The sequence below is a fragment of the Leptopilina heterotoma genome, unplaced genomic scaffold (genome assembly GCF_015476425.1).
Source record: "Leptopilina heterotoma isolate Lh14 unplaced genomic scaffold, ASM1547642v1 Lhet_78, whole genome shotgun sequence".
Taxonomy (NCBI): Eukaryota; Metazoa; Arthropoda; class Insecta; order Hymenoptera; family Figitidae; genus Leptopilina; species Leptopilina heterotoma.
In genome coordinates this window covers 127,483-232,842 of record NW_025111179.1, presented here as the reverse complement: position 1 = coordinate 232,842, position 105,360 = coordinate 127,483, and the positions used below count along the sequence as shown (strand labels likewise).

The 105,360-nt window shown below is 26.1% G+C and overlaps 8 protein-coding genes and 1 pseudogene across 10 annotated transcripts; 4 read left to right on the top strand and 5 right to left on the bottom strand.

Moving 5' to 3' along the window:
* The first annotated feature begins 278 nt into the window (after positions 1–278).
* LOC122510933 (neprilysin-2-like) lies at positions 279–6,803 on the top strand. 3 transcript variants are annotated; one of them, XM_043625898.1, is made up of 11 exons: positions 1,231–1,246; positions 1,466–1,581; positions 2,060–2,160; positions 2,290–2,409; positions 2,520–2,768; positions 3,056–3,273; positions 4,644–4,784; positions 4,964–5,416; positions 5,583–5,874; positions 5,964–6,214; positions 6,299–6,803. In XM_043625898.1, exons 2-11 carry the CDS (start codon positions 1,550–1,552, stop codon positions 6,632–6,634), a joined length of 2,193 nt encoding a protein of 730 aa, XP_043481833.1. In that variant the 5' UTR covers positions 1,231–1,246; positions 1,466–1,549; the 3' UTR covers positions 6,635–6,803. The 3 variants fall into 3 exon arrangements, with proteins under 3 accessions (XP_043481834.1, XP_043481832.1, XP_043481833.1); XM_043625899.1 differs by lacking the exons at positions 1,231–1,246; positions 1,466–1,581 and adding an exon at positions 279–414; XM_043625897.1 differs by having other exon boundaries at positions 1,221–1,581.
* A 3,221-nt stretch (positions 6,804–10,024) lies between these two features.
* Positions 10,025–71,799, top strand: LOC122510969 (dystrobrevin beta). The gene is made up of 17 exons (XM_043625935.1): positions 10,025–10,175; positions 30,877–31,041; positions 34,942–35,155; positions 38,866–38,948; positions 39,040–39,191; positions 39,298–39,406; positions 39,519–39,685; positions 39,765–39,892; positions 42,777–42,875; positions 42,958–43,039; positions 43,173–43,211; positions 43,375–43,496; positions 52,459–52,624; positions 52,702–52,979; positions 62,757–62,902; positions 67,087–67,146; positions 71,261–71,799. Exons 2-17 carry the CDS (start codon positions 30,879–30,881, stop codon positions 71,518–71,520), a joined length of 2,268 nt encoding a protein of 755 aa, XP_043481870.1. The 5' UTR covers positions 10,025–10,175; positions 30,877–30,878; the 3' UTR covers positions 71,521–71,799.
* A 7,169-nt stretch (positions 71,800–78,968) lies between these two features.
* On the bottom strand, positions 78,969–83,533 carry LOC122510967 (F-box only protein 6-like). Its single transcript, XM_043625933.1, has 4 exons — positions 83,189–83,533; positions 82,382–82,962; positions 82,116–82,259; positions 78,969–79,666 (listed from the first exon to the last, which is right to left on the bottom strand). The coding sequence occupies exons 2-4, from the start codon at positions 82,937–82,939 to the stop codon at positions 79,502–79,504; spliced, it is 867 nt and encodes a 288-aa protein (XP_043481868.1). The 5' UTR covers positions 82,940–82,962; positions 83,189–83,533; the 3' UTR covers positions 78,969–79,501.
* A 656-nt stretch (positions 83,534–84,189) lies between these two features.
* Positions 84,190–84,612, bottom strand: LOC122510968 (histone H4). Its single transcript, XM_043625934.1, has one exon. The coding sequence runs from the start codon at positions 84,560–84,562 to the stop codon at positions 84,251–84,253; it is 312 nt and encodes a 103-aa protein (XP_043481869.1). The 5' UTR covers positions 84,563–84,612; the 3' UTR covers positions 84,190–84,250.
* A 4,038-nt stretch (positions 84,613–88,650) lies between these two features.
* Positions 88,651–89,353, top strand: LOC122510950 (histone H1B-like). Its single transcript, XM_043625917.1, has one exon. The coding sequence runs from the start codon at positions 88,717–88,719 to the stop codon at positions 89,335–89,337; it is 621 nt and encodes a 206-aa protein (XP_043481852.1). The 5' UTR covers positions 88,651–88,716; the 3' UTR covers positions 89,338–89,353.
* An 8,230-nt stretch (positions 89,354–97,583) lies between these two features.
* Positions 97,584–98,164, bottom strand: LOC122510954 (histone H2A-like). Its single transcript, XM_043625920.1, has one exon. It carries the CDS (start codon positions 98,124–98,126, stop codon positions 97,752–97,754), a length of 375 nt encoding a protein of 124 aa, XP_043481855.1. The 5' UTR covers positions 98,127–98,164; the 3' UTR covers positions 97,584–97,751.
* Positions 98,165–98,351: 187 nt separating this feature from the next.
* LOC122510955 (histone H2B) lies at positions 98,352–98,815 on the top strand. Its single transcript, XM_043625921.1, has one exon. It carries the CDS (start codon positions 98,401–98,403, stop codon positions 98,770–98,772), a length of 372 nt encoding a protein of 123 aa, XP_043481856.1. The 5' UTR covers positions 98,352–98,400; the 3' UTR covers positions 98,773–98,815.
* Positions 98,816–100,086: 1,271 nt separating this feature from the next.
* LOC122510973 lies at positions 100,087–100,203 on the bottom strand (annotated as a pseudogene).
* A 2,110-nt stretch (positions 100,204–102,313) lies between these two features.
* On the bottom strand, positions 102,314–102,710 carry LOC122510957 (histone H4). Its single transcript, XM_043625923.1, has one exon. The coding sequence runs from the start codon at positions 102,665–102,667 to the stop codon at positions 102,356–102,358; it is 312 nt and encodes a 103-aa protein (XP_043481858.1). The 5' UTR covers positions 102,668–102,710; the 3' UTR covers positions 102,314–102,355.
* Positions 102,711–105,360: the final 2,650 nt, after the last annotated feature.

Sequence of the window (105,360 nt, the reverse complement as noted above, 5' to 3'; positions counted from 1 at the left end):
CCATTCAAGTATTACGTAAGCATATTTTTCAGGTTTTTAGACCCCCCTCCCCCATGTAAGATTTTTTATATGCATTAGCGCCATTTTTTCTCAATCAAACCACATTACTTTTTAATGTGTTTTTCGTTTTTACTTATCTTTGTTTAATTTTAAAGTAAATTACTTAATAAATTAATAGCTCAGAATAAAAATTAAAGATAATATTTAATTACTCTTGCATAGATTTCGTGTTTATAAAAGGTATTGAAATAAATAGTTTGAATAGTTTTCGTTGTTAGATTTTGTCAAGTAACAACGAAAATATAAATATATTGCACTAAAATAATTGTAACTATCTATACTTAATTTTATATATTTCAAACAATTGTTTTAAGTTATTGAAATGCTCCACGGTGAACAGAAAAATTTTAACGGGTAAGATATTTATTTGAATTGAGGAAAATAAAAATTCTCAATTAAATTATTATTTACTAGTAAATTCCCCCTCGGTCTCAAGTTTGCTGCAAACCTACAGTACAAACTTGTGCTAAGTGGGTATATCCTTGAATTGTTTACAATATGCATTTTTTTTATTTTAACACTTGAAAATTTCAAAATGAATAAATTATACGGGCATAAATACGGATTTGATGTATTTACAGTTTCGTTAAACAAATAATTGTTGTTAATGATTAATAACTCTTGACATAAACTACATAGAAACTTGCAGTTTTTTTAATTTTGCAAGTAACTAATACGAACTGCATAAAATAAAGATAATTTATGGTTTTAACAATTCAGAAATTGTTGAAACAAATATTTGTTGTTAATTACTGACTCAAATATTAATTGAAAAGAATTTATGTTCTTCTTTCATAATAAAAAACCTTACATTGCGTTTAACTTAAAAAAACATCTCATAAAGTATAGAATACACAATATGCAGTTACGTTAGACAATAAAAAAAATATAAATAAAACCATGACAATAGATACCTTCTGAAATCTACTACAGCAAACATTTATGACTGTTGTTTTGAATAATATTTGACAAATGTCAAATTTTTCCACTTTACTTTTTTAATGTGTTTTTCATTTTTAATTATCACTGCTTCATTACAAAATAAGTTACTTAATAAATTAATGACTCAGAATAAACATTGTAGATAATATTTAATTAACCTGAATATTACACATGAATAGATTTTTTATATATAAGGTATTGAAAGAAATAGTTCGAGTACCATTTCGTGTTTATAGTTTCACAAGTAAGAACTACACGGAGAAAAATAGTTAGCTATTTAAGCTAATTTTTAGCTACCTTAGCTAACCTTAATTGCTATTATATGGATAGCAATTATTGTTAGCTAATGCAGCTAATAATTAGCTAAAATAGCTAACTTTTTTTGCTAAAACAGCTAATTATTAGCTGTAATAGCTAAAAATTCGCTATCCATATAATAGCAAACTCATTTTTCTCCGTGTAGAATATCAATATATTGCACTAAAAAATTGTAACTATCTACACTTAAAGAACATATTTCACATTTTTTGTTGTTGAAATTATTAAAATGCTGAACAGTGAACTGAAAAATCTGGATAGGTAAGTTATTTATTAAAATTGAGTAAAATATTTATTTCATCGTTATAGTAATAAAGTTACAAGAATTAAAAAATAGAAAAAAATTTATTTGATTAAAATAACCGATTACTTGACTTATTATCAAATAAATATTTACACTTGAAACAAATTCTTTTGTACATGAAGTAAATAAATTGTACTTGAACCAATAAATCCATATATTGAAATAAACAATTATTTGACTCTGAGTAAATATTTATTTGATAAGACAAGTATAATCGGTTATTTGAATCAATTGCATTTTTTTCATGTACCTAGTAATAAATGACAAAGTGACTAAAAAATAAAAGTAAAAAATCTTTTTCAATTAAAGGCATTTGAACCATTATGACGTCATGGTTCTAGAAAACATGCTTTGCTCAAGTTGTGAAGTCATGACGGTTCAAATACCCTTAACAGTCATAATCATTCAAAAAATAAAAACTCATATTTTAAAAAGATGGAGGAAACAAGTAGCGCTAAAGCTGGGACTAACAATGATGATGTGCCTGGCAAGCACCGTAAATTTATCAGCAGCACAAAATTCTACTTCCCAAATAAGTAAGTGTTTTTTCTCAAAGACGAAATTTAATTTTATGCTTTGAACATATTTTTTAAGTTGTAGAAGATATATTTTTAGAAGATTATATTGTATACTTAATACTAAATGTCACCATATTATTGTTTCAGATTCTAATAATTTGTTTCCACATCCATTAGTAAATTCTGTTAATGAAATGAAAGTTGGAGTTTCGAAAACATTAAAAGATGAAACCGATTATTGTTCTGAACCAGAATGTGTTCATACAGGTTTGTATATGTGGCACATGATCACTAAATAACATTATGTTTTAATGATCCCTAAGAACTACTAGGATTTTATTTTTAAAAAAATTATAGATAACATCATTTCTTTATAGCATCAAGAGTGTTGAAGTACTTGGATACAAGCACAGATCCCTGTGACAATTTTTATAAATTCGCCTGTGGTCAATACATCCAAAGTCAAATAAATTTTGGTCCCAGATTTCACATGAAATCTGATATACTTGCTACTTCTTCTAAAATTCAGGAACAAATTAAACTTATTCTAAAGCAAGAAGTAAAACCTACGGAACCTAAACATGAAAAAGTAATGAAGACTCTTTATCAAAATTGTATTAATACAGGTTAGTAACATATGCTTCATTTTCTATTTATATTAACTATTGAAACGTCATATAATTTTCCGGGCACAAAATCCAGAGACAAAATATAGTTTATAAAAGGAAAGCATCTAACAAATGGATTTCTTTCACCGTTTCACGGAATATAGTTTGATTAGGAAGAAATTATAATAACTTATTACTTATTTACTATCATACACTCGTCTTATTGTTTTATTATAAAATTACAATTTTCTTTAAATATTAAAAATAATTTTATCATTATCGATTTCTAATATGTTTATTTCTAGAAATTAAAAACGATAAGGAAATTTTAAAACTCGTTGTGGATTCTATAACAAAAGTTGATGGATGGCGCTACTTAGAGAATAATTCTTTGGAAGACACGAGTTTTCAATGGGAAGACTTTGATTCCAAATTAGAAAAAGAGCTTGATATATATGAAACACCTTTCTTTAAAGTGCATGTTGGAGAGGATAACATAAAAAATTCAAATTACTTTTTTCATGTACGTGGAGAAAATAAGTTGTGAAATGTAAACAAACCAAAACAAACCAAACACAAAAATCCCACTTTTGTAACAGCTATTTCTTTTACAAAAAATAACATTTTTACACTTTCTCTACAAAAATGGAAAATTAGAGTTTCAAAGAGTCCAATAAAATCATTTTTGGCTATGAGCAATAAAAAGCAATTAGTGAAATAACTAATTAAAATGACCAGTAAAATAGCATTTTTGACGCGTCGCGAAAAATAAACTGTTTCAGTATATCAACCGCACGGATGATGAAGAAGTTCCATGTCAGCGATTGGACCTTCAACATGTGGAAGGGTAAATTTTTCCCTTTCTTCCTTGAAATTACAAGAGAAAGGGTAAAAACTTCTTCATCGTCCGTGCGGTTCATATAGTCAAACACTTTATTTTTTCGCGACCTGAGACTTCGTTGCTCTCTGCGCAAGCGCAGAGCGTACTAAGAATGCATTGACAACACCATGTGGAAGTGCACATTTTCTTTTGAATGAAACTTAGTTGTTTTCTCATTTTTTCAGCTATGCAAGGCGTAGTAACCAAATAGAATACGTCAGTTCACCATTTTCATAAAGAAAATGTGAATTTATATTTATGTACGAAAATGAGACCTCGTGCAAAAATGCTTCAAAATAGCGCATAGTGAAGCATTTTTGCCCGAGGTCTCATTTTCGTAAATAAATACAAATTCACATTTTCTTTATGAAAATGGTGAACTGACGTACTCTATTTAGTAACTACGCCTTGCACAGGTGAAAAAAATGAGAAAACAACTAAGTTTCATTCAAAAGAAAACGTGCACTTCCACATGGTGCTGTCAATGCATTCTTAGTACGCTCTGCGCTTGCGCAGAGAGCAACGAAGTCTTAGGTCGCGAAAAAATAAAGTGTTTGACTATATGAACCGCACGGACGATGAAGAAGTTTTTACCCTTTCTCTTGTAATTTCAAGGAAGAAAGGGAAAAATTTACCCTTCCACATGTTGAAGGTCCAATCGCTGACATGGAACTTCTTCATCATCCGTGCGGTTGATATACTGAAACAGTTTATTTTTCGCGACGCGTCAAAAATGCTATTTTACTGGTCATTTTAATTAGTTATTTCACTAATTGCTTTTTATTGCTCATAGCCAAAAATGATTTTATTGGACTCTTTGAAACTCTAATTTTCCATTTTTGTAGAGAAAGTGTAAAAATGTTATTTTTTGTAAAAGAAATAGCTGTTACAAAAGTGGGATTTTTGTGTTTGGTTTGTTTACCTTTTGGTTTGTTTACATTTCACACCTTGGACTTACCCTTAAATGAAATCTTCTGTTTTAATAATAATTTGGTGATAATAATTTTTGTTAGATTCATGAACCATCGAATCTTGAAGCGGTTTCTAATCATTTAATTACACTTGGAAATATTTTTAATGAATGTAACCAATATGGAATATCAAATGAAAATGTGTTGAATGCAATCGAAAAAATAAACAAAATGCTTATTGACGTAAGTATTAGATGAAATTTTTTAATCGAATGTGGAAGTTTTTTTAAAAGTTTTTGACTTTTTAATCATACTTTTGTAGAATCGTTACTTACAGCTTACCTGAAGCTAATGAAAAGTCCTTTGTCGATTCTGAACTTGTTAGAATAGGAATAGGATTCTTTGAATTCTTTTTTTTACAGATACTTGAACCAGAAAACTATGGAAAATTGTACAACTTTGATAGAATGACTATTAAAGAGCTTGAAAATAATTATTCCAATATTATGTGGAAGAAACTTTTTAATACAAGGCTACATCCATTCAACGAAGTTAGAGATGATGATATTGTAGTAATATCGGATATCAGCTTCTTCAAAAAATTTAACGAACTTATTAATAGTGTTTCAAAAAATGACCAGGCAATTTATCTAATATGGAGAGCAATAGAAAATATTTTTATTATGAATAATGGAATCAGTGAACAAGTTAGAGGAAATAATAATAACTTTTGTTTCCAAGATCTGGAAAAGAAATTCCCTGTTTCTTTGGGTGCTCTTTACGTGAAAAATTACTATAATGAAACATCTAATAACAAACACATTGACGAAATGTTTACAAATATTTTTCATCAGCTTCAAACAGCCATTGAAAATGTAATAATACATTAAATTTAAAACTAGCAATTTAACAAAATTGTCTCAAGATGTCCTTATTTTAATGTCTTGGCCATTATAGATATTGAGACAGTTTTGTTATTGTTGCTCAAAAGTTTATTTACAATATTGGGTTTAAAAAGTTAATTCATTTACTTATATTCAGGTGGATTGGCTAGATAACAAGACAAAGGATTATGCATTAGAAAAACTAGCTTCAATGTACGAAACTCGTCAAGAAATGTTCAAAATTCCTAACGACAAGGAGTTTGATGAATATTACGCAAACTTAGAAATTACATCAGGAGATTTTTTTGAATCCAACAGGAAAGTCACCAAATTTAAAAGAAATTATCAAGCTGGATTATTCAGACTGCCTTTTAATAGGTCAAACTTTATGATAGAAATGAACTCAGCAGAAATGACTGCATTTTATTATCCGATATTCAATACTATAGGTTCGTAGATACTTTCAATTTGATAATCAGCTTTTTAGTTTTAATATTTGGCAAACAAGTCTTTAACTACAAACTTAATTCTTTATTAGGTATATCACCGGCCATGCTTCAAGGAAATTTATTTAATGCAAACAGACCAATGTATATGAATTACGGGTCAGCTGCATTTACTTTAGCCCATGAATATACTCATGGTCTTGTTGGTCATGGTAGACGATTTGATAAAAATGGATATTTCGTTGACTGGTGGCAACCTACATCTATTGAGCAATTTTTTCCAAAGGAACAGTGTTTTATTTCTCAATATGGGAACTACACAGATGAAGAAGTTCAGATGAGAGTTAGTTGAAATAAATGGTTGAGATTTCAGTCTCAAGTTCAGCAAAGAATATATAAATTTTAACTAAATACTTAAATTTCACAGGTGAACGGTACTCAAACTCTAAATGAAAATATAGCAGATGATGGATTAAAAATTGCATATTTAGCTTATCAAAAGTGGGTAGAAGATCATGGACCAGAACTCTCGCTTCCTGGAATTAATTATACACAACCGCAACTTTTTTGGATTAGTTTTGCGCAATTTTGGTGTGAATATGTATCTCCGGAATATAAAAAGAAGCTGTTCTTAATGGATAAACATAGTCCAAACGAATTTCGAGTCTTAGGTTCTATTGCGAACCGACCAGAATTTGCAAGAGATTTTCAATGTCCCATAGGTTCAAAAATGAATCCAGAAACAAAATGTTCTTTTTGGTGATTGAGGCATTGAATTAAACTTTAATTTAGAATCAATGATCTCAAATTATAAAAAACTTATTAACATATCGCTTAGAATTCACTTCTCAGATCTTTTTAAAACACCAATTAACTATGTGATATGTATTTCACATAGTAAAAAATAATTTATAAAGCTTCAAAATATTTAATTTGATTTTTGTTCTTATTTGAGTAACAAATGTATGAAAATATTTTGTCATTTGAACCTTTTAAATTTATGACTCACAGCAATTAGAGCCGGTTAAAGACAAACAAAATTCAATAAAATTTGCTTGTGCTTTATGCATTGCTCAACATATATTTGTCTATTTGAACTGTTATTCTCACGAAATGTCACTTTTGCGAATCGTCATTTTTTCGAATTGACACTTTTGCGAAAAGTCATTTATGCGAACTGACATTTTTTCGAATTGTCATTTTTACGAAATGTCATTTTTGCGAATCAACATTTTTACGAATTGTCATTTTTGCGAATAGTCATTTTTGCGAAAATTCATTTTTTTCGAATAGTTATTTTTATGAAATGTCACTGTTGCGAATTGTAATTTTTGCGAAAATTTCTGTAGTAAATCTATATATACATACAAGTTTACTATAGCATTTGCGCAAAAATGACAATTCGCAACAGTGACATTTCGTAAAAATGACAATTCGAAAAAATGTCAGTTCGCATAACTGACAATTCGCAAAAATGACAATTCGAAAAAATGACTTTTCGCAAAAGTGACATTTCGTTAAAATAACAGTTCGAATAAATGCAATTAGGTCAAATGACATTTGGGGAATAATCATGCGCCTTCCCTAAAGTGCACCTATGGGTGTCCAGGTTTCAAGTGAAAATCATCCTTAGGAAATGTTGGAATCTAATAAATAATCATTGATCTAATAGACAAACCCTAAAGTGCATCCATGTGTCGAGGAGTCAAGTGAACTTCAACTTCAGGGAATTCTGTTTTTTTCGAGTAATCATGCTTCCAAAATAACACTAAAGAACACCCGGATGTCTAAGAGTCAGATGAACATCATCTTCAAGGAATTTAGGTTCCTATAAGTGCAATTCCACGCCACTTCGACAGTGTTTTGGAGTAAGCAAATGGATTTTAATGAAACTCAGGGATTGTAATCTATATATAAAAAGATAAATTTTCACCAAAAATGAAGTCAAAATATTCGGTACTTTTTGAGATAGTAAAATTTTGAAAAAATTTTGAAATCGTTATATCTCCCCTAAAACTTAATAAAAACTAAAAATTTTTTTTTAAATTCAGTATGAAAAAACGAAAAAAAATGTTAATAATGTTTATATAAAATTTTGTTAATTAAAAAAGTTATTTAAATAATTTTACTTAAGAATTTCAAATAATTATGATACACAGTGTACATCTAATATTATTATCCTAGTCAATTTGACTATTTTTCCTGATTACATCGACTAATTTTCCTGGTCACTTTAACTATGCTTGAATTTTATTACTTCGACTCAGATTCTAATAGTGGGTTCCTCTCGTAACTAGGAAACCTAGTCAATTCCTGGTATACGGGTCCTATAGGCATTTTTTTCGGTGTATGTTTTCAATATTGACTTCCAGTTTTTCAAACTCCATTTTTCTCCGTGTAAGTTTTTTAAAAGAAATTATTGTCAGAAATAGAAAAAATTGAAGTTTGTGTATTAAAATTCATGGTAATTTAATTGTTTACGAGACAATCCAAAAAGTCACCAAAATTCAAAATTTTCTTATTAATTCTAAAAACTTAATTTTTACCAGTACTTTTAATAAAAATCCCTGATTTTTCCCTGAATTCCCTGACCAATTCAATTATTATGTAAAATTTTAACTGAAATTCACTTTTAAATAAATTTCTAATTGAAAATTCTACGAGAATTCAAATATTTAAATACAAAAATAAATAATTTATTGAATAACTTTTCTTAAAATCGAATTCACATAAAGGAATTTTAACAACAAATTTTTAAATAATTGAATTCTTTCGACAAATATTAATCAAATTTTTAAGAATACTTACATTTTTTGAGGAATTCGATTAAAATTGTATTAAGAATAATTTTAAATATTCAACAAAATTATTTTTAAAGTAATTTTTTGTGGGGAATTCGATGGTCATAAAATAAAATCGTTCAGAAAATATTTTGACCCTTTTTGCATTTTTATTTTTCTTAAAAATTGGTGGATTTTGAAATCCATACAATTTAAGTATGGATTCAAAAAAAATTTTTAATTTTAAAAAATTAAATTTAAATTTAATTTGAAATTTTTTAGAAAATACCTTTTTTAATCCACAAAAATATTTCCAAATAAAAAAATTGATTTTCACAATTTTTATAGCATTATTTTGAAAAAAATATAGGTGTACCCTCCCCTTCAACGGTTGATGCGTATATATTTCATTAAAATTTTTTTTAAATAATGGAAATTTTGCGAAGAATTTTTTTTAAACCTTTGAAAATAATAGAAATTTTGAGATGAATTTTATTATTTATAAAGAGTATTGAATTTTTAACGAGGATTTTTTAAAATTTTTTAATATAATTGAATTTCTGATAAGAATTTTATTTTGAAAATAATTGATTTTTTGCAATTATGTCCAAAATTCAAATTCTTTTTGGTCTTTTTAACTAAAATTCCTCGATAAATTCATTATTTTTAATAAATAATTAAATATGTATATATTAAAAAATTTAACTAATTTCAAAATAATTTAAATAATGAAACTTTTACCAAAAATTCTTTAAAATTTCTAATTAAATTCACTCAAAATTAGAATTTTATAAAATTGTAAATGCATCTTTTTTAAAATTCAATTATTTTTTAAATTTTAAAGTAAAATTATTCATTAAATAATTTATAAGTTATAATTTTATGATAGTTCTTCATTAGTAGAATAAAGTTTTTTAAAAAGAAAATATTCTTTTTAAAAAACTTAACTCTAATGAAGAACTAGCATAAAATTATTACTTACATATAATAATTTATTATATTACAATTCGTGGTAATTTAATTGTTTATGAGACAAACCAAAAAGTCGACAAAATTCAGAATTTTCTTATAAATTCTAGTAATTTTATTTTTTCTAGTAGTTGTAATAAAAATGTCTGACTGTTCCCTGAATTACCTGACATTGGTAGCAACTCGGACATTATGGGCTGTAAATAAATTTTAACCACTATTGGTAATCAAAGTTGTTTCATTATAGTTACCAGTGGCGGCAAGTGCAACGTTTACCAACTTTCAGTATAAAAGAAAATTTTTAACGCATATCTACTTTATCAACAGCGAACAAAATTCACTAGAATTTAGCCACATGCGCACAAGTCGACGGTTCAATTCCGCTTTCCGTACTGCCGACAAGTGGCGCCTGGCCATCACCAGTCTGAAATCAGTGATGGCCGCAGCGGCTCTCGAGAGTTGTGATGTGTTCTCGTTCAACACGGTGCTCACCTTTTGAAATTCTTCTACCTTCACCAGGACCACTGTGAGAATCTCTAAAAATCAAAGAATCAGGTAGGCGAGTCATAACTCTCTACCAATTGAAAAAAAAATGAGTATGTCAAAAAAATCTCGCCGCTCATTTTTTTGTCCCCGTTTTTTCATTCACTCATTCTGTGTGAGAGAGAAAAAAAAAGTATACCTATTTTGACGTTCGTTGAACGTCATTTGCAAAGGAGCGTCGTCGTCGCCGCCGCATTTACTTTTGCAGAAGACATTTGTCAACTCTGAGCCCTTTGAAGCATAATAAATCACGACGAGTTGAAATTGCGTAATCGTGTCGCGTGCACACCTTGATCGTGTAAACGCAGTGGTTGTGTGTCTCAAATGGTTTTGTGGTGGCGGTGGTTGCCAGTGCAACTTGCACAAGAAAAGTTCTCTGCGGTGATCCAGTCGACGAGCCTTGGTCAGTGGGCACACACACGGGGCATTTTTATACCCGCGTTAATAACTCGCCGGAGGTATGTTGCATACCGGTAGGGCAGGTTAGACGCTCGTGTGGGTCGCAGTGTCACGAGCCGATTGTCGATATAGTGCTGCACAAACACATTCCCGCAGTAACCCGCCCTACTCTCTTTCTCTCTCTCTCTTACTCTCTCTACATTCACCACTCAACCTATACAAGTGAATTTCAATGCTAGTGTCAAAACAATATTTTTTTATAATAATTTTTTAAAAATATTTACTTGACTTCTAGTGTCATAACAATATTTTTTTATTATATTTTTTTTCTAAATAATTACCTTCATCTAATTGTATTCTTAAAACTAATGGCATTTCAAATAAGTAATATTATAAAATAATACACTTTCAGAAGACTCAACCTTTTTATCATTTTTGTGTGTTTTGAACACAAATTTTATTTTATTGAGTGAGAGAGTATAAAATATATAAGAGAGCCTTTTAAACATCGAAAGAAACATTTTGTTCTAAACATAAGACTGCATTTACAATAAATTGTAGTTTTAAAAATATCTTCAGTAATATGAGAACCAATACCGATAATAAATAAACAAACTAATGGGTTTTAATGGCACTAAATAACGTGTGTTTTAAAGTAACATCATAGTAAATTGTAGTTTTAAAATTATCTTCAGTAACATAATATTCTCCACTATCTTACTGATAGTGAAATTTTTATTTAAGTTAGTATTTTTAGTTTTGATTATAAATTGAAATAAAAACTATAATAATAATCAGGGCTGCAATGATTTAAATCAAAATGCATTAGGAACCAACAAGGCTGCAAAATTATTATTTCTGTTTAAAATTTTGAATTCAAAAAAGTAAAAAATTATACGTTACAGAGATAATATAATGAATATCAGAATATCATAATTATTAGTTTTTGTTTATTTGACTGAAGTTATTGAAAGATGAAAAATCAGTATTTTATAGCATAGTATTAAATATAAGTATTCTGTTAGTTTCCTAAAGTTTTTAAAACATATATTTTATTATAACAAGAATTTATATGAACGTAGTTTTTATTCAGGGTGGCCACAAGTTAGGGAAAAACTGGAAATCAGAGAATTTTTTTAGTCAGAGAAAAGTCAGGGAATTTTTAAAAATTCTTCAAAAGTCTGGGCATTTTAATCGAAAGTAATCACAAATTCATTTATTTATTTATTCAAAAAGCAAACTTTGATAAATATCAATTTAGTTTTTGTATTTAGACTCTTTTGTATAATATTTGATTAAAGGGCATTGGCCGTTTATATAATTAAATAAATAAACGAAACTTATTATAAGCACGATTTACAATGTAAATTTGCATTTACTTTTTTTATAATAAAAGTTTTAAACACATTAAAAATTTTTTTATCAAACAACTTAATTATTTTATGTTTTTCTTTATAAATAAAATTGTTACTTAAAAAGCATTATTAAAATTTTAATTATCAATGCAGAATATTAAATAATTCAAAATTTTTTTTTAATCAGGGAAAACGAAAAATTAGTCAGGAAAAGTCAGAGAATTCTGAAAATTAAATTTTGCAGCCATCCTATTATTATTAATTTTATAATTTTTAATATTAAAAAAACGAACTACTTAAAAATAAATATTTAAAAAATAGTATAAAAATTATTTAAATAACAAAAATCCTGATTTTCATCAGCCCTGATAATAATAATTAAAAATAAATAAATACAATGCGTATTTAAAAATACCACTAGTAAATTGTAGTTTGAAAAATATCTTCAGTAAAACATAATATAATATTTTTATTATCTTAATGGTACTGAAGTTTGTATTTAAATTATTTTTTTAGTTTTGATTAAATTTTGACTAAATTTAAGTAAAAACAATAATATTAATAATTAATAAATATTAAATTTGATTATAAATTTTATGGTAGTTTTCAAAAATTCAAAATGGCGGATCCAATATGGCGGACAAAAATTTTTTACTTTATTCAATTAACCTTAATTTTGTCACTCCGTAAATTGTAGTTTTAAAAATATCTTCAGTAACATAATATTTTTATAATCTTAATGATAGTAAAGTTTGTATTTAAATTAATTTTTAGTTATCATTAAATTTTGTCTAAATTTATATTTTTAAAAATTGTTGGTTTTTATTTGCCAAACTGACAAAAATGGTAAAAAAAAATTGTAGTGTTTATATTATGTTGAATAATATAATAATGAAAATTAATATTTTCTAAATTTAGAAAAACGAAATTTGTTACTAATATTTTCTGTAATATAATTATCAATTTCCTAATTATGTTTTAATTTCTGAAAATGTAGACATTGACCATAAGAAGTTCATAATTGACAAATAGTTTTCAATTATCGATTTAATGGAGAAAAGTTATAAAAACTTTCTCTTGTTAGGAACACATAATCCCCTATATAGAATTTGAACCATTTATCAATATTTTACCACAATTTGTCTGAAAACTTAATAGAAACAAACTTTATGTATAAGTTATGTTTATACAACGGAATGCGTTTTCTTACAATAAAACATTATTTTCAGTTTCTACATAAATTAACTCTTTCTCTAACTATTGGATTTTCAATAATGTTTCATGAAATTGATCCATCGTCGTTTTAAAAATACTTTTTTTTTAATTCTAGTTAAAGATTGTTATTAAATATTAATATTTTTTTTTTAATTAATAAATTTTTTTTCTTGCCTCCCCTCAGTGCGTCAAATGTGACAAAATTAACGCAATTAATGTATTTACAAATCTCGCACAACTTACGTAATGTATTTAGACGACACCTATTAATTTATAAACTGTTTGCATCGTTTGCATAACGTTTATTATTCAATATGGTGAATAATTGCGTATTGCGTAAAAAAAATACTCACGCAATATCGATTTTAATTTTTTTTAAATGAAGATCAATTTTTTTTTTATTTAAAAGAGTGTAAAAATAAAATTTCTTGCAAATGTTTGACAATTGCATAATTCCGATTTTTATTGAAAATTCGAAGATATAATAATTTTTTGCAAGCATTCGATGTACGCAATAGTAAGTGTAATTGGAGTCACCGCTCGTGTATATAGAAGAAATGCGAGAATATAAGGATAAAATTTCATAAATATTGAAACACTCCTTCAAATATATAGAAACAAGTTATTCATACGCGAATTTACATTATTTTGCATTTGACGAATATTTTGCAAAAAAAAAAAGATGAATTAAATGCAAAATAACTTTTTAATTTTTATCTCGACAAACGTACATTATCCATTATTAATTTTTTAAATGTAAATTAATCGGAAATGGTTTTTATCTCTTTTACATTTTTACTCTTGAGGCAAAAATAGCTTTTCTTGGCGGGAAATAATTCTTAAAATAATAAAAATATTTTCTTTACTCCTACTATAATTTTTCTAAACATTTCATAAAATTTTTACCCCATATAATTATTTGACCTACATAGGCCAAATTTGCGGGGAAAAAATTGTATTCTATAATCCTTCATTTTAAGATGGTTCAGACCTCCAACTTTATATATATATATATATTTAAATGTAACACTTTTTATTGTGCTCTTTGTGAATATTTTGCTTCCACGAAAGCCTCCGGCTGACTTTTTCTATGTGTCTTGATTACAACAAAGGAATATAAAAAAGACAAAGAGAAATAATTCACAATACACAACAAAAGATTTGTTGTGTCAAAAAATGTGTCATAGATGTAGCAATATCATTAGTCACGAAAAAGAAAAAAATTTGCTAATGTATTTTGAAATTTCTAATATTGTAAAAAAGAGACAAACCAGTAGGGAAGAATATATAGAAATTGTAAAAAATCTAAAGAGAAATATATCATTTCTAATTATAAAACCATCTAAAATTCATTTCATGGACGTTTCGTTGTCTGGAAAAGAAACGTGTACATATATGACTAATCATAAATAATTTACTATAATGGGAAACTATTTTAACTCATCATGGAATCCAGGAAGTTTTACTAACAAAGAAAAGATTCGATTTATGTATATATATTGTTGCGTTGTATTATTTATTATTAATATCAATATATTACATTATATAGGTACATTTATAGTATATTGTATATTAAAATACTTTATAATATATAAATTTTATATATACCTATATATATATTTAAATATTTTATATATTATTTTAAATACTGTTCGTTAATTGTAGACTTAGGTCCTTTGGACCTAAGGCCACAATTAACGAACAGTATATTTGACAAGAATGTAGGTCCTTAAAAAATACCGAAATATATTATTTTATAAATTTATATATTTTACATATTTTTATAATTTATATATTATAACTAATATATTATAAATTTGGCATACAATGTATATTATTTAACAGTGCAGAACACGCGATGAACTATAAATCTCGTTTTATATTATGTAATACAATTTATTGACCTGTGAAACTGAAACGGTCATAATAGAGAATAAATGACCGCGGTCTTATAAAGTTGAAAGACCTCATTCTTCACAGACGAATTCTAAACGGATTTTTTTTTTTTAATTAAAAAATCATTAAATTATAAAAGTTTTTAATTGAGGGTCCCGGTCAAAAAACCGGTTAAAATTTTTTAAGACTCAAAATTTTCGATTTCTAAATTAAAAAAGGATTTAAAATTTCAATTTCTTGCAACTATAATTTCTTATTGGAATAAAGATGACGAAGATGTTCCTCCAAAAAATGTGATTTAAAACTTTTTAATTTTTGATTCATTGAATACAGTAATTTTTGGCTTAAAAAATTATAATCTATTATTTGATCTATGGACGATCTGGACCTTCAATTAAAATGTATATATATATAAAATATATAATAATATACCTATTATATATATTGTATATTACCTTATATTATATTATATTATATTATATTATATTATATTATATTATATTATATTATATTATATTATATTATATTATATTATATTATATTATATTATATTATATTATATTATATTATATTATATATAATATACATACGTGCAAATAGTATTTATAGAAACACCAACGGAAGCGTCTGGACAGTAATACTCAAACTAAGAGTTCAAAATGAAGAGAGTGCCTGAGGTACTTGAAAAAATAATACTTAAATCTACCAGATATTACTTTCAAAAATATAACCTATAAAAAATACATTTTTATAATCTTAAATTTTATGATAAAAGTTTAGAAAAAATAGCAACCTATAATTTAAATAAGGTTAATTTTGAATATAATATAATATAATATATCAGGTTGGCCACATGTTAGAAAACTCAGGGAAATGTTAGGATAACAAAAGTTTTGTCAGTAAAATCAGGGAAATGACAGGGAAAATATTTTTTGGCAGAGAAATTAAGAAAATTGAAACTTTTTTCGACTTTTCTTACAAATATTGCAACAAAATACCACATTTTTAAATATAAAATGCAACTGATTTCGATTTTTATAGTGCAAAAAATAACTATAAACAAATCTTTCAAAAATTATTTTTGAATAATTTTTTAAAATAATTAAATTTTTTAAATGTATCTATATTAAAAATCTTTTTGTACAATTCAAATTTTGTAAAATTTAATTGAAAATAATTATTTTTTTTCAAGTATTTTGTTCCGCAATTTTTGAAAATCAACTTTTGATTAAACTGAAGCCTTTTTTTCAAAAATAAATTTTATTTTTCTGTTTTTTCATTTTTATTATGTAAAAAGAATTTTGTCAGGGAAAATAATTTTAATGGCAGTAAATTTTCAGGGAAATTGATAAACTGAAACTTGTGACCACCCTGATAATATAATATAATATAATATAATATAATTATATTTGCAAAATCAAAAATCGACCGCGCCTTTTATAAAAGTCCAATTCCATTGTTCCTTGTGATTAAACTAACGCCGTCGTGCCAACTTGCAGTCTCTCCAAACCTTGAAACCCTCTCTAGTTTTGTCCGATCGTCTTATCCACCGCCAGCGTAGTACGAAAGCCCCTCTTTTCCTCCCTTCTCTTCCTGGTCCACTTATTGTATTGATTCATCCCTAGGTATCCTGGTGCGTTAGTCCTAACTTTCTATGTATATTCCAGTGGTTTCTCGTTTTCTTCTAGTATTTACTTCCGGTTCTTCGCTTTCTAAATCGTTTGCCCTATATATCCAAAACTTAATTTTTCTCTTTCTCTTTCATCCCCTTCTTTTACTTGCAAGCTCCAAATAATTCGGGTCAAACTTCACCCCTACCGAATTCGTCAAACGATTTTCACTGCATTATTTCTTTTTTTTATGTACGGAAATAATATATATATATATATATATATATATATATATATATCTATAATTTACATTATCAAGATTTATAGAATTTTTTTTTAGTTTTTTATATTAGGGTGGGTCAAAATACATAGAATGACCTTTTTTCATATAGAACTTATGATAAACAAGTAACTTTTAGGTAACTATGAAAAAAATCATTCGGAAAATTTTTTTCGAAATTGAAACCCCCGAAAATTTAAAAATTATGGCTTTCGAGGTTGATTTTGAATTTTTAAAAACAGGTGTCAGATTCATATCTGACACCTGTTTTTAAAAATTCAAAATAGCGGATTCAATATAGTTTTTTTTTGTAAAATCAAATTTACTTGTCACTAAAATTTTAAAGAACTAATTAAGTTTTAATTTTCAAAAAAAATTTTAAATACCTACATTTTTAAATTAAAAATTTAAATTTTTAGTAAATTTTTACTGTTTTGTAAATATATAACAGCAATAATAATTCAACAGTTTAAATTTAATTAATTTAAGTTAAATTTAATATATTAATTTAAGTTAACTTTAATATATTAAATTTAATATTAAACATAGAAAATTTAATCACTTTTCCATGAAAAACGTGAGAAAACACTACCGAGCTTATTAAGATAGTTAAGCTCGCGCAACTTTGAACTTTCCTCATTTCCCTATTTATTGTTTAATTGCACTGTAGCTTTCCAAAAAACTTTTCCCGACCTTAATGAATAATTTTCTCACTGGAAGTTTTTTGTTGCACCAAAATTCGTATGAGTTAAACGAGATCCGTAAAGACTGCACTTCATATTTTTTTGCAAGGCTTCGGAAGAAAAATTAATAACAATTTTTTTTAACAAAAATAACTTTGCGTATTTTTCAAGTATTTTAACGCGTATTTTCATTTTTGTTTCATAAATAAATGTAAAATTGTCTAAAATATCGTGAATTTAACATTATTCAGAAGAAAATTCTGAATAATATTAAATTCTTTAGAAAATAAATTTCAAAATATTAAATTAATTAATTATGATTAATTAAGAACAAATTTTATTAATAAAATATTTATTTTCAACATTTTAAAATAATATTGAATTGCAAAAAGGAACACAAAACGAATTAACTAATTTTGATATTTTAAATATTATTAATAAATTAATTAGTCAACAAATGAATTAATTAACAATGACTATTAAACAATAAATAATTAGTATTTTGCAACTGAAATTATTAAATATAACAATTTTGACGATTGTTTTAATTAATAGAATTTTTAAACAATCTATTTATAATTATTAAACAATATGTTAATTAACAAATTATCATAATAACTATTAAATATAATTGAATAGTAGTCAGAATTTCATTAATTGGTTATAATAGCTGAATAATTATTAAAATTAATCATTTGATTGTTATTAGCATTAATAACTGTAATTTTTAAACAATTTTTATAAATGACATAGGAAAACAAATTTTGGGCCAACTTTTGGACCCGGGAAAGTAAGAACGTTTTATAAATGAATTTTTTTAAGCTAAATTCGAATCTGACGTTAGATTTTCTCTATAACACGGAAATTTCAAAATGGCGGATCCAATATGGCAAAAAAAAATTAAAAATCCATAGCTATGGAATTTTTTTAAAAAAATTTTTGATTAGTTTAACGGGTCTCGAATATTATGAATTTTTCTACTTTGTTGGACATATTTTAAAAATTTGAGACTTTCGACTTTTTTCCAAATATTGCAACAAAATATACCACATTTTTAAATATAAAATGCAACTGATTTCGATTTTTATAGTGTAAAAAGCTAGCTTTTAAAAAATTATATTAAAATTTTTTTTAAAAAAAGTAATTCTTAGAATTTTTTTCATTATAAATTTTTAAAATTCAATTATTTTAAAAAACATAATTCCCAAAATTTAAATACATAGCTATACAAAAAATAATATAAACATTAAAATTTTTTTAGAATTATTTTTAACATATTTTGGAGAAAACAATCATTGTAAAAATTTTTAATTAAAATTCTTCAAATAATTACTTAGTTTTTTTTAATTACACGAAAATTCTTTTAAGAAATTCAATTATTTTCAAAAAATTACATTAGAATATTTTTTAAAAATTCAATTATTTTTAAAAATATTTTATCAAATTTCAATTGTTTTAAAAAGATTTTATCAAATTTCAATTATCTTTACAAATTAAGATGTTACCAAAATTCAATTGTTTTAAAAAGAGATTTTATCAAATTTCAATTATTTTTAAAAGATTTTACCAAAATTCAATTATTTGGAAATGTTTTAATTGTTAATTGAGACTTTGAAAAATTATTTTAAAATATTTTTAAAAAATTAGTTTTAAGGGTTTCTTTATAATAAATTTTATAAAAATATTATATACCTTAGTAACTTTAAAAAAACAAGGATAATAATAAATTACAGTTACAATTATTATAAAAAATTAAATTTTTCTATTTAAATAATTGGATTGTCGAAGAAATTTTGGAAAATTGTGAGAAACAAATGATTTAGAGATAAAGTTGAGTTAAAAATTATAGAAAAAAATTGAATTTTGGCATAATTGTATAATTTTGAGAAATTATTGAATTTCAGAAAGTTTAAAATTTAATTTTTTTAAATTTTATTTTCCGTGAAAAAAGAAATAAATATTTAAATATTTATAATAACAAAATTATTGAAGTTTTTAATCTTTGGATTTAGAAATTAGTGAAAGGATAAAATCAGGGAAATACAAGATAAAATTTTTGTTGCAACACGAAATTAAATAAACGTAATTTTCCACTTTTTTTGTATTTTTTAATTTTTATTTTATTTTTAATTTTTGATTTTAATCGACTAAAGCGACTTTTTTATGTCTTAAAGTCGATCCAAGATCTAGTTTAACAAAAAAATCCATTAAGACCATATTTTATACGAAATTTAAACAAATTTGAAACAAAACCGTTATAGATTTTTAATATTTTTCGTCCGCCATATTGGATCCTCCATTTTGAATTTTTAAAATCTGACTTCTAATTCGTAATCAGTGACCCCAAAAACCTTTAAGTGAGTTACAACTGTTTTTTTCCTTAAAAATCAAAATTTATACCTATAATTGAACCAAAAAGAAAGTATTCCCAAGCTATTGGATGAAAATCATGTAGGGATGGTCAGTTATTTGAATGCAATAAATTGGAAACAGGTACTAGATACAAACATTGTGGATGACGCCGTTGATATTTTTTATGATATTTTGTATTGTGCTTTTACCAGATTTGTTCCTGTAAATGCTATCTATAAATCTAGTTATCCACCGTGGTTTACATTTGAACTTAAAAAACTGGTTCTTGAAAAAAAGATTGCGCATGCTCATTATATGAAATTTAAAACAAATGATAATTATTTAAAATTTTCTAATTTAAGATCAAGATGCAAATCTTTGTCAAATACATGCTATAATAATTATATTTCTAATACTGAGAATTCGATAATTGACTGTCCGAAAACATTTTGGAAATATGTTAACATTAATAGGAAAAATCAACGTCTACCTAATTTTATGAATTTTGGTAAAGAGTCAGGTGATAGTCCTGTCAAAATTGCAAACCTTTTCGCTACGTTTTTTAGTTCTGTTTATACTACGCCATTTCAAGATTTAAATAATAATTCTAATGTTACAGGTTCGATGGATTTAAATAATATGTATTTTTCAAGGGAGGAAATTTTATCTAAATTAAAAAATCTTGATATCAGTAAGGGGGCGGGATCTGATAAGATACCTCCATCATTTCTTCGTTCTTTTTGTTATTCTTTGGTCGAACCTTTACACATTTTATTTAATTTATCATTACGTTGTTGTATATTTCCTTATGAGTGGAAAAAGGGCATTATTGTACCGATATATAAAAGTGGAAGCAAAAATGACATTGCAAATTATCGACCTATAACAATTCTTAGCGCTATACCAAAGGTTTTTGAAAGTTTGATACACGATTCTCTTTACTTAGCTACATCAAATATTATTATTGATGAACAACATGGTTTTGTTAAAGGAAGATCATCGATTACTAATCTTGCTTTGTTTACAAACTCACTTGCGTTGGATCTTGAAATGGGGAAACAAGTTGATGCAATTTATGTGGATTTTTCTAAGGCTTTTGATAAGGTGGATCACAACATACTTTTACGCAAGCTGAGAATCATGGGCATGTCTGAAAATTTAATTAATTTTTTTAAAAGTTATCTTACGGATAGACCTCATATGGTGAGAGTTGAACATGACTATTCTGATGCGTTTAAATCTACCTCGGGAGTTCCTCAAGGGTCTCATCTCGGTCCTTTATTGTTTGTTTTATATATTAACGATATAAAATTTGTTTTTAAATATTCCAAATTTTTGTTGTACGCAGATGACCTGAAAATTTTTAAAGCAATTAATGCAAATAACCCTTGTCTCGATTCTAAACAACTCAGGTTAGATCTTAAACATCTTATAGTTTGGTGTAAGAAAAATCATTTGACCTTCAATTTAGATAAGAGTGTAGTAATCTCATTTGCGAGGAAAATCACATTTGTATATAGTTATACTGTGGGTTCAAGTGAATTAAATAGAGTGACTCAGGTTCGAGACTTGGGGGTTTTGATTGGTAAAGATCTCAATTATAATGAACATATCTCCGAAGTTATCTCTAAATCTTTAAAATCTCTGGGATTTGTAATGAGAAATGCATCTGCTTTTCATAATCTATCAGCGTTAAAAACTTTGTATTTTTCATTGATCAGATCAATAGTAGAGTATGCTATAGTCATTTGGGTGCCATATTACACATATAATATTATAAGATTTGAACGCATTCAGAATAGGTTTCTTCGTTTCATTGCGCGTCAACTTCACATACCATTTGATTTTCATGCTCATGATTACTGCAGCTTGCGTTCTGTGCTCAATATACCAAGGGTTTCTTTAAGATTCCTATATATTGATTTATCATTTTTATATAAATTATTTAATGGATTCTTTAATTGTCAGTCACTTATATCACTAATTAATTTACGTGTGCCACTAAGACCTTCTAGGTATTTTTCTTTATTCTCTGTTCCATTTCATAGAACGAATTATGGAAATCATTCTTTGATGACCAGGCTTTGTAGAGAAGCAAATGATGTTTATAATGATATTGATTTTTTTGATCGTAACTCTATGAGATTTCACACACTTTTGCGTCAGCTTGTTTTTAGAGATATGTAGTTCACTATTTTAAGTTCAGCTACTTATGTTTCATTTTTGATAATATTTAGTAATTTTGCTTAGTGCAATAAAATTAGTATTAAGAGTACTTTGTACGAAAGGGCACAGTCCCGTTTACTACTTAAATAAATAAATAAATAAAAATCCAAGCTTGAAAACAATTTATTAAATTAAAATTTTTAAAGTCCAGACATAACTTTTATATTTTTTTCTATTCTCTCAAAGTGGAAAGCATAAGATCAAGCAGCTTATTTATGTATGCACAGATTTATCATAAAACTTGTACTTTAACTTTAAATTTCCTTGTTCCGTTTAATAGAAATTGAAAGAAAATTGAACATTCTTTTTATAATATGATTAAAAGTTGAAAGCAATCGAGTCTTATATTGAAATCTCTGATCATGTTGATAAGTTAATTTCCATCTCTTGTGGCTGAAAATGTAATTATCTGACAAAGCACATTTCAATTCGATGCATTCGTGTGCTGTGTACAGCCTCCCATTATTGGATCATGCGCCTCCAAAATTAATTGCTATTCATTGATTTTACATAGGAAAAGTCAACAAGAAATTTTTTTTTCTTTTCCATTTCATGTTTGGTGTTTACCAATACTCGCAGTAAAACGTCTTGAATTTAAATACATTTAATATTTTATGTGGTTTATATCCTGATTGCAACAATATTGTACCTCTCTTTACTTTTGATTCCTTTTGTCAGAAAAGAATTTTGTCTGACAAGAATTTTGTTTGACAAGAATTTGCCTTTGTCTATACAGTTTCCATTTGGGGTACTACTTTTCCCTGCTTATAAAACTTAATATTTTTCAAAAAAAAAAAAAATGCATAATTTTTTTACCATCCTTTTCCGTTCAAGTTGTGCAATTTATATTGTCTACTTTTCTACCCGCGAAGTATCTGGATTTAATTTTAATTATACATAGGAGAGAGTGGGGTATAGGTTAAGCCGGGTTTAGTTTTCGGGTCACAGAATCTTGTAGAATGAAGTGAATGAAGATATCGAAAATTTTAATGGACCGATTTAAAAATTAGTGCCATACCTATACAGATGCTATGTTTTTTAATTTTTTAAAAATAGGAAAAATAATGCGAAAATTCAAAAAGGAAATTTTTTTAACCAAATTAAATCATCAGAGTTGCCATACAAATTTTATTTTTCCCTGATTTCCAGACAAAATTTTGATTTTTTTTCATGACCCTAAAGAATATTCTGATTCACTCTAAAAATGATTAGATACTCAAAAAAATGTTCTATTTTATTTAATTATAAAATTATCATTATTCATATTTTACTTAATTGTAAAATCATTCGAAAACGTCAATAACTTCTTAACTTCTTCTTTTAAATAAATATTTAATCATTATTATTTTTCTATGGGAAGTAAGATTTAAAAAATTTCTAATTCAAACCTTTTGAAATTAAAGGTGACCGAGTGATAAAATCATTATTTTATATTATACCTAATATAAGAATATTGTCACTGTAACTTCTTCAAATATATTTTCATCGAATTATTATTTTCTACAATTGTTAAATATTTCTTCTTTAAATCAAATATTTTTAATAATTTTTTTATTAAGTTCTTCTTTGAGAATTTTTAAATATATTTGTTTACAATTCAGTTTTACATGGAATTTCAAGTATTCAAAAATATTAATTTATATTAGAAAAAAAAGTTTTTATTAGAAAATAAAAACTTGAAATAATTTTTAAAAATTTGGATTCAGCTTTTTCAAAAAAATAAGTTCCACAGAATTTTTAATTAAAATTATGAAAAATTCAAATTTTCAAAGATTTTAATTTGAAATCCTTACAAAATTCAATTATTATTTCTAAAAATTGCAATTATTATTAACTTCTCCAAAATTCAATTATTATATAAAACTTTAACTGCAATTAATTTTTAAATCAATTTTTATTCGATAATTCCACGAGAATTCAATTATTTAAATACAAACATAAATCATTTATTGAATAATTGAATGTTTCTTAAAAATAAATTCTTAAACATAATTTTATGAACAAATTTTTAAATAATTGAATTCTTTCGACGAATTTTTAAAAAATTTCTTAGAATAAATACACTTTTCGAGAAATTCGACTGAAATTAAATAAAAAATATTAAAAATTCTGCAAGGAGCTTTATTATTTATGAAAATAATTGAATTCCTGTGAAATTTTCATTATATTAGAAAATAAATAAATATTTAGTAGAATTTTATGAATAATTTTTTTTAATAATTGAATTCATTTGCGAAATTTCATTAAAATATAGTTGATACACTGAAAATCATTGAATTGAGAAAAATTTTTGAAAATAATTGAATTTTGGAGAAGAATTTTGTCAGTATTTATAAAGATAATTGAAATATTGACGAGAAATTCAGAAATTTTCTGAATTTTTGAATCTAGATTGAATTTCTACGAAGAATTTTATTACTTTTGTGAAAGTAATTGAATTCTTGGGATAAAAATTGTTGTTTATAGAAATAATTGAATTTTGCAAAGAATTTGATTAATATTCCAGGAAATAATTGAATTTCTGAAAAGAATTCTAATTTATTTATAAAAATAGTTGAATTCTTTCAAAGAAATAATTCAAAATTTGTTAAGTTTTTCGGGGAATTCTATTGAAATTGTATAAAAAAAATTGAAATTCTGCAAGGAACTTTATTATATTTATAAAAAATAATTGAATTCCTGCGCAATTTTCATTATTTTAGAAAATAATTGAATATTCGTGTAGAACTTTATCAAAATTGTTTTTCAATGATTGAATTCTTTTAGGAAATTTTTTAAAAACAATAGAAATACAAATTATTGAATTAAGAAAAATTTTTTAAAATAATTGAATTCTTGTGATGAATATTTTTATGTATGAAAATAATTTACTTCCACTGAATGATTATCTTATTTATGAAAATAATTAAATCCCAGAAAAGAGTAGGAAAATAATTGAATTACTGATGAGAAGAATTTAATGACAAATTTTAAAACATTTGATTTTTTCGGAAAAATTTATTCAAAATCTATTTTAAATAATTGAATTTCTGTAAAAGTTTTATTTTTTTGGAAAAATACTTCATTAAATTATGAATAATAACTTTATGGCAGTTCTTCGATTTTTTTTCTTTTATTTATTAATAAAATAAATTATTGTCAGAAATAGAAGAAATTTAAGGTTTTTTTAAAAATTCGTAGCAATTTTATAGTTTTTGAGGCAAACAAAGACAAAAATTCAAAATTTTCTTATAAATTCTAAACATTTAATTTTTTCCAGTACTTTTAATAAAAATCCCTGACTCATGTAGGATAAGTTGAGCCACTTGCATCAAAAATATCATGTGAAAAATAAATTTTGTAATCTAAGGTTTTTAGAATTCGATGAATACGAATCTAAAGCCAGAATTTCAAAATTCAAAATGGGGGATCCAAAATGGCCGACTGAAAAATAGTGAGAAGAAGACTGTGTCCGAATATATAAATAATAATTATGAACTTAAACTTAATTATATATATATATATATATATATATATATATATAAATTACAAAGGCGATTGTACTAAAAAAGAAAAGCGTCAGAAAAAGTATAATCAACAGGTAGCAGTTGAATTATCGACTCTGATATATAGTTCATTGTGATTAAGGCTTTCGAAGCTCGTCACGAAAGGAATTAATGGCAATAGAAGGTTTTGTTTAAAATGCAAGCGGATCACGCTTTTTCTTTGCTTTGAATTTTAATTGCTGGTAAAGTGAACCATTCAAGTTGACTCTTTTACAGTCTAATGATTCTCTCATTTCTTTTTCTCCCTCCCACCCTCTTACTTTAAGCTCAATAATCTTAAACTTAATAATCTTTCATCTCATTATTTATAAGAATAAGGAAAGAAAATCAATATCAAGAGTAATATTATTTACAAGAGAAAATACATTTTTTTCCCCCAATTATTAGTTTAGTAATAAAAAAATATTTTTTTTTCTGATGGTCACTTTTGGCACTATTTTCGCTTTATAATAAATTTATTTAATAAATAAATAAATTTTAGACTTAATTTTAAGTTTGTTATATTTTTTAAATTTTACGTTATTTTAATTTACTGAATGTTTGAAACAAGGGTAAACGCAATTTTTTTTGTAAAAGAGTAAACATATATATGTATGTACACTTAACTTAAAAGTTCTACACCTATCACGTAAACTTTCGCATTGCTCTCTCGAGATTCAAAGCTAAAAGTGAATTCAAAGTCTCAGCTTTGATGTTGCATATGTCATGAAATTACAGAGGGCACAGTTTTCCCTCCCCATTTTCGAATTTCCTGTTCGCGATGCTTTTCAGAATAAATGGCACACACACTATTATAGACGATATATCATAATATTGCTATAAAATCAAAACAGAAATAAGAAAAATAACTTTCAGAAAAATGATTTAAAGTTTGATGACTAAAAATTTTAAAATAACACCCTTCTTTTAATACTTAAAATTTATTCCAAAGCTTTTAAATTATCGCAAAGGAATGTACGCACAGAAACGACACGCACCGGTGAACTGATGCCTCATTAGCATTATTAATTTAGTGAAAGAAAACTTTTTTGAAAATTGCGAAAAAGTTGTAGAAACTTTTTTAATAAAAAAAGGAGAATCTTTTTAATTTTGCCAAACGCGTGTTTAGAAATCGGAATTATAGTTAATCAGCATTCTGCACCTGTCAGAATGAGAGAAGAAGAAGGAGGAGAGAAGGATGCTTGTAGTAAATTAAGCCCAAGTAGAATTTACTGGCAATTCACAGGTAGTAAATGGAATAACTTTCGAGTAACTATATAACGTGACTCGCAATTATTACCAAAGTTTTGACGTTTCTCTCTCTCTCTCTCTCTCTCTCTCTAGACATTTGAAAGATATATACATACATATATAAAGACCATCATTGAGGATTTCAGATCTCGGTGCATTTTGTACTTTTAGACATCATGAAAAATTGATTGTAAATATGCCATTTGTAAAGGGAGGTATTAATATGTCATTTAAATTTCGTAATTTCACTCCAAGTAACAACCACTCTTTTATTTTTATTTATTTTGTTTATTTTATTTATTTTATTTATTTCACTTATTTCATTTATTTACAATTTTATTGTCATATTTGATCTACTTTCATAAATTTTAAGCATCTGATGACAAATTTCTTAATTTCGTGACCTTCAAAATCTACGAGTAAGAAGTAGGAAAAAAACCTGCCATATTGGATCCGCGATTTTGAATTTTGAAAATCTAATATTATAGACTCTCGCAGGCTTCGCACTCATCTACTAAAACCTACTATTTACTAATTTTTTCACCATTTGCTACTATTTGGATACAATTTTTTATTTGTTACACTAAAAGCAACTCTTTTTTCCATATTTGAGAATTTACACTACTTTAAATTTGTTAACAGTTGAAACAAAAAAAATTATTTAAAAAAATTTTAATAAAGTTATTGGAAAAAATTCAACAAATTTTAATAAAATTCATTAAAACGATTTAATTATTTTCACAAATTTTTCGTAATTCAATGAATTTTCAATATTTTAATAAAAAATTTCCCAAAAGAATTGAATAATTTAAAAAAAAATATTTATAAAATTCTTCGCAAAAAATGCAAATATTTTTAAAAATTTTAATAAAATTCTTTGAAAGAATTCAATTATTTAAAAAAATTTATTAAGGGTATGTCCAAGTTGTGAAATGTAAACAAACCAGAAGGTAATTATACAATTGAAAAGATTTTGAATAATTGAAATTTTGTAAAATTTAATTGAAAATAAATCATTTTGTTCACGTATTTTATCACAATTTTTGAAAAAAAATAACTTTTAAAAAATTTTAATTGAAAATTTAGGAAATAATTGAATTCTCAAAAATTTTAATGAAAAATCTTCGAGTGTAAATTTAATAAAAATGAAAATTAATGAAAATTAAATTATAAAAATAATATTAAAATATTTATGAATAAACTAATTCTCAGAATTTTTTCATTCTAATTTTTTAAAATTCAATTATTTTCAATATAAAATTCTTCAAAAATTATTAAGTTTTGTTTAAAGTATACAAAAATTTCCTTTTAGAAATTCAATTATTTTCGAAAAGTTACATTACACTTTTTATAAGAACCTAATTCTTCAAATTGTTTTATCATAATTTTTTAAGATTTAATTACCTTCGAACAATGTAAATTAAAATTATTTAAATTTACTTTTATAAACTTATTAAAATTTCGGACAAATCATTTTTAATTAAAATTCTTCAAAAATTTGATTATTTTTTTTTATATTTTTTAAAAACTCAATTATTTTGAAATGATTTTATCAAATTTAAATTATTTTTCAAAGATTTTACTAAATTTAATTTTTTGGACATTTTTCAATTGTATGTCATTTGTAATTGTAAAAATATTGTCTTTCAAAAATTATTTGGGAAAATACTTTTAAAAAATTAATTTTAAGAATTTTTTTATTAAAATTTTTGAAAATATTCTACCTTAATATTTTAAAAAGTGAAGTGGACACTTTTAATTATTACAAAAAAATTGAATTTTTGTATTAAAATAATTAAATTCTCGAAGAACTTTCGGAAAATTATTAAAAATTAATATATAGATATAATAATTGATTTAGAGATGAAGTTTAGTTCAAAATTGTAGAAAATAATTGCATTTTGGAAGGGTTATACTTGTAATTTTTAGAAATTAATCAATTTCAGAAGTTATAAGTATTTAAATATTTATTTATCAAAATTATTCGAGTTTTGTACCTAATTGAATTTAGAAATCAGTGAAGTGTCAGGGAAATACAAAATGAAATTTTTTTTACAACACTGAATTAAATAAACGTATTTTTCGACTTTTTTTGTATTTTTTAATTTTTTTTTTTATTTTTAATTTTAATCGACTAAAGCGATTAGTCGATTTAAGACCTATTTTAACAAAAAAAAACCCTTAAGACCATATTTTATATGATTTTTATACGCAATTTAAACTGAAGCAAAACCGTTATAGATTTTTAATATTTTTCGTCCGCCATATTGGATCCGCCATTTTGACTTTTTAAAATCTGACTTCTAATTCGTAATCAGTGACCCCAAAAAAACCTTTAAGTAAGTTAAGACTGTTTTTTTCCTTAAAAATCAAAATTTATAGGGGAGTGTGTCTAGGTATAAGACCTCTAGAAAAAATAAATACGTATTTAAATATTTATTTTTAAAAAATTATACTATTTTTGAATGCGTAATTAAGAAATTATAAAAAAATTGAGTCTTCAAGTTTAATTTTTCGATAGCTAATTTTTTATTACTTTTTTTCTATCTTTAAGCTACTTTTTGCAACTTTTTTAAAATTAATTATCGGGTACGAAGCTCAAAAACTGTATTAAGCCCAATATAAATTTTTTAAAATAATGTTATGCACTATTCTAGTATATTTTTTATTTTATATAATTTAAAAGTTATACATTATATTTCTTATTCATTTATAATTTTTAATTATTTACAATTTTTTGTAATTGGCTATTTGCAAATTATTTATTTTTTTTATTATTTTCATTCTTATGACTAATAAGTTATAAGTTATTTATAATAAATGATATTCTTTGATAATTATTACAAATTTTGAGATAAAGTTTTGTAGAAAGCCATATAATTTAAATAATAAAGATCTTAAACTTTTTTGTTTGGCCTAATGGCTAAAGCCAAATAGGCTAAAGCCATTAGGCCAAACAAAAAAGTTTAAGATCTTTATTATTTATATTATAAACTTTATAAATTTTATTGTTTTTAATTTATTATTTAATTTATTAATTTTTTTTTGTATATATTATAAATTTTTATTTCCTCATATTGACTATATTATTTTTCATAGATTCCCTGATGAGGAAATAATTTTGATTCCGAAACGTTGGAGCTTTTTATTAAAAACCACTTGTCGAATGTATTCGTATTATTAATTTTCTATACAATTTGAATAAAATCATCTAGAACGTTAAGCACTAATTTAGTATTATAATAAAATTGTAATAATTACAAATAAAATAATTTATTAAAATTAAGGGTATAACCCGTTAAATTTGTAATAAATAAATAAATAAAATACCTAAGTAGTTAATAAAATATAATTATAATTATAATAATTAAAATAAAGAAATTTATAAAAAATTTTAGTTTTGGATAATATGGAAAAGTAGAAAAACTCGCATAGGATGGTTTTCGGTAATATTACCGTACAAGAATATCAACTGTTTTTCAATAGCATAATCAGAAAATAAACGTTTCGAAAATTCTTCTAAAACGATTTTCTAAAATCTTCTGAAAACTAAATGAAATGGTTCCCCTTTTGCTATAATATCTGGCCGGGCTAACTTCCACCATGTAGATATTGATTTCTTGCATTTTCTTGTGGTAGGTGGAAGAAGCCACATTTTCCGCTGTATAACGAACGACTCAGGGTTTTCGTGAATATTCAACCAGCTTGGGAAAAGCTTCAACAAAGTTTTTCCATTTTCCCGCAGTGCTACTATAAAGATTACATCTTCTTTATGTATATATAGAAATATATATATATATATATATATATATATATAAGCACAACATGTTAAATGTTAACATTCCAAAAGGCATTTTATATATAAAACGAGTTGAGTTTTATTGCATGCGATAATAAAATGATTTTTATTGTGTTTCTCTAGAAATGGCTGAAGACGGGGCTATTGGCTCTTCCGGCAGCAACAGCAGCGGTGAAGCAAGTCGACTGCAACTGTTGCAGGAGATACGACAACAAAATTTTGACAGCATACGCTTTGCTTCTTATCGTACCGCCTGCAAACTCAGGTTTATCCAGAAGAAGGTTCATAGTAAGTTTCGAAAATGGAAAAAAATTATTGTATTTTATTTACTCTTTCTGTTTAATTATTATAAAAGGGTTCGATATGATCTAATGAAGAATAAGTTTACTATTATATGCGAGTATAGCTTAATTTTTATAGTTTTGGCAACTGATAACAATGGCACACAAAAAAAAAATTAATGTTCTGAGCTTTTGATGAGACCATGTCTTTATTATGTTTTTGGGGTTGCTGAAGCCGAATCTGAAGTCAATTTAACCCTATCACATCAGGGTTTTGGGATAACCTCAAAAAATCCAAAATTTGACCCAACAATTTTTAAATTAAGTAAAGTTCTTATCTCTAAGTCTTACCATGACTGTTTTATGTTCTTGGTGCCAGTAAAGCCGAATTAACCCCATCACGTCAAGGTTTTAAAATAAGCATAAAATAACTAAAAACTATTATGTTTTGGATATGATTATTAAAATTTGGAGCATTTTTTAAAAAATCAAGTATATTCCTTAATATTTTTTGTTATTTAAAGAAAAAAAGGGGGTGCCAACTTTTCAAGACAGTGCCAACGACTGGAACAGTTATTAATAGTTTTTCTAGAAAAAAAAATTCTGATAAAAAACCTTGAACTTTTTCCATTTCTGACAATAATTTCTTTTTTAAATAAGTTAATTTTTGAAGAACTAAAATTATTTAATGAATAATTTTACTTAAATAATTCATCATTAATAAATTGAATTTTGAAAGAGTTGCGTTTACAATCTTCATAAACAGATGAACTTCAAAAAGTTTCAATTTGAATGATGTAAAAATTTCAATTTTGAATGAATTTAATTAGAAATTTTAAAAAACTTAAATTTTTCTGAAATTAGTTAATTTTTTAAATATTTTTTTAATTAATATATTAAAATTTAAAAATAATGAATTCATAGAGGAATTTTAGTTAAAAACACTAAAAAAAAACTTAAATTTTGGAGAACTTTCAAATAATTGCAAAAATTCAATTATCTTCAAAACTAATAAAAATCTTGGCAAAAATTCAATTATTTTCAAAAATATTAATGAAATTCTTGGCAAAAATTCAATTATCTTCAAAAATGCTAATAAACATCTTGGCGAAAATTCAATTATCTTTATCTATAAATAATAAAATTCTTCTCCGAAATTCAATTTTTTAAAAATATTTTCATAAAATTCTTATCAAAATTTTAATTATTTTTATAAAAAATAAAATTCATCTCCAAAATTCAATTATTTTCAAAAAAATTTTCTAAATGCCATAAATTTCCCCAAAAAATTTAATTATTCATCAACAAAAATTTTGATAATATTTTACAAAATAATATTTTACAAGAACATTATCAATTACTTTTCAATAAAATATAAATTTGACAGGAATTCAATTATTTAAAATAGAATTTGCATAAATTTAAAAAAAAATCAAATTTTTTAAATTTGCCTTAAAATTTTTCGCAGTAATTCAATTACCTACTTTTAAAATATTTGAAAAATTTTATCAGGAATTTAATTATTTTCATAAATAATAAAATCATCCTCAAAAAGTCAATTATTTTTATAAGTAACAATATTTATCACAAAAATTCAATTCTTTTCAAAAATAATCAAATTCAATTATTTCCAAAAATGTTAATAAAATTCATTGCAAAATTTCAATTATTTTCAGAAATTTTTCTTTTTTCAATAATTATTTTAATAAAATTTCCCAAAATAATTCAATTATTTAAAAACAATTTTGACAATGTTTTACACGAATATTCCATTATTTTCATTATTTTCTAAAATAATGAAAATTTCACAAGTATTTAATTATTAGAAATAGAATTTGCATAAATTTTTTAGAAAAAGACAAATTTTTTTAAACTCATTGCAGAATTACAATTATTTTTAATACAATTTGAATCGAATTCGTCGAAAAATGCAATTATTCTAAAAAGTTGTATTAAAATTCGTCAAAAGAATTCGATTATTTAAAAAAAAAAATTTTTTTAATTCTACGCAAACGTTTAAGTTTATTTTCATAAATAATAAATATTTCACAGGAATTCTATTATTTCCCAATTTTTAAATAAATTTATTGGCTATAACTATAATTCAATTATTTTCAAAAATAAAAAAACTCATTGCAGAATTTCAATTATTTTTAGTACAATTTTAATCGAATACCTCAAAAAATGTAATTATTCTTATAAAAATTTAATTTGAATTCGTCAAAATAATTCAATTATTTAAAAATTTGTTGATAGAATTCTTTATAAGAATTAAATTTTAATTAATTCTAATTTTTTTTATATTCAATTATTCATTAAATTAATTACTTTTGTATTTAAATAATCGATTTTGTCTGGAAATCAGGGAATAACAAAATTTAATTTTTGTGGCAACCCTGATTGAAATCGAATCATTTTTAAAAAATTTTATAGAATCTATACGATAAAAAATTTTAATTATATACGCCAGTTGTATAAACAAATAAATTTTTGTCCCCTTTTTGTCCCTTTTTTGAGGATAAAAATTCCCCATTTCACCTTTTTTTTTTATTTTTTTTTAAAGGTACTGTGATGCCCGAAAGTAGTCATGGTAAGACTTAGAAATGAGAATTTCAAAATTTTGGGGTTTTTTCAAAGTTTTGTCAAAACTCTAACATGCTGGGGTAAAAAGTCTTCAGATTCGGCTTTAGCTACCCCAAAAACATAAAGAAGTCATTGTAAGACATAAAGATCAGAATTTTTCTTTATTTCAAAATTTTGGGGTCAAATTCTGGGTTTTTTTATGATCTCAAAACCCTGACATGATGGGGTTAAATGGACTTCACATTCGGCTTCTTTGACCCCAAACACATAAAATAGAAATAATCTGATCAAAAACTCAGAACATCAATTTTTTTTGTGTGACAGTGTAATTTATTGCAACAAAAAAAATTAGCTACTGTGTTAGGTGACAATAATTTCTATCCATATAATAGCAATTAAGTTACCTATATAATACAGCTAATAAAACATTGTTACAAAAATAAAAAAAATCATTAAAGTGACATGATGCTTTCGGGAAAAACATGAAGTCCTGTAACCAGAATTCCGAATAGTTTATCTGAAATGCAGAAATACAAAAGAAAAGGAGTCCTTCGATTGGGAACTATATTTATAATGTGTCAATGAAGCAAACTAAATTTCAAGTATATCGGTTTAATGATTTTCCAGTAATCGACGTCACCGTCTTTAAAAATGTCATCTTGAGAGAAATGCATTAAAGTTTCAATTTACTTGCTGCAAAAAAAGTAGATTTTTTCTGTTTAATATTTTTTTTATCGTTGAAAGTAGAAATAAAATTAGCTCCAAATTTTTAGTTTTTATATAAATTATTCTTTCTGTCACAATTCTTTAATGCTTAATACATGCTTAATAGAACTTTAATGCTTTAATAGAAAACAAATTTTCTTGAAAAAATGATTTCTTATTAACAAAAAACAAACAATAAAATCTTGATCCAATATAATTACATACTTTTTAGTTTTCTTTTTAGGTTTCAAAAAATACTGCAATAAAGAAAAGAATTAAATTCCAAAGTAGTTGCATTCCTCTTAAAAAGCAGAATTGGATATAAAAAATATTCTGACCCAATAATATTCTGTGCCAGATGGCACTCGCCAATTGTTTGTAATTTTTTTTTTCTCTTCTGACGTGTATCTCTTCAATTTAAAGAGTACCAGTGGGGTCAACAGCATACTTCGTTCTCGAGAACTATTTTTTGTTAACAAGCTAAAATACATATATTTCTTCATGAATGGGTTTTTAATTAACACCAATTAGAATTTAGAGATATAAAAAAAAGTTATTTTACCAAAAAAATAGAAATTTATTGTATGATTTTTAATTTTTTGTAATTTTGAATTTCCAGTGCATAATGTTGACATTTGGAATGTGATTGAGGCATTCAGGGAAAATGGTCTCAATACGTTGGAGCCGTCGAGTTCACTTGGTGTATCAAGACTTGAAACACTTTTGTCTTCCTTATTTCATGCTTTAAATAAAAGAGTTCCAGTTGCACAACAAGCTAAAGTTGACACAACAACGGCCTTACTTATGAATTGGCTGATAGCGGCGTACAGTGGGTAGGGATATCTTTTTTCTTTTCCTTCTTTATACATTTTCTTTGTATGGCAATTTTAACACCTACATTTTTATTTTTACATGAATACTGTTCTTTATACGGAGAATAATATTCTTTATAATTGGTATTAACTGTCCAGATAGCATGATACCTTGTTAGAATATATGTTTAACCATTTGAGGATCAGTTCATTAATGAAACTTTAGAACTCATGGGAGTTCAAATTTCAATTTAAACTCTTGCAAGAAGTTGCTCGAAAAATTGATATTTTTCGCTCCAAGTTTCCAATTAATTGTTTAATTAACTAAAAGCTACTATTTATGTTTTTTTTTTGAGAATTTCCACTACTTTAAAATCGCTAATACTAGAAATCAAAATACTATTCTCAAAAATTATAATCAAATACTTTGAAACGATTTAATTATTTTCAAAAAAAATATATTTTCAAAAAAAATATTCGCAAATTCAATTATTTTAAATATCTAGTATTTGCATAAAATTTCGGAAAAGAATTCAATTATTTTAAAAAAATTAATAAAATTGATCCAAAATTCAATTTTTTTTTTAAATAATAAAATTTCCACAGGAATTAAATTAATTTTGAATATAATTTTCATAAAAATTTCGAAAAAATCAATTATTTAACAAAATTTTTATACAATTCTTCACAATAATTCAATTACTTTCATTAGTAATAACATTTTTCATAGAAATTCAAATTTAAAAAAAAATTTTATACAATTCTTCACAATAATTCAATTACTTTCACTAATAATAACATTTTTCATGGAAATTCAAATTTTTAAAAAAATTTTTGATAAAATTCTAAGTAAGAATTCAATTATTCTCATAAATAATAAAACTCATCGAAGAATTTCAATTATTTTTAATACTATTTGAAATTAATTAATTGAAAAATTCAATTACTTTTACAAATAAAGTTTTACGCAAGAATTCAATTATTTTCAAAAATAACCAAATTTTTCACAGACATTCAATTCTTTTTAAACATTTTAATAAAATTTTTCGCAATAATTCAATTATTTTCATAAATAATAAAATTCATAGCAGGATTTCAATTATTTTTAATACAATTTCACAAGAATTGCAAAAAAAAATTGTAATAATTCTTAAAAACTTAATTTCAATTCCTCGAAAAAATCAATTATTAAAAAAAAAAATGTTTTTTTTTATTCTTTGTAAGAAATCAATTATTTACAAAAGTATCAAAATTTTTTACAGAAATTCAATTATTTTCAAATATTTTAATAAAATTGTTTGAAAGAATTTTAATACATTAAAGAAATACAATTCTTCCCAAGAAATCAATTATTTACATAAATAACAATATTAATCACAAGAATTCAATTCTTTTTAAAAGTAATAAATTTCTTCTTGGAAATTCAATTATTTTAAAAAATTCCAATAAAATCGTTAGCAAGAATTCAATTATTTCCAGAAATAATAAAATGCTTTTAAGGAATTCAATTATTCTCAAAAATTTTAATAGCATTCTTCCCAAGAATTAAATTATTTACATAAATAATTTTTCGTAAAACTTCAATTATGTCGATAAATGACAAAATTATTACCGAAAATTCAATTATTTTGGGGTATTTTAAGAAAATTCTTTGCAAAATTCAATTTCTTTCATAAATAATAAAACTCATCGAAGAATTTCAATTATTTTTTATACTATTTTAAATTAATTAATTGAAAAATTCAATTATTTTCACGAATAAAGTTTTCCACAAGAATTCAATTATTTAAAATAAAATTTTCATAATATTTATTATATTTCGAAAACATTAATTATTATATAAAACAATGTTTATAAAATTCTTATGAAGAATTCAATTTATTTTTAAAAATAACTAAATTTTTCACAGAAGTTCAGTTCTTTTTAAACATTTTAATAAAATTTTCCGCAATAATTCAATTATTTTCATAAATAATAAAATTCTTTTCAGGAATTCAATTATTATTAAAAATTTTTATAAAATTCTTAGCAACTATTCAATTATTTTCAAAAATAATAAAATTCATTGCAGGATTTCAATTATTTTAAATACAATTTTACAGGAATATTGCTCAAAAAATGTAATTATTCTTAAAAATTTAATTTCACTTCCTCGAAAAAATCAATTATTTAAAAAAAATTTTTTTTTTAAATTCTTTGGAAGAATTCAATTATTTACGAAAATATTAGAATTTTCCACAGGAATTCAAATTATTTTAAATACAATTTTAATTAAATTTTTTTGAAATAATTCAATTATTCTTTTAGATTTTAATTAAATTCTTTCCCAGTATTCAATTATTTACGTCAAAAATTTTAATAGAATTCTTTGTAAAATTTAATTATTTTTAAAAACTTTTCGCAATTAAATGATTTTTAATATTTAATATTTTCATAAAATTTCCAAACAGAATTCAATTATTTAAAATTTTTGTTTGAAAATCTTCGTAAGAATTCAATTCTTTTCATGAATAATAAAAGTTTCTCAGGAATTCAATTATTTTCAAATATTTTAATAAATTGTTCGAAAGAAATCAATCATTTTAATAAAATTTTAATTCAATTTTTTTTTTAAATAATTCAATTATTCTTTTAGATTTTAATAAAATTCTTCCCAAGAATTCGATTATTTTCACAAGTAATTCTTATAAAGAATTCAATTATGTCGATAAATAACAAAATCATTCTCGAATATTAAATTATTTTAAGTCATTTTAATAAAATTCTTTGGGAAATTCAATTATTTTCGTAAGCAACAATATTCAGCACAAGAATTCAATTATTTTTAAAAGTAATATTTTTTTTTTTAAATTCAATTATTTTTAAAAATTCTAATAAAATCGTTCGCAAGAATTCAATTATTTTCATAAATAATAAAATGCTTTTTTCTACTATTTTGATTACCGACTTGACAATTCCAGGCTTAGTTTTTGTCATTTAAGTTCCCATATAGTAACATCTAATTACATAAATTGAATGTTAAATCTAACTCTCTGGTGCTTATCTTAATCGATGGTGAGCAATATGCGGAAATAATAATGGTATTATTACAGAGTTTAATAGCTGTACATTACAGACTATTCGTATTAAATTATTCATCAGTAAAACTGTTGGAAACTGTTTTGAAAAATTAAATACTTAAACTTATGTTTTAAAAAATAAAAGTTTGTTCAGCAAAATTATCATTTTATTTTTGCAAAACAATTTTTTTGTTATATTTCTTAAAATATTTGATATTTTTAGGTTTTTCTTTTTTTAATCAATTAGTCTGATTGCATTGCAACTTAATTTTTAATACCAATTGGAATAGACAGAAAATAAAGGAGATATTTTAAAAAAAGTCTTTGCCCCGCATAGCACCTTTGCCCCACTCTCCCCTATAGACCTCCAGGCTTTTTGGGATATATTTTTTGTTCTTATTATAAAGTGTTCGTAATAATTATTCTGACAAGAAATTTTAAAATACACTCGAGTTAATATAAATTATTGACCGCAGTGCACATCTTGTCTTCTAAAACTGTAGAAAATGTTTTTAAGAATTTAGTTCAATTATCTTAAATTAAATCTTTACGGATTGATTTTATAAAAATAAAGTTAGATATAGTCCTAAATTGCAATGCTATCTGGACAGTTTGTGCTGAATAATAACAAAAATATTTTCAAAACTTTAAAGTTTTTTCCACTTTTTTTAGAGAGGGCAACAAAATTTCGGTATTTTCCGTCAAAGTGGCACTTGCAACACTATGTGCCGGCAAATTGATGGACAAATTTCGATGTAAGTTTTCTATTTATGTATTTAGATGATTTAGATGATACTTAGATTATTTACTATTTAGATTGATTCTTATACGAATTTTTATTTTTAGATATCTATTCACAAATATCGGACAGCAACGGTCACATGATCCACTGGAGATTCGATGAATATTTGAGAGAAGTTTTAGCATTGCCGGCAGCCGTTTACGAATCGCCATCTTTTGGTTATTCCGAATCATTAGCGAGTTCGATTTTTCTTTCGGTGAATATCAATTATTTTTACATTAAAAATAATACTTTTTATATTATTTTCTCTTCCACGATTATGATACAATTGATAAATTTTTACCTATCGCTGTTTCTTTCAGAATACAAAAGTCACTGTCAATGATTTCTTGGATACACTGATGTGCGATCCAGGACCTCATTGTTTAATTTGGCTCCCACTTTATCATCGAGTCGCTGCCGTTGAATCGGGTACGTTTGTAAAAAGATTTTTTCAATTGTTATAAATTTGCCGGTTGACTTTTTTTAACAAAAAAATTATTTGGTAAATAATGAAAATAATAAAAAAAATTGATTATTTCAGTGACTCATCCAACCATGTGTGACGCATGTCACAAGGAAAATTTTACCGGCTTTAGGTACCGGTGTCAAAAGTGTCATTCGTATCAACTCTGTCAGGATTGCTTTTGGCGGGGAAAAGTCTCGGGTACTCACAATAATGATCATGACACAAGGGAGTACAGTAGTTTTGTAAGTTGATTATGCTTTGTTTCTTTGGCCAAAAATTTTTGTCTCTAAATGAAGTGATAATGAGTTTTTCTTCCCTTAGAAGTCGCCGAGTAAACAGATCGGACATTCTTTAAGAAAGAGCTTTCGATGTGTTCCCGAAAAGGGAAAGAATCACATACCCAGGTTTCCGGAACAGCCGGAGAAAACTTTGGATTTATCACACATTGTGTAAGTGACTGACCACTTACTGTTAATAATAAATTCGTACTTCCATAATAATTCAGGGCTCGAACTAGGTCCGTAAATTTGCCTCAAGTCCGTAAAAGTCCGTTTTTTGAAAAAAGGACCGTAAAGTCCGTAATTTAATTCAAAAAGGATGAAAAGTTCGTAGATTGTACAATATGGAAAATTTTAGAAAAATTACAAATGATTACAGAAATTCAATTATTTTTAAAAGAAATAAAATTCTTCGAAGAAATTCAATTATGTTCAAAAATTTTTTTTAAATTCTCATCAAAATTTCAATTATCTTTAGAAATAATTAAATTCTTCTCCGAAATGCAATTATTTTCAAAAATTTTCCTTAATTCAATTCTTTTACAAAAAATTTAATAAAATTCTGCACAAACTTTTAATTATTTTCAAAAAGTAATAAAAATTTTACAGGAATTTAATTATTTACAAATTTTTTTTATAAATTTCTTCTCAATCATTCAATTATTATTTTTCATAAATAATAAAATTTTACGGGAATTCAATTATTTTCATAAATAATAAAATTCATTGCAGAATTTCAATTATTTTTAATACAATTTTAATCGAATTCCTTGAAAAAAATCTTAAAAATTTTATTAAAATTCGTCAAAAGAATTCAATTATTTAAAAATTTATAGATAAAATTATGAGAATTCAATTAAACATACAATTATTCAATAAATTGTTATTTTTGTATTTAAATAATTGAATCCAAGTAGAATTTTCTCATAAACATTGATTGAAAAATGGATTTCAACTTTAGATTATAATTACAGATTTTTGTGGTTTTTGAATTTTTTCGTAACTTTTCCAAAAATCACTTGAAACTTTAATTATTTAATTAATTAACAATTTATTTTGCATAAATTTTAGGAATGTTTTTGTACCATCCGGCTGTAACAAATTATGTATCTAGAAATATTGCAAATTTAAAAAGTTTGTTTTAGGTGGCCCAGTTCAGAAATTTTGACTCAATTCTGTATAACAGGGCACGGATTGTCCGACTTTATCTTTTTTTTCAACTTTTTTGTGAAAAAATGCGACTAATCGACTTTTTCGAAATTTTTTTTTAGTAAAATACGACTGAAATTAAAATTTTTTTTTTTAAATTTAAAGGAAAAAATTTGAGTCAAAAAAATGTTCTGTTACATTTATTTGCAAATTTCTTTCAAATTTTTCGAAAAAATCAATAACTTCTTTTTTAAATAAATATTTAATTATTATTTTTCCATAGGAATTAAAATTCTTCAAAAGATTCGAATTCAAACCTTTTTGAAATTAAACAACTTATAAAAAATTGTTATAAAACATGAAGACATCGATCAGTCCGAGTCTTCGACTCGGAGCGATCGATGTCTTCATGTTTTATAATTTAAAGAGGATCGAGTGTTAAAATCATTATTTTATATTATAAGACTTTATAAAAAGAAAATTTTTAATAATTTTTTATGAAAATAAATTAATTATTGGGAAGAAATTTATAAAAAATTAGTAAGTAATTGAATTTTGCAGAAGAATTTTAATATTTACAAAGATAATTGAAATTTTGAGGAGAATTTAAAAAAAATTTTTGAAAATAATTTAATTTCTGCCAAGAATTTTTTTACTTTTGAAGATATTTGAATTATGCAAAGAATTTTGGCAGAACTTTTAAAAATAATTAAATTTCCAGGATGCATTTTATTATTTATGAAAATAATTAAAATTTTGACGAGAAATTTAAAAAAAGATTTTAAAAAAATGAATTTCTAGGATGAATTTTATTATTTATAAAGATAATTTAAATTTTGACAAGAATTTTATTAAAATTTTTGCAAATAATTGAATTTTAGAGAAGAATTTTATTACTCTCAAAGATAATTGAAATTTTGAACAGATTTTTTTAAAAATGTTTCAAAGTAATTGAATTATAGCAGAAAAATTTTGATATTTATAAAAAAAATTGAAATTTTGAGGAGAATTTAAAAAAATTTTTTGAAAATAATTTAATTTCTGCCAAGAATTTTCTTACTTCTGAAGATAATTGAATTTTGCAAAGGATTTTGGCAGAACTTTTGAAAATAATTAAATTTCTGCGAAGAATTTTATTACTTTTGAAAATAATTGAATTTCTAGAATAAATTTTTATTATTTATAAAGATGATTGAAATTTTGACAAGAATTTTATTAAAATTCTTTTATTTGCAAATAATTGAATTTTAGAGAAGAATTTTATCATTCACAAAGATAATTGAAATTTTTAACAGATTTTTTTTTTTAATAATTGAATTTTGCAGAAGAATTTTGATATTTATAAACATAATTGAATTTCTTTAAAAAATTTTCGTACTTTTGAAGATAATTGAATTTTGCAAAGAATTTTATCAGAACTTTTGAAAATAATGAAATTTTTATGATGAATTTTATTAAAATTTTTTTTAAATAATTGAATTTCGGAGAAGAATTTTATTATTTATAAAAATAATTGACATTTTAAAGAGAGTTTTTAAAAAAAATTGTTAAAAATACCTAATTAAAATTTTGCTATGAATTTTATTATATTTTTTAAATTTAAATTTTATTCCGGATTGTTTGATATTAATGTATCTGTTGTCGAGAAATGTGATTTTTTTACAATTTTGTGTTTTCTTCTTGTCGTTTTTTTCTAAGATTTCATGCGACTTTTTTTCGACTTTTTCGAAAATTTTATGCGACTTTTCGTGACTTTTGTTGTAAATTTATGCGACTAAAGCGATTTTTTTTAGTCTTAAAGACGATCCGAGCCCTGTATAATTAAAAAATAAGTAATGTTGAGTTCGGGTTCGGCCACCGTATTTGTACAAGTTAGTAATAAATTCGTAATTTGCGAATTTCACAGACCGCCTTCTCCACTACCATCTCATAACGGATTTCCGGATTCAGGATTCATGGCGCCTTTCGACGCCGGTTCGATGGACAGTCGTTCCACATTAAGAAGGTAATTTTAAAGAAATCTATAAGAAAACTATTTAATTTTGCTATTAGAAGTATTATAACAATAAATCTAATTTTTTGATCAGCATGGATAGTTCAAGAATGGACGACGAACATAAATTAATAGCCAGATATGCCCAACGATTGGCGCAAGAGGCACGAACTGTTGTAAGTCGTTTAACATAAACATAATTCTGTTTTAACAGGAATTCCCCCTACTTCCCCGAAAAGAAAGGGGAACAGTTTAATTTATCCTTCTAATTCAATTAACTCGCTTAATGTATTTATATTCTCTTCACAGCCTCGTGCCGCTTCCAGAATGTCACAAGTGGATCAAATGGTGAGTACAATTTCAAATGTGTTTATTTTATTATGTGTTTACTTTATTTTTTATTTATTTATTTTTTTTTATTTTTGAATGAGTTTTGAATGATTTTTGAATCATTTTGAATGATTTTTGAATGAGTTTTGAATGATTTTTGAATTGGTTGATATTTCTTCAGCAAGGACGAGCACCGTCGGACGCAAATCTTTCCTCATTGGAAACATCGAGAGCGCAAAGGGAATTGATCTCTCAATTAGAGGCGAAAAACAAGGAAATAATGCGAGAGATTGCAAGGTTAAGGTATACCTGTGTCGTTTAATTTCCACTATATCGAGCCTCAACCTCGTTATCATCCCATCGTACCATCCTAGAATCACGCATGTTATAAAAAACTTTCAGTTCGGCTTTATGTATCCTTGGTTGCATAGATGATAATATTGCATAGATAATAGAAATTAAGACACTACAGAGAAATTTGCAAACACCCACAGTGAAGTAGTTTTCAGACTAATGCTTTACTAATACAACACCATATACATCAATCAGACACATTGTTAAGAAATCATGATAATCGCGATGTTTTAGAAAAAGGACAACAAATTCATCCAACTCCGGGAATTAGTTCTTGTTACTCAAACATTTTTTGATCTTTCAAATCTTGAGGTTTCTTAACAATTTTTTTTATGACTTCAAGATAAATACTTTTTTCATGATCGTTACATTGCCCACTACTTTTAGCAATCACTATAACAATTTATCCTATAGGGAAATCAGAGAATTCAGGGAAAAGTCAGCGAAAGTAAGAAGTGTCTTTTTTTTTGCCTTATAAAGTATGAAATTACCAAAAATTCTAAAAAATACCTTAAATTTTTTCTGACAATAATTTTTAAATAAATTAATTCTTCAAGAACTGCTATAAAGTTATTACTTATAAATCATTTAATGAAGTATTTTTTTGAAAAATGTTAATTTCATTTCTGTTGAAATTAGTTTCAATTTTAAACATTTTAACGCAATTCTTTGAAAGAATTCAACTATCTTAATAAATATTAAAATTCTTTCCAGAAATTCAATTATTTTCAAAGATTTTTTTTTAAAAATTCTTGTCAACATTTCAATTATCTTTCTAGACAGCAAAATTCTTCGCCGAAATTCAATTACATTCAGAAATTTTTATAAAATTCATTGTAAAATTCAATTATTTTCATAAGTAACAATTCTCATCACAAGAATTCAATTATTTTTTAAATTAATAAAATTCTTCGCAGAAATTCAATTATTTACAAAAAATCTAAAAAAAATGGTCAACATTTAAATTATCTTTCTAAATTAATAGCAAAATTTTTCGACAAAATTCAATTATTTTCAGGAATTTTAATAAAATTCATTCCAAAATTCAATTATTTTCTTAAATAATAATATTCATCACAAAAATTCAATTATTTTCAAAAATTTTAATAAAATTCCCCAAAAAGAATTCAATTATTAAACAAAAATTTTGACAAATAAATAAGATCACAATAATATTATTAAAAATCCAAACACAATAATATCGTAATATAAAATACAATTATATTCAGGAATTTTTATTAAATTCATTGTAAAATTTAATTATTTTTCATAAAAAACAATATTCAATACAAGAATTCAATTTTTTTCAAAATTAATAAAATTCTTCGCAGAAATTCAATTATTTTCAAAAGAATATAAAAAAAATCGTTTTCAACATTTCAATTATCTTTATAAATGAATAGAAATTTTTTTTCGATAAAATTCAATTATTTTCAGGAATTTTAATAAAATTCATCACAAGAATTCAATTATTTTTAAAAAATTTAATAAAATTCATAGCAAAATTTTAATTATTTTTAAAAATTTTTCTTAATTCAATGATTTTTAATATTCTACTATTTTAATAAAATTTCACAAAAGAATTCAATTATTTAAAAACAATTTTTATAAAGTTCTACACGATTATTAATTATTTTTCTAAAATAATAAAAATTTCACAGGAATTGAATTATTAAAAATAGAATTTGCATAAATTAAAAAAAATTAATTGGAACTTAGTTTGGAACTTTTTTATAAAATTCTTCCCAATAATTTAATTATTTTTATAAATAGTAAAACTCATAGCAGAATTTCAATTATTTTTTATATACAATTTTAATCGAATTCCTCATAAATTTTGAATTATTTCTTTGAAAGAATTCTATTATTTTGATAAATATACCTATATTTGAATTGTTTTCAGAAATTCATTGAGTCACAGGAATTTTAATAAAATTTTTTGTATTGTAAAATTCAATTATTTTTATAAATAACAATTTTCAACACAAGAATTTAATTACTTTAAAAAAAAGTAATAAAATTGTTCGATGAAATTTAATTATTTTTAAAAAATTGTTTTAAAATTCAATTATTTTCAAAAATTTTAATTATTTTTCTCAGTTTAATGATTTTTAATGTTTCAACTAAGTTTTAATAAAATTTCGCAAATGAATTCAATTATATTAAAAAATTGTTCATAAAATTCTATACGCAAATATTTATTTTTTTAAATTATTCTTAAAAATTGTATTACAATTTTTCGATAAAATTCAACTATTGAAAATTAAAAATTTTTGTAATAAAATTCTTGTCAATAATTAAATTACTTTCATAAATAATAAATCTTCTAATCTAATCTAATCTAATCTAATCTAATCTAACACCGAGATCGAGCTGGATTTTCCTCAAAAGGGGAAAGTAAGCACCTAGGTTATAAAACCCATTGTACCAGACTCCAGCTCGCTCGTTTATAGCAACTTCTTAGAGTCCTGTTCTTCTCCAGAAGTCCAGTATCTCTTCTATCGATAGGTTGCTCACCTGCTTAGGGTTAATAATTGCTTGACCCCAGCTGGATAGTCTAATCCTAGCTAGCGCTGGGCATACCGATAATATGTGAGTCGAAGTTTCATTACTTTCCCCACACAGTCTACACATAGGTGAAACTTGTCTGCCTATTTTATGCTGATGGTAGTTCAATAGCCCATGACCCGTAAGTAGACGAACTACGGTTCTAACTCTGATCTTATCGAGTTTTAGGAGATCGCTCGCTCGCCTCTTGTTGAGTGCTAACCCCAACAGAGTTTTCGCTTGCCTTCCCACCCCAACGTTCGCCCAATACTTCTCATGTTCCTTTTCACCCCATCTTTCTATGGCTCCCTTAACCAAGCATGGCATTATTGCCAGTGCTGGTTCAGGACCTATAAATTTCGTCTCGGAACCTGTTTTCGCCAAGACGTCTACTCTTTCATTACCCTTGATTCCCGAGTGACCCGGTACCCAAATCAATGAGAGTCTATTTGCTGAACCCAACTCATCTAGTACGCTACGGCATTCCCAGACGAGTTTTGATTCTATTGTGGGATTTTTCAGAGCCCCTAAGGCCGCTTGACTATCCACACAAATACTAATCCTCTTGCCCTTTGTTCCATTTCGGATGGATGTTTGGGCACAAGTTAAAATCGCACAGACCTCTGCCTGCCAAACCGTGGCATGTTGTCCTAATGACTCAGCTACTTTAATGCAGCCAGTTTTTCGATAAATTCCGAAGCCTGCACCGCAATCCATCTTGGAGCCGTCTGTGTACCAGACTTCGTCCCCAAGTGGAAAACCTTTCTTCCAGTCCATTCTGGAAGGTGTAATGATCTTAAAGCGGGGTTTAAATTTCACCCTCTTGATCATTCTATCTTGCACCATACTTAATTCTGGTATTGATAGAATTGAGCGTGGGAGCTTGGTGTGTATACCACCAGCCCTCCACCTTCCCTGCGCAGTTAACCTGCTCATAGTAAGAGCCGCCTTTTTCACCGCGGCAATATGCAGAGGTACCTCGGCAAGCATGAATCCCAACGCAACTGTTGGCGTGGTTCTCATTGCCCCCGTAATACCCCTGAAAATCATTGCCTGCAGTTGGCCTAGTTTCTCTTTAACCGTTATCAGTTGAGTCCTAGACCACCAGACAACCACCGCGTGAAGAAACCTTGGTTTTAAGATCATCTGATAGAGCCAGTTGACCATATTAGGCCTTAGTCCCCAGGATGACCCTATCGCCCTTCTACACGCCCAGAACGCGGTACAAAACCTGCTATACTGATATTCGAAATGTTCCTTCCAAACCAGCTTTTTATCCAGGATTACTCCTAGATACTTAGCCGATTCAGAAAAAGAAATCTCTTTACCATAAAATATCGGTTTCTTCAAACTCGGTACCTTATATTTCCTTGTGAAAACTACTATGTTCGTTTTCTCTGGGTTTACGGAAAGTCCAGTCAGATTGCACCACTCCCTCACAATCTTAAGTGCACGTTCCGTAAGTTCTAAGAGGGTCTCGATTGCTTGCCCTCTTATAATTATAAGGAAATCATCCGCATAACTTTGCGTATAATAACCCTGGCTATTGAGGTTTCTAATTAACTCATCTGCCACCAAGCACCACAGTAAAGGAGAAAGGACTCCACCCTGTGGGCACCCTTTTGAGACCAGGCCTGTTACCTTAGCCTCACCATACTCCGCTTCCAGGGCCCTTTCGCGAAGCATGCTGTCGATCCACTTAACCAGCGGCTCGGGCACACCCCGCATCCTGGCTGCCCTACAGATAGCTTTACTAGAGGTGTTAGGGAAGGCACCTTCGATATCAAGAAAGGTACCAACCGCATAGCCCCCACTGCTAATTTGTCCCTCTATTCTGCCTACTGCTGAATGGAGGGCTGTTTCTACTGAGAAGCCTGCTCTATACGCATGCTGTCCCTGATGAAGGGGAAAATCTCTAAGACATTCCTGTCTAATAAAATTATCCACCAGTTTCTCTAACGCCTTTAAAATAAAGGAGGTTAGGCTGATTGGCCTGAAGTCCTTCGCCGCAGTATACCCTGACCGACCGGCCTTCGGAATAAACACAACCCTCGTCTTTTTCCAAGATTCCGGTGTATAACCAAGAGCTATACATGCTCTCATAATCTTACATAGGGGTACTCTAATACAATCCAATCCCTTTTGCAAAAGAACCGGATATATACCGTCCCCCCCTGAGGCCTTAAATGGTTTGAAAGTGCTTATTGCCCAATCAATCCCCTCCAAAGTTACAACCCTGGCTGCTAGTTTCCAGTGTTCCCGATATCCTCGGTTCCTACCTGGTCCTATGCCATGGCTGTTCTCCAAACCTTCTCTAAAGTCCGGGAAGTTTACCTCCATCAAGTGCTTTAGACACTCCCTTTTATCCTGGGCATACTGCCCATTAGGCAGCTTAATAGTAGTTAATTTTGCCATTGGGTCTCGAGCTAGTACTTTATGAAGTCTTGAAGCTTCTGGTACCCTCTCGATTCCCTCGCAAAAAGTTCTCCAGCTGACACCCCTTGCCCTCTCTACTTCTTTCTTGTAAGAATCGCGAGCGGTATGATATTCATCCCAAGCTCGCTGTTGCTTACGTTTCTTAGCTTTATTAAAAAGCTTTCTTACAATTTTCCTATGTTCCTCCAAACTGGGGGTCCACCACTTGCCACCCCCATTGAAGCCCATTTTCTTAACTACACAGTTCCTTTCAAAGGAACAAATAATAGAATCTCGCAGATATTCCGCTGCAAGTTCCAACTCCTCCTTCGTCCCATAAGAAGTGGGGAAGCACGCCATGGAGGCCCTGAGGTCCTCACTATATGAAGCCCAGTCGGTACTCCTAGGATTACGTCCCCACTCCTGTTCCCGATCCTTCGATTCCAACCTGAACGTAATAAGCCTGTGGTCCGAGAGGGAATCTTCATCAGACACCCTCCAGTCCCTCACGCCATCACCTAAAGACTTGGAACAGATCGTAATATCCAACACCTCTTTTCTGTTGACAGTAACAAAAGTCGGCTCATTACCCTGATTTAAAATATCTAAATCTGTATCTAACAGAAAATCCAAAAGTCTTCTGCCTCTGTCATTAATGTCTGTGCTACCCCAAACAACATGGTGCGCATTAGCATCACACCCTATTAACAAAGGAAGCCCTCGCCTTTGGCAGTAATCTACCAACCTCTCCACCTCTCTTGGTGGTGCAGGTTCATCCCCTATTCCCGGAAAGTAAGCGGACGCTATTACCACCTCCCTTTTATTTCCGTTCTTTTCTAGATACTTAGCTTTAACTACAGCTAAGTCCCTAGTAGTTAATTCCAAAAGCGGGAAAGCGTCTAGACCTTTATAGATCAGACACGCCCTTGGAACTGGTTCCTGTGGTAAACTAACCAGCTCTCCACAGCCGTTCAGACCTCTAATTCTCCCCTTGAAAACCCAAGGTTCTTGAATAAAGGCTAAAGCTGTCTGCATCTTTGTCAAGCTCTTGGCTAAAATCGCCGAAGCGCCCTTACAATGATGCAAATTAATCTGCGTACAATGAATCCCGGAAGCAGCCATTTTAAGGCTGGTTCACGGTCTCCTCAGTCGCTTCCCCCCCCTGGGTACCCTGCCCAGCAGCTGTGTCCGTACCATGCCTCGCCACTCTTAGAGTGATTTGACCTAGCCCAAAACACAGTTTCAACTGCCGGGCTTGGAGAGCTTCAATGTCGCTCTCTGGTACTCCTAGCGCGAGAGTCCAGCCCACAGCCGCAGCTTGGTCCGCTCTCCCCTCGCCTCCCGAATACACCCTCCACGCGGATGTATCCACCCCGGTATTTTGTCTCCCGAGGTTTTTAAGGATTGAAGCCTGGTTCACCCTAGGACCGGGTACCCACGCCACAACCCTTACCAGCTTGATCAGCTCAGCCGGATCAGCCACCTTGATGGCAAGGCCCCCTAACGCCTGACCGAACCTAGGTATACGACTATTTAGCCATTCCCTAGATTCTGAGTCCAGGCACTCTACTAGGATCGCTCCCCTAGTGAGGCGAACTTCTCCGAAATGAGGATAGGGTCCGACTTCGTCCCCCCCAATCTCCTCATGAATTGCTACCCTTAATTGGTCCAGATTAGCCAACGTCATCTGGACCCTAGGATAGCCTTCCGCCACGATCGCCCCGGCTAATGACGATCTAGTAATTTCCGCAAACGATAAGGTTCCCCCTTGTGGGCCCCTTAACTTCTTTGACGGCATTCTATTGGTAGGGGAAGCCTCCTCCGAGTCCTGCCGTCTTTTCCCCGGCCCGGACCCCGACGCCCTCCCCCCCTCTCCAGTAGTGTTCCGAGAAGGGCCAGCGGTATGCGGTTCGGTTCTCAAAGAGCCCCGAGCTTGCTCCCGCCTTTTCTTCCTTTTTGCAGCCCCACTTAGTCTCTTGCCCTCAAGGTCAAGGTTACCCAAGTGTTGCTGCACCCTATCCACTTGTTGCAAGGTTTGGTCCCTTGTGGTCCCTACCCCTGCTCCAAGCGTAGTCCCCATACCAGCATTGCGATCCCCCAAAGAGGGCTCTACAGTGTTCGCATGTTCGACGTTTCTGCTTTCATTATTTGTATTAGTAGTATCCATTTTTGGTCCCACGAGAAAAGAGGAAATAAAAGGTCCATCCTTGAAGAGCCTCTAATTCAAGGATAAGGCTAAATTCATCCGAGAGTTCGCCCGGTATCTCGGAGTCTCGTTTAAGATACCTCCATTCGAGACCCCCCACGGTGACGGGTCGCCCAGAGGACGGGCCCCTCCTGTAACACAACCGTTCCCGAACTTTACGAGAGCTAAGTAATGCCCAGCGATGGTCGTCCCCCGTCCAACCCCCCACCACGGAAGGACCCGACGGATTTGTTAACCCTAGTATCATTCATCCATGGACACGAGTTCATCACGGATTGGGTGGCAGAGACTCGCGCCTCAATCGCCATGGCACAGCCAACGTAACCATGGAAGGGTTTCTTCTTGGTCAGACTTCCACCAGTAGGAAGTCTTCAGAATGGACCCGCGGTTAAGCCTCTGTCCATCCCGTCTCTCTCGATATCCCTCTAAATCCCCGTGCCCTGAGACACTGCCCAGCGAAACACAGAAGATTTGGTTTCTGTAGCGGCCGACCCATTTTGAAGGGTTCGCCCCCTCAGTCCCCACGAGAGATATCGAGAAGTAGCCTCCCACTGGGTAAAAGCCCCTCGTGCACCTCCCACCAACGGCAAGGTCTTGAAACCCCTAGGGAGGGATAATAAATCTTAGTTTCAATTATTTTTAATAGAATTTTAATTAAATTCATCGAAAAATGCAATTATTCTTAAAAATTTTATTAAAATTCGTCGAAAGAATTCAATTATTTAAAAATTTATTGATGAAATTATGTATAAGAATTTAATTCCAAGAAACATTCAATTATTCAATAAATTATCTATGTTTGTATTTGAATAATTGGATTCTCGTAGAATTTTCTAATAAAATTTGATTTAAAAATTAATTTCACTTAAAGTTTTAGTTAATAATTATTGAATTTTGGAGAAGTTACTAATAATTGCAATTTTTAGAAATAATTAAATTTTGTGAAGGTTTCAAATTAAAATCTTTGAAAATTTGAATTTTTCATACTTTTAATTAAAAATTCTATGGAATTAATTTTTTTCAATAAATTTAATCGAAATTTTTTTAAATTACCTTTTTAAAGTTTCTATTTTCCAATGCGTATAATTGAATTGAAGAATTTTCGAATAATTGTAATTTCACGTACAATTCAATTTTAAACAAATGGATTTAAAAATTCTCAAAGAAAAAGTTTTTTCAAAAATTATTAAAAATAATTGATTTAAAGAGGAATTTTATTTAAAAATTGTAGAAAATAATAATTGAATTGAAATTATGAAAATAATTTTGAAGAAGTTACAATAACAATATTTTTATAATATAAAATAATGATTTTATCACTCGGTCATCAACATTAATCAGTTCATGTTTTATAAAAATATTCTTACATATTGTTGAATTTCAAAAGGTTTGAATTTGAAATTTTGAAAATCTTAATTCCCACGAAAAACTAATAATTAAAAATTTATTTAAAAATGAAATGTTTTTGAATAATTTTTCAATTTAAGAAATTCGTAAGCAAATGTAATAGAATGTTTTTTTGAGTATCTAATAATTTTTGAAGTGAATCAGAATATTTTTTATGGTCAGGAAAAAAGTGAAAATTTTGTTTGAAAATGAGGGAAAAGTCAGGGAAAAACAGAATTAAATTTTTGTGTCCCGAAAGTAGACTTTATTTTTGATAAAATCTGGGAATTGGAAATTTGTTGTTTATTTTTCTATTCTTGACTGACAATCAGAGTAACGATGGATTTCCTTTCTCAGGAGACAACAAGAGATCGAGGCAGCTGGATTGGAAAATCCCGCTTTGATGTCCGAATTAAGGGCTCTTAGACAAAGAAAAGACGAATTGGAAAGTCATCTGGCAACCCTTCAAGATTCCAGGCGGCAACTTATGGTACAACTCGAGGGCTTAATGAAAATGCTAAAGGTTTGTTATCAATTTATTTATAATTTTTATTTTATAATTTTATTTATAATTCATTGTAAGACTAAATTTCTTTTTAGAATCACCAAGCGTCGCCGAGATCAACACCAAATAGTTCACCGAGAAGTACAAAGTCCCCGCCACTACCGCCGGGTGCAATTCCCAGCAGCAGATCAGCACCACCAACACCTGGTGGACCACTCTCGACACTGCAGCATCAGAATCAACACACCATGTCCCAAAGCTACCAAAGTCCAGTGCCCACAACGTCAGTAGCCAATATGTCTGGAAACGCAATACTAGGAACGGTACAGAATCCTATACCGGATAGTCTCTCTTGTGTTGGAGGAGATGTAAGGTAGGAGGGCATGTGAAGGAAATTGTATTGCGAACTGAGATAAAGACATACATATAATAATAGTCAAATTTAAAAAAAAGGGGAGGGACGAATGCTTAGCAAGTAGATACGAGCTGTTTCATTTCATCAATATTTAGAAACACATTTGGTCAAAAGTCTTTACCCATTTATCTCTATTTTCCAAACAAAGTCTTCGGAAGCTAATTAGTGTGAAAGGACTCTAAATATTGTACTTATTTTTTGTGCAGGTCACTAAAATTTAAAAAATTTTATTTCGAAAGATATTTAGCTATACACTTTAGGTTTTTGAAAAATATTGCCAAAAATTGTGTAGTGCTGGTTCATTTCAATTAAAAATTTTAATGTTGCCAACGACCTTTGTAACTTCAAAGAATTCGCACATTTTTAATATTGTAAAAGATCTAGAGAATGGCATAATTATTCCCAAAGAATTTAGAGAAGAAATTAGACATAAAGTTTTAACCTTAAGTTCTAATTAAATAAAACAACCGAAATATATTTCTGATACTGAAAGAATTATTGCAAAAAACATTAAGTTAACCAAAGAATTTTTAAATAAGAACCAAATTCTTTTTATTGCTAATGCCGATTAAAGGTAATTTAATTGAGTAATTTTAGAAAAGCAAAAATATTTAGAAAAAATGAACCATATGTTAAGTGGTGATAACTACTTTTTTACATTATGCTACTATTTGGTTACTTTTTTAAATTTCAGTCACTAAAAGCTACTAGTTCTGTTTTTTTCTTAGAATTTCCATTACTTTAAATTCCCTAATACTAGAAATCAAAAAACTATTCTCAAAAATTATAATTAAATTCTTTAAAACGATTCAATTATTTAAAAAAAATATTCGAAATTCAATTATTTTGAATATTTAGTATTTTCATAAAATTTCGCAAAATAATTCAATTATTTAAAAAAAAATTAATACAACATTCAAAATTCAATTATTTTCATAAATAATAAAATTGCCACAGGAATTCAATTATTTTAGAATAGCATTTTCAAAAAAAAAATTCGAATTATTTAACAAAATTTTCATACAATTCTTCACAATAATTTCAATTACTTTCACTAATAATAACATTTTTCATGGAAATTCCATTTTTTAAACAAATTTTTAATAAAATTCTAAGCAAAAATTCAATTATTTTCATAAATAATAAAATTCACCAAAGAATTTCAATTACTTTTAATTCTATTTTAAATTAATTAATTGAAAATTTCAATTATATTATTTTACAAAAATATTATATTTTTTCACAGGAATTCAATTATTTTCCAATATTTTAATAAAATAATGTTCGAAAGAAATTTAATACATTAAAGAAATACAATTTTAATAAAATTCTTCCCTAGAATTCAATTATTTATACATAAATAGCAATATTCATCAGAAGAATTCAATTATTTTTAAAAGTAATAAATTTCTTCTTGGAAATTCAATTCTTTAAAAAAAATTCCAATAAAATCGTTCGCAAGAATTCAATTATTTTCATAAATAATAAAATTTTTTTTAGGAATTCAATTATTTTCAAAAATAACCAAATTTTTCACAGAAATTCAATTCTTTTTAAACATTTTAATAATATTTTTCGCAATAATTCAATTATTTTCAAAAAATAATAAAATTATTCTCAGGAATTCAATTCTTTTTGAAAACTTTAATGAAATTCTTTGCATTATTCAATTATTTTCATAAATAATAAAATTCATAGCAGGATTCCAATTATTTTTAATACAATTTCACAGGAATTGCTTAAAAAATGTCATTATTCTTAAAAATTTAATTTCTATTCCTCGAAAAAATCAATTATTTAAAAAAATTGTTTTTTTTAAATACTTTGGAAGAATTCAATTATTTTTAAATATTTTAATAAAATTGTTGGAAAGAAATCAATTATTTTAAATACAATTTAGTTAAATTTTCATCAGAAGAATTCAATTATTTTTAAAAGTAATAAATTTCTTCTTAGAAATTCAATTCTTTAAAAAAAATTCTAATAAAATCGTTCGCAAGACTTCTTCAATTATTTAATTATTTTCTAAAATTTTAATAAATCCTTCTAAACAAATCAATTATTTTAGTAAAATCTTTGCAAAAATTCAATTATTTTCAATAAAATTTCACGAGAGAATTAAATTTTTTTCTTAATTCGTTATAAAATTTCAATTTAATTATTTTTATGAATAGTAAAACTTTTTGCATGAATTTAATTATTTTCAAAACAATTTTAATTGAATTCCTCGTCAGAATTCAAATATTTTCAAATAAATATATAATATAATATATATATATATATAATATAATATATATATAATATATATAATATATAATATTATATATATATAATATATATAATATATAATATTATATATATATATATATAATATATAATATATATAATATATATATATATTATATAATATATAATATTTTCAAATATTTCCATAAAATCCAATTATTTCCTAAAATTTTATTAATTTCTTCGAAACAATTTGACTTTTTTTATAAATACTAAATTTCCTTGTTGATGAAAATTAAGAAAAAGTGAGAAAAATATAAAATATGGAATGAAATTTTTGTCAGTTTTTTGACGTGTCTAAAACGAGTTTTTTTTTGTGGTCGAGTGCGAAGCTTGAATTTTTTTTAAAAAAACTAAGTAATGAGGAATCTAATACTGCAAACTGATTTTTTCACAATTTTGGTTTCATGTAAAACCTAAAGTTTTAGAGTCCCCTTTCTATATGATAACTTTATCAATAATAACCACAGTCCATCACACTATATAGGAATATTTTTAAAATCAAAAATTCATTTTAAGAATACATTATCAAAAATAATGTACCATCTAGATAGAATTTCTTTACCTATTTTTTCCTAAAAATCCTAGAATTTTATAATCCGAAAAGTACTACATTTTTAGTATTCTAGAGATTCTTAAAATAATTATTAAAAATTAGAATATAATCGTAAAAATTACTTTCACACTTTCAAAATTTTTATTATGACTTTTGACCAATGTGACAATTCGTCGATTATATTCACAAAAAATGAGCATGATTTCTTTGATAAAAACACAAATTTATAGAAAAAAAACAGCATGACGAAAATGCTTATAGTAATTTTTCACATTGTAATCGTTGTGTGCTGCTTTATCACCGTCGAGTAATTATTTTTAAATGAAAAACATCAACAACTTTTATTATTTTTCGACACTTATTATTTTAGTACTTTTTATTTGCGCAGTTACATTGAAAAAAGAATAATAGAAAAAGCGTTTTCAGAAGTAATGTTAATTATTTTTATCAAGTAATTTAGTAATTTTATAAGGTGGTAATTTCTAATCCAGAAGGTTTTTAATAAATGAGAGATCAGCGAGCACGCATGAATAGGAGAAGCGGTCTGCCCTGAAGGAAGGGAGTAGAATCTAAAAATAAAATTGCGTCCAAGTGGTGGGGGGCCGCTTCTCCAAATCTTGCGCTTGTTAACAACTTATTTATCTTAAGGCCTCTAACGTCTTAAAGTAATTTACAAAAGTTATTTTTAAACTATTTTACAAATAATTTTGAAAGGGATTTAAAAAAAAATAAAAATAGAATTAAAAAAAGAATTTTAAAAAGAATTAAGAAAAGAATTTTAAAAAGAATTAAAAACAGAATTTTAAAAAGAATATAAAAAAGATATTTAAAGAGAATTTTTTAAAAATATTTAAGAAAATGTATATAAGAATTTAAAAAATACGTTTAACCAATTTTAATTTAATTTAACATTACGAAATATTCAATTATATTATTTTAAAAAAAAACTTTCTTTTTCTTTTAAGAGTAGCTCTGTTAAATATACTCTCTTATTGGAAGAAAAAAATTTTCAGCTTTCGCTTATATCGAAACTTAGCGAAGAAAAATGTTTTTGTTAAATTTCAAATTTTTATTATAGTTTTATTATCTATTGATTTCGAAATTTGCTCAATTCATTTTCGTTGTAACTATTATTTTTATTATTAATATTACTTTTTGTAATTTATTCGATTATATATTTCATTCGGTGGATATAAAAAAAATTTCTTTATTGTATGTTTCGAAGCAAAGAGACAATCTTTGCTTTTTGTAATATTTAAGTTGAAGCAATGGTTTTTAATTATTTTTATTTGTTAATTTTATCGCTAATGAAAGTATATTATTGTAATAAGTCAATATCATTTCGAGAATATTGCAAATTGTACACATTTTAAAACATGAACATTTTATTTAATTTTAGTTATAATTTATATTTTGCATAGTTGCAAAAATCTAAAAAGAATGAAATTATTATTTATAATTTACAAATTTTTTATGTCAAAGTAATTTATGTAAATTAATTGCAAAATGAAAAGATGCGCTTTAAAGGGATTAGGAGTAGACAGGAGCTTGGAAGAATGAATATTTTCAATAAATTTTTTATGATCTGTTAATTTTTTTATAATTCAATTTCTTATTATTATGTAAATTACAAAATTTTTTATTTTCAAATACCTATGAATTTTTAAAAAAATTTCAGATTCAAACTTTTAAAAATTCAATTATTAACTAATTTACTAATCAATTATTCTTGTTGATAAATTTCAACAATGTTAATAAAATTCTTCGCAAGAATTCAATTATTTTCATAAGTAATAACATTTTTCGGAAGAATTCAATTATTTTTATAAATAGTAAAATTTTTGCAAAAATTCAATTATTTTTAAACACAGTTTTAATAAAAGTTCAAAAACGAATAAAATTATTTTCTAAATTTTAACAAAATTCAATTTTTCCTTAATTCCATATAAATTCTTTGGAAAAATTCAACTATTTTATAAAATTTCAAAATAAATCGTTCGAACAATTCAATTTTATTTACAAATAGTAAAATTACTTGCAAAAATTCAATTATTTTCTAAAATTTTAATAAATCCTTCGAACAATTCAATTTCATTTATTCATTATAAAATCATGGCAAAAATTTAATTATTTTCTAAAATTTTGAAATTCAATTTCATTTACAAATAATAAAATTACTTGCAAAAATTCAATTATTTTTTTAAATAGTAAAATCTTTGTAAAAATTCAATTATTTTCAACAAATTGACCCGAAAGAATTCAATTTTTTTCTTAATTCTATATCAAATCTTTGGAAAAATTCAATTATTTTATAAAATTTCAAAATAAAGCCTTCGAACAATTCAATTGTATTTTTTATAAATAGTAAAATTTTCTGCGAAAATTCAATTATTTCTAATACAATTTTAATAACATTTCAAGAAAGAATTGGATTTTTAAAAAAATTTTAATAATAACTTTCGAAAAAATTGAATTATTTTTGAAAATTTCAATAAATCCTTCGAAACGATTCAATTTTATTTATAAATATTAAAATTCTTTGCAAAAATTCAATTATATTCAAATAAATACGAAATAATTCAATTTTTTTCTTAATTCATTATAAAATCATTGCAAAAATTCAATTATTTTCTAAAACTTCGAACAATTCAATTTTATTTATATAAATAATAACATTCTTTGCAAAAATTCAATTACATTCAAAACAATTTTACGAGAGAATTCAATTTTTTCTTAATTCGTTATAAAAAATCTCAATAGAATTCAATTATTATTTAAAGATTTTAATAAATTCTTCAAAAAAAATTCAATTATATTTATAAATAGTAAAATTCATTGCAAAAATTTAATTTTTTTTAATTTTTAATAATATTTTTCAAACATATTCAATTATTTTCTAAAATTTTAATAAATGCTTTAAAAAAATTGAATTATATTTATAAATAGGAAAATTCAATTATATTCAAAACAATTTCATTAGAGAATTCAATTTTTTTTTAATTCGTTATAAAAAATTTCAATATAATTTAATTATTATCGAAAGTTTTAATAAATTCTTCAAAAAATTCAATTATATTTTTAAATAGTAAAATTCTTTGCAAAAATTAAATTTTTTTTAATACAATTTTAATAACATTTCATTAAAGAATTCAATTTTTTTTTATAATTTCTAATAATATTGTTCGAAAAATTCAATTATCTTCTAAAATTTTATTAAATTTTTCAAAATAATTCAATTATATTTATAAATAGTAAAATTATTTGCAAAAATTCAATTATTTTCTAAAATTTTAATAAATCTTTCGAAACAATTCAATTATATTTATAAATAGGAAAATTCATTGCAAAAATTTAATTATTTTTAATACAATGGAAAAATTCAAGTTTTTAAAAAATTTTAATAATATTTTTCGAAAAAATTCAATTATTTTCTATAATTTTAATAAATCCTTCAAAACAATTCAATTATATTTATAATTAGGAAAATTTAATTATATTCAAAAATATTTCACGAAGAATTCTATTTTTTTCTTAATTCGTTATAAAATATTTGCAAAAATTCAATTGTTTTCATAAATTTTAATAAATTCTTCAAAAAAAATTCAATTATATATATAAATTGTAAAATTCTTTGCAAAAATTCAATTATTTTTAATTTTTAATAACATTTTTCAAAAAAATTTAATTATTTTCTGAAAATTTTAATAAATTCTTAAAAACAATTCAATTATACATTTATAAATAGGAAAATTCATTGGAAAAATTCAATTATTTTCAAAAAAATTTCACTAAAGAATTCAATTTTTTTCTTTACTGAAAATCTGTTAGAAAAATTATATTTTTTTAAAAAAGTGAAGAATTTTTATTAAATTTCAAAAAGAAATACTTTTAAAGCACAAATTTTTACTGAATTATCTAAAGCCAATTAAGGCTATGTACAAGTTGTGAAATGTAAACAAACTAAAAGGTTACTACACCAGCACTAAAAACGCAATTTTGCGACAGCCAATTCTCCCACAAAAAATAACATTTTTACACTTTCTTTACGAAAATGGAAAATTAGAGTATCAAAGTTTCCAAAAAAATCATTTTTGAATATAAGCAATAAAAAGCAATTAGTAAAATAACTAATTGAAATGAGCTGTAAAATGGCATTTTTGACGCGTCGCGAAAAATAAACTGTTTGAGTATATCAACCGCACTGACGATGAAGAAGTCTCATGTCAGCGATTGGACCTTCAACATGTGGAAAGGGAAATTTTTCCCTTTCCTCCTTGAAATTACAAGAGAAAGGGTAAAAACTTCTTCATCGTCCGTGCGGTTGATATAGTCAAACAGTTTAATTTTTCGCGACGTGAACTCTGTTGCTCGCTGCGCGTGCGCAGACCGTACCAAGGTCGCAATGACATTGCCATGCAAAAAGGCACATTTTTTTTTTGACTGAATCTCAGTGGTTTTCTCATTTTTTCAGTTATTCAAAGTTTAGTTACCCAATTCGATACTTTAGTTCGCCATTTCCATAAAGAAAATGTGAATTTATATTTATTTACGCAAATGGGAACCGCGAAAAAATGCTTCACTATTCGGTCTATAATAGGGCATTTTTTCGCTGTTCCCATTTGCGTAAATAAATATAAATTCACATTTTCTTTATGGAAATGGCGAACTAAAGTATCAAATTTGGTAACTACACCTTGCATAGCTGAAAAAAATGAGAAAATAACTAAGTTTCAGTAGAAAACAAAATGTGCATTTTCGCATGGTGCTGTCAATGCATTCTTAGTTTTGGTTTTGAATGATACTCAGTGGTTTTCTCATTTTTTCAGCTATGCAAGGTGTAGTTACCAAATTCGATACTTTAGTTCGCCATTTCCATAAAGAAAATGTGAATTTATATTTATTTACGCAAATGGGAACAGCGAAAAAATGCTTCATTATAGACCGAATAGTGAAGCATTTTTTCGCCGTTCCCATTTCCGTAAATAAATATAAATTCATATTTTCTTTATGGAAATGGCGAACTAAAGTATCGAATTTGGTAACTACACCTTGCATAGCTGAAAAAAATGAGAAAACCACTGAGATTCAGTCAAAAAAAAATGTGCCTTTTTGCATGGCAATGTCATTGCGACCTTGGTACGGTCTGCGCACGCGCAGCGAGCAACAGAGTTCACGTCGCGAAAAATTAAACTGTTTGACTATATCAACCGCACGGACGATGAAGAAGTTTTTACCCTTTCTCTTGTAATTTCAAGGAGGAAAGGGAAAAATTTCCCTTTCCACATGTTGAAGGTCCAATCGCTGACATGAGACTTCTTCATCGTCAGTGCGGTTGATATACTCAAACAGTTTATTTTTCGCGACGCGTCAAAAATGCCATTTTACAGCTCATTTCAATTAGTTATTTTACTAATTGCTTTTTATTGCTTATATTCAAAAATGATTTTTTTGGAAACTTTGATACTCTAATTTTCCATTTTCGTAAAGAAAGTGTAAAAATGTTATTTTTTGTGGGAGAATTGGCTGTCGCAAAATTGCGATTTTAGTGCTGGTGTAGTAACCTTTTGGTTTGTTTACATTTCACAACTTGGACATAGCCTTAAGTAAGAAAATTTGACTATATTAATTTTCAGAGAATATTTTCGATGTATTCTTTCAGAAAGGGCAATAAAATATAAATCTATTTTTGAAAAATCCTGATTTCTCCCAACTTCTTAAATTTAGGTATATTATTAAAAGCACTAAAAATCACATAAAAATACAAATAGAATGTTTCATTTACTTTTGATTATAAACAACTCCTGATTATTTTATCCCTAATTATTCATCTTAAGAGGGGGGAAGGGGGGGGGGGGGTTACAGCAGTTGCAATTTGAAAAAAGGCCTTCTTTTATATTTTAAATTATTTTTTAATTTATTTTTATTTTTTAATTTCTAATTTATTTTTAATTTTTAAATTTATTTTTTATTCTTATTTTTAATTTATTTTTAAAAAATCATGAAATTTTTTTTAAAAATCTTGTTTAGTCCCTAAAACTAGATGTCCAGAGCTTCAATTTAAAAAATGAAAATTTTAGATGATGGGTGTCTATAAGTCTTTTGAAGACAATTTTAAAAAATTGAAAAAAATTTGATTTTTCGAAAGTTACAAGTGGTGTAGCCCCCTTAAGTTATATTTCGCATTTTTTTCATATAATTAAGTTGATATTTTTAAAATTAGACCAATTTACTTAACTTTACATTCCGTCCATTATTTTTAACACATTTCAAACAAAAAAAGTGATCTTATCACTTTGTAGAATGTTACAATTTGAAATAAATATAAATCGAAATGATTATACGATTTAATTGTAATTATATATATATATAAATATGAATAATAATTTGTCTGTATTTGTAAATTCATTCAGCATGGTATTACAGTGACAAGAATTAAAATTTCCATTTTTTGCCACTACACCAGCTTATTTAATGGGAATTTTATTTCATGTGTATTAAAAATTCGATATTTCACGACAAGTCAATCTTAGTACAAAATATAAGTAAAAATCGACACCTAAGCGCGGAAAAATCCGCATTACGAAAAAAAACAAGTATTTAAAGAATGCGCGAAAAAGAGAATGATTTTTTGTGTGAAATAAAAGTATATAGAAATGAGACGACATTTATACATTTAAAAAAAAATGTGTACAGCTTATAATGTGCGCTTGTTTTAGTCATGTGTACAGTAGAGATTTATGGATAAAATATTTTTATTTTTGAGCTTGTAATAAAAAAAACAAAGAAAGTGCATGCTGAACGAAATTTTTGGTTTTTTTCCTTTATTTTATGTTCTGATTGTGCTGAAAGTTATTTTTGCTTTGCGCCAAGAAAATAGAGATTTTCGATGTCAGGTCTGCGTTCAGGACAAACAGTTTGCCCGGAAGTGGATCGAGCAGTGGGAACAATAGCTTGGGAAGATCCTTAAGGAATGATTTGTTGGTAGCTGCCGACAGCGTTACTAATGCAATGTCGACTCTCGTCAGGGAATTAAATTCAGGTACGTCAAAAAGTGTCAGATCAGCGGCTTTATCTCACTAATATTTATATTTTCTCCGATGTGAATGCTGAATTTTAATTTTTAAATATATATTAATTTTTTTTCTTCTTTTTTCCTTTCTGATGAAATGCAGTTTGTCGCGGAAATATATTTATTATGACCATGCGATCGATTAGAAAAAAGAAATAAAATCGATGGCATGGTTCACTTTTTTAAAAAATTTTCTTTCTTTCTTTATTTTTTTATTTATTTTATTTACGCAGTTGCGAGCGCGAACGGCAGGTGAGAGTACTTAATGAGTGTTTCATTTATAGTTTTAGGTGTGTGAATCTCAAAGATTTCTAGCAAATTAGAAATTTTTGGGATTCACATGATACGAATCGTTTTAGAGTAGCAACGATAGGAGCATATTTAATTTTTTGTTTCTCATTTCGATGATGGTAAAGGAAAATTTTCTCATTCAGAGGTCATTATCATTCTTATCAAAATTATGTTTCTAAAGACATATCATTACCATTTTTTTATCATGTTTCAATCGTTCCAACTCATCACGAGCATGATGTATCATTCGTAATTTCATTATTAGTGCTTAATTCTCAAATATGGCATTCAGGATCTAAAAATTACATCTAAAAATAATTATAATTCCGACAAATTTTTTTTTTAAATTTTAATTTCAATTCTGTTGAAACTAGTTTCAATTTAGAAAAATTTAACTCAATTCTTTGAAAGAATTCAATTATCTTAATAAATATATTAAAATTCTTTCTAAAAATTCAATTATTTTAAAAATTTTTTAAATTCTCGTCAACATTTCAATTATTTTTACAAATAGCAAAATTCAACGCCTAAATACAATTATATTCTCAGGAATTTTTTTAAAATTCATTGTAAAATTCAATTATTTTCATAAATAACAATACTCATCACAGGAATTCAATTATTTTCAAAATTAATAAAATTCTTCGCAGAAATTCAATTATTTTCTAAAAATCTGAAAAAAATGGTCATCAACATTTCAATTATCTTTATAAATGAATTGCAAAATTCTTATTCGACACAATTCAATTATTTTCAGGAATTTCAATAAAATTCATTGCAAAATTCAATTATTTTTATAAATAACAATATTTGTCACAAGAATTCAATTATTTTCAAAATTAATAAAATTCTTTGCAGAAATTCAATTATTTTCTAAAAATCTGAAAAAAATGGTCATCAACATTTCAATTATCTTTATATTTATAAAATTCTTCGTCACATTTCAATTATTTTCAAAAAATCTGAAACAAATTTTGTCATCAACATTTAAATTGTCATTATAAATGAATAGCAAAATTCTTCAACAAAATTCAATTATTTTCAGAAATTTTAATAAAATTCATTTCAAAATTCAATTATTTTCATATAAACAATAGTATTCATCACAAGAATTCAATTATTTTCAAAGTAATAAAATTCAATTATTTTCAAAAATTATAATAAAATTCGTGGCAAAAATTTTGAAAATATTCTACACAAACATTCAATTATTTTCCAAAAAAATTAAAATTTCACAGAAATTCAATTAGGTATTATTTAAAAAAGAATTTGAATAAATTTTTTCGAAAAAATCAAACGTTTTAAAATTTAGCATTAATTTCTTCGCAGTAATTCAATTATTTTTATAAATTTTAAAATTCTTTCCAAGAATTTAATTATTTTCATAAATAATAAAATCATTCAGAGGAATTCAATTATTTTCATAAATATAACAATATTCATCACAAGAATTCAATTATTTTCAAAAGTAATAAAATTCAATTATTTTCAAAAATTTTAATTCATTACAAATTTTCAATTATTTTTAAAAAAATTTCTTAATTCATTAATTTGTATATCTATTATTTTAATATAATTTTCCATAAAAATTCAATTATTTAAAAACAATTTGGAAAAAGTTCTACACAAATATTCAATTATTTTCTAAAAAAAATGATAATTTCACAGGAATTCAATTATTAAAAATAGAATTTGCATAAATTAAAAAAAAATCAATTGTTTCAAACTTTTTTATAAAATTCTTTGCAATAATTCAATTATTTTCATAAATATATAAAATTATTTTTTGAAATTCAATTATTTTCATAAATAATAAAAATCATCGAAGAATTTCAATTATTTTTAATTTTAATCGAATTCCTCGAAAAATGTATTTACTGCTAAAAATTTTATTGAAATTCAAAAGAAATCAGTTATTAAAAAAATCAGTTATTAAAAAAATTGTTGAAAAAGTTCTTTATGAATTTTTAGAAATAATTGAATTCAATCATGAGATTTAATTAAAATAATAATGAATTCCTCCGAAGAATTTAATAAGTAACGAAAATTTTTGAAAATAATTGAATTTTGAAATTATTTCCATAGGTATTTATTCAACAATTTTCTGCAAATGATTATAGTATTTTAAAATTATCTCAATATTTTTAAAATTATTTTTCAAAAATAATTGAACTTTGAATTTATTTTAATATTTCTTCAATTATTTTTTGAAAATAATTGAATAATAAAATGATTTCAATTTTTTTCAATTATTTTGTTGAAAATAATTGAATTTTAATGTTATTTCAATATTTTTTTTAATTGTATTTTGAAATTAATTAAATTTTGAAATTATTTTAATGTTTTTTCAATTGTTTTTAGAAATTTTTTGAGAAATTTCATCAAAAATAGAATTCAATATAATTGACTTCTATTAAATACTTAATTGAAATTGCATTGAAAATTATTTAAATTTTTGAAAGAATTTTATCAAAATTTTTGAAAGAATTGAATTTTTAAAAGGAATTCTATTGGAATTTTAAAAAAGAATTGGATTCTTTGGAGGAATTTTTATTATTTATAAAAAAAATAATTCCATTTTTTTAGACATGATTTATGAAATTTTAAAAAAATAATTGAATTTCATAATTAAATTCTTTCAGGGAATTTAATTTTTGTATTTAAATAATAATTATTGAGTTCTTGTAGAATTTTCTAATAAAAAATTTATCTCAAAAAGGAATTTTAGTTTAAATATTAGATAATAATCTGAATATTAAAATCATTATAGGGTGAATTTTTAGAAATAATTGATTTTTGAAAAGGTTTCAAATAAAAATCTTTAAAAATTTGATTTTTTCATACTTTTAACTTTTTTTTCACCTTTTTCTGTACAATTAATTTTTGTAAAAGTTTAATAATTGAATTTTTTTTTATTATTTTAAGTTTTTATTTTTTAACAAATTTTTAATTGAAGAATTTCCGAATAATCGAAATTACGTAAAATTGAATTTTATACAAATGGATTTGAAAATTCTCAAAAAGAACTTTTTCAAAAATTATTAAAAATAATTGCTTTAGAGATTAATTAATTATTAAAAATTCTGGAAAATAATAATTGAATTGAAATGAGGAAAATAATTTTGAAGAAGTTACAGTGACATAATATTCTTATATTTTTATAATATTATAAAATAATGAGTTTATCATCTTTAATGATTAAAATATAAGTGTCATTAGTATTTTAGTTTACATTGTCAATTTCCGAAATATTTACGTGAATATTTGTTTATCATTGACTATTTCACTCGGTGCAACTTATTTATGAAAAAATACTGTAATTTTTATCCTGAATGCTGTATAAAAAAAATGAATGCCATTTCCGACTATATGTAAATTAAACATTTTATATACGAAATTCTCAAAAAAAGGATCTCCCTGGCACATTTGTAAATATATATATAAATATACATAAATTACACATTTTCATTTACTTATATACATATATATATATATATATATATATATATATATATTTCAATCTCATTCAAAAGTGTTCATTGCATTCTCCTGCATAAGTCAAATTTAGTTTAGTTCTAGAATCATTTTAGTCTCTTATTCTCCTTCAGCAAGTCGAGAGGCGAAATGACAAAAAAAAAACAAGACGAATTTTATTTTCCCTTTTTTCTTCATCCTTGAAAAATTTGTTTTTTTGCCCCCACCCCCTTACCTCAAAATTAGAAAAAAAATTTTGATTTTTTAATATTAAAATTTATGACGAGACGCATTATAAGAAAAAAAAAAACGAAGACGGAACTTCCCTAGACATGTTGTGGAATGTGTGTGATATGCACCCTCTTTGAATGTGTCCTGGTGGCTTGCAGACTCAGACCAGGAGGATCAGTCTCACAACTTTGGCCGCCATAACTTCAGAAAGCCGCTAGGTAAGTTTATTTTTTTCTTCATCTTTTTCTAGTTTCAATTTTTTTTTTCTTTTTTTTTTATCTTAAATTTACCGAAAAATTTGAAATAAATATCACAAGACACTTGCACACAGAACTTTTTTACTTACATAATATATATTTTTTCCAAATCTTGATGTTTTCTCTATATTACAATATATGACATATATATATAAAACTGCTTCACATAAACAGGAGAATCCGTTTAGAATTTTTTTTCTCTTTCTATATTTATATATTATATATATAATACATATTTATAGTCAATACCTTAAAATTGCTTTTCACATTTATACAAATGCTTCAGCAGTGCCTGATGATGTTCGCGAAGTCTTTCAATTTTATAGTTTTAGATAATTACTTCTAGCTGATACATAATTATTTTATTAGATTATATACGTTTTTTTAGATGTTTCTTTTTTTCTGAATTAAAAGAGCATCAAGTTTTCCGAATGAGATTATTAATATGTATTTTAAATTTCATTATAAATAATGTGTGAAATTTTATGTAATACGAGAGGCGAACTTTGTCATTTTTGCAGGTCCCTAAAGTTAGCGACGACATTCAGCGTCGAAAAACTTTTTTTTCACAAAAATTAAAAGAATAAAACGATTTTTTGAACATGAATTCTGAACATGAATGAAAGAAGTAAAATTAGTAAATTTTCATCTCTAGAAAGTCCAAAAAATAATTTTCGATGCTAAGCGTCGACGCTAACTTCAGGGACATATTTTTGCGTAAATTTAATATTTTAAAAAAATTTTAAATCAAGACTGTATAAGTATAATAAATTGATAAATATACCACTTTTGGATTATCGGGATAGCTGTATATGAATTTTTTTAATATCTATCTAATTACGTGAATTTGACAATATATAGACTTTAAAAAATCAAAATGGCGAATTCAATATGGGGGAGGAATTTTAAAAAATACACTCTTTTTGTTAATTCTGGGGTTTTCAAGATGGCTGATTACGAATTTGGCGTCAGAATTTAAAAAATTTTAATAATTGTAGATGCAATATGGCGAATAATTACGAAAACTGTAGAATAAATGAAACAGAAATTATGCAAATGTTTTTTTCTTTATTTTAATAAAAATCAGCTACCAACTGGTACCCAAAAAACAACTAAAAGTTAAGTTTTTCAAAATTTTTAATTTTTAAAACTTTCTTTTCTTAGAATAATAGAATTAAAACAGAATATGCAAACTTTCAAAAATTTAATAATAAAAAAAGAATGTCTAATATATAAATATAATACATATAATAAATATAATTGAATAATTGTTTCGAAGGATTTCTTAAAATTTTAGAAAATAATGGAATTTTTTCGAAAAATATTATTAAATATTTTTTAAAAATTGAATTCTTTTATGAAATGTTATTAAAATTGTATTAAGAATAACTGAATTTTTGCAAAGAATTTTACTATTTATAAATAAAATTGAATTTTTTCGAAGAATTTATTAAAATTTTAGAAAATAATTGAATTCATTCGTGAAATTATCTTGAAAATTATTAAATTTTTGCACAGATTTTACTATTTAGAAAAATAATTGAATTGTTTCGAAGGATTTATTAAATAGAAATCAATTGTATTCGTTCGTGAAATTTTATTAAAATTTTGTTTAAAAATAATTTAATTTATTTGCAAAAAATTTTACTATTTATCAAAATAATTGAATTCTTATAGGAAGATTATTATTTATATGAAAATAATTGAATTCTTGTGAAGAATTTTATTAACATTTTTGAAATTAATAGACACGATGAGTATTTAATTAGTAAATTAGTTATGGACAAAAAAAATAATTAAAATAAGAAAAAGGAAAGAACTATTTCTTATAATTAACCTAATTAAAAATATTTGAATATTTAAACATTCAATAAAATTTTTTTTTTACTTGAAATACAAAGATTTTTTTATTAAAATATGATTGAAAATTAAAAATGAAGCAAATATTAGTGATTGATGTTTTGCTTTTGAATTAGTAAATTTTACTAATAAATTAGTATAAATTGCTGTTAACTAGTAACATTTACTAATAAATTAGTAGAAATTACCATTAATTAGTCAAATTTACTAACAAATTACCAAAATTTCAGTTAAGAACACTAAAAAATTGAATTTTGAAGAAGTTACAAATTATTGCAGAAATTCAATCATGTTCCAAATTTTTTTTAAAAGTTTAATTAAATTTTTTTGGAAATTATTTCAAGTTTTTGTTTTCTAACAAATATTTAATTGAAGAATTTCCGAATAATCGAAATTTCGTGAAATTGAATTGTAAGAAGAATTTTCAGTTAAAAATTCTTCGTAGAAATTCAATTATGTTCAAAAATTTAAAAAAAATTTAGTTAAAATCTCAATTATCTTTATAAATAATAAATTACTATATACTTCGAAATTAAATTGTTTTTAAAAATTTTAATAAAATTCGTGTCTAAATTTCAAATATTTTCAAAAATTTTCTTCATTTAATGATTTTCAATATCTACTATTTTAATAAAATTTTCCAAAAGAATTCAACTATTAATTAGTAAAAATTTACTAATTCAAAAGTTACTAATATAAGTTAGTAAACATGTTTTTACTAATTTAAATTTAAAGTAAAAAAATTTGATTAAAAATTAAATATTTATTTTAGAGAAAAAAATTTAAATGGTTTATTTTAGAATTATTTACGAATGAATGGTATTTTTTGTACCGAAAAAAAATTTTTGTATTTTTATATTCATAAAAAAGAAAAGAATTTCCATAATTTTGGTTTCATGTATGTTTACAATTTGTACCTTATTTTAAAATTTCGCGCGCTTTCTCTAAACTATTCCGCTGTTCCTGTTCGGAATAGGAACGTATTGGGATTTTTATCACTAGGCCTGCGCAGAATTGAAACCTTCAAATCTTTTATTTTAACTAGCGCCTCAGACGGCCTTCGGCCGTCTTCGTTGCTTCTATTCCATGTTCATTTTTGTTCAATTTTTAAAAGTTTTAATGTTAATTTTTTCAATTTAATAATTTTTTAAATAAAATTCTATTTTACTTAAAATATTTTTTTGCTTAAGTGTAAAATTTTCTATTAATTTAATTATATTTTTAATTACAAATTATATGTTATTTATTATTTATATTATTATTTATTTAGTAGTAAAAGAATAATTTCAGACTGCAGCTCCATCTCTTAAGTATATGTGAATTTTTAATGTACTACAATTTCATTTGGAAACATGAGTTCGCCCTTCTATTCATATTACCGATGCTTAATCTTTTCGATACTTTTCGAGTTACACTTTCGAGTGCATTCGATTCTTTTATCCCATGTCTTTTTTTAGAAAGGATTTTTACATGAGAGGAAGAAGGATAGAAAACGTCGTTTGTCTTTTTCTAGAAAATGACAGAGGATATTTCTATCCTTTTCTCTCTCATGTAAAAATTAAGATTTTAGATGTTTTACTCTGCGTAGACGTATTATAATTATAAACTAAATTAAATTAAAATAAATTTAATAAAAATAAATTAAATTAAATTAAATTAAAATAAATTAAATTAAATAATAAATATAAAATAATTATAAATAATAATTAGACTCTAACATCCTCAAGGGGATCTTAATTTTCGCAAAAATGGTAAAATATTTTGTGCCTGTTACATAAAAATTCATATATTTACATATAAACTTAAAATATATATTAATTATCATTAAACACTAAATTATTTATTGATTTCGGATAATTATTGCTATCGGTTCATTTATATAGATTGTATGTGTAAATGATAAATTAGATTTAATTTTTTTTTGTTATTCGAAAGAAAAATGTTCTAGAAGAATTATCGAATTGCAAAATTATAAATAATTGAATCATCAAATTCAAAAATGTAAAATAATTAAACAGTCTACAAGGTTCGCAATAGTGATTTAACAATACTGACCCTCCGGAATATAAATAAATTTTGTCAATTTTATTGTGTTGCTGTTTAAAAAATTCAAGAATGTTAATAATATTTAAAATAATATATAAAATTTATTGAATCAAAACAAAAAAAAATGGAAAAAAATGATGATAATTTTTGTTTATTATTTAACCCATAGACTTCGAGGTCGCTGAAGATGGTGACGACAGCAGTGGAGGAGGTAATTCTTGGCGGGAGGAATTACAACGACGCTATCAACAGGAACACGACTTCCTGGCAGAATTAAGAGCAAGAAATGTTTATGCCTCGAGAACACCCTCAACGAATTCGTGTAGTGATCTCGATCGCGGCGAGAGAGAAGAAGCTGAAGGCGAGAAAGAAGATGATAGCGCCGAGGCACAATGGGTTGAAGCCGTTCATCGATGGGTACATCGGTAAATAAAGATAAACACCATCCCCCCCCCCCCCCTCACATTATACCAACTTCCCCAAAAAAATTTAGGCCTTTATATATCTTAAAATATCCTTGAATTCAAAACTATATATAGAGAATTTTTAGAGTCTCGCACGTGTGATGACTTTTAAAATGAGAGAAAAAAGAATTTTTCGCTCAAATGAATTTACAATAATGCAGATTCTGTAAAATTCCGATAAATATAATGTCAGGGTTGCCACATGTCAGGGAATTACAGGGAAAAGTCAGGGAATTTTATTAAAAGTATATTGAAAAATAAAATTTTTAGAATTCATAAGAAAATTCTGAATTTTGGTTTATTTTTTGTTTGCCTCATAAACTATGAGATTATCACAAATTTTAATATACAAAACCTTCAAATTTTTCTATTTCTAACAATAACTTCTTTTTAAATAACTTAATTTTTTAAGAACTATATCATAAAATTATTACTTATAAATTATTTAATGAATAATTTTTCTTAATCATTTCAAAATTAATTGAATTTTAAAAGAGTTGCGTTTATAATTTTTATAAATAGATGAACTTCAAAAGAAACTTTATAAAATTTCAATCTTCAATGAATTTTAATTAGACATTTCAAAGGACTTAAATTTTTGAAAAATTTGAATAAATCCATTCCAATTCTTCTGAAACTATTTCCAAATTTTTTAATAAATGTCTAATTAATTCTTAAAAATAATGGATTTATAGAACAATTTCTGTTAAAAAAACACTTAAAAAATTGAATTTTGGAGAAGTTATAAATGATTGGAGATATAAGGATTTCAATTTTAAAAATTTTAACGCAATTCTTTGAAAGAATTCAACTATATCTTAATAAATATTTAAATTCTTTCCAGAAAGTGAATTATTTTCAAAAATGTAAAACAAAATTCTCGTCAAAATTTCAATTATATCTTTATAAAAAGCAAAATTCTTCGTTGAAATTCAATTATGTTCAGGAATTTTTATAACATTCATTGTAAAATTCAATTATTTTCAAAAAATCTAAAAAAAATTGTCAACTTTTCAATTATTTTTAAAAATAAATGTCAAAATTCTTCGATAAAATTCAATTATTTTGAGGAATTTAAATAAAATTCATTGCAAAATTCAATTATTTTCATAAATACCTAATAGTCATCACAAGAATTTAATTATTAAACAAAAATTTTAATATTATTCTACACAAACATTCAATTATTTTCCAAAAAAATATAAATTTCACAGAAATTCAATTATTTAAAATAAAATATTTTCATAAGTTTTTTCTAAAAAATCAAATTTTTTAATAAAATCATTCTGAGAAAGTCAGTTATTTTCATAAATAACAATATTCATCACAAGAATTCAATTATTTTAAAAAAATTTAATAAAATTCTTTGCAAAATTTCAATTATTTTCAAAAAATTTTCTCAATTCAAGAATTTGTATATTTATTATTTTAATAATATATTTCCCAAAAGTAGGATTCAATTATTTAAAAACAATTTTGACAAAATTCTACACGATTATTCAATTATTTCCTAAAATAATAAAAATTTGACAGAAATTCGATTATTAAAAGTAGAATTTGCATAAATTTTTTCGAAAAAAGTCAATTGTTTGCAACTTTTTTTTATAAAATTCTTCGCAATAATTCAATTATTTTCATAAATAATAAAACTCATAAAAGAATTTCAATTATTTTTAATACAAATATAGTTCAAATTACTCGAAAAATGTAAATATTCTTAAAAATGTTACTAAAATTCGTCAAGAGTTCATTTATTTAAAAATTTGTTGATAAAATACGTGTCAAAATTTCAATTATTTTCAAAAATTTTCCTCAATTCAATGATTTTCAATACTTTGATAAAATTCTAAGCAAACATTTAATTATTTTCATAAATAATAGAACTTTCACAGGAATTCAAATATTTACAATTTTTTCAATAATTCAATTATTTTCATGAATAATAAATTTTTTTACAGGGATTCAATTATTTCTATTAATAATAAAATTCTTTATAGATAATTTAAATTATTTTTAATACAATTTAAATTGGATTCCTCGAAAAATATAATTATTCTTAAAAATTTTATTCAAATTCGTCAAAAGAATTCAATTATTTAAAAATTTGTTGATATAATTCTTTATATAACAGTTAAATTTTAAGAAACTGTCAATTATTCAAAAAAAAATTTTATTCTTGTATTTAAATAATTGAATTCTCGTAGAATTTTCTAATAAAAATTGATTTAAAAATTAATTTCAGTTATGAGGAGGGTACATCGATATTTTTAACTGTATCAAGAAAATAATTTAAGTATCCTATTTCACAAAATTATTTTTAAGGTAATTTTTTGTGAGGAATAAACAAAAAAATTTCTAAATGAAAAAATTAATTTTCATCATTTTTGAAGCATTTTTTCCAATCTTTGCTTTAGGCATAATTATTATTCAATTTCCTTATATGAAAATTAATTTGTTTATTTTTTAAATTAATTTCAGTTCATAATTTTTATTTATCTTAAAAAATAAAAAATATGGTCTGAAATTAGAAAAATAAACAAATGAATTTTGAAATAAAAAAATTGAATAATTATGATATTTTTTAGCATTTTCAATCTAAAAACAAAATTTTTTGTTCAAAAAAATGATTTAAAAATGATAAAAATCAATTTTTTCATTCAGCAATTTTTTAGTAGATTCAAAAACACACATTCTAGAAAATAACTCATGGATTTCAAAATTTTTTTTCTGACCGATTTTATTTTTTGACCATTGAATTCCTCTTGAAAAATTACCTTGAAAATAATTTTGTGGAATATTTAAACTTCTTTATTGATTTAATTAAAAATATCGGTTTACCCTTCCCTTAAAATATTAGACAATAATTGAATAATAATTTAGAATATTGGATTTTTAAAAATAATTAAATTTTGAAATAGTTTCAAATTAAAATCTTTGAAAATTTGAATTTTTCATACTTTCAACTAACAATTTTGTAGAAGTAATTTTTTTGTAAAAGTTTAATTGACTTTTTTTTGGAAATTATTTGTTTTTATTTTATTTAGATTCAGGGAAAATGTCAAAATTTTGTCTTAAAATCAGGGAAAAATCAGGGAAAAACAAAAATAAAATTTTCGTGGCAACCCTGAATATCAAAAGCATCAAAAATATTCGGAAACTAAAAAACCGAATCAAATCTCTTGTATTTATAAAATTTATACGCGTTTATAAGATTGTCAACTGACATAACCTGAAATACTATTTGGCGGGAAAAAAATTAATTTTTAGGTTATGTTCATCGATAAACTTATATACGCATCTAAAAACTGTATGTAGTCATTGAAAAATGCTTGGAGGACAAGAAGAAATTAAAATCAAAACTCTTTATAAAAAACAAAAAAGCCAAAAAGAGATATTATAAACTTTTAGTAAATGTTATTTCGTAGATTTTCATAATAACCTCTCTGAATAAAAAAAAAAAAAAAACGCGCGACAATTAATAATGCAAGGACAATGTTTACTAACTGCAATACTTACATTTCTAGTTTAAACCGATAAGGCTGAAAGTTTTTTATAATTCCAAGGATTTTATTACAAAAAAAAGGAAAAATGAATAGAAAAAAAATCTATTTCCATCTAATGGGGATAAATAAAATACGAATTATAAAATAGAAGACATGTCTTGACCAAAGTTTTTTCATTATAAATTCTTGATACAACATATATAATAATAAACCTTGTAAGAATATGAAGCTTGAATGAACCAGACGTTTTGTATCTTCATATAAACATATTAAATATTGTATTAAAATTCTCCAGGCAAATTTTTTTATTAACTGGTTCGTAATAACAGACCAAAAATAGAATAAAAGCAGTTCTATAATTTATTGATAACTCAGCTTTATCATTTGAGACCCAACAATCGCAATTGTTTGAGATTATTTTGTTAATTATTATTATTTATCATTTATTTTATTCTTTTTGTTATTTTTATTTATTATTTCACTTTTTATTTATTTTATTATTTTTGCCTTAAAGATGTCAGTCACAGACTTGTCATTTTTTTAAAAAAAGTATTAAATTAATAACCAAAAATAGAAGAATACGAATTTTTATCATATTTTACTTCAAAACAATTTGAAAAAAAAAAAAAATTCTAGAGGCTAATAAATTATTTGTAGTACATTTATAAAAGGACACTTTGATAGAGCTGAGATGTGATCATATAGAAAGTGTTTCATTTAAAATTTCACAAAGTAGACAAATAAATTTTATAATAAGCGCTTTTTTTGTTTTGCAAAAGATCTAAAAAAAAAAAGAAGAAAAGAAAGAAAAATAAATAGAGAAAATTATAATTTATTCGCTTGAAAGTGATGCATTATATTATAATTAAAATAAATGGGAAATTTCCTAATATATTATGCTATAAGATGTGTATTTATATTGCCGAAGATTCAAATTTAGAAAACTGCGACAAGAATAAAAGAAAAGTGTTTTTTCGTTTAGAGAAAAGAAAAGTCGCATTTAGTACCGTTATCAAAGCACAAAACTATATATACAGATTGATAGAGAGAGAAATATATAATATATATATATATATATAAAAATATAATTTATTGTCGTAAAATTTAAAAACCTGCAATAATAATTTTTTTCTAGATATATTTAAAAAAAAGATTATATTATACAGCGCTTGACAACAAAGAAAAAAAAGTTTCCCACAAGTGCTGCTTTTGGGATTTTAATTATTGAACAAAATATTCTTTTGCCGAATATAACCTAATAACTTTTTTATTTTAATACATTACAACAATGTTTATTAAATTTTTGATTGTGAATTTAAAATCAGATCTTTTCTTTACATGATACGAGAATATTTTTCAGTCACGTAAGATACGTTTTTTTTCATGTAGGGCATATCCAAGTTTTAAAATGTAAACAATATGCGAAATTTGCACTAAATCCACTGAGAGTTGAACTAAAAAAAATAATTCTCAAAAATTTAAAAAAATTTTTAGAAACATAAATTGTAATAAAATTGTTTAAAAACAATTTAAAAAAATGGAATACAATTTTTAGAAACAATTAGAAAGATTGTAATAAAATTTTTAAAAATAATTAAAAAAATTGTAATAAAATTTTTAGAAACAATTAAAAAGATTTTAATAACATTTTTAGAAACAATTTAAAAATTATTGATCAATAAAATTTTTAGAAACAATTAAAAAAATCTTAATAAAATTCTTTGAAACAATTCAATTATTTTCTAAAATAATGAATTTTTTTTAAGGAAATTAAATTTTTTCAATATCTAAGTATTATTTTAATTAAATTTCTCAAAAAAATTAAATTATTTTAAACAATACAATTTTACAAATTTTTTACAATACAATTTTTACAAAAAAAAAATTTTTTTATTTACAATTTTATTTTTTTCCAATAATTTTACAACAATAATTTGAAATTTTGTAAAATTTTATATTGTAAAGAAGTTTATTTATTCATTTCTAAAAACTATCTATAAATATAATTGTATTTTTACAAACATTTTATAAACTTACAAAAATTATTTTATTTAAATAATTCAATTCTCGAAGTTAAATTCTGATAGAAACCGATTTTAAAAAAATTTCATTAAAAATATTGTAGAAAATAATTGAATATTTAAAGCGTTACAATAAGAATTTAAGGGAAGCAAAAGTATAAAACTACATATTTTAATTTTTATTTTAAAAAAATCATTAATTAACATTATTTTTCTTTAAAAATTCTTAAAGTTTTGACTAATTTTTTCAAAAAATTCTAAAAATAGAATTGAATTTTGAAAGAATTACAGTTGCAATTTTTAGAAATAATTTTCATTGAAATTATTTAAAATTTTAATTCCTGTGGAAAAATAAATAAGAATCAGTTAAAAAATTTTTGATTAACAAAAAGTATTGAAGAGTTTTGAATATAATATTCAATTTAGAAATTCCGAAAAAATTTGTTTCTTGAAAAAATGTACCTAATTAAAATTTTTCCGAAAATAATTGTATTTCCGAAAATAATTTTAAAAAATTGAAAATTTTGGCAAATTTAATTGAAATAAATTAATTATATTTTGATGAATTTTATTTGTTTACTTTTAAAAAGTATTTTGAAATATAATCGTATTTTTGAAGAATTCTAATTGAAAATTTGGAAAAAAATTTAGAATTAAACTTCTTACCAAGATTGTTCCTGTGATACTCGAAAATTCAATTATTTATTCCAAAATCTTTTACATTCAAGTTATTGTTAGAACTATCTTGGCGATTTTTACACTAAAAGTTCAAATAATTGAAATTATTAATTTTTTTTAAATTAAAAAAACTTACAAAAATGAAGAATTTTCATTAAATTTCAAAAAGAAAGTCTTTTAAAATGCTAGTTTTAAATAATTTAGATAAAATTTGTTTATAAGAATTCAATTATTTTCATAAATAATAAAATTCATTAAGAATTCGCAATTTTAAGTTAATTATTCTTTTAAATTTTTTTTTAAATTGTTCAACAAAATTATTCAAAAATTCAATATATTTTTCAAAAATTTTAACAAAATTCTTCTTAAGAATATACAAATAATAAAACAATTTACTTTCTAAATATTATAACTGGAACCTTACTGAAAATGCCGAGTTTATTCAAATTTTACAACTTGGACATGCCATGAAACTACTGAAAATTGTAATACATTTATTGCTACATTATACGTTTTGAAAAAAAAAATCTCTCGGACATCGCGAAGTTGTGAAGAATTACCAAATTGAAAAATTATTGTTTTTTCATTAAAGATCTTTTTCATATATAGAGATAACGCATTTTTGAAAAATTATAATTATTTTAAAAAAATTGAATGAATGAAGAGATCTTTTATGTGTACATATATACATAGAAGTTTATTATAATGTTGGTATGATCTTTTATTTAAATCTTTATATCCAAGTTTTATCCTCAATTGTAAGAATTTTTGTTCCTTCTTCGTATATGAATTATAAATATGTATGAAAAAAAAATTATGTAGACGTTACACGCGAACCGAGTACTTAAAATAAATAGAATACGATAGAATATGTGTTTATTCTTTCTTGTGTCTCATTTTCTTTTATTCTGAATTTTTCTGTAGAAAAATTAAAAAACTAGTTTATTAATAAATTAATTTTTTCGATTTTTAGAAGACGTATAAAAGGTAAAAGAAAAAACACTCTTTTACTTATTAGTTTTTTTTATTTTTATTAGTTAAAAATTATATAATTATATTATATTAAATATATAATTAAAAAAATATAAAAAAATATTTTTAAAAACGAATTTTTGTTGGCAAATGGTTATTGTTTTTTTATTTTACAGTTAGGGATAAAAATTAGGTTTTTTTTCAGTGAGAAATAAAAACAACAGGTAATTTTTGTAAAATGCATCAAATATTGAAAGTAATACACTTCAAAACCAGTTTGACTTATGTATATAAATAACATTAACATTAACTATAAATTTTTCTTGTAATAAGCGCATACGAAATGTAAATATAAATTAGAGATAAGATTAAAACTTTCGTATTGAAAATACAGTGTTCTTCTAGAGAGCAACAATTTTCAACAAGTAAATTTAATTATTAGGTAAAATCCCGCTTATTCGCATTATAATGTTGATAAGATTTGTCTCAGATTAGATGAAAACTCGGATACAGTAAAAACTCTTATATATAAAAAATATTGTTGGTATAATTAAAAATTTTCATTCTTTGAAGAAATTTTTGAAGAAAAGATGTTTCTATTATGTATATCATAATAATTATAAACAATTTATTAAAAATAACGAATTTTTTTTTTAAAAAAATAAAATAAATACAGATTATGTTTAAGTAAAGTCGATTATTACAAATTATTACAATGCTCGAAAACTCGGGGTTTCACTGATGTATTTTTATTTGGATACTGTACACAATTTTATCCTTTTTTCTTCTCATCTTGAAGTAATGGAATTTTCACCTTGATACAAGAACCAGCCATTTTACTACCATAATGTCCATACCAGAACTGTCTGTCTTTCCCCTGATGCCATAATCTAATTTTTCTTACGCCACTTCCATAGTTTTCGAAAACGTGATTGACCTGAAATAAAAAAATAATTAATTACGTATAGTTCAGGGCTCGAAGCAGTGAAAATAATTAAAAATACCAGAATTTTTAACTAAAATTCTTTTCTAAATCAATAATTTTATATAATTTTTAAAAAACTTTTTTGAGAATTTTCAAATCCATTCATTTACAATTCAATTTTACGAAATTTCAATCATTCAGAAATATTCTTCAATTACATAAATTTTAGAAAATAAAAACTTCAAATAATTTTAAAAAAAAATTCAATAAAAAAAAATAAATTTATTGTTGATTAGCAGGACAAGAAATCCAGACCGAAAAATCCAAGAAAAATGTAAGTTCAAAGTACAAAAAAACCAAAATAAATAATAAAATATGTGAAAAAGCCACATTTCCAATTTTTATTCTATAAAATCGAAATTTAAAATGTTAATGTTAAAATCGCAGGATTTTTAATTATTTACATAAATAATTTAATTCTTCAGAAAAATTCAATAATTATTTTCAAAAATAAACAAATTTTTCATAAAAATTCAATTATTTTCATAAATAAAAAATTTTCTAGAGAAATTTCAATTATTCTATAAAATTTTAAAAATAATTATGCCAAGAAATACAATTATTTTCAACTATTTTGTTAAAATTCTTTACAATAATTCAATTATTTATAAAAATACATTTTGTAATTCTTTTAATATTCAATTATTATGTAAAATTAAAACTGAAATTCACTTTTGAATCAATCTCTATTAGAAAATTCTACGAGAATTCAACTATTTAAATACAAAAATAAATAATTTATAAAATAATTGAATCTTAAAATTCAATTCTCGCATAAAACTTTATCAACAAAGTTTAAAATAAAAGAAAAATAATTGAATAATTGAATCCTTCGACGAATTTTAATAAAAAATTTCAAGAATAATTACACATTTTTCGAGGAATTCGATTAAAATTATATTAAAAATAATAGAAATTTTGCAGAGAATTAAAAAAAAAAATTTTTTAAACAATAGAATTTCAGAGAAGAATATTATTATTTGAAAAGATAATTGAAATTTTGACAAGAATTTTTAAAAATTGTTGAAAATAATTTAATTTTGCAGAAAAATTTCATTACTTTTGAAAATAATTGAATTTCTGCAATCAGAAATTGTAAATTTTCTAAAATTCACTTTTTTTTGTGTTTTTAACTAAAATTCTTCTATAAATTCATTACTTTTAATAATTAAATATGTATTAAAAATCAACTATAATTTCAAAAGAATTATAATTAAAAATTTTTCAAAAACATTATTTCTACAGAATTATCAGTTAAAAATTCAGTATAAAAAATTCAAATTTTCTAATATTTTAATTTGAAAACTTTGCAAAATTCAATTATTTCTAAAAATTTACTTCAAAATGCTTTTAATAGATTCAATTATTATCTAAAATTTTAACTAAAACTCATTTTTAAATTCAATTCTTATTAGAAAATTCAATTATTTAAATACAAAAATAAATAATTTATTGAATAATTGAATATTTCTTTAAATTGAATTCTCATAAAGAATTCAATTTTATTTTATCAACAAATTTTTGAATAATTGAATTCATTCGACGAATTTTAATAAAATTTTTATGAATTTTATTAAAATTTGGCGAAAAATGTAATTTTTTTCTGTGATGATTTTTGTTATTTATAAAAGTAATTTAAATGCCAAAAACTGTTTAGAAATTTTTTATTAAAATAGATATTTGAAAATCATTGAATTCAGGAAAATTTTTGATAACATAATTGAATTTCGGAGAAGAATTTTATCATTTATATAGTTAATTAAAAATTCTTGTACATAATTGATTTTCTGAGAATAATTTTATTATTTATAAAGTTAATTAAAAATTTTTACGAGAATTTAAAAAAAAAGTTGAAACATAATTGAATTTCTCCGCAGAATTTGATTATTTTTGAAAATATAATTGAATTTCTGTAATCACTTAGGTACAAATGAAAATAATTAAATTCTTTCGACGAATTGTAATAAAACTTTTATGAATAATTACATTTTTCATATATGGAATTCGATTAAAATTGTATTAAAAATAATTAAAAATAAGCAATCATTTTATTTTATATTATTTTTGAATATAATTGAAATTCTGCGATGAGTTTTATTATTTGTGATAATAATTGAATCTCTGTAAAAAAAATCGTATTGTTTATGAAAATAATTCAATTATTGGGAAGAAATTCATAAAAAAAAATGGTAAATAATTGAATTACTGTGAAATATTTATTATTTTTGAAAATAATTAAATGTTTGCGTAGAATTTTATTTTTAAAGTTGCTATTTATTTTTTTTTTATTTATTTTGAAGATTTACTTTTGATTTCTGAAGTTGGAGTTAAAAAAATGTTTTGAAAAATTAATTTTGACGCCAACTTCAGAAACTTAGGAAAATTAAAACAGAAACATTACCTGCAACCAAACATTTTGTTTTTCACCTTCGAGAATATCGTTAAATTCAAATGATGCTACAACTTCTTCATCATCCTTGAGTAATGTCACTGAACATTCGTAGCAAGCTCTGCAGTCCCATCGGGCACTGTACCACTCGCTAAACTACAAAATAATCGACGATTAATAAATCTAAAATCTAAATTTACAGGTATGTATCATTTGACAATTTATTATTCCAAAAGGAAGATATTTTTTGTTACACCGAAAATATTAATGAAACTCACTTGAATATGTGGTTGGACCTCATCCAAAATATGAGCAGTTAATCCTTCCTTGATAAGATCAATTGTTTGTGTTTTACTACAATAATCGTAGGAGGTGACGAAACATATTTTCTTCTCCTGAAACAATGTTTCACTTTCCGGTAATGCCGGCACGCCAACCGGCGGCTCCTCAACTGACCATTTATTACCTTGATTTCGAATGATCCGCCAATGTTTCTTGAGTCCCTCACTTCCTGAATGATTTTTCACCAAATTCCTCTCGAACGGTCCGTGCGGCTTACAAATAAGATAGTGCAACGACCATGGTAAATGTTCATCGTCAGCTGGCAATAATCGACCGAGTATCGTCTCACTCTTTTTCCTCCACACGTAATTGCGTATCAAATAATTCCATCGTTTACAAACTAACATACATTTTACCAGCGATTTATGATCGACGTGATACAATACACTGGCCAACACTTCCTCTGGAATGTACTGATTGTTCAATATTAAACCATTATTGTCATTCTCGTCGATGACAAATGAATCCTGATTTTTTTCCTGCATTTGTCCCATATTTTTTATTTATCCTTTCAGCACTTTTGAGAAAAAATCAAAATTATTAAAAAAATACTAAATTTTCTATTTAAAAAAATATTACAACTATTTAGTAATATTTTCCGTACTAAAAAATTTTAAAAAAGCAAAAAAAATATAATTATAAAAAATATATATAATATATAATATTTTAATAACCTAAAAATTTTTTAACATTTGTAAAAATATATACTTGCAACAATTTTGGATAAAATAGAATTTACATACCAAATGAATTGACACTTGTTTTGAAATTACACAACGTAAACAATGCGTTCGTCTTCGAAACGTCAAAACTGCGGATACTTTTCAAACGATGTTACCACACGTAATGCAACGGAATTTATTACATGGCAATGACATCATTTTCATGAATCATATAACGTTGATAGAAAAATAGTATAAATAGTCACAAAATATGGACTGGAAATTACGAAATTAACATATTTTCCAAAAATAAATTTCACTATTTATCCAGTATTTTTATATCTCTATACATATTACACTGTTCATCGTTATTTTGTCGAGGTTAAATTTTACCAACGTATTGTTTGTAAAGTTTCCCGGAACTCATTTTAATTAATTGTTAAAAAATTTATATGCACAAAAACATTTTATAAATTGTTTACTTGACCTTGAAAATATTCCGGCTATACGTAGTGAGAGAGCCAATGGTAATAAGTTATAATTGACATGAAAAATGTTACGTTCTGGCTACAAGAGAATTATTTCTGCTCGATCCCTAAAGTAGAACCAATCAAGTTCAATCTTTACGATTAGACTGATTAAAAACAAAATGCAGTCCATTTTAAACAAATTTTATTAATAAAAAAAATTACATTTAAATTTATTACTATTATGTAAGAAATAATTATAATAAAAAACATGAGCAGTAAAAAAAGATAAAATATAAAATTAAATAAGGTTCTAGAGACGCCTTATGAAGACGGCACTGACAAAAATCGAACAATAGGTAAAAGGAATTTTAATACCAAAAGGATACAAGGAAAAAATATTAAAACGTTCCAGAAACTAAAAACATTTGCTGCTAAACAAGTTTAACTTACTTTTTTCCAATTAACATCGCTTGTAACTTTCTGTAGAAATACTAAGTGTGAAAGTACGAAACGTTCACAAAATGGTGTACGCTTGTATGGAGGATCAATAAAACTTCAAATCTTGTAGACAAACATTCAAAAATGAATTGAAAAAAGAATTCCAACGTAAAATTATTTAGTGGCCCTGAAAAGGGCCGATTGTTTTTTGATGATGACGATGATGATGGGAAAATTAACCGCCGAAACCGTAAAGGGTGCGGCCTTGACGCTTGAGAGCATAGACGACGTCCATGGCGGTGACGGTCTTCCTCTTGGCGTGTTCGGTGTAAGTGACGGCGTCACGGATCACGTTCTCAAGGAACACTTTCAAGACACCACGAGTCTCTTCGTAAATCAATCCTGAGATACGTTTCACTCCACCTCGACGAGCCAGACGACGGATGGCGGGCTTAGTGATACCTTGGATGTTATCACGCAACACTTTGCGATGGCGCTTTGCTCCTCCTTTTCCCAATCCCTTTCCTCCCTTACCGCGACCAGTCATTTTCACAGAGAATAAGGTTTACGTTCAAAACAGAACAGACAACAAACTCGGAATGATGCTAAGCCGGTGAAAGTACGCTGTTTTATTCCCTCTGGAGTTCCACTGCTCCCCTCCACGATCTGACCGACCAATCAGGATGTCAGTGTCCCCTTCCTCTTGACTAACTGGTGCAAGAGCTTCTGAAAGCTATAAATATGTGCGTTCATATCGCCGAAACCATTTTTCAGTCGTCCTTCGTACTTTGAAGTCGTAAGCAATGGCTCGTACCAAGCAAACCGCGCGCAAATCCACCGGTGGTAAAGCACCAAGGAAACAACTCGCCACCAAGGCCGCGAGAAAGAGCGCGCCTGCAACCGGTGGAGTGAAGAAGCCCCATCGCTACAGGCCCGGAACCGTCGCTCTCCGTGAAATCCGTCGTTACCAGAAGAGCACCGAGCTCCTCATCCGCAAACTGCCCTTCCAACGTTTAGTCCGTGAAATCGCTCAGGACTTTAAGACCGACCTGCGCTTCCAGAGCTCCGCCGTGATGGCCCTCCAGGAGGCCAGCGAGGCCTACCTCGTCGGTCTCTTCGAAGACACCAACTTGTGCGCCATCCACGCCAAGAGAGTCACCATCATGCCAAAGGACATCCAATTGGCTCGTCGCATCCGAGGAGAACGTGCTTAAATTTCCCTACCACTCTCAAAACACAATCGGCCCTTTTCAGGGCCAACAAATCTTTTTACTTTGAAATATTTTTGATTCTCTAAAATAGTCGTACAAATAAAAATATACCTTATTATTCTGAGGGTTTTTTTATAAAAAAAGTTGTACTCCATCCGTTTGGTTGTTTTTCAATAATTAACATTTCTAAAGAACATTCAAATTTGACTGGTTTCATTAGTCACAAGAAATTTTAGCAAAAACTACAGTCTAATTGATTATTTGGTTAAAAAATTCATTACTATTTGAATTTATAACAGACTTTATGAATAATTATTTTGAACTAAGAATAAGATTTTCCAAGCCTTTGGACTTGTGACTACAAATTTACTTTTTTGACCACTACCAATATTATTGATTACAATTAATTGTAATACATAAAAAGTTGGTATTTGCACAGAAAAATTATTTATTTCGCAAATTTTCTGAAAGCTATTACACCAAAAAGTATTGATAATTTTTCTAACTTGGATTTAAAAAAGTTATACAATATAATTAAATAATGTGCTTTTCGATAAATATTTCGTTATTTTTGAACTCATGAAATTTTCACAGCATCCAATCAGTAATAATTAACATGGAAATTTCAATTTTGTACAGTTATTTTCACTCCGAGTTATTGAAATTTCACTAATTGTTTTTATTTCTCAATAAAAAATGTGTGGATTTGTTTCAACTTGAGAAAAGACAATAAAATTCTTTTTTTTATCTTATATTCAATACATACGATCAAATTTCAAGTTCAAGCCTATCATCAATTTTCTTCAACTTTTTTCTTATTCTTTGAAAAAGCTAAAAATTATTTAATCCATACGACTGATTGTTCAAAACAATGAAATAAAAGACAAAAAACAATTTCATAAGAAAATAATAAAAATAAAAATTTGAATTCTTTCCACAATTTAGGATTCAAGTAGCAAATTTATTAAATATTTCTTTACTTTCTAAATTTCCATGATGTAACGTAATTTTACATTATCAATAATATTAGAAATAAAAAGATATAAACATCGTTAATTCATATGGCTTGAAATAATGAAGTTGAAGTCCACAACGTTGATCAACGAAAGAAATTTATTCAATACATTTAAATATTGTTTATAGGGTAACTGTACCAATTGTCGAGGGTTTTAGGCAACATGTGTCTTTGACATTTTTTTTCTCGGAAGTAAATGCACTTTAAAATTTGATTTTTGTATATTTGGACGAAGGATCTAATAATGTTTAATATTCATATTTATTTTTTTAATATAAACTAAATTGTTAAGCAAAAAATATATTTAAAAGTCAATCGAGCAAAAGCACCATTTGTCGATGGTCTTGTGCTAATTTCTCGAGGGTCTGTTCCAATTGTCGAGGGTATGACATTTTTAAACATATAACCCAATATAACCTAACAATTAACCTGTACAGATATTAGAAAATCGAGTAGATATTTATTTTTTCGATAAAAATATTATAGAACATTACCAGAAAACAAATATATTTATTTAACTATAATTGAATAATTTATAATATCGATATAAAACATTTTTATAGTAGATGATACAGGACAGAAAATTATTTAACTGTTTTTTAAACTTTTATAAATATAAGTTAATTAAATTTAATCAATTTTGTTAATCAGACATTAATTGAAAAAATAAATTAATTTAAGTCACATTAAATTTGTAAACGAATAAAATAAACTTTTATTACCTACGAACTGTAAATATAATGGTTAATTATAATTAAACTATAGTACAAAATTTTTTAGTTTTAAATAATGCATTTTTTTATTAATTTTTTTTCGGTCTTCCTCGTTTTTTTGTTGATTATTTTCTGTTGGTTGTAAATTTTTGGAGCATTTTTTTTCTTTTTCTCTGTACCTATAAATGTTTGGCATTTATGTTTGACGTTTAGTAAATAAACACTTAACCATCGATAAATAGTGCATCAGCGAAAAAAGTGACTACACCAATTTTCGAGTCATTACCTCGAAAAATGGAACTGTCAAAAAAAAGGAACCAAATACCGATGATTTGCTTTTAAAAAATATTAAATATTTTTTTTAACAAAAAAACATGCATACAAAATTAATTTAGTTCGTGTACAAAATTATAATAATAATTTTGTACACAAAAAGTCATTATAAATACGTTTAATTTGCATTTCTAAAAATCTGTTTTAATCAACCTGAAGTATTAAGAAAATGGAGATTCGTGTAAATTTCACAGCAGTGAATTATAATATTAATTAAATAATTATTTTAGTAGAATCGCTACGAAATTTGTATATATAAATATACAGTTGAAAATACAAAGATTATTTAGAAATTTTTTTTGTTCTTAAATATTATATATTATACTATTTATCTAAAAAAGAAAATTATTATCCTCGACAATTGGAGCACCCTCGGCAATTGGTGCAGTTACCCTAATTTAATTGTAAAACAATTATCATCAAAATATAAACATGAATTTATTTTTATAAATATTATTCTGGTAATATGGCTGCGATATTTATAATTAATTTACTTAGTGAACAATTTTTTTCCTTGGTGAAATATTACTGGCCTGTCGCCATAATTACTTTAAATATAAAAGTTGTTCTTTTACAAATTTGTAGAATTATTGAACATTCAAATAATAAATGTAAGGTTTTTAAATATGTATAAAAACTAAAAAAAAATTTTGAACTTTTTTCAAGCATAGTACAGGTATACAAGAAAGTAAAAAAATGATAATACTGTTGTACGTCACGCAAACATACATTTGTTTGTTTTAAAATCAATCATTTATAGTAAATTTCTGTAATACAATAAATTATTCTAAAAATTTATTAAATTACACATAAATGATGTTGAAAAATTATTAAAAACTTTTTATTATTGATCTAGACAATGCACTCTATCCCACTGCATTATGTGCCGAAAGTAAGAACTCATACCCAAACTGAAGTAACCATACCTCCTTCAATTTATAACTCAAAGTAAAAAAAGTTTTTTATCCGAAGAGGGAGATAAATAGAGCATTAAATTAAGAGGTTAATTTTTTAACAATTCAATTTGTTTACTTGTTTTTTATAATTTTCTGAACTTGTTGAGAATGATCACTAAAAGCAGAGTCTTGAAAATTGCTCATTTTTACCGAAAAACACAATGAAAGTGTAATGCTTTTCCTAATATTAGAAAACTAGAATAATCGCATAATTGAAATTCAATCTATTTGCACGTGAAGAAGAACAATTAAAGATCAAAAAGGTGAATAAAATTTTGTATGGTGTACCCAAGTTACCGAGAATTAAAACGAGAGAAAGCCAACGAGCGCTGGGGTCTTTCTTCACCGTCCGTGCGTTTTACTATGTCGACGAGCGCAGGAAAATGTGTTTATAACTGTTTGAACGCTTGAGTTGAAAGCATCTCCAAGTTATTGAACATTTTTTGTAGTTTTTCGAAAACCACTTTAGTAAAATGGCAGACAAGGTAGAATCCCCAGCTGTACCTGCAGTGGCAACTCCGAAGAAAGCAGCCAAGGCGCAGAAGCCCCGCGCCAAGGCCAGTCACCCGCCAGCGTCGGAGATGGTGAACGCGGCCATCGCCACTTTGAAGGAGAGAGGCGGCTCTTCGCTCCAAGCCATCAAGAAGTACATCGCCGCCACCTACAAAGTCGATGTCGAGAAGCAGGCTCCCTTCATCAGAAAGTACCTGAAGGCTGCAGTCGCCAGCAAGGCTCTGATCCAGACCAAGGGCAAGGGCGCTGCAGGGTCCTTCAAGTTGAACGTCGCCAAGGCCGAGGGCAAGGCCAAAGCCAAGCCCAAGACCAAGACTGCCGCCAAACCCAAAGCTGCTGCAGCACCAAAGGCCAAGAAAGCAGCTTCTCCGAAGAAGGCCGTGGCAGCCAAGACCAAGAAAGCCGTCGCCGAGAAGAAGAAAACCCCGAAGGTTGCGGCCAAGCCACCGAAGGCCAAGTCCACCACCGCCAAACCCAAGGTGACCAAGGCTGCTCCCAAGAAGGCGGCCAAAGCTTCGCCCAAGAAGGCTGCAGCGCCCAAGGCGAAGAAGCCCGCGGCAAAGAGGGTTGCCAAGAAGTAAAGTGAAATAAAATTGATAGTGGATGATTGAAAACAAACGGCCCTTTTCAGGGCCACCAATTACTTTTTACGAAAGAATTTTCTTTGTCTCAAACATAATTATTCAGAATGGTATCTCCATTTACCAAGTTGAAAATAATTTATTTTAAAGATTTTGTAATCTTAAATTTCGTTTTTCATAACACAAATATTGTGTCTTCTTAGAGTAATAAATTAGTGTCTGCAACACTACAACCGATATTTTCTGCATTGAAAAAAAAATGTTTTTCAGCGCATTTGTGCTAATTTATTACTGCTCAAAAATAACGTGTATTTAGATGTTATGTTTTCTTGCAGCAACTAAAGTCTTTTTCAGTTTCTGTAGTAAATCAGAAAATTTTAAATGTGCACGCATAGAAAGGGTTTGCTGTGGCAGCGAACATTTTGCTGCCACAGCAAACCTTGTTCGTTGAAATAGGGACAGCGAAAAAGTTCGCTATGACAGCAAACTCGCATAAATTTTTACTAATGTTTGCTGTCACAGCTAACATGTTCGCTGCCACTGCAAACTTCTTAGCTGTGGTAGCTAATTTTCAGAGATTTTACAGCAAACATCTGTTTACTGCTGCAGCTAATTTCTTTTTTTCCGTGTGTGCATTTTTACATAAAATTATTGAATCAATTCTCTAAATCTGAATTTGACTGAGAATCAAGTGACTCTATTCTCGCGATTTGAATCAATAGAATTTAACTGAAAATCAGTTAAAAATTACTGAAATATCAGTCATTTTTCACTGATTTGCCAATTAAAAAATTACTGAAAATTTCTGTCATTTATTTTTTTCATTTATTTTTTAATTGGTTAATCAGTGGAAAATGACTGAAATTTTAATAATTTTTAACTGTTCTTCAGTGAAATTCTACTGATGTTATTTAAATAAATATGCTGGTCAAATAAACAAATCAACACAACTAAAAAAAGCGCAAAAAATTTTTTTTTTCTCTAGTGTACTTGAACAAATTTTGGTTCAACCCAACTTGGCCCCGAACTGGGAATACCCCAAAGTATTGCAAAACTGAAATTTAATTGCATTTTCAGTTCTAAATGAATAAAAAATGTAAAAAAATCAAATTAATATTTAAAATAATAACCCATGTGTAAATTTTCCGAAGGAACTTATCTGACCAAAATCTAGCAAATAAGAAAAATAAAGAATGCAGTTAATGATATAAATATTTAATAATATGTTTCATAAATAAACAAAATGTATGCGAAGTTGTTAGCTTTTAATTAATGTCAGGTGTTTGAGTGTGGTATTTCCCACTTTGACACCAAGTTGAAGTCCACAACGTTTATCAACGAATAAAGTTTTTCAAAAAAAGAATGAAGCAAAAATACTGCCACAAAAATTTATTAAAAGGGTAGAGATTTATTTATATTTTAATAATAACTGTATATTTTGCGAAAATATAATATTCTCCGTGCAGTTCCCGACTTTGTTCCAAATCATATTCGGAGATACACTAAAAATACATAAATGTATATGACATACTAAAGGAAAATTTTGCACTTGGTAAACAAACTTTTTGCATTCTGGGCCTGAAAACTTTCATACAAAAAGTAAAAAAAACTTAGAATACATATACTTTTTTGACTGGGATACTTCCATTCCATGAATCACAAAGGCGCAGATAACATTGTCCAAAACTCACACGTTCAATAATAGTTACTATAATTATTTATATATGTTACGGTTAATGTGCGAAGTTGGTGAATGTGCACATTACCCGAATTGGGCGTTAATTGGATGGTGAATGTGAGAATAGCATACGAATTTTGTGTTTCTACGCACTTTAACCGGTGAATGTACACATTCACCAAATCGTTTTGGCCAAAGTGAAAAATTAGTATACCCCGAACAAATGGCAGGGTAGTGCAGGTATAGTCGGACAGTACCGGTGGTCGGACACTTTCATGTTTTTTGTCAAATAAATAATAATGCATTGCAATAATTACTTTAAAGTAATATACTGGACGAATATATGAAGTATGTATTTTATGAAAATAGTGTTATTTTACAAAATAATTAAACAAGAAATATTTTATTCATTATATAAAAAATCATGCTGTCCGAATGAAGCTGCAACCATTTTCGAGTAGCGCAATAAGTAGCACAAAGTTTTGTTGATAATTAATCGTAAATATTAAAAATTATAGGATTCAAATATTATATTATTAACTTCTAATAAGCTCTAATTCAATTTTCCAGTAGGAAGCAATTACAAAATTATTTTTTTACTGTATAAATCCAAAATATCTGATGACAGATGTCACTGCAGAATGCAAACTAGAATAATAACTGACGTTTAGAAAATAAACATTCAACTGTTACAAATTTATCGTACATATTTGTAAAAGTTTTATTCTTAAACAATTGACATTTCAATTTCTATTTGTTACACGGAAAAAAATAGTCGCAGAAATTTTCAGCGACTAATCGAAGACTCTCGGATATGAACGAATCTTTTATAGACTTTTAGAAATGTTCTACGATTTTAGCAGAAATTCTCCAAAAAAAGTCGAGGACTTTCTAGAAACCTAGTAGCGGAAAACAGTCTCGGAATTATTCTAACACTTCATAGAAGGTTTCGTCGACGAGTCGCGGAAAATGGTGCGCACAAAAGTTGCGCGCGTTAAAACCAATAAACACTGTTTTTTTAACATTTTTTTTTAACAATTTATGACAATTGATTGTCAAGATTATTATTATTTTTATTATTCAATGTGTCGATATTAATATATACATTAAAAAATTCTAAATAATTTCCGCGACTGTCAATTAAAAATTAGAACGCTGTAGAGTAAATTCAGGTTTGTAATTTTCCGCGACTGTGGCGGAATCGGTTACATGCGCGTGGAGTCTTCATTTTCTTCGACAGTCGCGGAAAGTTTCTTCAAATGTAGTCTATTTCTTCAAAAACTGTGAATATGATTTTTAAAACACTTTCCACTAAATCCGAGAGTCTTCAACAAAGTCGAGGAAAATTTCCGCGACTTATTTTTTCCGTGTACATTTGTATTTCTATATATTATTCGTTCTATGTATACTTACCTTTATTTCTTTTTTAAAATTTATATTATTTAATTACTTATATTAAGAATTAATTAATTTATAATAATTCCTTACATTATCATATTTTATAATAATTATAATTACTGAACAAATTACTTGCTTTCAATTTCTACATTTACCAACTAACGTTGGTCAATGTGTACAATCACCAATTTACTTGGGAAGTGTAAATTTCTTCTGAGAATGATAGATTATTCATATTTACCAAAAAGCCCGGTAAATGTGCACATTCGCCGGACTTCGCACTTTAACCGTAACATGAGGCGCATGAAAAGTCTCCAATTTTTATTTTCCGAATCTTTATTTTATCGAAATTCTTTTTAACTAATAAGAATTAATTATAATTTCTTTTAATCAAAAGAATAGTTGTCAAAAACATTATTTTTTTGAATGACTAATTAACAGAATGTTTAATACTGCGAAAGAAAATTTTTTATAATCTTCAAATAACTGAATTATCATTTCTAAAAATTATTATTTTTTATATTTCTTATTTACACTAATATTTTTATTTTCGAAATGTCAATTTTGATAAATATTATTTTATAGATTTGTTAATAATTATAATAATTATATTCCCAAATTATTATTCAATATAATTCAAATATTACCGAATTACCAATTCTTAAAAAATTTATTGTTCCTAATAATATTTTTCTATAATGTGTAAATGTTCTAAAGTCTCTAAATTTTATTTTATCGAAATATCATTTGTTATAAAACTTTTTTCTTATAAACTTTTTTCTTATAAACTTTTTTCAAAATAATTTTAACTTTTTCAAATTAACATTACTCATAATTTTCTTTACTCCTAATCATTCTTCTATATAATTACTATATTTTCTAACATGTATTTCTTCTAACTATAACTTTACCGAATTGTCACTACTCATAATTATTATTATATCGAAATAGTATTTTTCAAAATTTTTGTAATACCTAATAATTTTTTAAACAAATTTTTTATTGTATAATAACCAGTTTTTATAATTTTATTTTACTCGAATAATTATTTCGTATAATTTTTTTCTTACTGAAATTATATTTTAAATAATTTTTTTTAATCGATTTCTTATTTTTCCTAATATTCATTTTTCCAAATAATTCTTTTTCATAATTTTTATATTTCCTAAAATCCTAAAATTATTAATTATTACAAATATTGTTTAAACCAATTAACTGGGCTAAATATCATTTGGGAAATTGTTTTAAACGCAATATTTGTAATAATTAATAAATGCTATATAATAAAATAATAAACTTTTTCAAATTTGGCGCCATATTCTTCAGAGATGGGAAACGTCGAAACCGTATATTTTGTAGGTGAAATAACTATTCGGTGCAATTCTTATATAGGTTAGGAAAATAATAAATTAGAGAATTTAAATCTGAGAAAAAATGTATGTTATGTAAAATACGAATTATGAAATATAAAAATTATGAAAAAGAATTATTTGGAAAAATGAATATTAGGAAAAATAAAAAATCGTTTAAAAAAATTATTTAAAATATAATTTCGGTAAGAAAAAAAATATACGAAATAATTATTCGAATAAAATAAAATTATAAAAACTGGTTATTATACAATAAAAAATTTGTTTAAAAAATTATTAGGTATTACAAAAATTTTGAAAAATACTATTTCGATATAATAATAATAATAATTATGAGTAGTGACAATTCGGTAAAGTTATAGTTAAAATAAATACAAATTAGAAAATGTAGTAATTATAAAGAAGAATGATTAGGGGCCGTCCATAAACCACGTGGACACATTTGGGGGGGTGAATCAAAAGTCCACGTTTGTCCACGAAGGGGTGGGGGGTGTTAAAGCAAATGTCAACGTGGACATATAATCAAAGATATTTCCAAAAAAGATATCTTAAGCTTAATCAGGATGATCATAAGTTTCAGTTAATCAATTTCCCTGACAATTTACTGATATTAAAATTAATTTCCCTGACAAAATTCTTTTTACAGGAAAATATGAATGTTTACGGAAAATGAGTAAAATTTATGATTTTAATTATTTTTTAAAATGACAATTATAACCCTTCCTGAATTCAATTATTTTCTACAATTTCCACCCAGTAAAAAAAAAGTATTGGAAGAGAGCGAATAGTATTGTCGGTGAGTTTCTGCCAATACGGTTTTCACGCGAAAACATATTGGCAGAAACTCACCGCCAATACTATTCGCTCTCTTCCAATACTTTTTTTTACTGGGCAACTAAACCTTCGTCTTTGAATCAATTAATTTAAATAATTTTCCGAAAGTTCTTCTAAAATTCTGTTATATTTTAAAAATTATTTTTGAATTTGATTGATAAATTTTAATTAAAAATTTTTAACATGATTGTTTCCTCTAAAATGTTAAAAATAATTTTAAAATGTTATTTTTTTGTATATATTTGAATTTTTGAAAATATGTAATTGAGAATATTGAATTTTAAAAAATTAGAAGCTAATTTTCATTAGTTTTCATTTTTAAATTTACCTTTAAAGATTTTTTATTCTACAAAAATTGTAACAAAAGACTTAAAATAAATTAATTATTTTCAATTAAATTTTACAAAATTTCAACTATTCAAAAAGATTTGTTTATACAGGGTGGCCACATTTTTGGAAAAAAAAATTCACGGTCATTTCCCGGTCATAAATTATTTTTCCCGGTCATAAATAGTAACTCTGAAAATAAATTATTCCATGAAAGATTGAAAGAATTTCCTGATTTTTAGACAGAATTTTGACTTTTTCCTAAAACCTAAAAATATTTTAGTTTACTCTAAAAATAATTTTGAACATAAATAGATTTTTTGAAATAAATATTTAATTATTATCCATTATTTTTCCATATAGTAGGTATTCAAATTTAAAAAAAATTCAAATTTTAAATCCTTTAAATTTAAATAATTTTTAAGAATTGATACTGTAAATTATTAACAATTATTTTCAAAATTTCAATTCAATTATATTCTAGAAATAACTAAAATATTTCTAAAATCCACTTGTTTACAAGACAATTTCATGAAATTTTGAATAATTTAAAAATTTTTCAATTAAATATTAGGTACATATTTAAAAACATAACTCTCTATATCTGAATTAGTAGAATTCTACAAAGAAATAGTAAAATTTTACTAATTTTTAGTAGTTTTCATGGAAGACTTTTCCCCTTTTCAATTAGTAGAATATTACTAATTTTTAGTAATATTTTACTAATGTTTTAGTAGAATTCCACTAATTGAAAATCACTTTTTTACTATTTTTTACTATTAATAAAACAGTTCTACTAATTGTTAGTAGAATTCTATTAAGCAATTAGTAAAATCTACTAATAATTAGTAAAATTTCACTATTTGTTAGTAAAGTTATTACTAAATCATTTGGTGGAAGACTTTTCGTCATTTCATTAGTAACTTTCTACTAATTCAGATTTAGAGAGAACTAATTTGAAAAAATGTGAATAAAAATATTTTTAAAAACTGACTTATTCAGAATTTTTAATTAAAATCTTTTAAAATTCAACTTTTCTAAAACTTAAATTTGAAATTTTTTAAAATTCAATCTATAATAATTATTAATTTAACATTCTAAAATATAGAAAAATTTGCTTATCAATAATTGCAAAAAAAAACTACGATTTTTTAAAAATTTATTTTCTAAAAAAAGAAATTTTATTTATTTTTATATACATTATTTATTATTCAAAAATTAATTTTTATAAATTTCGTATCACTTTTGTTCTAATTAGTTCAAATTTTTAATAATTCTTATTTGTTTTGTTATAATAGTATTGCAAAAAAAATTTTAAATTGATTTATTTTTCACTATTCTATAGGATGTGAAATTTTTTCTCATTGAAATTTTTTTGACAAGTTTAATTAAAATATTATATTTTGTTTAATTATTGTTAGAAATAGAAAGAATTTAAAATTAAATTTAATATTTTCTTTTTCTAAATCTGTTACGTTGGACAGCAAAATTCATAATTTTTTTATAAATTCTAGAAATTGAATATTTTTATAGTACTTTTTATAAAATTCTCTGACAAAATATAAATAGATTTTATAGAAGATCGTTCAATCTTTTTTAATGAAATATAGTTAATACCTAAGTCTTGAAATAAATATTTTTATTTTTTCTCACAAAATAATGTGTGTTTTTAAAAAAAAATCCAAAATCCCGGTCAAGTTCAAAATTCACTGTCATTTCCCCTGTCCAAAAAAATTCACTGTCATTTCCCGGTTTCCCGGTCTAGCGGCCACCCTGATTATAGTTATTTTTCACATTATAAAAATCAAAATAACTTGTACTTTTTTTTACTAAAAATTGTGGTATTTTGTCGCAATTATTTTAAATGAGTCGAAAAAAGTCACAATTTTCTTAATTTCCCCGACAAAATTTTTTCCTGACATTTCCCTGACTTTACTGACATTCTTGCTTTAAAATATGTTCAAAAATAATCTTTTTTATTTTTTAACATACAGGAGTAAAAAAAACTTATTTTTTTAATTTGCAATATCCACGTGGACAATTGTATAGGGGGGAGGGGGTGTGACAAATGTCCACGACTGTCCACAACGGGGGACGGGGGGGTCAAAAATTGTCCACGTGGTTTATGGACGGCCCCTTAGAAGTAAAGAAAATTATGAGTAATGTTAATTCGGAAAAGTTAAAATTATTTTGAAAAACATTTATAAGAAAAAAGTTTTATAACAAATGATATTTCGAAAAAATAAAATTTAGAAACTTTAAAATATAGAACATTTACATATTATAAAAAAATATTATTAGGAACAATAAATTTTTTAAGAATTAGTAATTCGATAATATTTGAATTATATTGAATAATAATTCGGCAATATAATTATTAACAAATCTATAAAATAATATTTATCAAAATTGACATTTCGAAAATAAAAATATTAGTGTAAATAAGAAATATAAAAAATAATAATTTTTAGAAATGATAATTCAGTTATTTGAAGATTATAAAATATTTTCTTTCGCAGTATTAAACATTCTGTTGATTAGTCATTAAAAAAAATAATGTTTTTGACAATTATTCTTTCGAATAAAAGAAATTATAATTAATTTTTATTAGATAAAAAGAATTTCGATAAAATAAAGATTCGGAAAATAAAAATTGGAGACTCTTCATGCGCCTCCGTAACATATATAAAAAAATGTTGGTTCTGCTTTTAAATATTAATGTAAAGAACATAGAATTCAAACGTAAAAATATTTGTTGGCCCTGAAAAGGGCCGATTGTTTTGCGTGAGAGTGAGTATATGGAAAATTTAAGCTTTCTTTTCTGTCTTCTTCGGCAAAAGTACAGCTTGGATGTTGGGGAGAACACCACCCTGGGCGATGGTGACGCCAGAAAGGAGCTTGTTCAATTCCTCGTCGTTCCTGATGGCGAGTTGGAGATGACGGGGGATGATTCTCGACTTCTTGTTGTCACGAGCTGCGTTTCCGGCCAACTCCAAGACTTCAGCAGCCAAGTATTCCATAACTGCGGCTAGGTAAACTGGAGCACCAGCACCAACTCGCTCGGCGTAGTTTCCTTTGCGCAAGAGACGATGGATACGACCGACTGGGAACTGGAGTCCTGCTCGGTTGGAGCGGGTCTTCGACTTGCCCTTCGCCTTGCCTCCTTTGCCACGTCCTGACATTTTTGATTTAGTTTTAAGTTAACGAAGTACAAACAACGAAGTATTCAAAGAGAATGATGTTAATGCCTCTAAAATCCGCCTATTTATGCTCTCTCCATAGAGTCCCCCTCCACTGCGCTCCCCTCTCTGTGCCGTGAGTGGCAGATGGTCGCAGTGAGTGCCCGCACCAATCAAAATGCCGCAGGCGGACATAAATACGGTGCCGCCAGTGTGGAAAATATCAATTCACCCTGAATTGCCTTTGTGTTCAGACGTATTTTCTCTGAAAACAACCATGCCTCCTAAAGCAAGTGGCAAAGCCGTGAAGAAAGCCGGCAAGGCTCAAAAGAATATTACCAAGACCGACAAGAAGAAGAAGCGCAAGAGGAAGGAAAGCTATGCCATCTACATCTACAAAGTGTTGAAGCAAGTGCACCCCGACACTGGAGTCTCCAGCAAGGCCATGAGCATCATGAATTCGTTCGTGAACGACATCTTCGAGCGCATCGCTGCCGAATCTTCCCGCTTGGCCCACTACAACAAGAGGTCCACCATCACCTCCCGGGAGATCCAAACTGCCGTCAGGCTTCTCCTTCCTGGTGAACTCGCCAAGCACGCCGTCTCTGAAGGCACCAAGGCTGTCACCAAGTACACCAGCTCTAAGTAAATTCTGTCCACCTTTCTCGAAAAACAATCGGCCCTTTTCAGGGCCAACAAATATTTTGACGAAAGAATTATTTGGTTCTATAACAATGTTTGTGTAAGGTAAAAGTACCAATTATGGGACGCTGTTTAAGCTAAACTAAATTTCTATGATAAATTTCTTGGAATCGGGAGTGTTAATATGAATAATTAGGGTATAGATTGAAAGATTGATATGTTATGAATAATATTTAGACCCTAAAATGGTTATTTTTTATGAAATAAAAATAATATTAATTAAATTATGAAACTCTGCACTGCACTAATTATGGGACTATGATTTCTGTATGTACGGGTGTCCCATAATGAATGTTCCTATTATGAGACATTTATTTAATTCAATAAGTAATTAGAATTCTATTGACTTATCCTAATAATTTGAATATTAATTATAAAGAATAAAATACAATAAACAAATTCTGGTTTAAAAAATAATTATAAAACTAATTTTTCTGGTAGAAAATTAATGCGAAAAAACTGAAAATATTTGAGGTTATGTTTGCTGTATATTTCCTGTGTGTCTCATAATAGGGATAGCAAATAATAAGTGCACCTAATGTGGGACGGTAGTCTGACGAAAAACTTGGCTTACCTTAATTTAAAAGCTAAAATGCAAATAAACATTTCTTATTAAATTAAATGCTATACACAAATAATTATTCTTTTAACGTGTAAAATTTTTTGAAATAAGTAGAAATTTCTTATGACCAATTTTAATTGCATTTATTTTATTTTTTGTAATACTGTCTCATAATAGGGACAAAATCGTAAATTGTCCCATAATTGGGACCTTTACCTTATGTAAAGTTTTCTCATTTTTCTTAGTCCTAATTCGTGGGTTCCGGAAGTATACATTCGCCCGGTGCATGGTTATCGATACATTTTACACATCTATATTCTAAGAAACAATTCGAAGTTACATGTAATGTGTGTAATTTCTTACACTGTATTAGGACTTTCTCTTTTTTCAACTTTTCCCGCCTGATAACTTAGTGATTAATGTATTTAATTTTATGCAAGAAATTTGTTCGGCTATTTGGTGTTAGCTGTACTAAGAAAAAATGTAATGTTTTATTCTCTTTTTGAAGTTTGAGGTCTACAAATTTTCATAATCATAGAAATAATATTGTACTTTCTGACACTATTTTTGAAAAATTTTTAAGAGTTCGAAAAAAACCACGAAAATTTCGTTTTCTTACAGAAGTCCTATTGGAGACATGTTAAAAAGGCTTCGGAAATAAAATTATTTATTGTAATTATTTTATTAAAAATAAAAAAAAACCAACAGCACGCGGTATTCCCAAGCGGTCACCCATCCAAGTACTAACCGCGCCCAAAGATGCTTAACTTCAGTGATCGGACGAGAACTGGTTTTTTCATCGTTTTGTTTGTTTGTAAACCAATATTTATTTAACAAGAAATATATGTACATTATTTACAGATTTTAGTCTTATAAAAAAACATTGGAAAAAAGACATTTCTCTTAAACTGTGTGATCCCTTCGCGGATTCTCGCAGATATGACAAAAGAAAGCTTTGATTTATTTTCTTAATTTTTGCTTTTTGTGTTAGTTTTCTGGGTACGACGAAATTGTACCATTTTTACATTTTACATGGACTATAAAAATTCTTTATAAAAACTAGTCTCAACATAAATCGGTTTTTTCATCGTGGTGTGGCCGTTGCCTGTGAACTCAAGTGTTCTAAAAGTTTTACATTAGTACATGAGCAAACTGTCTATAATAACTCTTTCTTGTAAATAACGTCTTTTTTTATTTTCACGCATTTTCAAATCAGTACATTAGTAGCTTTCAATTTGAAATTCACTCAGTTTGAAGAAATTTTGCTTTCTCTCAAAGGAAGCCTTATTAGTGATGTCGACTTCCGCACTTCTTAGAATCAATTATTTTTTCAAATCTCCAATTGCATTATATATGGGACATTCCACGTCAACACGGACAGAGCTCTAAACAAAAATTGCTTTGATGGATTTAAACGTTCTAGGGCTTAAAAGATTTCTACGTTCATGTACTTTAAGATGCCGATGGGCGTTTTTTGCTAAATTCCATTTCCGATGCCAATAGAACTGTCAAAAGTCAAAAGGTCCAAAAATCTCAAAATACTTTTATGAATTAAAAGCAAAAAACGAGGTAAATTATTCTGTAACTCATTCTTTATCAGTTTTTAGGGTTCCCGAATATAAATCTGAAGTTTTTTTTAAAAATCCAAAATAGCGAATTCAATATGGCGGACAAAATTCAAATTTGATCAGATTCGATTAAAACTTGTTACTCGGGGGTTTTTAGGGTCGCTGATTACGAATCTGAAGTCAGTTTTTAAAAATTCAAAATGGCGGATCCAATATGGCGGAAAAAATTTTCAAATTTGATCCGATTTCCTTAAAACGTGTTACTCGGGGGCTTTTGGGGTCGCAGATTATGAATATGAAGTTACTTTGTGTTTGAGACTTCAAATTCATAATCAGATACGCTAAAAACCACCGAGTAACACTTTTTAATTAAATCTGATCAAATTAAAAAATTTGATTCGACATTTTTTGAATTTCTACAAAGTAACTTCATATTCATAATCTGCGACCCCAAAAGCCCCCGAGTAACACGTTTTAAGAGAATCGGATCAAATTTAAAAATTTTTTCCGCCATATTGGATCCGCCATTTTGAATTTTTAAAAAGTGACTTCAGATTCGTAATCAGCGACCCTAAAAACCCCCGAGTAACAAGTTTTAATCGAATCTGATCAAATTTGAATTTTGTCCGCCATATTGAATTCGCCATTTTGGATTTTTTAAAAAAAACTTTAGATTTATATTCGGGAACCCTAAAAACTGATAAAGAATGAGTTACAGAATAATTTACCTCGTTTTTTGCTTTTAATTCATAAAAGTATTTTGAGATTTTTGGACCTTTTGACTTTTGACAGTTCTATTGGCATCGAAAATGGAATTTTGCAAAAAACGCCCATCGGCATCTTAAAGTACATGAACGTAGAAATCTTTTAAGCCCTAGAACGTTTAAATCCATCAAAGCAATTTTTGTTTAGAGCTCTGTCCGTGTTGACGTGGAATGTCCCATATATATATATATATTTCGTCAAAAAGAACAAATGTGTAAATTTCTTTCTTTCTCTGCAACTAGTAAGAAATAGTTGTTTTAACTACATTACTACATAAATCATAATTGTAACAACTTTCAGAGGTTGAATTTACTATATTTTATATAAAAAAAAAGTAAGTTTCATTTTGTTTGCAACAACAACGAATTTCCCTGACAAAAATTTTTTTGTTTAGAGCAAAAAATGTATTGCATGACCGTCTTGATTTCTTTAATTGCCCTGACAAAAAAATGTTTCCTGACATTTCCCTGACTATTACTGACATGTGGCCACCCTGATAACTCACTAATGGATTGCGTTATAATGCTTTTATCATAAAACTATGTTCATGAAAAAAATTATTCAAACGTAAAAAAGATTTGGTGGCCCTGAAAAGGGCCGATTGTTTTTTGATGATGACGATAATGATGGGAAAATTAACCGCCGAAACCGTAAAGGGTGCGGCCTTGACGCTTGAGGGCATAGACGACATCCATGGCAGTGACGGTCTTCCTCTTGGCGTGTTCGGTGTAAGTGACGGCGTCACGGATCACGTTCTCAAGGAACACTTTCAAGACACCACGGGTCTCTTCGTAAATCAATCCTGAGATACGTTTCACTCCACCTCGACGAGCCAGACGACGGATGGCGGGCTTGGTGATACCTTGGATGTTATCACGCAACACTTTGCGATGGCGCTTTGCTCCTCCTTTTCCCAATCCCTTTCCTCCCTTACCGCGACCAGTCATTTTCACAGAGAATAAGGTTTACGTTCAAAACAGAACAGACAACAAACTCGGAATGATGCTAAGGCGGTGAAAGTGCGCTGTTTTATTCTCTCTGGAGTTACACTGCTCCCCTCCACAATCTGACCGACCAATCAGGATGTCAGTGTCCCCTTCTCCCTGACTAACTGGTGCAAGAGCTTCTGAAAGCTATAAATATGTGCGTTCATATCGCCGAAACCATTTTTCAGTCGTCCTTCGTACTTTGAAGTCGTAAGCAATGGCTCGTACCAAGCAAACCGCGCGCAAATCCACCGGTGGTAAAGCACCAAGGAAACAACTCGCCACCAAGGCCGCGAGAAAGAGCGCGCCTGCAACCGGTGGAGTGAAGAAGCCCCATCGCTACAGGCCCGGAACCGTCGCTCTCCGTGAAATCCGTCGTTACCAGAAGAGCACCGAGCTCCTCATCCGCAAACTGCCCTTCCAACGTTTAGTCCGTGAAATCGCTCAGGACTTTAAGACCGACCTGCGCTTCCAGAGCTCCGCCGTGATGGCCCTCCAGGAGGCCAGCGAGGCCTACCTCGTCGGTCTCTTCGAAGACACCAACTTGTGCGCCATCCACGCCAAGAGAGTCACCATCATGCCAAAAGACATCCAATTGGCCCGTCGTATCCGAGGAGAACGTGCTTAATTTTTTTCGACCACACAAAACAATCGGCCCTTTTCAGGGCCAACAAATTTTCTTACGTTGAAATATTTTTAATTCTTATACGAACATGCCTTACTATTCTCTAAACAACCTTTTTAGGGTTCCGTACACCTACGGTGTAACGGCGGAACCCTATTGGTGAGACTCTGTTGTCCGTAGCCAAATCGTGTCCCCCCCCTAGCGGCTAAACTATTTGACCTAGAGCTCAAATTTGGTCCAGATATGTATTTTCACTCGTAGATTACAGGAAAAATATAGCGAATGTGATTGGACGTGATAAGCATAGCGTTGTCAAGGAAATAACAAGATTTTTGGCCAAAAATGCATAAAAAGTGACCATTCCCCCCCCCCTTAACTTCTAAACTATTCGACATGGAGAGCTGAAATTTTGCATGCTGGTGTATTTTTACTCGAATATTACAGGAAAAATATAGAGAACTTGATATGTAATGATGGCCATAGCGTTGTCAAGGAAAAACTAAAAAAAATTTAAAAAAAAAATTTTCTTTCTCTAACTTTTACATTATTTGACCTAATGAGCTGAAAATTGGTATCCTAGTGTATTATTACAGTCTGACGACAAAAAATTTATTTAAGAATCTTTTTGAAAAAAAAATCAAAAAAAATTTTTTTTTTAAAAAAAATAACTAAAAAAAATTAAAGTATTGTATATCTAATATTGTAAACAATAATAAGCAAAGAAACTATAATTTTGAAAATTTTGTTCCTCTGCTTATTATTGTTTACAATATTAGATATATACAATACTTTAATTTTTTAATTTTTTTTTTTTTATCAAATGATTTTAATATATTTTTTTAATTGTTTATTTTAATTTTATCAATTACCGATAAATGTTGCAATTATTGTTTTAATATTTGTGTACGGAACCCGCCATTGCAGTGCGAGTACAACTCGCACTTGTCCAATTTTTTTCCTTTTAGTAGCAAAAAATCATACTGCATCTGGTTATTTTTTAATATTACATTCTCCAATTGCTGATCGAAAGAGTTTGTTATTTTGACGAAACCTACAAGGGGCCGTCCATAAATTACGTAACACGTTTAGGGGGGAGTGGGGGGCAATCATCATTGTTACTTAATAATTCTAAGGAACTTATAATCGATAAATTTTTGAAAAGCTGTCCCTTGCCGCCACTTCAATATAAGTAAAAAAAATCGAATCATTTCGCGAATCGATTCTTGGGAATAATATAAGATCAATACTTTCATTAATTACAAGTTAGAAGCATTATTGACGCCAAAATTTTTAAATTGCTAAAATAGAAATTTTTTATTATGACGACTAATTAGATTTCGTTTTTTTTTGTGAATGTTAATTATGAAGTTAAATTTTATTTGTTACAATTCAAAATGCTATGAAGAACATTGACTTAATTCGGAAATGTAATAAGCCGCAATGTAGAATAACAACTGCTAAGCCCGGGTTGTTTTTTTCAACACAACTTCGAGTTGTGTCGGAGAGAAAATATTTAAAGTCAATCATTATTAAAATTTTAATTATAAATTTTACTTGGTAAACTTTTATTTCACTAATTGTTTGAACAGTCACAAAATCTTTTACTTGGCGGAACTTTTTGCATCAAAGATGTTTTTGTTGGGATTTTAAAACTTTTTGCGTCATCTCAACTTTTTAATAAATGAAATAATTAATTGTAAAAATATTGTGGTCTTTGATCTAATAATTTAAAATAAAATACAATTAAGTTTTAAATAATAATTTATTTAAGATATGATTTTTTACAGAAATTTTTACATAATAAAAAAATGAAAAAAGAATAGAAGAGAAAATTGTTTTTTTTAAACATAAATTAAAAATTAAAAAATAATGTATTAAAGTTTTTAAAATAAATTTCTAGCTTTCAATCCATAATAATATTTCAAAATATTTAACAAATCTGTTAAGTATAGTTTAGTCTCTACGTTTGTATAAATGTCAAAAAATCAAATTTAAAAAAAAATAAAGTCTTTCAAAAAATATTTAATGT

Coding starts and splice junctions, on each gene's coding strand:
- LOC122510933 (XM_043625899.1), top strand. CDS start 383: ATGCTCCACGGTGAACAGAAAAATTTTAACGG. Junction 2,161..2,289: donor AAATTCTACTTCCCAAATAA/GTAAGTGTTTTT, acceptor TTATTGTTTCAG/ATTCTAATAATTTGTTTCCA. Junction 2,769..3,055: donor TCAAAATTGTATTAATACAG/GTTAGTAACATA, acceptor GTTTATTTCTAG/AAATTAAAAACGATAAGGAA.
- LOC122510969 (XM_043625935.1), top strand. CDS start 30,879: ATGGCTGAAGACGGGGCTATTGGCTCTTCCGGCAGCAACAGCAGCGGT. Junction 38,949..39,039: donor ATTGATGGACAAATTTCGAT/GTAAGTTTTCTA, acceptor TTTTATTTTTAG/ATATCTATTCACAAATATCG. Junction 43,212..43,374: donor TGTCACAAGTGGATCAAATG/GTGAGTACAATT, acceptor ATATTTCTTCAG/CAAGGACGAGCACCGTCGGA.
- LOC122510967 (XM_043625933.1), bottom strand. CDS start 82,939: ATGGGACAAATGCAGGAAAAAAATCAGGATTCATTTGTCATCGACGAG. Junction 82,260..82,381: donor AGGTCCAACCACATATTCAA/GTGAGTTTCATT, acceptor ATTATTTTGTAG/TTTAGCGAGTGGTACAGTGC. Junction 79,667..82,115: donor AACAAAATGTTTGGTTGCAG/GTAATGTTTCTG, acceptor TTTTTATTTCAG/GTCAATCACGTTTTCGAAAA.
- LOC122510968 (XM_043625934.1), bottom strand. CDS start 84,562: ATGACTGGTCGCGGTAAGGGAGGAAAGGGATTGGGAAAAGGAGGAGCA.
- LOC122510950 (XM_043625917.1), top strand. CDS start 88,717: ATGGCAGACAAGGTAGAATCCCCAGCTGTACCTGCAGTGGCAACTCCG.
- LOC122510954 (XM_043625920.1), bottom strand. CDS start 98,126: ATGTCAGGACGTGGCAAAGGAGGCAAGGCGAAGGGCAAGTCGAAGACC.
- LOC122510955 (XM_043625921.1), top strand. CDS start 98,401: ATGCCTCCTAAAGCAAGTGGCAAAGCCGTGAAGAAAGCCGGCAAGGCT.
- LOC122510957 (XM_043625923.1), bottom strand. CDS start 102,667: ATGACTGGTCGCGGTAAGGGAGGAAAGGGATTGGGAAAAGGAGGAGCA.